This window comes from Leiobunum rupestre, chromosome 11 (assembly GCF_980474605.1).
Source record: "Leiobunum rupestre chromosome 11, qqLeiRupe1.1.hap1, whole genome shotgun sequence".
NCBI lineage: Eukaryota > Metazoa > Arthropoda > Arachnida > Opiliones > Sclerosomatidae > Leiobunum > Leiobunum rupestre.
In genome coordinates this window covers 33,329,352-33,441,729 of record NC_143394.1, presented here as the reverse complement: position 1 = coordinate 33,441,729, position 112,378 = coordinate 33,329,352, and the positions used below count along the sequence as shown (strand labels likewise).

At 37.3% G+C, this 112,378-nt stretch overlaps 9 protein-coding genes and 1 long non-coding RNA gene across 18 annotated transcripts; 5 read left to right on the top strand and 5 right to left on the bottom strand.

Annotated features, from left to right (window-relative positions):
• Positions 1 to 19,282: 19,282 nt before the first annotated feature.
• On the bottom strand, positions 19,283 to 22,689 carry LOC149922328 (protein-L-histidine N-pros-methyltransferase CARNMT1). Of its 2 annotated transcripts, none has more exons than XM_090163988.1 (8): positions 22,610 to 22,689; positions 22,249 to 22,542; positions 21,974 to 22,172; positions 21,741 to 21,907; positions 21,535 to 21,675; positions 21,290 to 21,468; positions 21,018 to 21,235; positions 19,283 to 20,083 (listed from the first exon to the last, which is right to left on the bottom strand). In XM_090163988.1, the coding sequence occupies exons 2-8, from the start codon at positions 22,371 to 22,373 to the stop codon at positions 19,949 to 19,951; spliced, it is 1,164 nt and encodes a 387-aa protein (XP_090020114.1). In that variant the 5' UTR covers positions 22,374 to 22,542; positions 22,610 to 22,689; the 3' UTR covers positions 19,283 to 19,948. The 2 variants fall into 2 exon arrangements, with proteins under 2 accessions (XP_090020114.1, XP_090020115.1); XM_090163989.1 differs by having other exon boundaries at positions 19,949 to 20,776.
• A 215-nt stretch (positions 22,690 to 22,904) lies between these two features.
• LOC149922326 (sodium-coupled monocarboxylate transporter 1-like) lies at positions 22,905 to 53,170 on the bottom strand. Of its 2 annotated transcripts, XM_090163987.1 has the most exons (17): positions 52,317 to 53,170; positions 34,937 to 35,005; positions 33,188 to 33,239; positions 31,692 to 31,759; positions 30,278 to 30,358; positions 30,135 to 30,208; positions 28,638 to 28,781; positions 28,230 to 28,362; positions 27,153 to 27,241; positions 26,977 to 27,089; positions 25,807 to 25,874; positions 25,647 to 25,733; positions 25,369 to 25,565; positions 25,064 to 25,161; positions 24,604 to 24,728; positions 23,827 to 23,971; positions 22,905 to 23,687 (listed from the first exon to the last, which is right to left on the bottom strand). In XM_090163987.1, exons 1-16 carry the CDS (start codon positions 52,689 to 52,691, stop codon positions 23,846 to 23,848), a joined length of 1,899 nt encoding a protein of 632 aa, XP_090020113.1. In that variant the 5' UTR covers positions 52,692 to 53,170; the 3' UTR covers positions 22,905 to 23,687; positions 23,827 to 23,845. The 2 variants fall into 2 exon arrangements, with proteins under 2 accessions (XP_090020113.1, XP_090020112.1); XM_090163986.1 differs by lacking the exon at positions 22,905 to 23,687 and having other exon boundaries at positions 23,694 to 23,971; positions 52,317 to 53,167.
• Positions 46,832 to 49,521, top strand: Pu (GTP cyclohydrolase punch). The gene is made up of 2 exons (XM_090163990.1): positions 46,832 to 46,857; positions 47,516 to 49,521. The coding sequence occupies exon 2, from the start codon at positions 47,858 to 47,860 to the stop codon at positions 48,581 to 48,583; it is 726 nt and encodes a 241-aa protein (XP_090020116.1). The 5' UTR covers positions 46,832 to 46,857; positions 47,516 to 47,857; the 3' UTR covers positions 48,584 to 49,521.
• A 1,683-nt stretch (positions 53,171 to 54,853) lies between the features above and the next one.
• Positions 54,854 to 56,366, top strand: LOC149922325 (uncharacterized). Its single transcript, XM_090162555.1, has 3 exons — positions 54,854 to 55,282; positions 55,343 to 55,535; positions 55,598 to 56,366. Exons 1-3 carry the CDS (start codon positions 54,987 to 54,989, stop codon positions 56,336 to 56,338), a joined length of 1,230 nt encoding a protein of 409 aa, XP_090018681.1. The 5' UTR covers positions 54,854 to 54,986; the 3' UTR covers positions 56,339 to 56,366.
• Positions 56,331 to 59,549, bottom strand: ThrRS (threonine--tRNA ligase). Its single transcript, XM_090162554.1, has 14 exons — positions 59,404 to 59,549; positions 59,031 to 59,254; positions 58,605 to 58,968; positions 58,397 to 58,540; positions 58,192 to 58,338; positions 57,939 to 58,133; positions 57,794 to 57,864; positions 57,575 to 57,737; positions 57,289 to 57,504; positions 57,124 to 57,227; positions 56,956 to 57,057; positions 56,827 to 56,899; positions 56,630 to 56,744; positions 56,331 to 56,567 (listed from the first exon to the last, which is right to left on the bottom strand). The coding sequence occupies exons 1-14, from the start codon at positions 59,488 to 59,490 to the stop codon at positions 56,419 to 56,421; spliced, it is 2,154 nt and encodes a 717-aa protein (XP_090018680.1). The 5' UTR covers positions 59,491 to 59,549; the 3' UTR covers positions 56,331 to 56,418.
• A 4,058-nt stretch (positions 59,550 to 63,607) lies between these two features.
• Positions 63,608 to 64,828, top strand: LOC149922323 (uncharacterized). 3 transcript variants are annotated; one of them, XR_016477389.1, is made up of 4 exons: positions 63,608 to 63,692; positions 63,758 to 63,917; positions 64,007 to 64,112; positions 64,227 to 64,828. It is a non-coding gene; the product is annotated as an uncharacterized LOC149922323 (long non-coding RNA). The 3 variants fall into 3 exon arrangements; XR_016477387.1 differs by having other exon boundaries at positions 64,224 to 64,828; XR_016477388.1 differs by having other exon boundaries at positions 64,007 to 64,150; positions 64,224 to 64,828.
• A 1,047-nt stretch (positions 64,829 to 65,875) lies between these two features.
• eIF3j (eukaryotic translation initiation factor 3 subunit j) lies at positions 65,876 to 67,744 on the top strand. The gene is made up of 8 exons (XM_090163677.1): positions 65,876 to 65,973; positions 66,038 to 66,132; positions 66,445 to 66,496; positions 66,549 to 66,646; positions 66,708 to 66,899; positions 66,956 to 67,013; positions 67,076 to 67,143; positions 67,564 to 67,744. The coding sequence occupies exons 1-8, from the start codon at positions 65,955 to 65,957 to the stop codon at positions 67,672 to 67,674; spliced, it is 693 nt and encodes a 230-aa protein (XP_090019803.1). The 5' UTR covers positions 65,876 to 65,954; the 3' UTR covers positions 67,675 to 67,744.
• Positions 67,739 to 78,040, bottom strand: LOC149922321 (spatacsin). 2 transcript variants are annotated; one of them, XM_090163670.1, is made up of 35 exons: positions 77,584 to 78,040; positions 77,352 to 77,515; positions 77,070 to 77,288; positions 76,594 to 76,996; positions 76,409 to 76,529; positions 76,187 to 76,337; positions 75,952 to 76,115; positions 75,663 to 75,884; positions 75,428 to 75,604; positions 75,167 to 75,369; positions 74,640 to 75,101; positions 74,284 to 74,582; positions 73,919 to 74,220; positions 73,786 to 73,852; positions 73,561 to 73,729; positions 73,310 to 73,506; positions 73,151 to 73,250; positions 72,916 to 73,075; positions 72,614 to 72,839; positions 72,466 to 72,549; positions 72,258 to 72,397; positions 71,996 to 72,196; positions 71,158 to 71,259; positions 70,911 to 71,082; positions 70,506 to 70,855; positions 70,285 to 70,434; positions 70,087 to 70,227; positions 69,913 to 70,029; positions 69,652 to 69,849; positions 69,394 to 69,592; positions 69,171 to 69,326; positions 68,861 to 69,111; positions 68,628 to 68,799; positions 68,190 to 68,565; positions 67,739 to 68,132 (listed from the first exon to the last, which is right to left on the bottom strand). In XM_090163670.1, the coding sequence occupies exons 1-35, from the start codon at positions 77,799 to 77,801 to the stop codon at positions 67,916 to 67,918; spliced, it is 7,050 nt and encodes a 2,349-aa protein (XP_090019796.1). In that variant the 5' UTR covers positions 77,802 to 78,040; the 3' UTR covers positions 67,739 to 67,915. The 2 variants fall into 2 exon arrangements, with proteins under 2 accessions (XP_090019796.1, XP_090019797.1); XM_090163671.1 differs by having other exon boundaries at positions 73,561 to 73,726.
• Positions 78,041 to 78,091: 51 nt separating this feature from the next.
• On the top strand, positions 78,092 to 85,364 carry LOC149922320 (uncharacterized). 3 transcript variants are annotated; one of them, XM_090163674.1, is made up of 28 exons: positions 78,092 to 78,366; positions 78,457 to 78,529; positions 78,589 to 78,715; positions 78,784 to 78,897; positions 78,959 to 79,059; positions 79,117 to 79,154; positions 79,228 to 79,538; positions 79,610 to 79,865; positions 79,933 to 80,032; positions 80,095 to 80,236; positions 80,943 to 81,075; positions 81,137 to 81,191; positions 81,266 to 81,294; positions 81,363 to 81,563; positions 81,624 to 82,066; positions 82,122 to 82,186; positions 82,247 to 82,322; positions 82,385 to 82,585; positions 82,636 to 82,745; positions 82,807 to 82,979; positions 83,046 to 83,286; positions 83,348 to 83,401; positions 83,465 to 83,581; positions 83,689 to 83,789; positions 83,852 to 83,977; positions 84,034 to 84,107; positions 84,623 to 84,765; positions 84,825 to 85,364. In XM_090163674.1, the coding sequence occupies exons 2-28, from the start codon at positions 78,457 to 78,459 to the stop codon at positions 85,004 to 85,006; spliced, it is 3,786 nt and encodes a 1,261-aa protein (XP_090019800.1). In that variant the 5' UTR covers positions 78,092 to 78,366; the 3' UTR covers positions 85,007 to 85,364. The 3 variants fall into 3 exon arrangements, with proteins under 3 accessions (XP_090019800.1, XP_090019799.1, XP_090019798.1); XM_090163673.1 differs by having other exon boundaries at positions 78,094 to 78,366; positions 79,601 to 79,865; positions 83,692 to 83,789; XM_090163672.1 differs by having other exon boundaries at positions 78,094 to 78,366; positions 79,601 to 79,865.
• Positions 85,208 to 88,510, bottom strand: LOC149922319 (mucosa-associated lymphoid tissue lymphoma translocation protein 1-like). Of its 2 annotated transcripts, none has more exons than XM_090163676.1 (12): positions 88,240 to 88,510; positions 88,011 to 88,177; positions 87,497 to 87,653; positions 87,285 to 87,421; positions 86,903 to 87,199; positions 86,628 to 86,831; positions 86,383 to 86,569; positions 86,247 to 86,321; positions 86,067 to 86,188; positions 85,883 to 86,008; positions 85,546 to 85,811; positions 85,208 to 85,482 (listed from the first exon to the last, which is right to left on the bottom strand). In XM_090163676.1, the coding sequence occupies exons 1-12, from the start codon at positions 88,380 to 88,382 to the stop codon at positions 85,387 to 85,389; spliced, it is 1,977 nt and encodes a 658-aa protein (XP_090019802.1). In that variant the 5' UTR covers positions 88,383 to 88,510; the 3' UTR covers positions 85,208 to 85,386. The 2 variants fall into 2 exon arrangements, with proteins under 2 accessions (XP_090019802.1, XP_090019801.1); XM_090163675.1 differs by having other exon boundaries at positions 85,209 to 85,482; positions 87,497 to 87,662.
• Between the last annotated feature and the right edge of the window lie 23,868 nt (positions 88,511 to 112,378).

Here is a 112,378-nt window from a genome sequence, read left to right as displayed (position 1 = left end):
CACCCAATTCTTGAATAGTTGATCATTCTAATCACCCAATCTTTGACTAGTTACTAGTTAGTGGCCCCATTCTGTCTGATGGCTTCGTTTCTGTTACGGTCGAAACTTCGTTAATTTAATCGGAGCTCTGATTTAATTTGACAATAAACGAACGCGAACATGCCTCCGTTATTTCGAAGATCATAGAAATAAATCAGTGATTTGTTGATTCTCTCTTAGGGAACACTACTTGATAATTCAAGCGAACACTGAGTGAGTGGTACAGTCTGCTGGTCTTCTGGATCTTCGCGGGGTGCTAAATGACGGACTAGGCCAACTGGTTCGGCCCCTGTTGACCACGATAAAAGGATTTAAGGGTAAATCCGTTCAGGAGAGAATGATATCCCGGCCGAGCAATTTTGGCGGCAGTTTGCGTTTCTCGAAGGTCGAAATCTAAAGATACGACTATGAAGGAGAAGGGGTCAAATAAATCCGCGAAAAGGGGGCAATTACTCATGCCCCCGGGACGATATAAAACTTCCCCCAAGATGGCCACTGCCTCCTTTTTACCCTTTCGACTTATTATCTGCCTATGTTTATTCTCAAACGGGGATTTCAGGGCTTAGAAACCTACGACTCCCGGCTACAGCTAACGCTTCGGCCTTTATCCGCAAGACGGATGGTAGCGCTCCAGGGCCAACTTTATTAACTCAAATTTAGGGCCTTTTTTCTCTAAATATCCCGCCTACCAAATTATTACTTTGTCTAGAATTACGTTTTCTTTTTTTTTCGAAAGTTGTAATACATTTCAACTTATTACAAAATAATAATGGCTATTCGCGACCAAAACAAGTCTAGGTGGCGCTGCTTTATTGCCAAGCTCATTGAAGCGTCTGCTAAATACGAAGTAGAGAACAAGTAGCGGCCTGTGGCCAAAACGCTACATATAATCCATCGCCTATGTCGCCATCTACATTTACAAAATCGAACCTTTGGTCATTCGAGTCACCCAAATGACCAATTCAAGAAGTTCAATACACAAATAGTTGGTCATTCGACTCACCCTATTCAGGAAGTTCAATTCACAAATAGTTGTTCATTCAAGTCACCCAATTCAGGAAGTTCAATTCACAAATAGTTGGTCATTCAAGTCACCCAATTCATGACGAGTTAGTAACCCGGTTCATTATGCCTCATGGAAAAGTAATATTTTTTAATATTAATTTAATTCTTGATTTTAATTTCATTCTAAACTATACATTAAAGTTAGCCTCCAGCCACACACATATATATATATATATATTCCGGCGCTGGAGTAAAAATGGGTATTTGAAATAATAAATCAAGTAACGCCAAACGAATATCTGTTGATACGTTTCCGTTTAACGAGTCTGCTTTGAAACGGTAGATTTCAAATCTGATAAATGTCTTTCAAACTAATCTATAATTTTCAACACAAAATAATAAACCAGCGTAATATTATATTAAAATGTAAATATTAATATTTTAAAATAATAAACCAGCGTAATATTATATTAAAATTTAAATATTAATATTTTAAAATAATTAACCAGCGTAATATTATATTAAAATGTAAATATTAATATTTTAAAATATTAAACCAGCGTAATATTATATTAAAATGTAAATATTAATATTTTAAAATAATAAACCAGCGTAATATTATATTAAAATGTAAATATTAATAATTTAAAATATTAAACAAGCGTAATATTATATTAAAATGTAAATATTAATATTTTAAAATAATAAACCAGCGTAATATTATATTAAAATGTAAATATTAATATTTTAAAATAATAAACCAGCGTAATATTATATTAAATTGTAAATATTAATCTTTTATAGCTAGAGATTCATATTGAGCCAAATTAAACGCAATTACCTTTAATTCCATCCACGGCTAAATACCCTACCTCACATTGTTTTCCCCCATTGCCGAAAGAGGGCGCAGCGATAGTTTTCGGTCGTCAAATAAATCCTTCCGCGAGCGTCCTTGACCCATGGCGTGAACGTGAAAGCTTCGCTGTGCCGCAGCGCGCGATCGGCATCTGCGGAAAGGGACTGAACTATTCCAACTAAAGCCTTCTAAATTTAATGAAGCAACCAAAGGCTGATAGGCATTTTCCTCGCGGGAAGCTTTGTTAAATTGAAGCTGACACAAAGACCTATATTTTATCGCGAGCCATTTCACCGTGATATGGTTTTTACACACAATCCTTAGGGATTTGTGTGTATTACGATCACGTACTGTGTAGCCGCCGCCGCCGCCGCCGCCGCTGCCGTACACACGATTGCTCGCGGTACGTTAGTGGTACAAAGGCGATTGATATCTCAATCGATAGGCACTATTATAGCCTCGGCGGGATTTTCGTAATTTTGGGATCGGAGCCCGAGAAGTTGGGCAAATGCCCAATTAACTATTTTTTGTGGTTTCGCTTTGTGTGGTTGATATTTTATTTAAAATTAAGTCCGATAACGTTAAAAAAAATATTTTTGGTGAGGTTAGGATTCAGCGGATATACAACTTCAGTTATATCAGTAAATATTAAATTTAAGTATAGTTTCCTGGTTAATTTACGGGACCCCAATTTTCGCGGTTTTATATTTTCGCCTAAAAGTATACATAACGTTCTTTAATTTAAGTCCGATTTTCATGAGAGTTATATTTTTGAATAGCTGTGGTTTCCCTTAAACCTAGATTTGCAATTACGTTGCTTAATTTTAATTCTAAGTGAGGTTTTTTGGACAGCGTATACGGACCCCGCAACTTCCGACATGGTAAATCCGCGTGTCTATAGAGTTCTAAACGCCAGTTTCCCTCTCGCATTTTTCAAGGCCGTTCGCGCCGAGCTTTCAACGTGTTCCCAGAAGTAACAATAAGTGTGACCCCCAACGTTTTACGCACGTTTAACGCCCTTTTTACGCACGTCGTACGACAGGAAGTAGGTAAGTAAGATTTGATCAAAAATCACCAGTTTTGTTACTTCTAGGCCTATTCCAGCTTAGGTTGCAGCCGCGTTGGAAAAAGTTAATTTTAAGTGAGTTAATTAGCCATTTCGCGTCATACCTGAATTCTTTACGCGCTGAAGCTATATTCGCATTCCATTGAAAGCCTGCCTGCAATAACAATAACGTATGAACAGGCGTGTAAAAAATAAGTGTGACCCTAAATATTTGTTATGCCCAGAAGTTAAGCATAAGTGTGCCACTAAATATTTTTTTGACCAGCTGCCGTACACACGATTGCTCGCGGTACGTTAGTGGTACAAAGGCGATTGATATCTCAATCGGTAGGCACTATTATAGCCTGGACGGGATTTTCGTAATTTTGGGATCGGAGCCCGAGAAGTGGGGCATTTGCCCCCTTTAGTGTTTTTGGTCGATTGTCATATTTGAATTTCGTGCCAATTGATACAGGTGCCATCTAACTCGTTCGCGTTTCACTACCTTATTTCCAAAACCAGGTAACTCGAAAAACTTGGTTTTTATAAAAATAAATTTAAATGGACGTGTTCGCGTTTCGCCACCTTATTTCCAGAACCAGGTAACTCGAAAAACTTGGACCTTATTTCGAAAACCAGGTAACTCCAAAAACTTGGCTTTTATAAAAATTAATTTAAATGAACGTGTTCGCGTTTCGCCACCTTATTTCCAAAACCAGCTAACTCGAAACGCTTGGTTTTTATACAAATTAATTTAAATGAACGTGTTCGCGTTTCGCCACCTTATTTCCAAAACCAGGTAACTCGGAAAACTTGGTTTTTATAAAAATTAATTTAAATTAACGTGTTCGCGTTTCGCCACCTTATTTCCAAAACCAGTTAACTCGAAACGCTTGGTTTTAATACAAATTAATTTAAATGAACGTGTTCGCGTTCCGCCACCTTATTTCCAAAACCAGGTAACTCGAATAATTCTTTTCCGATAACATTCCTCTTGGGTTTATTAAGTTAATACATCAGTGGGATTGTGTGTACTCAAATGTCCGTGACATCTTGTTATTTTCATTTGCCACCAACCAAGTCGATAGTAGTAGATCAGCGTTATTCAACTTCAGAAGGTTAGATTATGGAAATTCTCTCTCTTTTAATATTAATAACATTTATTAAAGACCGCCATAATTATTAAGAAACATTTACTGATAATATTTATTTATTTTCTAAATTGGGAAAGTTGGTAAATTTTAAAAAATTATTTTCATAATTAGGCAACCCCACAATTTTTTTCACGCGCTTATTTTTACCTGCAATAGCAGGAGCTATTGAAAAAGCAACATAAAATATCCCTGATATACCCAGTAGGTGCTTAAATAAAACATCTTCAAGTAAATCGCCAAGAAGTAATATTTCCGTGAGCCAATACCTGCAAGTTACTGTTTAAAAAATGGAAACTTTTCACCTGGAAATACAACGAAGGTCCCCAAAAGGAAAGGTCTAGGCCAAATTATTGACGATCACATACCCGTAATTAAGAGGTAGGTATTCAAAATCTGCACCTCCTAGTGGTTATGCTTTCAACTAGGCATTTCCCCAAATTAATTTCGAGCGTTGCATGTTGAATGCGCAGAAGGTGTGGCCGATCGTTTTTACACACAATCCTTAGGGATTTGTGTGTATTACGATCACCTACTGTGTAGCCGCCGCCGCCGCCGCCGCCGCTGCCGTACACACGATTGCTCGCGGTACGTTAGTGGTACAAAGGCGATTGATATCTCAATCGATAGGCACTATTATAGCCTCGACGGGATTTTCGTAATTTTGGGATCGGAGCCCGAGAAGTTGGGCAAAAGCCCAATTTACTATTTTTTGTGGTTTCGCTTTGTGTGGTTGATATTTTATTTAAAATTAAGTCCGATAACGTTAAAATAAAATTTTTTTGGTTAGGTTAGGATTCAGCGGATATACAACTTCAGTTATATCAGTAAATATTAAATTTAAGTATAGTTTCCTGGTTAATTTACGGGACCCCAATTTTCGCGGTTTATATTTTCGCTTAAAAGTCTACATAACGTTCTTTAATTTAAGTCCGATTTTCATGAGAGTTATATTTTTGAATAGCTGTGGTTTCCCTTAAACCTAGATTTGCAATTACGTTGCTTAATTTTAATTCTAAGTGAGGTTTTTTGGACAGCGTATACGGACCCCCGCAACTTCCGACATGGTAAATCCGCGTGTCTATAGAGTTCTAAACGCCAGTTTCCCTCTCGCATTTTTCAAGGCCGTTCGCGCCGAGCTTTCAACGTGTTCCCAGAAGTAACAATAAGTATGACCCCCAACGTTTTACCCACGTTTAACGCCCTTTTTACGCACGTCGTACGACAGGAAGTAGGTAAGTAAGATTTGATCAAAAATCACCAGTTTTGTTACTTCTAGGCCAATTCCAGCTTAGGTTGCAGCCGCGTTGGAAAAAGTTAATTTTAAGTGAGTTAATTAGCCATTTCGCGTCATACCTGAATTCTCTACGCGCTGAAGCTATATTCGCATTCCATTGAAAGCCTGCCTGCAATAAGAATAACGTATGAACAGGCGCGTAAAAAATAAGTGTGACCCTAAATATTTTTTTGACCAGCTGCAGTACACACGATTGCTCGCGGTACGTTAGTGGTACAAAGGCGATTGATATCTCAATCGGTAAGCACTATTATAGCCTCGACCGGATTTTCGTAATTTTTGGGGTCGGAGCCCGAGAAGTGCAGCATTTGCCCACTTTAGTGTTTTTGGTCGATTGTCATATTTGAATTTCGTGCCAATTGATACCGGTGCCATCTAACTCGTTCGCGTTTCGCTACCTTATTTCCAAAACCAGGTAGCTCGAAAAACTTGGTTTTTATAAAAATTAATTTAAATGAACGTGTTTGCGTTTCGCCACCTTATTCCCAAAACCAGGTAACTCGAAACGCTTGGTTTTTATACAAATTAATTTAAATGAACGTGTTCGCGTTTCGCCACCTTATTTCCAAAACCAGGTAATTCGAAAAATTTGTTCGCTACCTTATTCCCAAAACCAGGTAACTCGAAACGCTTGGTTTTTATACAAATTAATTTACATTAAAGTGTTCGCGTTTCGCCACCTTATTTTCAAAACCAGGTAACTCGAATAATTATTTTCCGATAACATTCCTCTTGGGTTTATTAAGTTAATACATCAGTGGGATTGTGTATACTTAAATGTCCGTGACATCTTGTTAAACTTAGAACCAGGCGGGGAAAATCTCCACCGCCAGACCTTAGCATCGTAGCCAAGGTTTATTCAACATTTTATCGCTTTCAAAGTTTAAATTAACACTTATCTTAGCAAAATCATTCATCGGAACGTAAATACATAGCTATTAGAAATATGAGTTGTGTTTCTGAAGTTAACTGTTTTTCAAATTTGAGATTTAGATTTTAGACGCGTTTTGTGTGTCATTTATCAGCCCGAGTGTGGCTGCTCTACGAAGATGGCGCTACTGCCCTATCGTCGTACGGTAATTTCTTCTCGTAAGGAAGGACAATGCTGTTAAAACGGGGCCCTATGCTTGACCTTTACTTAGGAGGACCTTATGATCTCTCGGAAAAAGTACTTCTGTGGTAATTTCCTTGAAGATGTTTTATTGGGGCATCTGTTGGGGTGGAGAATGTCTGACTTACTGGGGGACAATCGTTTCTATTATGGTTGTAACGTCGTAACTTAACCTCCTAAAGTTGAATAAACCTGTTAAAACAGGAGCGGGCGATAATGAAAACGGGATTAAGCGTACGTTAACACTGACAACACGGACTATTTTACATTTATAATTGTTTTTAAAAACGGAAACGTGTCTGCTCAACGGATGAAAATCCACTCAGCAAAGAGGCTTAGTTGCTAGGTTATCTGAGAAAGGCTTAGTAGCGTGTACTCTTTGCATGTTTTATTGTACGGGTATAATATATCCCTAACATAAAAAGCCCCTTCTTAGTCTAATTTCTTAGCAACGACTGAACAAATAACTTTACGAGAAGGAACTCATCAATACTGGGTAAAAGTATTTGTTGAACTGGATAACTTAGATCATCATGACATCTGCTAGTCTAGAATTGCTAAATTTCGCGGTCACTCCCTTCTTAATTTGTTTACTGCTCATACACTAACAAGGAGACATCCCGAAGTGTAACCCACCGATTTTGTTCAAACTCGGGGGATTGGTAGCCCTTCATGTATCATGAAAAATCCTAAAGGGAATTTATTCAATGGGCAACCGTTTTGCCATGGCAACCAAAAATGTTTTTGACAACACAAAATATTAAATTTTCTCATTGCAAATAACATGGGATTTTGACCTCAAATTGATCAAAAGTTGATCAGTTTTGATGTTTTTTTTGTCAATTTTTATCGATTTTTTCTATTTTTGGCATTTTTGAATTTTTGAAATTCTTTAAAATGATACATGAAGGTCTACCAATCCCCCGAGTTTGAACAAAATCGGTGGGTTACACTTCGGGATGTCTCCTTGTAAGAAAAATTAAACTAGAATTTATCGACGTACTAAATTTTGGCAGTTAACGCGTCTTTTCAAATGTGCCTGTGTGTGCTTGAGCGTTACGACTCAATGAACTCATCATAAGGGCGTGAATTTAAGTCTTAGATACTTCCTCCAAGGGGCTCAGTTTATTATAAACTTAGAACTGCTAATATATATCTTCTCCAAACTCAATTTCAGCGTACTAATAATTGATGTTTAATTGAGCAAAACTATGGTCCTTGGGGCGAAGAAGCGAGAACTATTTTCGAGATGGTTTACGCGATATTGACCAAGAAACAACTAAAAGTCGGAGCCACTAGAACCAGCCCGGGGATTGACAAGGAAAACCTGAAGATTTTCCGCTTTCCTCGCCTGAGCCTCGGGGGAAATAAAAAGCGCGCGAACGGCGAAGTTTAATCCTTTGACCTTTTGTCAATAAAGTCATATTGCGGGTGGATGAATCGCCGGCGTGCCCCCAAAACAATCAAGATAAGCTAGAAGCCTAGCGCAACTCCGACTACATCCCCGCGGAAGCTCATCCTCTGGGTATAGTGGTGACGTTAAGAAGTCGAGATAGCAGACACCCACGAGTCCCCGAGGGGGTTTGTAGGCGGCGGAGAGGCCTAAGATTATCGGGCAAAATCACGCGTCAACTCATTATAAGGGAAATTTGCCGCTCCCGGCGGTTCTAGAGCAAACAAAGAGGAATGGAAAGCTATAAATAACATTACAGACGGTTTGCCGGAAGATGTCGCTAGGCGCTTAATTAAAAATTCTCCTCTGAATGGGTCCGGTTTATGTCCAGCTTGGCAAACAGCCACAATTCCGTAGTCAAAGGAAAGAACGGATAAATACTTTTTCCCCAAGACATATATTTCTGCTACCAAGAGACGCTGGCGCTAGTTACGTTACAAACAAGTTAAAACGACTTTTAGCAGACAATTTCTCGAATATACTCCCTAATAGACCCCTAAGTAAGAAGAAATATTTCTGAGAGCCAGGAACTGCATGTTACTGTTTATATAGTGCTTGTTGAAATAATGAAAACTTTTAACCTGTAAACATAACGTCGTGTTTTTGCTAAGCCTTAACAAAAGCGACATAAGATCCAAGTGTGTCAGTACGGTATAACGTTTAATCTAGGAATATGTAAACTCGGTACCCTGGAAAAGGCTGGAATAGAAAAGTGTATTCCCCCACTACGAGCTCCCCTCTCTCTCTCTCTACGGCAACGCAACGCGAGCCAGAAACGCGGACATACGAGTTTAGCGCCACCTTTTCTACATGTTTAAAAAAAAATTATCTGCTAGTTTTCGAATATTAAAATTCATTGTCTATTCCTACTAAAAACACGGGACTAGAAATACGCGAATAGAAAAACTAGCAGACGAAAAGCCGATTAAAAGTCTAAAGGTTCTACGATAGATGGCGATACTTGTTATGTCCGTGAATTTTTCACTGCACCGCCTAAAACGGGAGACGAGTGACGACCACTCCAGGGCTACGTTCGGCAGCAGTCAACGGAAAAAAACCCGATGGATTTGATATTTTCCAGCGATGAGCTTTTTCGTCATAATGACGTCGTAAGTTGCTGAACGCTTTTATTCAGTCACCGGTGTTTTTTAAAATGCCGTAGCTTTTATAGTAGTTTTACGTCAGAAATGACGTCAGTCATCGGAAAAACCGACTCTTCCAGCCGATGACGTCGGTGAGTAACCGATGACTATCGTGACGTCAAAACCGGAAACGCGACAAAGCGTACAGTAGGAAACCGATGTCACCGATTAGTAATCGGTGAGTCCGATGAACTCTGCTGAACGTACCCCAGGTTTACTTGAATCCTCCTAGGTTTAATCTAGTACACTTGAATCCTCTAGGTTTAATGAGAGCATAAAAACTATGATGAGAGCTTGTAAGCCTTGTCGCGAAGTAAAGAGAGGGAGTGGAAGAGGGGGTTGAAAATACGTCATCAAAATTAGAAATTTCCTCCACTTCAGCGCCGCCGAGTGAGGCGTTTTAGAACGTATGTCTACGGGAGAATAAATCGAAGAGATAAAATCGCGCCAGACCATAGACTAAATATACCGTTGCTAGTACTATTCCAACTAGTAAACCAAGGTCCAAAAAGTCGGCAAATGAGATATTTGGCCTAAGGCCTACGGAAAGATTAAAATGGCCCTGGCTGCCATCCGTTCAGGTAAAAAGCTTCCATAAAGTTCCATTATTCCAACAAGCACTATCTAAACAGTAACATGCAGGTACTGGCTCTCGGCAATATTATTTCTTGGCGATTTCCTTGAAGATGTTTTATTTAAGTGCCTATTCGTTACCGAAAACTATCGCTACGCCCCCTTTAGTTCGCCATTGAAAGGCTTTCAATGGCGAAAAAAAGGCGGAGGTATATAGGTAGCGACTAAAGCAGACGCTATTAGTTTTTCCTCATCGTCATTGGTAATTATGACTTAATAAATAATGATACTTGCATTTTAATATAATTTTTACATCGTTTGCTTATATTTTGATAAGTTGTCTTATGATTTTTTTATTTGACTGTAGCAGACGCTAGATCATAGGTGCTACCTCGGAGAAGCTAGCGTCGTTACGCCACCTAGACTCGTTTCAGGGATTTAACCGTTGTAAAATACCAAATACTTTTTGGGCCAGTTTTTTGATGAGTTAAGGCAGAAGCCTAAAGCCATTCTGAAGTACAGAAAAGTACAGTCAATGTCAGAAACTTAACAATAAAAAATAGTAATAATTTGGTGCTTGATCGAAGCGTCGTAACTATGCCCCACCTTAAAGCAGCCGCCATGACAATATTCTACGTCACAGATCACGAGACTAAACACTACCCAATCCTGTTTAGCCAATAATAACGCGAGCAGCATGGGCGTCATAACGATATAAACTTGTTTCCACGGCCACGAAAATTGTCCACGGCTATGAGCAATCTAGTTAGGTAACCCGTGAGTCCCAGATTGTACCAGCGTGTCACTTACAAACTTATTACAAATTTGTTTTTAAATAAATTAAATTGTAAAGAACCAATAATTGAATCATTAAGGGAATTTCATATGACAGCAATACGATGAAAGAACACTCCGAAGATAGTTATACAAAAAATTTCATGTTAATATTTCCAGTATTTGATTTATTATAAGCAACGAAATTTCGTGTTTTATCCCCCCCCCCCGACTCGAGAATCTCAGAACCGCTTGGTTGAACCTACCCGCAGCGCCATCTCGTGAACGAAATATTTTTTCCCCGGTTTTATCGTTTTTCGGTCGGAACTGCCGTCTGCTACGACATTCTCCTTGGCTTTTTAACCTAGTTATATTGGTAGATTGTAGTTAATTGTGTTTTTAATATGCCTTACACGCCACCCTTTCTCAAATTTTTGCCGCTTCATTCTTTTGGCGCTGCACGTAGGTTCAATCGCGATTTCTGAAATTTTTTAAGCCGTTTGATGTAGGTTGTGGAAAAAGGAGCGTAACTTTTTAAATACTTTTCCAATAACTATATAATTTCTAGAACATAATTATTATTATTTTTTCTATCTTTCTGTAAGAAAACTCGTAAATTTTGGTTTGAGTGACAGTTCTCCTTTAAGCCTTTGTTACTGGCAGAATTTTTGTATTTTACCTCTTTTTAGTGTCACATCGAATATATATTCGAACTTTCGAAGTGACACTATTGTTATGGACGGAATGTCGTTAAGTGTTTGTCCGCGTGGAAAGCGACGACACGGTAGATGGAGCTACAAGCTATGAATGAACGAACGAATGAATGAATGAATGAATTACTTTAATACCGTCCATAAATTACAATGGTCCCTTTTTTAACAGGGAGTAGTCAAGGACTCTACCGGTACAATATGATATAATACGCTGAAACAATAAAAATAAATCAAGAAAACAGTAAAATGTAAACAAAGATATGTTATATGATGATATTATGAACTTATATACAATAGAAAAACTAGTGAATGAGCAGGGGCAACTCAAAGAATAATAGGGCCGCGAGAATTGTTCAGTTCGAAGGTGTTTTTTGGATGCGGGCTTTATCCCACTCATACCAAATGTTTTTTGTGGAATTTATACGATCCCAGTCCATCTCCGATGTCGAATAAAAACCAAGGCGCTCTGGGAATTCAGTGTCATTAGAACGCTCGAGATCCAATGGGAGGAGATAACTCGCGAACGCGGGGCAATGCATAACCAGGTGGTACACGTCTTGTACAGACGAACTGCGCAATAAACATCCTGGTTCGGCAACAAAAATATCCGCGAACCGACTAGCAGTTGGTAACGCGCCGGTTCTGGCCTGAAAGTAAATATGACTTCGTCGACCGTTATCATAAAACTGCTCCAGGTTGGGTTTGGATTTAAGCGAGTATAATTTCACGCTCTGGTGGGAATTTATTTCTTTTTGCCAGTTATCGTTCGAACGTTTTGTCACCGATGTATCAATCGCTTGGTTCCACTCCCGGAGGTTTGAGACCGCGGACCCATACGCCCCGTCAAGGTACGTCGTCCGAGTGACCTATTTTGTTCGAAGGCCTGTGTTTCGGATGTAGTGATACATAGAATGGGCGAGACGAGATTCCTCCATAAAGCGAAGGCGTCCCAGGTAGCGCAATTTACTTTTTGCTTCTCTTTCGTGAAACAAAGACCACGCCATTTCACCCTTAATAGCCGAGTTTGCAGTGATGAAATTTCCACCAACAGCCATCTTCCCAACTCCCGTCTGAGCCTGATCAAATGCTCGAATAGTTTCCATCGATACGCAAATGGCCTCGTTGCAATACGTGAGTGATGGGACTGCCACTGATTTCCACAGAGTACGAGTGACGCTGTAAGGATTATACGAGTGTGAGCCCTTGTGTTTAATCGCGCCTATTAGGGAAGTCACTTTCTTTCGGAGCTTTTTCTCGTGAACTTCGAGGTAATCCTTTCCCGTTGTTAGGGTAATACCAGAAATTCATGATCAGCGCATATGTTGAGTAGGTCTTGGAGTTCGACGTGATCTTCAGCGGCATTAAAAATATCATCAGCGAAGAAAAGAGTGGGAATCTTGAAATTGATCTTCTCGTAGGTAGGATGGCGCAACTTAAATCCTTTGCCGGATTTCACGAGGCGTTCTTCTAATGGCTGGAGATAAAGCGCGAAGAGCAGGGGTGACAGAGGGCACCCCTGTTTCAAGCCCACGGTACTTTTAATGAATCCGGTCGACGAAGTGCCAAACCAGTATCGATACTGGACATTGTCGTAAATCATTTTGATGTGTTGGACAAATTTTTTGGGAATTTCGAAGTGAAGCATTGTTTCCCATAGTTTTTCGCGACAGTCGGAATCGTAAGCTTTCTTTAAGTGCAAAAATGCTATATAAAGGGGGCGATTTTTCAGGCGTGCATCCTCGATCATCTGAGTCAGGATGTAGATATTATCGGAAGCCCGGCGATCTTGGCGGAAGCCATTTTGGAGTTCACCTAGGATGACGTTATCAGCTACGAACCTTTCAAGCCTCATCTTTAGCATTGTCATGTATAATTTGCTAATACATTGCGACAGAGCAATAGGTCGGTATGAGGCGAAGTCCTGGCCATCCTTACCACCGCCCTTGTAAATCAACTTAATTTCCGTGAGGTTCCACGCTTGGGGAATGTCATTACTCATCAAAGTTCGGTTAAAAAGAATAAGTAACGCCTCCAAACCGGTTTGGCCTATACTCTGAAGAAATTCGTTTGGGATACATGCTTCACCAGCTGCCTTCCCTTTCGGTAAAGATTTAATAGCATTTTTTAACTCAAACATGGATAATTCATTAGTAAGAGAGGCTTCAGACACGCTATCCGGAGTCAGCTCAATTGGGAAATCCTCAATTTTTAGTTGGCAGTGACGGTCCTGGAAACCCTTTTCGTCTTGAGCTACTCTGTCAGTGAGTAAAGTGCAGATTTCATCCGGGGCAGAATGCAAACGTCCATCATTGTCTTTCAAGATCTACGGTGGCTTTGTTGGTAGCGCATCACGGAAAAGCGCCCAAAACAGTTTACTAGAGTTGCGGCCAGCCTTTTTAATTTCTTCTTCCGTTTGCTTATTGACCTCTTTTATTTTCCGGGAGACTAGGGTATTTACCTCCCGTTTTTTTGCCAAATACTTCGCCCAAAGATCCTATGAATTTTCACTATTTGCCTTTGCAGCTCTTCTATATAGCTTATTCTTTTCGACCCTGAATAGCTCGATGAACGTCCTTATCGTACCACCCCTTTAGCGCAACACCTTTATTATCAAGTTGTTTTGGGTAAGTTAAATGGTTAAGCGCCGAACTCACTAGGCAATTCTGAAAAATATCATACGATAGATCGTTGCTCGCTAGTAGTTGTTGTTCAGTATTCGCGGAGAAAGCTTCCATATTTAGTATTTGGCTTTGGTGGGAAGTTTGAAATTTTGGTGGGAAGTTTGAAATTTTGGTGGGAAGTTTGAAATAACGCTACGCGAATCGTTATATAGTCTTTCTGGTGGGAAGTTTGAAATTTATGAATTAGACAATTTCTTTCGATATGCTAGAATAGGATTATAATTGGTGGGTGGCGGGAAGTTTGAATTAGACAATTTCTTTCGATATGCTAGAATAGGATTATAATTGGCGGGTGGCGGGAAATTTTAATTAGACAATTTCTTTCGATATGCTAGAATAGGATTTTAATTGGCGGGTGGCGGGAAGTTTTAATTAGACAATTTCTTTCGATATGCTAGAATAGGATAATAATTGGCGAGTGGCGGGAAATTTGAATAAGACAATTTCTTTCGATATGCTAGAATAAGATAATAATTGGCGGGTGGCGGGAAATTTGAATTAGACAATTTCTTTCGATATGCTAGAATAGGATAATAATTGGCGGGTGGCGGGAAATTTGAATTAGACAATTTCTTTCGATATGCTAGAATAGGATAATAATTGGCGGGTGGCGGGAAGTTTGAATTAGACAATTTCTTTCCATATGTTATAATAGGAATATTTTTCGACGTTGTAAATTAATTATATTGGATTATTATTGCACGTCGTAAGACATCGAAGTTAGCTTAACTATTTAACCTTTGATACTTTGCGTCGATGTGAGACTAATATTCCGGCTTTGCCGATTTGCCGACTTGTTGGAATATACCAAACACGGAAATTTAGAGGAATTTCCCCAATAAAGCTACTACAATTTTTCAAAGAACGTGATCATGGTTTTTAACCTCGCGAATAGCGCCATCTAGTGTCCAAAGATTCAAAACTCACCAAGGTACTCTTCCCCCTTTAAAAAAACGCGAGGTGCTAACCACTGTCAGATGGCCTGTACACCGATTACACGTACTCAACACTGATAAAGGTACAGACTCTACAGATTACGCGAATACGCGTACAGTCAAAGGTACGGGCTTGTACACCAATTACGAGGAGTAACTAGCAGTGGCGTAGGGAGGTTATTTGGCGCCCAGGGCCAAGCTCCAAAATTTGCGCCCGCCCCCCTACGCCGGCCCCAACTTCCGCCATAAAATCCCTTGTTTTTAAACGAAACCTAATCATTATCAATAACAAAATAAATATTAATTTAATTGCTATATTAAAAAAATTTCAAGTTTCCAACATCCGCTTTAATACTTTAGGCGCCTCTTTGGCGCCCCCCTGACCGTCGGCGCCCGGGGCGCATGCCCCCCCCCCTCACTACGCCTCTGGTAACTAGCCCCTCGATTTAACGGTGGAAAAAGCCGGATCTAATATTACGAGGTACGGAATGGGAGGAGCTACTGGAATTTAACCCAGATTTTTCAAATGCCGATTACTTTAAGCTGAATAGTTTTTCACCACAAGTTAAGAAAGATAGCAAGGCTGAAACTAGTTTGATTTTAGCGCCCGTTTGCTGCCATATTGGTTAGCCGATCCGGGTACTAGTCATTTAAAGGCCGAGAACAGAGATTCCATTTTCTCGTGTGCGAATTTAGACCCCCACAAAATTGAGTGACAGCGTCGACGGCTTGACCGACGGCACGGACTGTTTTTGAATAGAATATATACAATGAGCATCAAAAAAGAGGTAAGCTACAATACATGGAATTGTCCAGGCGGTCAATCAAGCTGTCAGAGCTGTCAATCAGTTGTCACTCGTCAAAAAATTAAGTACAGGATAAGAGGGGTGGAAATTCGCTCTGGTCTCATGGATGGATAATCTGGTATAACGGTTGAACGCTAAATTACCTAGAAAATAATAAACAAATGTTTATGTTTTGTGGCGTTCGTTTTCACACTTCACTATTAAGTCTTTTAAGGTTCTCTACATCTGTCCTCATCTAGATTACTGCTCAAGTATTTCATCTCCCTATCTAGTGAAGGATATTGAGAATCTAGAGAGGGTTTTGCTGCGGGCCACGAACCTTGTCTCAGGGTTGCGCTCCGTTCCAGACTGGAGCGCCTTGGTCTCTTGTCTCTCGAAACTTTCAAGATAGCGTAGTTTTCAGGGCCGGCGGATAATGTGGGTATGGTGCAGTGGCGGCGCCAGGAATTTTCGCGAGGGTAGGCAAACCAAATAAATGGGCCCCCGACCCGGGACCCCCTTTTCTCAAAGAAATGCTTCAATAAAATAAAGTAGTGATGTACATGACGAACAAAAACGTTCTAACAACAGTAAAACGAGTCCAAATATAACAGAACTGGTTTTATTTACTAGGAGATACCTCAAAAATTTCTAAATACATTACCGACAATTGTTTCATTGTTATTTATAAATAATTTTATCTCTTGGGACAATTTTGAGACCCTTTCTAGATCAATTTGGGGCCCCTTATAGGATGATTTTGGGGCCCCTCAAAATTTTAAGGTACGCAGTGGCCTACCTGGCCTACCCCCTAGCGCCGCCACTGGTATGGTGGGTAGAAGTACCCACCCGGGAAATTCCGGGTGGGTATTTTACCCACCCGGAATTGATGTCATCAAAGTCGGTACTATGGGGATAGAGCCACGGCCATTGTCACAGAATAGCTAGGTTTCCACAATTTTCCAGGGACTACGTATTTTTCCTATCCCCTCCTTGATTAAGTTAATTCATTCAGTATAAAAACTGCAGAAGTAAATTTGTAAAATAGGTTATTAAATATTAGTTTTTAATTCAAATGAGACAAGCGTGAATAGTAAAATGCAGTCTTCCCAAAAGGGCAAATCACAACTTAAGCATAGACCTTTGACAAGTCTTTTCATTTCCTTCGCGTCAATCCCCTTTCTATTTCTGAAAATAAGGTAAAGACTGACTTCTATCGGGAAGTGATGCGGAAGTTAAATACAACACTATCTTTATCTCATGCTTTAAATATCGGTGCACGCGGCACTGCCCCGATTGAAATAGATTAAAGTAAATCATCAAAATCGAAATTTAAAAATACATAAAATGACAAAAGCATAATTTTCATAAGTGTATGTTTGTCGTCATTAGTCTCTTTGTATCAAACATTTATATAAAATAGTTATTAGCTACCTCCCGTTGTGAAGTAGGAATTATAAGTGCATATGCATACACTATAAATTTTAGAAGGTAAACGATACTAAATGTATATTACATATATGATATTGAGTTGATTATTTGGTTAGAAGTGGGCTCTAATGTAAGTGTTCAAAAAATAAATAACTGATTCTCCCTAAACTGCTTATTTGACACCAAAGCCATAAAGTCTCCATTTATTTTTTAAATAATTGTAATTTAAATAATCGGTGCCTAATTTTAAGGAACGAAGTCTTCTACCACAAATTGGGGTAGTAAAAGTACCCACAGTTGTCAGTACTACGTTTTATAACGTTGTCTCTACCTTTCTATATAATTGAGTTTAAATATTAGTACTCAGATCCTTCAAACATCGTTACACGTAGCCATATGAATTTTAATAGCTACATGAAAACACGCGTCAAAATATTTGGAAAAATTGTTGAATCAGTTCATTTCCGAAAATGCAAAGCGCAGTACAGTTTTTGAATTGCGAAATTAATACTATGTAATAATAAATTTGAATAATACTAAATTTTTGTAGTTTTTACCTCTATCAATTTCTCTTAATTAGTATTATATAGGCCTATCTTTTTATGTAGGATAACCCAATAAATCCGCCCCCCCCCCCCCTTCTTCTGACTACCCACCCGAGATTAACACGATCCGCCGGCCCTGGTAGTTTTAAGGACCGTTGTTGTAGTTTGCCATTTTCACCCAGAGAGTGATAAATGATTGGAATGATCTCCCGGGTGATGTTAAAGGCAAGTCATCGGTCCCCGCCTTCAAGTCCCGGCTATACAAATTTCGTGGTTGCACTTTTCCCTCTTATGTAGTACATACCTGTATTATATATTTTATGTCGATCGTCTTGTTACTCGCGCAATAAGTGTTTACCACCTTTTTTACCTGTCAACGAACTATTATTATACAGCACCAAATTTTAAGTACTCGAGACTCCCCTATGCTTCAACTTTCTTCGTTAAATTGGTTTGTTAAAAGCAGTGAAGTAGTCGGGCCAGGGCGTCGCCCCGGCTTGGTTTTTCCATTTGGCCAGGGCAGGCGCCTTGCTTCTATTTCGTAAATAATTTTTCTCGAATAAAAGTCTTAAACATTTTTTTTGAGATAATTCCGCGTAAGTACGTTTTTGGTCGCTTTTAAAGTCTGTATGGCGACCTAACATTTTGGACCACTTATCGAGTCAATAAGTCTTATCATTGGAACTATTTAGCATCCGAACGCCGACCTTACATTGTAATAGTTGTCGTGACTTGTAAAAGACAAGACACATTTATAGCCCGACCAACGACCAACTTGCCCTGTAGCACAAAGAGTCGCTTTTGGGTCCTGGTCCAAATACCGACTCTAAAAATCCTAAACGTTTTTGAGATAATTCCGCGTAAGTATGTTTTTGGCCGCTTTTAAAGTCGGTATGGCGACAAAACATTTTGGACCACTTGAAGACTCAATAAGTCTTATCATCGGAACTATTTAGAGTCCGAACGCCGACTTTAAATAGCTGTCGTGACCGACCAACGGTCGACTTATATTCGACATTTTATTGGCCAATTAATCGCGCAAAACTGTGAAAGTTTGCGATTTAATAAAATAAATTTTATTTTATTTAACTACTTTTCTGTACTCTATTTTTTTCCAAAAAGATCATACAGGGTGGAAGCCTCCGCCGTGGTCCAGCCTCGGTACTTCTCCTAGTACACCAGAGTGCTGCGGGTGGAACACTTCTACAGGCGCTGCCTCAGCTGTTTAATCCGTTATTTAATTATCGAGCTAGAATTTCTAAAAATTCTAGCTGGGTGTTACTAGGTCTTTTTTTCATTTTCAGTTTTAAATCATCGTCTGCTATCGCGGAAATCAAGTGCGTAACTTTGTTCTTACCAAAATTAGTTAACCGATAATTAAATAACGGATATATATATATAGCTATATTTACGACTTTACGTGGTAATTTTTTAGATAAAATATCAAAAAGGAAGTCGGCCCGACGCCGTTAGGCAGTTGGTCCAGTGCCTTTTGGTAGTCGGTTTAGGGTCAAATCAGTCAAGGTCGGCCTATCCAATTTCGACTAACATATTAATATTTGAGAGTCGTACAATATTTGTCGGTCGACAATCGGCCGCTCCCGATGCCGCTAGGACATTTCGACCCGAAAAAGGAGGGTCGGCCAACGGTCGACCGACCATGCGGCTTGACACTTTAATTTTTGTCGACGTCGGCCCGACCCTGAATTTCTACAGGGGTTATTGTTTTTAACTTCATATAGACAATTGCTTTTTAATTATAATTTTATTAAAAATTGATACAATTCCATAAATATTATATATTTCATACACTTTTAAAAGCATGGTTTTTTTAGGTACACGTAGTTTATCAATTGGTTTTCAGGTTATTAGAGGGTCCCAAACTTTTACGTTAATGGGACTATGTTAAAAGGTACCATCACTTTAGGTACAACGCGTATTACAAATATGTTTATAGGAGAAGTGTATCACATATAACATAGCCCTTAAATTGTTAGTTCAAGAGATTTTGTCATGATCTAGTTATACTTTCTATGGGACGTTATATTATTTCGGCTTATTTTTAGCGTGGATAGATTTAAGCCTCTTTCTTTGGATAGAAGCAGAAACGTATTTAGGTCTCTAAGAACCTTCAACCAAGGCAATGCTGGTACCATGTTCTCATACGTTTGAGAATGACGACGCCCTAAAATCTGCTTGAGGGTTGCAAACCTAGAATATTGCTATTATAAAATGGCCTAGGTTTCATTTACTGAAGCCTTTAGATTAACGCTATTTATTTTTTTTGTAGTTGAAAAGTAATTTTACCCATTTTATAATAATCCTAATTTTGAAACGTCCAGATGGCGCTACATACAGATTTTAGGGCATAGTCATTTTACAATTTTCCTTACTGGTGTTTAAAAAGATAAATTAAAAGGGAAAATAAAATAATATTAACCTATTTTTTCTTGAGTATGTGACTAGGAGTGAAAAAAAATTATATTCTGCACTATTTCCCCCATTCTGTGTCACATGACAATAGACAGTAAATTGTATTTGCAATACCTTGAAAGTAACAAGAATTAGTCAATCCCACCCAACTAGTTTGACTACTGCCATCTCTAGATTCCTTACTAAATTGGTAATTAGTCGTTAACAATATTTAGAAACCGAGAATCTAGGGAAAGAGCAACGCTAGTTGACTACACAGGGTCAGCTTACTACTACATAACTAAAGATCGCAGTAGAATCAGTTCAGGGCAACTATAATGGTCTAGCCCTACCATCTATCAATTATTTAAGTACAATTCAAATGTTATTCATGCACCTTGAGCAAAATTTGATTAAGAACAGACAAAAAACCACATTTTGTGCTTAGTACCCTAATTATAACATACCATAACCTCTATCTAACCCCTTGGATGCGCTAATGACTAACAAAAATATTGAAAATAGAAATGTGTACATTGAAATGGAGATAAATATATAGAAATTGTAATTTGTTTCTTTGATTAGTAAACAAAGATAGCCAACAAATTTCACTTTAGGCCAGGGAAGTGAAATAGAAACATACAGATACTGAAATAATCTGTGACAGTTCTTACAAATTATAAAGCCCACAAAAATTATTCCTAGGTCGATTTAGTAATGTGCTAGTCATAACGGCTTTTGGCAAACAAAAAATACACTTCGATACTCGTAAGCCATCATGGAACGAGGATTTTGAGTGTATGGAGTTCGCAAGTTACTCTCTTCTTTCTGAAAGTTAGTCAGCACTTTTGTTAACTTTAAATGAATCAGTAAAAAAAAACTACTAGATCTGATAAGATCAGAACAAAAATTGATAAGCAATCTACAACTAGCCGATAAGCTGAGATTTTCAATCGGTTAAGGTAAAACACATGCAGCCAAAACATTATGAAAGCAAACTGAGTAATGTAAAATGAGATGCAGATTTTACTGTACCCAAGGAACCAAAAACAAAAATTAAGGAACTCACCAAAAAATTGAAGCCAAAGCTGAGGGCAATTTGTTTGACAATCTCGTAGCTGGGTTCTATTGAATCCTCATTCGGTAAATCGGCATAATGATAGAGTAAGGGCCCCAAATTGATCCAATATCCACCTGGTTTCAAAATATTCCATATGGTCTCAATGTATGACACAACATTCTTTGCAGTATCCAAGAAAAAACAACTCGCAACGCAATCCCAACTATCTGCGGATAAGAGATTAATTTTGACTCAAAAATATCCTATACACATTGGCTTACTATTTTCTGTGTAAATTTCCGTAAAGTTTCCAGCTGCCATTGAGAAATTACTTCCTGGTGGCAATGCGGAAGGATCTACGTCGGGAAACGTAGAACCAATAAGCTGGTCCTCCGATGAGTAGTGATTGTAATATTGATGAATCCAGGGATATAATCGATATGAATTTATTCCTTTACATCTTTAAATGTAAAATTTTTAAATAAAGGTTTAGTTTAAAAACAAAAGCCTCATTAAAAGCACAAACTTGTTTAAAATAAAGTTGGATGCAAATAGCATAAACAGGCTGAACTCGTTTCCCTGACACGAATATCCTCTTTTGGCTATTTCGTAGGATAACCTTCCTAAGCCGGCACCAGGTACCAAAATTTGAATGTTTTGAGCATCACTGCATGAAAAACAAACATTAACTTACTCAAATCACAAAATGAGAGAGTCAAGTCTTAATCTTACTCTTCATTTTCGGGTTTAAACCTCGCTTCAATTTCATTTATGATAGGTTGATAGGCCAGTTTCCTTTCCTCCGCTCCATCTTCACTCCATTCTCTTACAAATTGTTTAAAAACGGCTTGAACTTTGTCCATATCTGATACACTTGGTTGGGAAATGGGTGTGATTGTCTGTAATGAACAATATAAAGATGGATTGAATGTGTGTGGTAGTAGTCTTATTAAAAGAATATTTACGATATCATTGGAGTGATCGGCATTTTCAAACATGTATGCCACATCCTTGATTATTAGTTTGACTATTTCATTGTTATGGTCAATGGATATCTTCACTTTGTCCAAGTGAGATTTGTAATCTTTTAAAAGTTCTTGATGGTGAGTGGGAAGGGATGTTATGTACTTTAGAGACTTGTATAGACGACGCAACGAGTGAACTCTACAATAAAACAAAGATTAATTCAAAATTTCTTATTTTATATAACAGTTTTATGACGTTAATTCACCATCATTACCGATAACATCTGAAGGCATTAAATATTCTTTGAAAGTGTTTCCTTTCTTCATGGTCGTCTTCATTTGTGCCATTGCTCGGGCAATCATCAGCCAAATATATCGACGGCGTACCGTCAGTTTCCATAGATTAAAATATTCTTAATTTCTTTTGTTTTAAAGGTTTCGTCTTCACTAAACAGTTATTGTCAGTGGCTGAGGGCGGTAGAAGAATGGATGGTCCGATGGATGTTGTAAAAATGGTAAGGCTGTAAGCCTTGGCCTAAAAGTGTCTTGTCTTGCGAACAGAGGCTCCTCTAATTTTGAAATATAAGCGTGTATCGTTTTGTATTATTGATGTAAAAGATTTATATAAATACTAACCTGGAAAAAAAAAGGAAGAGGCCCCAATTCTTGATAAGAAGAATCAGTATCGCTGAACTTAACCTTGAAATCAGTTAATGCAATGGGAACAAAAAATTTAAAATTATACAACTTTCGGTCGCTAGATGGAATACCATTCCTCTACGATAGTGTTATAACACAAGCGCGCCTTTTTAAACTGGTAAAAACTAATTCGCACCCTTTCATAATAATAATATTAAATTGTAAAATATACAATTTCAAGTATTTTAATGAATAAATGTGTACAAAATGACGAATTTTGAAACTATGTATAAATTTGTTGCATTTAAACTTTTGAAGAATTAACTACCACTTAAAAGTGTTCAAAAAATATTATTCATTAACATGAAACCGTTCACAATTTTCGAGTGTTTCAGCGCTGCAAAATGCGAATGGAAAACTATAGCTTTAATCAATACATTTCTAAATCATAATCCACTGGGTTTCATAATGCTTAAACTCAATTTCATAAAATGACAGAATCAAAGGGAAAACTATTTAATAAAACAATTGCTTTAAACATGATTCAACCTATACATAATTAGTTATTTAACTAAATTTAAATTATAACGAAAAGGCTTAATGATTTATAGACTTTTGGGTTTCGTGGAGGTAAATTAATAATAATAATAATAATAATAATATAGACATATTATCTACATAGTTATTAGAATAACAATCACTTAATTATTGGCATTTTGACATTGAAATGCGCGTCAACGAGTTTTTAAACTGTGCATCACAAATTCAACCCGCATTAAATCTTTCACTGGCGTAAATAGAACATTTTTGCAAACAACAAGAAGTGAGTTCAAAAATGATATACTTCCTTTTGTAAATGAATTAAAATATAAACGTATGGAAAATTAAAAAAAGTTCTTCATTAAATATACATGTTACTTAAAAAAATATAAACGTATTTCGTTTCGTTCTATTTCTAAGTCCCTCTTCTTAAAAAGAAATGTCTACTTCTATTGCCAAAAGTAAATGAACATTAGTTCGTTTTCTTCCGCTATTATCAGAAGTAAATGAGCATTTTTCGTTCATTTTATTTACTCTAAATGGAAAATTATCATGATTCGATTAATAATTGTACGTTAATTTATTTTAAAAAAGGCCGATATAATTAGTTGTTAAAGGGAAAGACGTTTCGAAGGCAGGATAATATCTCTCAACAATTTTCGAGTATAAAATACCTAGACTATGAGTAATTGGTCATAAGTTTGTGGTCGAGTATGCTCTAGGAGGGTTGTTCCCATTTATAAAGCCGTCTGATTTCTCGTCCGTTATGTTATGCTCATTGGACATTTCGTACGAATTTTCGCCACCTATCGTCACAACCTAGAAGTAAAAAAATATAAATATATGGACATGTATGAGTAGCGTAACATGATAGCGATAAATTGTATAAAATTATTCTCGTGACGGCACCCTCATTACGCCATGCCTTAGAACAATGGTCGCCATCTTGTTTAAATGTTTCGTCAATACTATCCCAGCCCCCCCCCCCCCCCCAAACGACTAAAAAAAACAACCTTCAATTTCCGAACGTTATTCTAAAGTTTAAATTACCCGTAACGACAAATTTCACCATTTGATACGCTCTGTAATTAACTGGAATAAAGTGTACCAAAAAACCCGCTATACTTGTGCGCCTTCATGGCGGTTAAATAATAGAAGACGATGTCTACCAACTACAGCATCAACTCGACTCACTCAAAATACTGTGCAAAATAATTACAAGAAATAATGGAAATATTAAACCCTTTATTCGATGACCCATAGTTTATATTTACTGAAATTACATACGTAGGCCTCGGCTAATTCTTCTCATTCCGGGGGGGGGGGGTCTAAATTATAAAGGGGCTTGAAATAAGAGCCGTTTGGCGAAACAAAAATATAACGACGTTCAGAAGGTTGTTATTAAGAAAAAGCATAGAATAATTTTATTGTTAATATAAATCAATTTCAACCTTGAAATTCTCGGTGGAAGCGGCTTCGTTGTAATTACGCAAGGACTGAGAAAGGCAACAGGGGGAACAACTCCACATTGCCGGACTCAGAAGTTCAGGGCTGATCTCTTTGCGTTTTCTCCTCACTGTTAGCGAAAAAATAACAAACAAACACCATTTGATAAATACTACTTCGGGGAATTTGAGTGGTTTACCGCGAAGAAAATACGTCAGATGGCGCCACCGCGCTCCATAACTAGGTTTTTGAGCAAGTTAAAAAGTGTAGCCCTATGACGTCATTTTACTCCAAATCCGTCTTGAAGAGTTGGAGTAAGAAGAGAGTAGTTAAACGTTAAGGTTATTTATTTGCCGTAGCAGCTGTAGTTTTGTTTGAAGAACCACCTTTTGAACTCTTAGAGGATTTTCTTATCGGTAAACCCACTCGTAACTTGAATTTGAAAGATAAGGAATCCGAACTAACTGGTTAATATAGTGACCAATAAAATGGTCGAGATGGTCACTAAGAACGTAATCACAGGCACAAAATACGAAGATAAATGATAAACTTTCAAAATTCCACTAGATTGCGAAAGAGAATTGAATGAAAAAAAAACATTAATGAATAAATTCTTACAGGAAGTTTCCTATTAATTCGGGAACAAGACATAATTAACAATTACGTATACGTTCAATGGGTCATTTTTGCCCCGCAGTAAAGCGTTATTTCGGGGGTTATTTTCGTTAGGATAATATTTCTTATAGCGAGCGATGGTAGGATGGATTCACCTGGGTACTTCGTAATCAACGTGCGTAGAATAAGTGAAGTTACTGGCGATTGTGAAGTTACTGGCGATTGTGAAATTGGCGTATTTCGGGCATTCGATCGAAGTGGGCAAGCGTCCGCTGGTTCGAGGAAAGGCCAAAGCGCCGATGATCAACCAGAGACAAACCACTTCGCCGACGATGATGCCAGACAACGCCGCCTATTGTTCGAAAAAAAAAATCGCGTGTTGCGATTGTTATTTCTCAAACAATGATAATTTCAATTTTCCGAGTGTCATTACCCAGCCGTCCACAAAAGGAAACAAAGCTCCGGACAGAAACACTCCCAGCAATGGTCCCATGATGGCTCCGGAGAGACCGATCGCGGCCTGTTTCGTAGATAATTACTATTAATTACCGCCAAGTACAAAGAAAGTGGAGACAAGAATGACATTAAAATACCTGTAAAATTGATGGAACTCGGGCGGAGAGGAATGCGAAACCGATGGATAAGACACCAAACACGGCCGCTGTGGAAGGACAAACGGTTATGACACTTGGTACTGTTATTGCCTTCTGACGTTAGCAGGAAAATTGAATAATAGACAAGCCACCCTCGAAAACGAGTAGGAAAAAAACTTATTCGAGACCGAAAACTATCGCTACGCCCCCTTTGGTTCGCCATTGAAACCTAGATAGGTAGCGACTAAAGCAGACGCTATTAGTTTTTCCTCATTGTTATTCGTAAATTTGACTTTATAAATAGTGATACTTGCATTATAATATATTTTTTTAAAGTTGTTAATTTTCCGGAAATATAAAATGCAAATCGGAAAAAAAATTTAAACAAATTACTTTTTAAGGGTTTTTAATGTTTTTAACCTTTTTATCGATATAAAATGTCTAATAACGGTGAACCTACTACAAAACATTAATAGTGTTACCTTGTTAATCAGTTTAAACTAGTCTAGAGGTTTAGTTTTACTTTTAGATTCGAAAAAATGAGGCGAAAATGTGGCTTTATTTAAATTAGCAAACAATATATTAGACTAATCACGGAATGAAAACTTTTTTTTGAAAAATACGGAAAATTTTCCGGAAAAAAGGTCTCTGTCATTTTCCGGAAAATTTCCCGACTTACAACACTATTTTTTGGCGCAACCTCGGAGAAGCTAGCGCCGTTACGCCACCTATAATCGTTCCGGTCGCGAACAGTATTGTAGACGTAGCTTTATTCTTCACAATCTACACTCCTTCAAATTCCCCTTACAGGTTTCCAAAGGTTGGCTTAACCTCCAATCTGCGTTTCGCGGAACAATTTTTACCGATATACAACTATCAATTAATTGAGGCGACATCTATCTGCCAACTTGAAATATTATTATTATTTATTATTTTATTTCACTAAATTAGGCCCAAGTCAGCTAGCGACTTTTAACGCCTTATATTTCGTTACTTTCAGTCTCAATTAACAGTTATAAAGTGCGGTAATTTCTAAAATAAAGATGGCGCTATCGCGATATGATAAAGTTTGCTTGTCAGAAAATATTTGTCCCGCAAAATGTCAGATGCGATGCGCTATTTTAGATCTCTAGTTTATATTCTTCCTTATTGGGTTGTTACAAAAATTACCTGTAGATTTGGTAACGTAAACTTCCCATTTCCCCGTTTTGGGAAAGGGCAAATGGCTGAGATAATCTTCCCAAGTGACAGCAGCCAAAGCGTTGAAGCCAGACGACAGTGTACTGGTAAAGATAAAGTCAGGTTATACTTAACTATTAGAGGGAGAGAAACAGGTGACTTCGTACCTGAGAGAGCCGCTAAAAACGCAAGAAACGAAAAGCCCCGCCAGTCCTGGAATGTAACTCAAAGTTTCCATCACGAAATAAGGAACCAGCTACACGGACGCAAAAAAGAACAGTAATTTAAGTACACGCTTCACGGCACACAGGCATTTTTAAAGCACGTTTACAAAACGCCGTGGTGTTAAGTTTCACCGTTCACAATAGAACCATTTAAAAGATTCGCCTAATATTACTGAATGCAAAAATGTTTATAGCGAGAGAAAAGGACCCGAATCGTATTGCTAAACAATTTTAACGCGTCACTGATGCCAGCGGAATAATTGGAGACTGACAAAAAAAGGGTCGACACCCGGTCTGTTCTTAGCAAAGACTATATATAAACACACTACCGATCAGTGTTGCCAGACCTTAGGAATTATTCTACTTCATGGTTTGAATTTCATATTAATTAATTAATTAAATTACCATGGTTAAAAACTTCAACGTATATGTTAAACTTGATTTAAACGTTATTAAAAATGTTTTTCTTGCAAACATAACTTCGACAACGTTTAATATCAATATTCCCACAAAATTTTGATTTACTTCCAATTTTCGGGCGTACGATTCTTTTTTTTTTTGGAAATCGATAAAGTTTTGGCCATAGTACGATAGTTTGATTTTCAGGATCTGGCAACGCTGCTTCCGATCCCTCTCACGACTAGAAAATGCGTAACTCACTCTGTGCATGAGCGAGGGTATTAAAAGGGGCGGCCATGTTTAAAAATTAGAATTCGCGTCTTCCTCTTTTTAAACATGGCCGCTCTTTGTGATACCTTAGCATTTCGACAGAGAGAGTTCCCGGTAGATTGGAAGAAATGTTTTTGCGCTTTGCTAAAAAAAAGTTTATATTAATTAGGCTGTCTTTGACGTCATAACGGACCCTGTGTCGACCCCCTCTTTTGTCAGCCCCCATTATCCCGTTGGCCAAAACAATGACGCGTTAAAATTGCTCCACAACGCTAAAATTCCCGAGCTTTTATCCATAGTTTAAAAGGCAGATATTGTTGGAAAATATAAATGAGCTAATGATGTACTCACTTGATCCAATCTCTTGACCCCATTGGGCAAACTCAGAGGGTCGCAGTCGTGATAGTAGGCGTAAATAACGACACCGCTGAAGCATCCCAAGCTCAACATCGTGACCAGACACGGTAGATTGATGTACAGAGCTCTAAGAAAAACAACTCGCGTAAACCATAACCAGCGCCATCTATAGGCGTATATTCAACGGGGGATTAAAGGCGCAGACCGCTAACCCCAGCCCCCCTAAGACTATTTGGCCAAATGAAAATGATCGGTCGAGCGAAAAGCTTAGGTTGGGACCCCTCCACCTGACACCTTCTATAAGGTTAAGGGGCGAGGTAAGTCACCGAAGGAAAGTAGGAGTAGGCGTCGAAAATAAGCGCTAGGTGGCGCGCTTATAGTTGGCAAAGATTTTCGGCTTACGTTCTGGCGTTTTTTAGGGAAGAGGTGCTGTAGTAGCGCTGCACTTGAGTCTGACTGATGGCGTAATCAGCTCCCCAAATGACACCGAAAGACAGGATCACCTCCCACACAGTCGGAATGGGAGAATACGGGCTTTCGGCCATACTGAAACACGCGAAAGAGAAGAAACCTTTTCATAATAGTACATTCTTGTCTTTCATTTTAAACATTTCTTAGTAGCCGCCATTTTGTCCTTACGCGTTATGCCTAAGTTGGTCGCAATCAGTGGCCCACATTGAATTCGGTTTTACTTATTTTTTTACGAGCATTTCATTAGGGGTAATAATTGCGCGGTTTAGCAGAACGTCCGTTACGCCACGGGGTGGGCGCACCGGATCGAATTTTGCATAAGGTGGTAGGATTAGATGCCCCTACACACCTTTCAAAATAATAAAAAGCCCTCTTAGAGGCAAAATAAAATTTGTTAATTCATCATCAAACGTTTACTTTATACTTTAAGGAACATATTAAGACTAATAAACATGATAATTTGCACAAATTATCATCGAACTGATTTTCTTAGTTATGGCGATATCAAGGTTTAGTTCAGCAAAACACCCCCTAGTGTTCAAATATTATCAATGGTGAGATATCAAGGGGTCGGCCATTCAAAGAAATCGCGAACACTTTCCAAATAAATCTGAAATTCAATCGGGATTTATTTAAAATCCGGAGATAAAAATCTCGAAATTAGGAAATCCAACGCGAAATCTTGAAATCCAACGGGAAATCTAGAAATCTGAACAGAAATCTCAAAATCAAACGGGAAATCTAGAAATCTGGCTAGAAATCTCGAAATCCGACCGGAAATCTAGAAATCCGACCGGAAATCTAGAAATCTGGCTAGAAATCTCGAAATCCGACCGGAAATCTAGAAATCTGGCTAGAAATCTCGAAATCCGACCGGAAATCTAGAAATCGAGAAATTGCAAAACCCAGTAATCCAACGTGAAATCCCGAAATCCGGGACAAAAGATAAGAAATCTGAAATCCAACAAGAAATCATTAAATTCAGCGTGAAAATCCCGTACACATTTTTGGTGAATACCCGACCCCTCGTGAAATACACCAAGGACGATAATATTCTACTCAGTTCAAGTGAGAGTTCCAGGCGGAACTGGCCTAGAGGGTCAGTGTCGAAAAAATGTTGGGAAAGAAATTTTAGCATTAAAACAATAGGAAATGTCATACTTATGGATATTATGTAATTATGTTTATACTCTAATTTCTGTCCACTATCAATGACGGCTACCATAGAACTTCGAAAAAACTCGTGGGTGATGATTGAAGGGAATATAACCTATAGTATTTATGACCTCCCCCCAAAAGGTTCAAATATTTTCCACTGGAGCCCTCCTATTGCTTTTGACATTTTCAGTCCTATATAAAATTGTTCTTCCTTTAACAACGCGTAGGAGGTTATATTCCCTTTAGGACAGTAGGAGAGAAGGCGAGTACTTGAAAAATTGAACCCTTCCTCCGTCGCTGTTTATTTGCCAGACTCGTTCGAGACCTCCCACCAATTCGACGCCCTGCAAACGCAGTTATTGCATCACAAATACTCAAGATTTCACGCCATAGTACGATGTTTAACTAATTACCTTAATAATAATCATTAACAGACCAGCTACCATCACGAACATCTGAATAACGTCCGTCCACACAACCGCTTTCATCCCACCCTACGCGCGGAATCGAAATAAATTATTATTTCAGCTTTATTATATATGGAAACACCAAAGTGACAATTCAAACCAGTTTAAATGATTAAATATTTTGATGAAAATAAATGTTCCTTCAGATTTAACAACTTCGCCACTAACCTAGTTGGTACGCGAACAAAACAAATATGACAATAGGCGCTTAAATAAAAACATCTTTAAGGAAATCGCCAAGTAGTAGTATTTCCGAGAGCCAGCTAGGAACCACAAGGTATTGTTTATATAGTGCTTGTTGAAATAATGTAAACTTTTCATCTGAAAACAGAACGTCGTGTTTTTGCTAAGCTTTAATATGTCAAAAAACTAGTGTTGTTAATTTTCCCGAAAAATAAAATGCGGAAAAATTTCCAGAAAATTTTACGCAAATCGAAAAATTAAAAACTTAAACATAAATTACTTTTTAAGGGTTTTTAATTTTTTTAACTTTTTATCGATATAAAATGTCTAATATAAGTAAACATACTACAAAACATTAATAGTGTTAATCAGTTTAAACTAGTCTACAGATTAAGTTTTACTTTCAGATTCGAAAAAATGAGGCGAAAATGCCGCTTTATTTAAACTTGTTGAGGTTAACGGTAATAGTTAGTGTAGGGAGCTGTTGTCTCGAACGCGTGGCATGCAGGGCTTGCCACCACCCTCCTACGCATTGTAACCCGGCCACCTGAATTAATGGCTTCAAAAGTCGCTTGATGACTTAGGCCTAAGGTGGTGATTATTATTATTTATTTATTATTTATTTGCAAATAATATATTAGACTAATCATGGAATGAAAACATATTTTTTTTCGGAAAAATACGGAAAAGTTTACGGAAAAAGTCCTCGGTCATTTTCCGAGCGGGAACAAAACCGCTACCTGGTTTAAACGAAACACTGGTTGCATACGGTACAAGTGAAAAGTTTCCATTATTTCAACAAGCACTATATTATAAACAGTAACTTGCAGGTTCTGGCTCTCGGAAATATTAACTTTTTGGCTATTTCCTTGAAGATGTTTTATAAAAGCGTTTATTCCACTAAAAAAAAGTTAATATTTTTCTTAACTTCAACTCCGAAAAAATAATTATTACTTTGTCATTGACAACTTCTCAACTAGCTATCGTTCTTACGAAACAATTAACAATTCACGTGTAAAAAGTTGAAATGATTTTCTCAACTTCAACTCCGAAAAAATTATCATTACTTCGTCTTTGACAATTCAACCATGCAAATCCTTGACAATAAAACCTATACTTTGCAAATTCCTATAATTGGTCGGGTTTCGAAACCCATATGGACTGAATTAATTCGTACCAAAGTGGTGTAAAACGTGCACACAATCCCAATCGTTACAACTGACGCTTCAACCGTCAATGGAGTTACTAGAGAAAAACAAAAATTAAATTAGCTTCTAATATAGCCTTCTTATCATAAAAGATTATAACAAAAGTATTTAACACCCTAAGATTAAATCTCTCAATAATGTTATTTATAATGATACGCCTTTCAGAATACATTTAGATAGAACGATACATTATTATATTGTCTTTGTAAAATTTGCATAAAGAAAATATTAAAAATATTTATATATCAGATACTTTTTACAATGTCTCACGTAACATTTATAATATACAGGTGGTTTTTTTTGTTCGAAAAAGTTATTTTTTTTTTCAAAACCTATGTTTTCTAGAAAGTTGAAATTTGTACTGTACATTATACGTGCCGGGGCCCGGAGGACACTTTCTACCAAAATTGCATCTAAATCGAAAAATATTTTCACGTTTTTTGAAAATTTAAATTTTAACCGCTAGGTGCTATAATAAAATTGTCAATGAGAAAATTGTAGAGCGTCACCGAAAAAAAATAGACGTCTTGAAAACGTGACAAGTTGGGCAAGCTAAAATAACGTTTTTTGAATTCCATTGGGAGAGTAGTAACTTTATGAAAGTCAGAAATTTGTTAATCTGGTGTTTAATGCAATAAGACGTCTATTTTTTTAGCGCCAACGCTATTTGTACGTTTTCGGTGACGCTCTACAATTTTCTCATTGACAATCTTCTTATAGCACCTAGCGGTTAAAATTTAAATTTTCAAAAAACGTGAAAATATTTTTCGATTTAGATGCAATTTTGGTAGAAAGTGTCCCCCGTCACGTATAATGTACAGTACAAATTTAAACTTTCTAGAAAAGATAGTTTTTTAAAGAAAATCACTTTTTCGAGCAAAAAAAAAACACCCTGTATAAGTCTGATTATACCCATTACATTAACAGCTAGGAAATTTAATACTAAAATATTTCTTAATAGTTGGTTTAATCAGTTTATTTCTTAGGGAAACTAAAAACTTTTTTTCAGGCTGAATAAATGTACCGATTAAAGGCAGAATTTTATACGTTTATCACTACACATTAAAATTATTATTTTTTAATAATTATTTATTTCAACTTAGGGAGGATGACTATGTGAGTACGATTTTTAACAGTTACCCTCTATAAAATAAATCATTAGTTCCCTAAGACTGGTTCTTACAACGCGATTGAAAATTCGACCACTAAGTTAAAATAAATCTTTCTTGTTGTAACTCAACTGGAACCCCGCCAAAAATAATTGATAAAATTTCGATAGCGGATAATTCGGGTGTCCTATTTCCCTCACTAACTATATAATTACTAATTATTTTTTATCTCGTCCTTTATGAAAAAAAGATCCTTCTAATCAACAAATTGAAGGCTATTAAAAGCTATTAAAGAAAGTCCGCAACTCTGTGTGTTGTTAATAAGAGGGAATTGACTAAAATTTCAGCCTTCTTACCTGAATTTAACGCCAATGCTGGTCCATACAGAACAGTTCCTAGATAAAACACCTGAAAGTAAATGTTGGTTCTCTAATAGCATTTGATTGTGTACCATTAATTTTTTGGGCGGGATAAATTGCTCGGAAGATTACCCTTTTTACTAATAATAATAATAATAATAATAATAATAATAATAATAATAATAATAATAAAGCTTTTTATTGAGATATCCTTTATATAATTATATTTTTACTAGGACTTACAAGGAGACTACCCAAGGTATTACACACCCATTTTGTTCAAACCCGGGGCATTGGTAGACCTTCATGTAACTTGAAAAATCCTAAAGGGATTTTATTCAATGGGCAACGAAAATTGTTTTTGACAACTACTAATGGAAATTTTCCTATTGAAAATAACATGGGATTTTGACCGATTACAAGGGTCCACCCTGTGAAACATTTTACAAAATTGAAAAAAAAAGAAAACACCAAAATTATAAAAAAATTGATAAAAATTGACGAAAAAAAATTTTTGTCACATTTTGAACCATTTTTTAAATTTTTTTTCACAGGGAAATCGGTCAAAATCCCATGTTATTTTATGTTGTCAAAAACATTTTTCCTTGCCATCACACAACCGTTGCCATTGAATAAAATCCCTTTTAAAATCCCTTTAGGATTTTTCAAGTTACATGAAGGTCTACCAATCCCCCGAGTTTGAACAAAATCGGTGTGTAACACCTCGGGTAGTCTCATTGTTAGTTGAATCTACGTTTTAACTTTTGGGCCGAGCGAGTATGCAAACTATGAATGGTATAGATCGATTAAATATTACTAATGGATGTGCTAGGATACGTTTAACTACTGCATTATAGATACTACACTTTGATTATAGATACTACACTTTGATCTTAGCTGAAGGAGCTTATTAAATTTCCAAAAAAATATTGAAAAAACATTTTAATATATAATTTATATCATATATTTCATATTTTTATTATATTTTATAATTTTTACGAAACAAATTATTTTGGAGTTGCTTATCTACAGGCATAAGTCTATAATATTATTCCATAAGTTTGTCACTTCGGGGAATATTTTACTGAGAGCTAGTAACGGAGTGACGTCATCACAAGAAGAAAATCTCCCCCTAGCGAGGCGCTGTCAAAGGCTACGTGAGACGCGTTAGCAAGCGGACGCAAAACTGCGACGAAGCCCGTAATGCAGTTTGTATTGTGAGTAGCTCTCAGTAAATCTTTTGCATGAGAAGAATAGGAAGTGTCACACTTATGTTACAATATTATACACTTATGCTATAGGTAAATGATAACGCGAGAAGTACAGAAACTGCTAATTTTTCGCCTACTAACTTGTAAGTAGACGATCGGCTAGTTCAAGTAGACGAAAATCCAAAAGTTTATAAGCTTATTTATTTGAAGACTATAGGTGGCTCTGCGTAAACAGAGGGGTCGGACACTTGCCATTATTTTGTACGGGATTTCGGGATTTCGTAGAGATTTTGGCGATTTTATCATTACTTTTTGAAGTGATTTTGGGATTTCAATGTTAATTTTCCATAGATTTTGCGATTTCAGACAAAGTGTATGGGATTTTGGTAAATGTCCGACCCCTCGGCGTAAACTGTAGAGGATAATTGGTGTATGATTAAAATTTGAACATTTTTGGAAAAAATGTTGCGTCGCTCGGCCAATAAAACGTATAACCGGGACTCGTCAATATCCAAATGGAAATATAGATTCTTACCGTAGACAGAACAAAAGAAAGCGACGCTATGATACGCAGGGTTTTGGAATGAAACCTCCGGTCTAAATACTGAGAAAGAAAAAATGCAAAATTGGTGGAAATAGCGGAATAATAAATTACAGGTTCGGCTACGGTAAATACTAGTACTAGCCATTCCACCAGGGACCAAATTGCAATATACGGATTAAAAGGAGAGAAGAACTGGCCATTGTTAAGGGATTTGGTTGGTTGCTGGCGTGGAGAGTCGAATATCGATCGAAGAACGGTATCGGCTTAATGGGAAGAATGGAAGTTTTTCTAAGGGCTCATTGTCCGCGGAAAATAATAGCTTCGCGAAAATAGTCTTCACCTTTCGCCCAACGGTATTTAGATATTTCTCTCTCACGAGTTTTATATTTATCAACCTAAATGCGTTAGGGAAAAGTTTCCAGACGAAGAAATAAAGTAAGGCCATAAGTCAATAATTATCTTCTAGCATAAGTGACCTAATAGCGATAAGTACAGTGCTGTACTTATACAAAGTGCTCACTTTGTATTGTTTCAACGCTAATTTCCTGACCGAACCTTAATTTTTTCGACACTGACATTCTAGCAAAGTCTCGACTTGTACTTGAACTCGTGTTATGGTCCTTCGTAGTAGTATATTTCGCCTTAGGCATATTTAGACACTAGCTCTGCGCTGGGAACTAAACCTAGATTGCGCAGTAGCTCTGAAAATCAGTTTGGTGTTAATCTTTGCTAATAGTGGTTTCTATAAAATAAAATGAATCAAAAGTAAAAATTTAATAGATGATTTTTTCGCTTGTCCGGGGACAAAAAGTGTAAACTTTTTACCCTAAGACGTTTTATTCACCTGTTCTCGGGGTAAGATTTACCCTGTCCCGAATTTTGTTCGCTTGTTCCAGAGCTCTAAGGTTACACTTTTTACTCCTCCTCGAAAGGAGGTGTAGAGGGAGAAATCTAGCTTATATAGAAAATTCGTCTGCTTAAATTTCGTTTCACGAAAACATAACGGGCAAGCTTTTTATAAATAACCTTTAACCACTCCAGGGTTCATACAATATTTCAAAAACCATTTTCCCTGATATTTCCAGGTTTTCCAGAGTAGTTTTGAATATCTTCCAGGTGTTCTTTTTAAAACAATAAGGGTCTCCAAAATGTTAAAAGCATTACTGTTACACTTTCTAATATAATATAGTCAAGATTGAACGTATGAATTCAATACTAAGTAGTAATTTCAGTAATACTAAAACAAATTGCACATCATTTGGAGTTATAATAATTATTTTCCCTGATTTCCCTGATTTTTCAGGAAAATTTTCATTTTCCCTGATATTTCCCTGACTTTTTTGCTTTAAATAAATTTCACTGATATTTCTAGGTTTTCACTGATTTCCATGTTTGTATGAACCTTGCACACCCTTCTTACTCCAAATCGTTTTTTTTTCGTCAAGACCGAATTGAAGAAAAATGACGTCATATGGCTACACTTTTTAACCCAAAACAAAAGGGGGAAAAACCACCTAATATGTTGCTTCTACGTCACAAGAGCCAGCTTTATTAGATTTGCACGCGCGCTAGAAAAAGCGATATTCCTCTGGCGACTGTAGCGCGCGCTCGTCGATTGTGACGTAAAAGCCACATTAAAACAACAAGGCCACGTTACTTTATAAAAATAGCTATTGAAATACTTATTTTCTATCAGTAACTATGTATGAAGGGATGTAGTATTACCGTTATACTATAGAGGTTTATTTACCGTAGAATTATTCACCTTAAAAGAAACTATACCTTCACAGGCTCGATACCGATTCTAATGGACGTGAATTTCACGAAAAATCGCGGCGTATTATTTTGCCTAGCGATATAAAACTGCCTAGGAAAAGTTACTTATTTATAAACTTCATTTTAAATAAAATAAATAATAATCAGCTAGGCTAATACAGAAGGCACCACCTTAGGCCTAAGTCATCAAGCGACATAAGATTTGGGTACATTTGTTCGAATTTCATTCGTCCGAACGGTGGTACAAATGTCCTAATGCCGGAAAACCAGATCGTATGTCCGAAAACGTATTTCATTTGCCCGAAACATTTATCACAACTTTTGTTGGTGATTTAGTCGTTCAATTTATGTAAACTTTACTGGAGAATTTCATTTGTCCGTTTTTTCGAACATTAGGAATTGGTTGTTTTTTTTTAAATATTGTTAATATAAGAAAATAGTAACATTTACGTGAACCTAACCTAACCTAAAATATCCACAACATTGATCGATATTAATACGAATATGAAGTAAAATATACAATATAGATATAGCAGCAATTAAGAAAAAACAACTTGAACAAACAACGATATTTACAATGTAGTTTTTTATTATTAATTATCGCACTAAAAAAAATCCGGACTCACATTAAAGTATTAGCATAAGCAGAGTCTCTTAAGGGGAAAGGCTACAGTGGGCATTGCCTACTTTCGCGCTATTTCAAGCTGAACTCTTAATTAATTTTGTATTTTAACTTATAAAATTAATATTTAAGTGTAGACCAGCCTCTTGTTTAGTGACTAAAATAATTTTGACAATTTAAAATTTAAAAGTAATTAAGTTATTACGTTTTAATTCGGACCCCCGGAGCAAAATAAGTTGGGCAAGCGGACAAACTACCCTTTAGTTAGGACCTTCTATATCGTTAACTATTAATTTTAGAATTATCAAAATTATTTTAAACACTAGAGGAAGTTCAGCCTAATAAGGAAAATATAATTCAATCATGTAATTGTTAAAACAGAAACGTTTAGCTTGAACGAAAAAGAGGCTTTTACTGTATTGTTCCCCCTTAAATATCTTTAAGAGACTCTGGCATAAGTAACAAAACGTGATAAAATACGCGAATAAGTAGAAACGTTCATTATGAAAAATGATAAAAAAGCTAAACATATGTGGTTCCTTTTAATTTAAGTAACATAACGTCAATTAAAAAAAATGATAACCGAACGGATTTTCAGTATTATTGGGCAATCAAGATTTAGTCCCCCGAGTGTCTAAAATATGCCTAAGGCGAACTATACAATTCACAGTTCGGGTACAAGTCCACGTTGCAGTCGGCCGAGAATGTCACTGTAGAAAAGGTTCGGTCAGGAAATTAGCATTAAAATAATAGGAAGGTGTCATACTTTTTCGTTATTACGTTACTTATAGTATTAGGTCTAATTCAATATCCTTAATTACATCACTAATGTGTGGTCATTCTATAAACGGCTCAGTGAAAGTTTAACACGCTGAAGATAAGAAACTGACACGCTTATGTGGAACATAATTTAAAACTCTTATAAACACGGAAGAAGGTAAAAATAATGGAGATAAATGACTAACTGAAAAATTAATTCGCTATCCTACAAAGGCCCATTATTTCAAGGTTTTCATCCTCTTTGTACAGATTTTTTTACTTTTTGTCTTTTCAAGTTCTCAAAACATTCCAACAGCGCGTGGGATTGTGGAGAGAAAAAAAAACATATAAACAAGATGGCAATGGTCATAATTAGTAGTCTCATCCTTGACCTTCTCTCCCCTTGGATTATCCAACTAGTCACAAACTTCACCACTAAATTTAACAAAATCCCGATTGCCAATTTTCACGAAGTACAATGCTGAAAGAATAACGAAATACCATATAAAAGACGCTAAGCCTTGGTTCCGATTGTATAAAAGCAATCATTCTTGTAGTTAGTGTTCGGAATTGTTTATTCATTATCCACAAATTTTTCGATTTATTTAAAACACGTTGGTAAAAAGAATATCATTTTAACTTATTTAATTATGTTTTTTTACGCAACCAAGAATTTATTTGAATAAAAGTGGTATTTATTTAAATAATTGTTTGTTTTATTTAAATAATAGGCTTATTCACTTTCGATTATTTAAACATTTTACAATTTTTATTCAACTATTGGTTATTTAAATAAATATTATTTAAATATCGCAGAGCTTATTTTATTCATGGATAAAAATTAATCGACTGCCGAGCACTACTTGTAGTAATAGCGCATTAAAAACATGTTATATAATCCATATATACTTTTTCAAAATATTATATAAAGTGAACCGAAAAGCCAAAGAAACAAGATGGGCTAGCCCATAATATACTTTTCCGTTGCGCAACAAGGGGGATGATAATAAACAAGCTATAAGCCACCCGTCTAAAATGTGCGAGGGAAACCTCTAGCTGAGTACAGACGTATACTTTACCTGTATATTTACCTTCGATTCACGTATCATTTCCACTTTTTGCCCCAAATGGTTTCAGCGATATCAAAGACTTAACTTTATGGGTCCCTTATTGCCTATGGGAATTAGATAGAACTAACTAATACCATAAGTAATATAATAACAATAAGTATTACAATTAACGAGATTTACAACCAAACTGATTTTTATAGTTATTGCGTAATCAAGATGTTTTCTCAGCACAGAGCCCTCTAGTGTCTAAAATACGCGAGACTTCCGCTAAGCCGAAATATCTGGTTTCCGATAGATAGGCGGAATATTAGGCTAAAATGATAAAATTAAAAAAGTTTTTCTCGGCGCCACGAGCTCATGTTTTTTATCACGCGTGATTCGCACGCGGGCTTCAAAACAAAGCCAAAGCCCCTCGCGACTCCAGAACGTGCTCTCCGATATTAAGCTTAAATTTGTATCAAAAAGTAGTCATCCAAGACGGTAAGTCGCGAGTCCAAGTCACAGCTTGAAGAGAGTATCAGTGCCGAAAAAAGGTTCGGTTAGAAAATTAGCATTAAAGCAATAGGAAGTGTCATACTTATTGTTTATTATGTTACTTATGCTAATAACAATAAAACGAGGCCTCAATTAAATTCCTATTGAAGAGATCGTGTCAGAATTTTCTAGTTTTATTAGATTTTGGCATTAAATATATTATAATTAGATAATGATATTAATTATAAATATTCACTAGCAAAGTTTTTAAACGGAGGGGTAGGCTACCCTGCATTTTATGGGTACTTATTATTGACGTCATTTGCGGGTAGATGTTTATATTGGTTGCTACAAGAGCGAGCCGAGAGATAATATTTCGAGGGAAACCACAGATAAAATAGTAATACCAAAATTTCATAAGCGTAAATTTGGGATTGTCAAAAATCATTTGAAACCCTTATGGAGAACACTAATACGACATCAAAATCGAAATTTTATCTTAAATAAAATCATATTATTGTTTTACGTATAAGGATTTTAATTTTCAATTAACATAAATAAATTCCTTTTTTCCAAAACAAGTGATATTGTAATAAGCTTTTGAAATATATTGGTAGTTTACGCTATTTTCCGATGCACTGTTAAAGTTATAATAGGTGTTTTCATAAAACCCCCATCAAAGAGCTGCCTAGGAGGTGGTATACTCTAGGAAGGGACATGTAACGGTCGGTAGTCTTTGGTTTTTATTGATTTTTCAGGAAACATGTTTGCCAGCTTGTTGACGTACATTTATTCGAGTCACGCCAACGGTTTTAGAACTGGAACGTACTGAACTGAACTCCCATCAAAGACTGAGGGGGCAATTTTTGTTGGGGGGAAACAACACTTATTGAGCACGCGTTTTAAATTTTTATTTTTGAAGAAAGTGCGAAATATCACACGAGCTACAATCCTCTAAAATATTAGGAGCGCACGCCCAAAGGACCAACACTTAATTTCATACACGTATTTAATCCTAACAAAAACTAGAATGGTAGGAATTCGGTAGGAAATCTTCTAAATTTCCCTCCGCAACAATTTATGACGTCAACAATGGGAAAAATTTCGTCGAAGTGATTAACATAGAAATATTTTAAAGTTAATTTTCCGAACTAAATATTTGCTTTAATTGTTATGACATATAAAATAGGTGTTTTCTTTTCGCTTGTTCCGGGATTTCGGAGTAGGGTAAAAAGAGTCAGGCTATGACGTCATTTTACTCCGATTCTGTGCCGTGGCGCATATTTTGAGTCGGAGTAAAAATCTTTATCCAAAATGGCAGCCTATGGCCTTTTCAACAGATAAATTCTAGATGGCAGACGACAAAATCCAATTTACTCCTTTACACCTCCTTTCCAGAAGGAGTAAAAAGAGTAGCCCTAATACTCCGGAACAAGAGAATAGTTTGTGGGGCGGAGTAATTCTCATCACCGGAACAGGCGAATAAAAAGAGTACACTTTTAGTCCGAGAACAGGCGAAAAGAAACCAGCTATTATAGAATTCTGAACATAAAAATCTATCTTATGATGTACCTTAAATCAGAAAATTCGAAATGTGTCCAAGCTGACATTAGGTGGTTTTTTTTCGCCGTTCCCAGGACAAAAAGTGTACACTTCTTACCCTAAAACGTTTTATTCGCCTGTTCTCGGGGTAAGATTTACCCTGTCCCGAATTTTGTTCGCTTGTTCCAGAGCTCAGATGTTACACTTTTTACTCCTCCTCGAAAGGAGGTGTAGAGGGAGAAATCTAGCTTATATAGAAAATTCGTCTGCTTAAATTTCGTTTCACGAAAACATAACGGGTTTTGAACATCTTCACATGTGGCAAGCTTTTAATAACGAAAATCCAATTGTTAAATACTATTTAATGACTTTAAAAGTTGCTTGATGACTTAGGCCTAAGGTGGTGTCTTGGGTATTAGCCTAGCTGATTATTATTATTATTAAATAAATAAGAAAAATGGGTCATATATTGATGACTTCACCACCGGTCGCCATCTTAAAAACAAAACAAATAAATAACCTTTAACCTTTAACTACTCCCTTCTTACTCCAACTCGTTTTTTTCGTCAAGATAGAATTGGAGTAAAATGACGTCATAGGGCTACACTTTTTTACCTGCTCAAAAACCCAGAACAGGCGAAAAAAACCACCTACTATCTCTTTAAGTACAAGTTGAAATAGACCCTAAAAGATACCCTGCCCCTACGATTAATAACAGTGGTACGGCACTGACATAATAAGATAGAGGTAGCTAATACCAATCGAACGACATCTCGATAACATATTAAACGCTTATCGTTAAGAAGAAATCGACGTTTCGCGGGGACCCATTTGGAGTTAGCTTCAACCACTATACCACAGCCAGCAACAGCATCATCGAAAATAACACCTTTGCCTCTATCTAGAATGGATGAGGTTAAAAAGGGGGTTTTATTATTTTAGGTCTTAAATTATTGATCTGGCCAAACGAGAGCGGTTGCCACGTCCAGTTTCTTCGATAGTCACCATCAAAAGTGGGTCGAAACTGTATCAGGGCAGACGGAATAGTTATCAAACTCTTATTAGTAACGGCGCGAAAGTCATTCTCGAGCGTCTCTCGTTTTCCAACATCAAGTCATGAACCCCTTTGAATTTCATCGAATTTTTATCTCCAGGCTCTTCCGTAACTAGGCAACGCGTTGAGCCGGAGAGAACAGAAGAGAGGGGGGGGGGGGGGGGTTGCATTGAAAAGCAAGAGCTTGGTCTGCCTTAATCTACCCTGGGAGGACGTCCTCCCAGATCTACCGACGTCCACGGATAACTCCGTAACGGACAGTAACTTCACGCCTGCCGTTACTATTAGTCGGAGGTATGCCGCGTCTAAGCCCAACGGCTTAAATTGACCAGTTGGACACGAACTTCTCCTGACGTCAATGCTTCGTTCGAAGATAAAGACCGCTCCGAAGGGGCTAAAAACATCCAGACAGACTACCCGGCAACAGTAGCGGCGCTAAGGGTGGGCTGAAGTGGGCTTTAGCCCCCCTGCATTTCTGAGAGGCGCCACATATTTATATTAAAAGGGCCACATATTCATAATTAAGAGGCCACATATTTTAATTTATGAATTTTCATTATCTCTAGAAATTTGTTTTATTGCCAAGAAACCTTTTTTCTGGAAAAAATCTTTCCAAATCAATTTGTTTACTCAAAAAGGTAGTAGACCATAAACATATGGATTCGGGAGGAAGGTAGGGGAAATTGAGATAAAGTTGAAAAGAAAGGGGCTTATGGGAATTTAGGGAAATATCCCAGGCATGCACGTGTCCCCTCCAGGTCAGATACAAGGTCAGTAGGGGGTCCAGTAAACGCGACGAGAGCCGCAACAATAAAACGACCTTGCTCTTCTCGCTTCCTGGAAAATTTTGGGTTAATTCGATTTCACCACTTTTGCGAAATATGGTCCATCCAAGGTTCCCGCTAAGGGCCACAAAATTCTTAGGAGCCACAAAATAATTAGCCCACCTGTGAAAAAACCTTAGCGCCGCTACTACCCGGCAAGAATAATACACCACGCGTTCGATGCAATTTCCTAACGTATTCGCGATCCTTCGAAACCGAATTGTTGACTTCCGGAGTTGTAAAGTACGTCTAACTTAGGGACGAATTAAAAAATGTGGCGTATTGATTTTTCAATGAGGGTTTCGCGTTACCAACTCGCCCGTTATTTGCCTGTAAAACGGACAGAGAGGTTGGTCGAGCTAATTAACAAAGTTAAGTTAAAAGGAACCACCTATGGACTGCATTGTAAAGGATGATAAAATTAGCGAATAAGTATATTAGTCCATTAAGAAAAGGGATAATAAAGCTAAACCCTAAACAAATTTCAAGAAATTAAAAACTTACCAATAGCTCGTACCGATAGGTCTTCCTTTACAATGCAGTCCATAGGTGGTTCCTTTCAACTTAACATTGCGTATATACTATTCTCCACCACTCCCCCTTATTCGGGTTTAAAATTTTTAATATTTAGGCTTAGTTTCTCTTTTCGGTGTTATAGTCGCGAGCCAGATTTCCCGCACGGTACTGACGAGTCCCAAATAGGACGAAACCGGTCTACCGTTGGAAATTCTGGCTATTTAATTTAATTTAATTTTTCACTCAAAGATCTATTTGGTCCGAGTTCCGCGTCCTTTTGTTTGCTCGAAGACCTATCGGTACGAGCTATTAGTAAGTTTTTAAATTTCTTCATATTTGTTTAGGGTTTAGCTTTATTATCTCTTTTCATAATGGACTAATCTACTTATTCGCTAATTTTATCATCCTAATTAACAAAGTCCGAACGAACGTATAAATTAAGCCTTATAGAGCGATAGTCTCATTGAAACTATCACTTCACCGGGTTAAATTTATAAATTAAGTACACGTACTAAAACAAAAAAAACTGGAATGAAAATACAATCTTATCAGAAGTAAATAATATCGCTTACGAATGAAGTATCCATCTAATCTCCTTAAACTGCTAATGTTACTCGCTTGAAACCTGATTTTTCAGATTAATTGTCGGATGAAAAATAGTATTCATCAGTGAGTTTCTTAAAGTTTACATCATTAGTAGCAGAGTTAATTTTGAGCCTCCACGGTTTGGTAGCAAAATAGCTCCCATAGAAAATTACGAAGGTACAAGTTTCATTTTAATGGCCTAAATGTATGCTATAAACCTTTGGTCTTATACAATACGTAATAAATTTTAGACGTTATTTTATTCAATTTTATAATGTATCCATAAATAAAATCTAAAAGCGACATATTTCATAAGAATGTTAACAAAAATATAACGCCATATTTTTTTAATCTGAAGGGCTAATGTTACGAAGAAAAGCTCGTGTTAAAATAATTACGAAATAAATAATTGAACCCATGACATTTTAAACCATTCTTCGGGGAATTCAAATTAATTTCGGAGAAACTGAAAGTAGGAAATTCCAAGAAATATTACGTAAGAGAAGAAACGTCTTTTTATAGGGAAATAATGAAACATCTTTTCGTAACCGAAATTGGCAGAATCAATACTAAACAGAAAATTCCCGACATGTAATAATAGGCCGTGGTGTAATAATAGCCGCCGTTTTATCCAAAAATAATGGGATTGAAACACTATCAACGCAAAGAAATAAACGTTTGCTCAGTCGAGCGAATAAACAAAAGGAAAATTTTATTATTTAAATTACCCTTTTTAATAGGTTGTTGAATTGAAACGCTATTTCAGAAATAACCTCCGTTTAACTAAATCTAATATAAAAATGTCAAAATTCCCCTTTTTAAAAAAATAGTTTTTACTAAAATTTACAGCATTTAAATACTTATAATACAATAATTTAAAAAGACCCGTATTTAATTAAATCGAACAGAAGTTTAAAAATTCCCTTATTTAAATAAAATCGAACAAATGTTTCAAAATTCCCTTACTTAATTGAATCAAATAAAAAAATTACAAATTCTTTACTTAATTGAATCAAATAAAAAAATTACAAATTCTTTACTTAAAGGAAAAGTCCAGGTTGGGTAAAACTTGGGTCTATTTGAAAGATCATGTTTAAATATACTCAAAAATATCAGTCGTAAAATTGTATCTTTTTTTAATGACGATAAATTAATTTTTAAACGAGCCAAATTTACCGCCAAGCGAGCTGCCATTTTCTTTCGCCTTCCCTCCGCAGACCGCACGCGGAGCAAGCGCGCGCGGGGAACAGAGCGCTGTTAAAGCCTGTTATAGCGCGAACAGCGCGTGATTAAAGTCCTAAAACGTCACGCCGAAACAAAAAATGGCAGATCGCTTGGCGGTAAATTTCGCTCGTTTAAAAATTAATTTCTCGTCATTAAAAAAAGATACAATTTTACGACTGATATTTTTGAGTATATTTAAACATGATCTTTCAAATAGACCCAAGTTTTACCCAACCTGGACTTTTCCTTTAATTGAATCAAATAAAAAAATTACAAATTCTTTACTTAATTAAATCAATTAAAAATAAAAAATTCTTTACTTAATTGAATCAAATTTAACAAATTAAAAAATCCATTTAATTAAATTACTATAACAATTCAGAAAAACATTCCTCAAATTTAAAAAATTTCCACATTTACTTTAAATCTAATATAATAAGTGAAAAAAAAACTCGCCACATTTAAATAATTTAATATAATTGAAATAAAAAATTCCCTACATTTAAATTAAATTTAATGTAATAATTTAAATTTAATTTAATAACAAGAAAATTGGCGGATATTAATAAAATTAAATAATAACTGACGTAGTTTTTACTTAAATACAAATAGTTAGTGAATAAAATTGTATGGCTGGACTATTTTCCTCGAAAGCAAGCAAAAAAGGCAACATCGAATGTCCATTGAGCGGCGCAAGAAAGCGCAGTTTCGGAAAGGTAACCGGGATATTCCCCTTTATCGACCCGCGACCCCAAAATCTATTGAGTTGCCGCGAAATAGTCTACACCATACGGACAGACTCGAGTCTTCCAAGAGGAAGCTCTTCCTACGACTTCCGGTCCCAGCCATACGCTCCGATTCTTCACCCATGCCACCAGCTAACGTTACTGCCTTCGCCGTTCGCCGCAACCCTCGAACGCCATTAGAATCCCGAAGAGCGGCGAACGTCTACTCAGACTCTCCGACGGCGTTTCGCCCGAGTTCAAAAGAAGCGCTTTAAAAGGAAAAAGTTTCGATTGAATTTTCTACGACGATATTTATACCCGACGTCACGAATTACGTCATACTATTTCTCAACTTCTCGGAAACTGCGATAAGAGCTTCTCAGTTAAGAATGTCGACGACTGACCCTTCAATAAATGAACCCCTCGAAGACCCTTCATATTTCGAAGCCTTTAATCAAATTTACGACTTAATATAAACCGTTAAACGATATTTTCGCTTATAAAGCGCAACCACAAGTTTATAATATGTCTATTACCATAAGTATACAACTCAAATTATACGTTGGAAACACTCTTACTTTTCAAAATAACTTTCGGAAGAAACAAAATCAAATACCGACTTTCTAGTACCATGGGGAAAATATGGTTTATTAATTAGTAAATATCTTTACCTAGTTTTAATCTTAAATTTTACATCCTTATAGACGCAAAAATAAACACCGTGATGAAAACTGCGCCAAGGTAATTTTTTTAATATTTATGGCGTAGGCGGATAAACATATTATAAACTCGCGATGGAAGTTATTCCGTATTAATGTCAAGGCTATAAAAATAGTGTGTTTTTTTTAATAATGAAAATATGGACGTTCCTTTTAATAGGCTAATGACGTATTTATGACACGCGATACGATCAACTTTCGTTCGAACGGAAACTGGTTTTCAGTCATTCCAAAGGAAAAGCGAAATTCGGATTAGGTGAAATACGACAAATAAAAAAAATGTAAATTGAAAATGATTTCCTCGTCGAGTACAATGGATAAAGTGGGATAAACTAGTTTCCCGCGAACTCATTAAATACGTTCAGGATATCAACGGGAGAGAACGGCATTTTTATTAAACAGTCTGAACACGTAAACGCGTTAGAAGCAATATTGAAGTAATAATGCCAGAAATTTGCATCACGGAATCGAGCGATAATTTTGGGATTTTAATCGATATTAGATTGATTACTCGCGCGAAAGAGATAGACCTTCGGTTGGAGTTTCTAATTACCCGCTAAACGGCTGGTTAAGCAACGCTCTTCGATAACGTCATCCCAAAGATTAAACCTCGCGCCAGATAAAAGGCGTGATTGGTATAGAACGGCGCGAGAAATTTATTCAATTTCTTAATTTTTTAGGTTTCCAACGGGTTTTAGGTAATTAAAGTGAGAGCGGATCACGCGGGTTAAGAAATGTATCTATGGAAGGACGATCGGAAACCCGGAGGAGGTCACTCGACTTCGAGGAAGGGCGCGATTGAGGCGACGGCCCGCCTTTGACAGCAGTGTCGATTGATGTCGAACTCCGGGGTGTAGGGAAATGGGGGGCGGGGGGGGAGGCCGAGAGGAAAGTCGCTCGCAACTCCCGAAGCGCAATCTTGGGCGCGCACTCTCTCCAGAAGCGAGTTGGGAACTAGAAGTAGCCAGACACTCACGCTGATCCAGTCTCTCCCAATCCTCTCGGTGGAAATCTCTGGAAACATGAGCAAGCAAATCACGATGAAGGAACGCGGATGGTCGCTGGACTCTCACTCCAACAAGGAACGACCCTTCAACGGCACCATGCTCAAGAACGACGTCGGTAATAATTTGACGCAGTTCCCGAGCGACGACTTCGACGTCCGCCGCGAGAGTGAATCCGGAGGTCAAGATCAACTGGAAACCCTGTCGGGCGCCTATCGTCTCCTGCTGACCGAAATCGGCGAAGATCCGGACCGGGACGGACTCGTCAAAACTCCGGAACGAGCGGCCAAAGCCCTGTTGTACTTCACCCAGGGCTACAACCAGAAGATCCAGGACGTGGTCAACGACGCCATCTTCGACGTCGACCACGACGAGATGGTCATCGTCAAGGACATCGAAATGTTCTCCATGTGCGAGCACCATTTGGTCCCCTTCATCGGGAAGGTGTCCATCGGTTACTTGCCGACCAGGAAGGTGGTGGGGCTTAGCAAACTAGCCCGGATCGTCGAAGTTTTCAGCAGGAGACTACAGGTCCAGGAGAGGTTAACCAAACAAGTGGCCCAGGCCATCACGCAAGCCATCGGTCCCGCCGGAGTCGGGGTGGTGATCGAGGCTACCCACATGTGTATGGTCATGCGCGGAGTGCAAAAGTACAACAGCAAAACCACCACCAGTTGCATGCTCGGAGTTTTCCGGGAGGATCAGAAGACCAGAGAAGAATTCCTGACCTTGATAAGAAACTGAGCGGCGTCGGCCGCGTCAAACGCACTCAACAGTTCGCCTTCCATCTCAACACCCGTTGAAACATCCCCTCATCTATCTCTTGGACAGGTTCCCCTTCGGTTAATACTCGTTAGTATACAACTTTATTTATTTTTATATTCGATCTATTATTTATTTTTGGGATATTTTGTCATTACGCGCTTTGAGTTAAAAAAAATTGCTGCTCAGCGGTCACCTATAGCTTGGAATGCCAAAAATTATGAAACCACCTTCTACCTTGATTAAAACATGAAAAGTGCCAAAATCTATAATTTGTTCAGTATTTTAAAGATAAGATTTTTTTCACACGCTGCTTGTATATTGTTACATCGAATTTTTACATTCGTACGCTAGTTTAAGCGCCTCACGTTCGGACGTGGGAGCTTTCGCGGGCTTTTTCTAGGCGTGCCGAAGTCTCGTGAATACGCTTCAAATAAGCTTAAATTGCCTGATCATCTCGGCTTGCCCATATTGTTAATATAACTTAAATGATAAGATAGTGAAATTATACCATTTATGAAGGCGTTAGTAATGATACTATACCACGGAGAGAGTATCTTTTATCAAAAAGATGAAACTGTAATAAAAATATGAGTACGAAAGATTGTGGAACCATATAACAGATAAAAACGAAAATGTATATTTTTTCGAGAATATTGTATACCGTATTTTTGTGGAGTAAATGTTTTTCTTTATATTCAGCGAAATTACCGAAACAAAAGCCATCGAATTTCCAGATATTTTAAGCGATTTTATCGTAAAAAGAAACTAAACAATGTAAGCCTTGAGCTTCGACTATCCCTGACATTATTTGCGCGTTTACGGGGACCTTTCTGTGGCTTCAAAAAAAAAGCTGTGTACTGTTGTTTCTATACGTGTTAAAATGATAATCCGGATCAATGCTGGATTTAACGTTACTGTTGTCTAATAAAGAATACTGTTGTTATGAAAGCGTCTTTGGTTTCATTTTAAGACATCACACGAATCTTTAGAAATACTTAACACCTGAAGTTAATATTTTTCTCATGAGGGAAGTATCAAACTATTCTACAAAAATGAAACGCGTATCTTCGTAGGTTCGAGGGGCTATTTTTCCAGTGGAACATTTACCGAAAGTAATACTAACAACGTAAAATGAAGAAATGAAACTTGTATATTCGTAGGTTCGGGGTGCTATTTTTCTAGTGGAACATTTACCGAAAGTAATACTAACAACGTAAAATGAAGAAATGAAACGTATCTTAGTAGGTTCGGGGTGCTATTTTTCTAGTGGAACATTTACCGAAAGTAATACTAACGACGTAAAATGAAGAAACGAAACGTATCTTAGTAGGTTCGGGGAACTATTTTTCCAGTGGAACATTTACCGAAAGTAATACTAACGACGTAAAATGAAGAAACGAAACTTGTATCTTCGTAGGTTCGGGGGGCTATTTTTCCAGTGGAACATTTACCGCCAGTATTACTAACGACGTGAAATGAAACGGCGTAGGGATACCATATTTTCTCAATTTAATAGTTTTAATAAGGAAGTAGTACACTAATTAATGAGATCGTTCAACATGTTTCAAGCGGATAACTCTAGCTATATATATTACTTAACAAAAATTTTCTTACAGGCATACACGAGGTTTAATATAATAATTTCAATAATAAATAATTAACTAGTGTTGTTTTATCAATTCTTCACATCGAAGTACATCAATTAAATTTTTAAAAAAATTAACAGAATTTTCGATTTTCTTTTTATTTATAAAATGGGTTGGTCATACGGTGTTCTGACAAAAAGATTTTTTCAGAGTCAGAAAAATTCCTATTGTAAGATTCGAAAGAGGCGCGTTTCTTTTACTAAGAATTCTTTGCCGCATAAAATTCATCTAAAAAATCAAAACCAAAAAGCACGTGTTTCTGTTAGGCCTTGGCTCTAGAGCGCAGTTTCGAATGAGTAGATACTGAAATAACTGTTAGACATTAAAAATCAATAATAAGCTAGGCTAATACCAAAGGCACCACATAACACGTTAAATATAATTTCTATCCGACTATTTGGCTCAGAATGGTCAAAAACCAATGATTCTATTTCCGGTTAGAAGAAGTGTCTAGTTTCTCAGAATGAAACTTTTCTGAGTTAGAATTCTGACAAAATAGACACAACTATGGCCGACTGGATTGTATTGCGTGGACTATAGGTTTTTCTAGCGCGCACGCGAAGAATATAACTAATAAAGTCGTGTCTTGTGACCTAAGAGCAACATATTTTATTTTATAGAAACAACTATTGAGCGTAGTCGTTTCTGTATCAAAATACCTACCGTTAAAAGACTAAATCAAAATACCTACCGTTAAAAGACTAAATCAAATTATACGCGTACCAAACGAAGGACAATTTTTACTACGTTTGGCAAAGTTTAGCTATTTCCCCGTATTCTCAAAAATTGGATGTAATAAAAGCTCGAAAATAAAAAAAACTGAGTAAGTAATGGCAGTAAAAATTAAGGGTTAAAAATTCAACGGTGGGAATAAAGTCAGCTGATTCTCTAGAGAACCAAGGTGAGTAAAAACTTTCCAATCAGCGACTAATCAATTCGAGCCACGATTTTAAAATTAAATATAAGCGATTTTTTGGTAAATAAACTCGTGACTATCGTGATCACGAGTCTTTTTTTTAAATATACAACAGATTTGAAATGTACGCCGTTTAAATTATAGGTATGACCGTGAAAAAAATTATAACGGTTACAAAGAAAATTTCGCAAAACGTTGCTTGAAAGGGGTTACAGAATCGGGTTAATTTTGAGGGTGGGGGGCCACGGAATCACGTGTTTTGAGTAGCGGGAAGGTACGCCCGAGTCACGAGACGGTAGGGGACGAGCTATCTAAAATTCGATCCTCCTTTAGCTAACTATTTTTTTGGACCTAATGGTACTAGTGAAGCTTATAGATAAGGCCGCAGCCCTATTAAGTAAAAGTGGCCCTGAAGCAAAAAATAAAAAATAATGACATTCTTGGAATTAGATTTCGGGACAAACTTAAGTTCATCTCAATAGCACGTGCCAGATTATGTTAATTCCAACCTAGAGAACAGGTTAGATAAATCGTACAAAATGATTTTTAACTCGTTCGTAGATAAATAATTATCTATATAAAAAAGGTCTTCGTGCACGTGTCTCGACTACGGGCAGAAACGGGTCAGCCCGGGTATATAAGCGTCGAGCGGCTGACCGGTTTTCCTTCAGAGAAAACAAAACTTCGAGAGGCCGTTGGTTGGCACGCCGATTACAAAATTCCTTCCAAGTGAAACAATTTAAACGATTAACTCGGTTCTGCCAGACTACGGTAAACATTTTTCTTTTTCGATAAACTAGAATTTAAAAAGGGTAGTTTTATATAACCTCGTTTGACGTAACGAATTATATAAAGTTAAAAAAGGATGGGTTAACCTCAAAAGGACCGATTGCGCAAGACTTTCGCCATTAGATTAGAATCGATTGTTTTTGGCGACGAATCCTCACGTGCTTTACCGTCTCGCCAAGGCTTAAGGGCCCGAATGTATCGCGTTTTCGTTCTATTTCTAGTTTTTTAACGGTACGGTTTGATATTTAATGGTAAAATTAGGTCTATTCGTACCATAAATGACGCGGAGATCTAAGATTTACGGCTGTGGAATGGCTAAGACATTGAGGAATGGGCGAAACATGGTAAAAATGAGTTTTACCTCGTTGACGCTGGTAACGTTGACGTTGAAGAACATGGGTAGGAATATTCTGTCGGTGATGATGACCGCTATGATGGCCGAAATGACCACTGCCCAGTGTTGGGTGCCGTAAGCGTACATCTGAGCCGGAATGCCCAGAACGGTAACCGCCGACTGGAAACTGGCCAAGAGGGACATGGCCACGGGAAAAGGTCCCAGTTCATTGTCGGCCATCAAGAATTCGCGATTAGTTTGATTGCGTCGACCCTTCCAGGCGTAAAATACGCCGATACCGGCTGACACGCACAGCATGAAACCGAAAACCACGTAGTCCCAAGGGCCGAACTTTCCGATCCCGGGAGTCATCGGTGGTGGAAAGCCGGTAACGTCTTCCATGGCGACGAGACGAGGATAGGCCTAACGCGCAGGCGTTCTCGATAGCCCGCCGGTTTCGCTAATGTCACAACGCCGTCTCCGCGATCAAATACGCGGCCTATCTTTCCGCGTAAATAAAACTAGCAATTACCGAACGAAACGCGGAGTCGTAATATTTTCTCGACGCGAACTCTGACGGCCCTGCCTACGATATGACCTCCTTTCGCTGGAGACGAAAGCCGGCAAAAATCGGCACGTCGGAGGGGAACAATTTCTTCGGGCGAACGAACGCCGTTCCCGAGAGCCAGAGGGAAACGAGCTAAGGAGCTCCGAAAACCGAACGCAAACAGACACGGCATTCGCTATTGTAAAGAGCGGAAAATTCAACCTAGGCTAATAATTACTGTTATTGTAATCGAAGATAGAGGCGCGCTACACGCCGTAAAAAATAGCAACGCCGAAGTCGCCATTCAATAAATGCAGGCGCTGCTAGCGTCGAAACGCGAGAGGAATACGCGAGAGTTTCCGGCAGAGAGGCACGCGCCAATCGAATACGAGACTTTCTACATGACGTTCCACTCATTACTTCCGGTTAGTGTTTTAAAGAGATTTGCGGCAGCCCCTTAAGCGCGATTCGCCTGATACTCGAGAGATACGCGTGGATGAGGTAAAGTCTGCGTAGAAATCGTTAGAGTAAAGGAAAACTCAAATAATGATAACGCGTCAGAATGTTATTACTAAACGGGGATTACCGCGATTTGATGAGTAATATAATTTATAATTTCTTTGAACAATGGGAAAATTGCCTCAATTTAATTTGAATAAATATTTATTTTCCGATTCAATAAAACTTCTGTGGTTCATAATTTAGCTTTTTTTAATAGGCGTTACCCTGTTTATATTTGAATATTCATTATTTTAAATTAGACAAGCAATATGACATTTTTTAGTCAAGCTTATTTGGTCAAAAATAAACTGAGATATTAGTGTAAAGTAAATAAAACCTTATCGAAAAAATGAGGAAATGAAAAACATACAAGTAATTAATAGCTTTGTTTATGAACGCTTAACTCCTAACGAATAAAAAATACCCCACGGATATATCAGATGGAATTTGAAATTTAGTGGTATAAATAAACCAACAAGCGGGTTTCAAATAACCCCACCGCCATCTATCGGTTTTAAAATGAACTATCAGTATGGTACTTGCAATGAGGTAGAATACTTGTCACAACAAAGGGAAGCCCAAGCTGACGTCACGGGTCACAGAGGCCACGCTGAGGTATGACGTCAAAGTACCATGGTCTACTCTTTCGTCTAACTGCGCATTTGTGACGTGTAAGATATTATTGAAACTCAGCGGGGGGGGGGGGAGAATAACAAGAATGGATATAGGTTGGTGTACACAGCAATGAGCCTTCACATCATGCGCACCAGATTCAAATAGTAAAGTTTTAAAAAAGGCTAGATGGCGCAGCGTTCCAAAAATGGGGAGTGAAACTAGAGACGTAATTAAAAATTCAAAACAACCATTGACGGAGCATTTTTCTGTATTATTAGACAGGTTTAGCGATTTGTGAAAACGGAAACGTCTACGTCTCTTCCCTATTTTGGTTCCAGCGTCATAGACGTTCGCGTTTACACGTTTTAATGAGATAATGAAACGGTATGCGTATGGCCCTATAAGCAAAGATCTTAGTAATTATTTACTAGTGTAAACAGTTCCTTTTATGCAGATTAAGACCTGGTAGTAGGCTTTTCCCTGAACACCGTGGCGGAAAGGGGTTTTTAAACTCAAAAGGTAAATAAATATGTATGTACGGTCTCATTTGTAACTTCTTGGCCAGCTTGTTTTGGACTACTTCAATCAGAAGTACATCATACATGTTAGTATAATAACTTGGTATAATAACTTTATAAAGCTATAGGCTTCGAGCTTAGAAAAGATGGCGCCATCTACTTTAATACCTGTAAAATAAATGTGTGAAGAAATAGCAGACGACTTTTTAATATGAACGTTCTTTAACTGAAACATTCACCTCTTATATCGAGATAATTTTGAAAGAGCAGACAGTTTTCACACATTAGATTTAAAACTCCGTCGGTAGGCGGCGATACTTCTGACCAAAGTTTGGTGCGCAGGCTCATTGCTATATCCACCAACTTATATCCATTCTCGTTATTCTGCCCCCCGGCAAAAGCAATATTCTGCAAAAGACTGCAAAAAATGGTCTTATTCAATGAGCACGTGGTATGAAGGCAGGTCCACAAATTACTGTCGTTTAATATTTTGAAAATCGTTACATTTGTGGAAAAATGAGAGGAATTTTAAGGCCATTTTTACTTCAAGTACGATTTTACGCAAGGGCAAGTAACATAGTTAATGACAATAGTTTAAAACCCGTTAGCGTTAAAATAAGACGTTCTAGACCAATAAACCAATTGGTTAATAAAAAATCTGATGCTTTTGACTTAGAATTAGGTCTCAAAGAATCAGTTTTATCAGATTTTGTTGATAGGCGAGCTTCAACGACAAATGATGAAGATTTTAACGAAGATGATTATATGCGTGTTATCAATAACCCTGAAGCCTTTCACTCACAACACCAAACGTTTGTAACGTTGAGCACTAGGGAATCAATTACCTACACTAAAAAAAAATTATTTTTTAGGGAAGAGCGTCTCCATAGGAGTATGATTAGACGTAAAACTATAGAGAGAGCTTACTTCAAAATACCCAAAGAGCCGTGCTTACTATCATGGGCAGCTAGAGATCAAATTTATTATCTACACAACTTAGACCCTGATGAGTGGACACCAGAAAGACTCTCAGAGAGTTTCCCTATTAGTGTTACAGGAGTTAAAGTAAAGATATTTAGGTCTGACCCTAAACTATGCATAAATAAATTCATTTCTTTTCTTTTTAGAAATTATTGAAAAGTTACAAGGCATTACGAAATGTTACAGAAGAATGGAAAAAAAGAAATGATGCATTAGTCACTAAAAATTGGAAATTATTAATGTCAGGAAACCTTAAAGGTGTGAAACCAGAATTGCTTCAACTTCAAAAGGAAGGCAAACTAAACCCGTCTCTTTCAATGCCCAATAAAAAATTTCCCCAAGGAACCTTGAATCAAATTGAAATTTCCGAAGGAACTCCGAAACAAATTGGAGAATTTCTGGCAATTATTAAACCATACCTTAATAAGCCAAATCCTGAAATTGTTTCTACCAAAGAAACAAATATACTTAACATTCGAGAAGCGCACTTAACCAACAAAAGCTCAACTTACACCAATGAACTTGCAAGTAAATCCTTAAAGAATGTCAACAATCAAGATGAATACAAACAAAATTATGAAAGTAAATTAACAAATATCTCAGCTACTATGTGGAATATTGACAAAATGCCTAAAGTTACTGAAATAAATGAAGAGAATCATTCAAAAAAGGAATCAAAATATAATGAACCTTTAGAGTTGACTATCGATTCGGACAACGCTTATGTGTATAGCCCATACACTGGTTACCAACATCCAATGGGAGAAAATGTAATATGGAGGGAGAAAATAATAATCCCAAAATCAAAGTTTAAGGAAGGGGCAATCTATAAAGTCAATGATAGTTTCTACAGTGATGATGGAGAATTTTTATACAGAATTCCTTAGTCATTCTTTTTAATTTATTGAAATTTTGAAGCATTTAATTTGGAAATATATTGGTCAATAAATAAAGCGTAATTGTTATCTTAAAAGGCCTCTTCCGAGTTTATAGTGTGCTCATCCTTTAGCCGTTGAAATCTCTGAATCACTTCCTCAACACTGAATTCTCCATGTACCTTATTATCTCTGGTTCGAACATTCACATTTCCAGATGATTTTTCCTTTTCTCCAACAACTAAAGTAAAGATTAGTTTTAAATGAGTCTAATAAATAGTTTAACACCTGTCACCAACTAACCAAAAATGAAGTTATATTGGGCTAGCTGAGCATTTCTGATCTTCTTATTCATGGTATTTCCTGGATCAAGATCGACATCGCACAAAAATCCAGCTTCAAAAACTTTATTTTTCACCTAGTTCAAAAGGAAATTTTAAACCTATTTTTACCTAGTTTGTAAATATTAAACCTAAGTTTTAGAAATTAACAAAACTTACATCTTGAGCGTAATCATCGAACGGTGGCCCAACAGGAACGACAATAGCTTGCCTCGGTGAAAGCCAAAAAGGCCTAGAAATGAATTATTTTAAAAATATTATGCATGGCGGAATTAAAATTAAAATTACCATTTGCCTCCAAAATTTTCAGTCAAGATGGCAATCATACGCTCTACGGATCCCAAAATAGCTCTATGTATTATAACCGGCCTTTTCTTCTCGCCAGTTTCACTATACATGAAATAATAAAAATTAAAAAAAAAAGTTTAACAAAGACATTAATTAATAGTAAATTACCTAGTTGTGTATTGTAAATTGAAACGGATAGGAAGTTGAAAATCTAGTTGAATTGTTGCGCATTGATGTTGTCGTTTCAAAGCATCACTGATAGTTATATCAATCTAAAAATGGAAATTCTATAATTATATTAATTAAGTACAAAATAACCCGAGAGAAGTGTACCTTGGGCCCATAAAAAGCACCATCTCCAGGATTGAGTATCCACTTTTCCCCTTTTGCGTCTAAACTTTCAGCTAATTGTTTTTCAGCATCATTCCAAACTTCAATATCTCCGAGGAAATCCTCGGGACGTGTGGAAAGTTTCAATTGGAATGTAAATCCGAAAACTCCATACACAAATTTTAAGAAATCAAGAGCTCCTTCGATTTCTTGCTTAATCTGGCAAAAAAGAAAGGGAATTTAAAATACAGCAACTGCACAACAATTTCTATCAATTTTGGGAATATACCTGCTCGGGAGCACAAAAAATGTGAGCATCATCCTGTTGAAAACGTCTTACTCTTGTAAGACCAGTTAAGGTACCGGAGAGTTCATTCCGATGCAAAACTCCAAAATCAGCCAATCTTACGGGCAGTTCTCTCCAAGAGCGAGGTCGATGATCAAAAATTAAACTAAATAAAAGCATAAGTTAATAAAATAACAGTCAATTCCAAATAAAAAATTGTACCAATGGCCAGGACAATTCATTGGTTTAAGTGCAAAAGTTTCTTTTTCAGATTCAAATGAAAACATATTTTCCTAAAAGTCAAAAATATATAAAAAAAAATAAAGAATTATATAAAAAAAAAAACCCCACATTTAAAACAACTCACAGCGTAATGTTGCCAATGACCTGAAGTTTCCCAAAGCTTACTATTGTATATATTAGGGGTAACAACCTCTTGAAATCCGCGTTTCCTATACTCGGTCTTAATAAAATTTATTAACGTATTGTATATATGAGCTCCTTTTGGCTGGAAGAAACAGCTTCCAGGACTGAGCTCATGAAAGAAAAATAATTCTTGATCCTAAATAAAATTAAAGGTATGTTATTATTAAATAACATAAATAGAAATCAAAATATACCCTTCCAAGTTTACGATGATCTCTTTTGGCAGCCTCTTCTTGAAACTTTTGCCACTCTTTAAGCTGCTTATTATCAGGGAAAGAAATTCCATACATCCTCTGTAACGATTCCGCATCCGCTTTTCCTTCCCAATATGTTGCAGAGCTCTGAAATGGTTATGTTACTAAAGGGTTGCTCCAAAAAAAATAAAAGTATAATATATACTTTAGTAACATGTAAGGCTTTAATTTTTCCAGTATTTCTGACATGTGGGCCTCGACACAAGTCGATTAATGGGCCGCATCTGTAGGCAGTGGTTGTCGCTGTTTTAACTTTTTCATTCAAAATTCTGACTTTGAATGGATTATACTAAAAAAAGTTGAGAATAAGTAAGCAAAGATGCAATGTATTGAAAGAAAAGGTGACAAGACACCTTAAACATCTCAAGCAAATCCTCCTTCGAGATTTCTAATCTTTCAAAAGGCTGTTTCTCTTTCACAATATTCTTCATCAGACTTTCCACAACTGGGAAATCAGCACTAGATACGCCTTTTTCTTCCAGAAACATATCATAGTAAAACCCATTTTCAATAGGCGGTCCATAACATAAACAACCACCATAAAGCCTCTCCATAGCTTCTCCTAAAACATGGGCGGATGAATGCCAAAAAACTTGTTGCCCTTCTTCATCGTCAAATTTTAATAATTGAAGTTTACAGTCTCCCTCTAGAGGTCTATCCAAGTCCCAAAGTTCACCATTTACTTTCGCAATAACTACATTATCAGCGAGCCCCTGGCTATAAATTTTTAATTTGATCAAAATTCACATAATTTAAAGTCTCAATGTAAATCCATATACCTAATTCCCTGTGCAACTTTGTATGGGGAGGTTTCCCAAGATGTTCCATCAACTTCTTTCCCATCAGGTAGAGTTACTTTAATTACTTCTTTTGGTTTGGAAGCCAAGTTTTCTTCATATTGAGATTTTAATTTATCCCAATGCTCAATTCTTTCATTAATAAATGCTGGCCATGGTTTTAATTCCGATAAAGTGGACTTTTCTGGCTTTTCAGTCATATTTTCCTATTTAATATAAATGATGTAATTTTAGTGACAGTTGCTGCATTTGTACTGTTGCCTACATCATGTAGGTTACAACATCAACATGTGCTATTTTTAGGCCTTTGCAAACGTGTCACCGCATTCAGTACAAAAAAGGGTAGAAAATATACCTTATGATAGAAACGAAGCTTCCAGTTATTAAATGATTTGATTTTAATAAATTTTTCTAATTTAAATAAAAATCGATAAGAAAACATAAAATTTATAAGGACGATTTTTTTATCTAGTTCCGTCTTTATCTTCACATCAAATCCGCTAATTAGTGTTGCCAGATGTAAACAAGATGTCACGACCATAGATATAGGAAACGTATATCCGGGATACGTTCAGCAGAGCTCTTCGGACTCACCTCGGTTTCCTACTGTACGGTTTTGACGTCACGATGCTGGAAGCTTGGAGGAATAAAACAAGTATACAGGAGCTGCGGAGAGCTGCGAAATCGGTTTCGTCAGTGACCGTGAACTCGCGCGAGACGGAGGGGTTCAAACGCGACTAGCGCCAGCTGCATACGGAATTTTGCAACTATTCTCATTTTATATCATTGTTTTCGCGTCGTCTGGTTTGTTTTGAAACATTTCTAAATTCTTTGCACCTTTTTCCAAAATGACTCGTATTTGTTTGGAGGAATAAAACAAACCAGACGACGCGAAAACAATGCTATAAAATGAGAATAGTTACAAAATCCCGAATGCAGTTGGCGCTAGTCGCGTTTGAACCCCTCCGTCTCGCGCGAGTTCACGGTCACTGACGAAACCGATTTCGCAGCTCTCCGCAACTCCTGTATACTTGTTTTATTACTCCAAGCTGGAAGAGTCGGTTTTTCCGATGACTGACGTCATTACTGACGTAAAACTACTATAAATGCAACGCCATTTTAAAAAACACCGATGACTGAATAAAAGCGTTCAGCAACTTACGACGTCATTATGACGAAAATTCTCATCGGTGGAAAATATCAAATCCATCGGGTTTTTTTTTTTCGTTGACTGCTGCTGAACGTAGCCACAGTCTAGATAAAATATTTCAAAGGGAGTGAATACGGACAATACGGATATTTACGGTCTATGATTCCAGCAAAGATAGGCTACGTTCAGCAGCGCTCATCGGACTCACCGATTAGTAATCGGTGACATCGGTTTCCTACTGTACGCTTTTTCACGTTTCCGGTTTTGACGTCACGATAGTCATCGGTTACTCACTGAAGTCATCGGCTGGAAGAGTCGGTTTTTCCGATGACTGACGTAAAACTACTATAAAAGCTACGGCATTTTAAAAAACACAGATGACTGAATAAAAGCGTTCAGCAAGTTACGACGTCATTATGACGAAAAAGCTCATCGGTGGAAAATATCAAATCCATCGGGTTTTTTTTCGTTGACTGCTGCTGAACGTAACCATAATATAATTACGTACTAGACTCGAAATCTTGGCGTTTCTCGATAGCCCGTTTTCTCGTGAGGCTTTTACTGAGTTCGCGCCGGAAGTCGGAAAAATCGGGCTCCATAGCAGGGTGAGAAATAAGGAATTTCAATAGATAACCCAAAATTATATTACTCTCCTTTAGTTTTCTTTCGATTAGATTTTTTTTTTTAGAACTACAGGCATGATCCATTATTGTTTTAAAACAATATAACGCCAAAATATCTGGTATCTTGAAAACCGCAAGTCAAAAACCACGGCGCAATTTTTACTAAAACTTTTTAACTAGATGTCGGTAGCCCTGCCAGCAGCGGCTCTTAGACCTTGGATTAATATAATCCAAGCTTAGACTGTGGAGGCCATTTTTTCCGACTTCCGCCGGGAACTCAGTAAGAGCCTGCTTGATTTCCAATCTAGGGTACGTAGTTATATTATCTTTGGCCGGGAACTCAGTAAGAGCCTGCATTACGTGCAAGGAGCTTGATTTCCAATCTAGGGTACGTAGTTATATTATCTTTGATTAAGTTGACTGGCCGTAAAGCTCCAACTCTGTTCAAAACCAGATGCAAAAGTCTAACCAAAAGGGTCTTTTTCACGCAAAGTGTGATTAATGACTGGAACGAGCTTCCCTCAATTGTAAAAGCTAAATCCTCGGTCTGTGCCTTTAAATCCCGTCTGGACAAGTTTCGGGGCTGGACTTTTTAGTCTATCCCCCCCTTTTTATAATACTTCTGTATATATTTTTTGGTTACCTCCATCCACTCTTTGTAAATACCCTTGAGTGTCACTTTTCCATTCATTAACTTTCCATAGCGTGTGTGTAAATTATCCCTATTTGTATTTTTGTTTGTATTTCTACTTTCCCTATAGACTACCTGTTCTACGTTACTAAGTGCGTACTCAGGAGCAGGCTTGGAAATAAGGTTTATTTCTAAACTGGTCTATTTGGCCAGTGACTCCCAACTCTTGAATTATTTAAGTGGTCACGTAGACCAGTTGGTTAATAATACGGTAGATAATTTTGAATTAATAAACTGGACACTGGACCAGTAAACCCTTGCTTTTGAATAAAAAAACTGGTCCGAGCAATTAATAAAATGGTCTTTGACCCAGTGACCACCGCTTATTTCCAAGCCTGCTCAGGAGCACAATAAGGGATATATACTGTCTATGGTTATCTATACAGGTGGCTGAGGTGGGGATGGTGGGAGAGCGGGGGTTTACAATGGAAATTCGAAGATGTGATGGTTAAATTTAAAACAATCCCCCAAATTAAAAAAATGTACTAAATATATTTCAAAAATATTAAAATGTATTTTCGTTTCATATATTTTCAAAATGTATTTTCGTTTCATATATTTTCAAAATGTACTAAATACGTATCTAAAAGTTTACTTTGGTATCATAAATTTACAAAATGTACGAAATACGTATAAAAAATCTCAAAATGTATTTTTGTACTTCAATATCAAAAATGTATTAAAAAAGTACAAATGTACCGCCTGGAACATCACTGGTAGCCTGATTTGGTGCAGCGGGTCTCCATATGAGGCGCAGTGATCCTGTTTCCTGACTTGGGGCACACCGGGAACTCCGGTGCCGGGTTACGTGGGCCGCTGTGTGCCCGTGGAAGCTGGTCGCCCCATTGCTGCGTCTTTTGTCGGGATGAGTGGCTTGCGTCGAGGGGGTGACCATCAGTAGTAGGGTTCTATTGCTCATAATGGATTTGTCACCTGTCCGGGCTTGTGGACGCTGGCGTAGGGCATTCCAGTGGCGTAGACAAGAGAGCTCGCGCTCTGGGTCACGTGCCTTCCTTGGTGTCTGCTAGGTGTCAATTCCGTATTTTATGTTAGGCTTAGACGTCCCGAAATTTATCTAGACCTTTATATACATTTCTTATATCTATGGGTTACACCAGGAATCCATAACGCTACTTGGAATGAGTATCTCCCCATATCCCCTGTGGTATTTTGTGGCGGAACATTGTGGGAGGGGCTAAAAACGCTTATACCGCCTTAAATGACGTCAAATTCAGTGACAAACAAAGGCTTATAAGCTCCGCCTACTATGTTCCGCCACAACGGCGGGGAATCGAAGCCGTTATTCATTCCAAGTAGCGTTATGGATTCCTGGTTACACCAACCACGGCGGTCGTGAAAATAGCACGAATGGCAGCACAGCCCATAGAAATCTCATAGGTAACTAGAATGCTGCCGCCTACGGCCGAGCTTGACGCCAGTTCGCCTTGAACCTTCAGCCAATGAGAGGCCGTAGAGTGGTTCCGCCAAGGAGGATAATAATCCTCCTTGGATCCGCTACTATAGCGGGAGATAGGTGACGTCATTCTCTCTGGTGACATTAAATTCTTGGCAGAACCACTCTTTGAGCTCTGATTGGCTGAGATCTGGCTATTATCTGCCACGGCGTTTGGCCCATTTGCCAGTTACACGGCAGCATTCTAGTTACCTATGAGATTTCTATGGCACAGCCCATAGAGATAGAAAAGAAATAGAGGGAAGATTATCGCGTTAAGGAACTTAAGGCACCCCTGTTTTTGACAGGGAAAATTCATTCCCCCCCCCCCCCGCGCATGTATGAAAGTGGAAATGGGCAGAATTTGCAACGCCATCTATTCTTCCTTTGTTTACATCAAATGACAGTTATGCCAAGACTTTTTCATGCCCTAAACACAGGCAGATATGATCAGAGAGGGTAAAGTCGCTTCGCTACTGAGAGGCGTCTCTTCCTATTCCCGCAATGTTAAAATTTCGTTACCAGTTTTTGACGCACGCGCGAATAGAAGAAATTACAAATGAAGTTCAGGATCCCACTACCAGGGTGCTACAGGGTGTCGTTAGTTAAATTTTTTTAGAAGATTTTAGTTACATCCGCAATATGGCACCGATTATTTTCTTATTTCTGATACTAAAAAATTTAAATAAAATGTGAAATGGTTGTTTCATGTGAATTTATGACGCAAGTAAGTACAACTAATTATTTTTAAATATTATATTTGAATATTGAAGTGTCAATTCTTTTTAACAGCCTAAAATAATGGGAAACATAAATAGCCAAGGCCTAACAACAATAACAATAGAAATTAATATATTGGAAATGAAATAAGATCAAATAACTTAATGAAAATAAATAAGAAATAAATATATAAGATAAAGCTTCGAAGTAATTAAAAAAAGACGAATATGAGGTATGAGTTTAGTGCTGTATCTTCATCAATTTCCTGTCCAGTCTTTTCTGTGTCTTTTTGTAATCATGATCGAGATCTTGTTTTTTCAGGGCACTGTGCATGCAAAACTCAACGAAGAAACTTATCATGTTTTGAAATACAGTCGGACATGTTGAATCTATTGATGCTTGAAACCAAGTCTTGTCAATTCGACGTGTAATAAATTTTTCCATACGCTCTTTGACATTTGGCATGTGAGATAGTAGTTTAAAGCTATAGTATCAAATACCTCATTTGTTTCTGTAATAAACTTTAAAAAATTGTCAGTAGGTACTATAAGGCTATCAAAAGAAGAGTTCTTTGTTGTTTTGAAAAACTTGAAGAAGGAGAGCACATTTGTAGGATTAATAATTGGATTGTTCTTTTTGAGTTGGCTAAGGCAAGAGGAGCATTGGTGGTTGGAAAAACAGCGATGGATTAGATATCCTGATATATAGCTAAGGACATTTTGTTTAAGTAGATTTGGACTCTCAATTGAATTGCATATGCTCTGTTCGAATGTGTTTAGAAGATGATGACAATTGCGTGTTTAAATCTAAAGTTCTTTTACCATTGTGATTAACAACTAAAGTAATGTAATTTATTAAAATTATTTATTATTGAGATAGACAGTTTCAATTACCATTTTCTGAATTTTCGCATGAAATACTGCTGGACAAAGTGTAATTATGTTCATCTCTGAAATTGGTTGTGATGCGTTTGTAACCAACGCGCTTTCTTCCAACCCATGTTCGTATGTCGCGTATGGATATGCTATACATTTTAGTATATTAATTGTCAGTAAATTTTTTAAACCACATTAAGAACCCTTAGATGTTTTTCTTTATACTTCACTAACTGTACTGGAAAATGAGTAGTGTTAATAAAATATTGTTGGCACAGCTGATGGTATTAGACTATTTTTAGTTTTAATATTCATAAAACTCGTCAGTGAAATGATTAGAGCAAAACCTATGGTTAAAGTGTAGGTATTCCGTTGTTTTATTTGTCAGATTCTCGTTTTTTACATTATCCAACTATGATAGGGAACTGAAATTTCAATAAGAAAGTTAAAGTAAAAATAAACCTATGTAAAAAACGCGTATTCACCGTTCTTTTTCCCTTGGAAACTTGAAAAATGATAATCGAGAATTCTTATTTTTCGTATTAGAACAATTTACGGCGGAACACAATGGTCCAGGCATATTTAAAAACTACTTAAAATGTAAATTAAAAACGAATCAATTTTTGCGTCGTACTAAACTGAATATTGAATCGCGCGCTAGGACTTCCGGATACGCTTGCAGCGCCATCAAACGTTCGGATCCTATGGGCATTTTCGCCGAAAAAAATAAATACGGATTTTTGAACGAGAGACGCCTCTCAGTAGCGAAGCGACTTTACCCTCTCTGATATGATACAACTCTACAAGGGGTGAAAACCGCGGTCCAAAACGGAGACATGGCAATCATTTCTGATATCTGTGCTATTTTTCGCGCGGCCAGTATTTTTTAAAGCGCAAGTAGAATACAAAGCAGACATAAATAGTCATTTTTTTTGTTTTGTTTTTTTTTTGTTAAAAAAAAACACAGAAGAGAGAACAGTCGAAAGGACTGCCAACTTTTATCTTTCTGTATATATATTTTTTCTTTTTCTTTTTTGTTTTTGAGTATCTGTATCAGGGTGTGTATGGTGCGAAGGCCTAGTTGTCATGTGCACCAAAATAAAGTTTATTATTTTTGAAAAAAAAAAGACAGTTGATTTTCAAAAAGGAATAATGTATTTCATTTCACCGCGCGTCGATGGCGCCACGTAATCTGCCCATCTCATGGCTTCCTACATTGGCGAAAAGGGGGTCGGCACTCGCGGTCAACTTCGCCAGAAACAATTGTGCCTCTATTTCTTTTCTATCTCTATGGCACAGCATCCATGTATTTTTTGTGACTTTTCCCACTTCCGTCTACAAGTTTTTCCGTCTTCTTACCACTTCCTGTCACAAAAATTTTGTCGTCGTCAAAAATGTCAGACGCGGAGTGGGGTAATTATTGCATTTAATTGTTAAAAATTTTAATTTCTATGTTAAATTAATTTTACTTTAATAGATAAGGACGACTACGAACCCCCTACTTTGGTTAAAAAGCCTCTTTTTGCCGATAAGTGGGATGGAGAAGACGAAGATGACATTCAAGTAAACAAAGTAAGCCTTGGTGACTCTAACAGCATGTTTCTTTGGGCTTGCTGGTTGAAATTTCTCTAAAGTTAATATAAGTTGTTCATTTTAAGTAACAAATATCAAGCTCAGAAACAAAACCATTAGAATTTTAATTATATGACTTCAATCCAAACGAACATATGTTTAAATACCTAGATGTGCTAGTGAAAAAAATTAGACCCCTCACCCACATAATTATTTTAGCCATGTGGACATTTAGGCCTAGTGTCTGTGACCCAATGAACTCTTTATGGGGTGAATGGATAATGAATGTTCTTTCTTGTTTTAAATTCACAGGATAATTGGGATGAAGATTCGAAAGAAAATGATGTTCCAGATTCTGGTCAGAGTAAGTTAATTCAACTTTTAATGAAATCGGTTTTATACTTTTTTGGTTCTAGTTAAAGCGAGTCAACCGAAGAAAAAGAAAAGTACTGCTCAAATAATAGCAGAAAGAGAGGAGAAAAAAAAACTGGAATATGAAGAAAAAAAGAGATTGGTAAGAAGAAATTAACATTTGTCTGGAATAATTTGAAAGTAACAAAACTATTCTGCTATAGGTGGAAGAGGCGAATAAAGTACTGAGTCCTGAAGAACAATTAGCTGAGAAACTAAGACGGCAGAAATTGCAGGAAGAATCAGATTTAGAATTAGCAAGAGAGGCATTTGGTATTACTGATACAGAATTAGCTTCAAAGGAAGAATTAGATGAATTTAAAAATGCCCTAATTAATAAAATATTGGCGCAACAGGTAAAAATTAGTTTGAAGGATGTCTGAAAGTATTTTAATAACTTTCCTTTTTGCAGAAATCTTCCAATTTTGTAACATTTTTGGATGATTTGTTAAGGGAGCTTGTAATTAACCGTAAGAAATTGATTATCTACACTTTTAACCAAAATTAAATGGAAAATTGTTCATTTTTACAGTGGAAGCCACTGACATTAAAAAATTAGCAGCAACATTAACAGCTGTAGCAATTGAGAAAGGAAAAAAGGTAATAGAAAAACTGAGTTTTAATATTAACCTCTAGTATTGACCACAAACCAATACGAAACAATTGATACCACTGCTCACCAATTATTTAAAAATTTATTTTTTCAAATGAATGTTTCTTTAGTTGTAATATTGTATCAGTGTGACATCACCCATGCTTTTTAGAGAAAAAAAACCTACCTAAAATGGCACCCATGGCCAAAGCTACAAAGTGATATTACTCTATAGCTAATGATCCGAAACTTTGAGCTAGCTATGGGTTGGCTGTATGATCACCTTTGTCAGTTTTTTAATTTATATTATTAATAATTTGTTGGTTATGGTGATGGTGATGATCAATATCAATTTGTCAGTGATAAAAAAATATTGGTTAAGTCTCAATATGATATTGCCCAATACTACATCTTTTTAATTTTTTTAGAGTGCCAAGGGAAAACCGAAGAAAAAAAAAGCAGCTTTAAATATAGGAAAAGGCAATAGTGGTGATTTAGATATGAACGCTTTTGAAAATGACTACGATGACTTCATATAGGGTTTGTCTAGGTTTATAAGTTTTCTGTAAATTTTCAAACTGTTTTCTTGAATTAAATTTTTTAAAATAAGGATGAATTATTGAAAATATTCTATATAATTTGTGTATGTTCAAAAATAACATTTACATATATCAATTAATAAAATTAATTTCATATGTTTTGCAATGTACATTATATATTATTTTGAATTCTGGTTTGAGAGATTTTACGTAATTAATAAATATTCTTTTTTTTTGTTGGCTAAATGGAAGTAAGAAGCCAGTCATCTTGTAACTTTTTCTGAGATATGATATCTTGTAGATAACCTCCCGCGTCCCCTTTCAACAGATCAGAAGTTATATCCATAAACCCCAACTGATTTGCAATTTGGTAACGTGCTACTACATCATCACACAAGTTCAAGAGTCGTTTCATGTTGTGTTGTTGATGTTCTCCTTTGTTAGTGCTCAATGAATACCTAAAATAAATATTTATAGTCACACAAAATGTATAATATCTTTGAGAAAACAATCACCTCTTAGCAACCCCTCCAATAACAGCAGGGTTAAGACCTAAATGGGCTTGGAAATCTCTAAAATAGTCCCAATCTCCTCTCTCAATCAGATTTTGATAAAGAGCTTGATCCCAAGAACGTTGATGTTGATACGCAGAGGCCACAATTAGCGAGTGTAGGAATTGTTTATGTTCAACTAGGAATTTATGAACAGCAGGTTCATCCAAGCTTAATATCCAAGTGTTGCTGTGGCTCAAGTGAATTTGTAAAGCAACTAGCTCGGCTAATTTTAGACAATTCTGGGCATGTCTTGCACAGCCATCCTCGAGATATTTTTTTGTGGAAGCTTCTAAATCTTGCAAAATGGTCTCCAAAGTTGACCTAAAATTAGGTTTACCTAAAAAAAACCACCAAATTAATAAAAAAAAAAACATTGGATAAGAAGGGAAATTAACATACTTAAATCACTAGGAACTAATTTCTTCAACCGGTCTTTCGCAGACTTTTCTAACATTTCAGCAATTTCTCTGAACATTTTAAATTTAACAGCTAACATTGAATGGGCTTCTCTATCGCTCACTTCGTGATGTCTCTTAAGATAGTCTAAAAGTGCTAGTCTTAATAGAGGTAACTGGAAAATTAAGAGTTTGATTTGAAATTAGTAAAAAAAAAGGTATTGTACATTAATTTACCTCTTCAGTACTCTTTTTCAGCAAAATATCAAATTGTTCATGCTCTCTTAATATGTCAAAAATGAAAGTCATTTCTCCATAGCGGCCAATACCAGTGAGTAGAGACAGCATGAGGAAAAATTCTTTTTTCTCTTCGAGTTCCAATGTCAATTGGTGGGCTTTTCGTAAGGTTTTCGAAATGCCCTCCATGCAACAGCAAGATGTAAAACAGGCATGACAAGAAACACAAATAGCAACTTGATAAATATGGCCTATTTCGAATAAATAGTTTAGAACGACCTAAAAAAATTTAATATACTAAAAGATTTACATTTTTTATAATTCAACTCATCTTTGCTGATTGCAATGTCTCCCAATAGTTTATATCCCAATAAAGAGGGCTCCTTGCAAAGTCGGAAAACTTGCTGCGAATACGCTATGTTTCCTTCATTGCTTTTTCCAAGAGATAGTTCAGCTACTTTGGCACCTAGAATCATTAAGACAATTTCCTAAAAATATTTCAAGATAAAAAATCTTATGAAGTGCAATATTACCTGCTAAAATTACAGACTTCTTCACATAGTCTGTTATCTCAGTATATATACAATTAACAATATCACAGTCGGGTATTTTTCTGACATAGCACAATTCTTTGGCCAAATTAAACCTTCCAGGATTTGAACAATTTAGCAAATTGACAAAAAGTCTAATAGAATCCTCAGCCGCTATTTGACTATATGGTGTCCAAAGCATCTAAAATGTCATAGAACTTTAAGAAAACATTTTTAAGTTAAAAACAGAAAATGTCTTACTTGTGATGCCTGATAATGAATTTTTATTCTTTGGCATGCAATTTTTCCATGTTCTAATGACTGTTGAATTTTATCTAACATCTCCACCACAGAGGGAGGATTTGTTTCCAGAACATCAGCAGATATATGGATCAGTTCTGCCACTTTGGAATTAATTTGAGAGGGCAGACACACTTCTCTTACTAATTTCAAACAAGTCTAAAACCAAATATAAAATTTAGTAATGAAATATAAAATTATTTTAAAAATCTTGTAATTTACCAAAACCGCTTCCAATTCCAACAAATAGTACCGAAACATAATTGCTAATTTCCAAGCTTGTCCAACATAGCCCAAATCCAACAGTTTTAACAATACTTCATCCAAAGCCATTTTTTCCTTTAAAAAAAAAATTACTGGTAGTTCAAAACCAAATGACTTACAATAATAACACACAGTTCCACATTTGATTTGAAGCGGTTCTTGCTCCAATGAAATATCATCAAAATCCCAAAGTTCCCAATGAAAAAGGTCAACACTGTCACTTGTGTAAGAACCAATGGCTAGGTCAGCAGGTTCGGAAACGCCATCTTTCAGCTGATGAATATTTTCAGGTTCAGAAAAAGAAATTTCAGAACGTACCTAAACACCTACCAAACTTTCCATTTTGCATTGAAAGCAACAAAGCCACATTGCCATTTCTTTCTCAGCCAAATCAGTAGCATTGGCTTTCTTTGACCACTTGACAATTATTACCAAAATATAAAAGCGTTCCACATAAGTTAAAGCTTTTTCGCACCAATTCTATTGTTAAGCAAAATGAGTTTACATGAAATTAGTTTTAGAGGCACATTTTTTTATATCAGTAGGCTCACATTAAAATAGTTTATCACAGTTGGAGGTTCAATTTCCTCTTCATTGAATATTTTATTACAATATTCCCAGAAGGTCTTGCGTTTTTCAAAACTTTCATCCAATGAGTCTGCCTCAAAATTTAGTTGTGTAACAACAATTTTTTCTTTGGGCAGATTACATATGGAACCAAATTGCCTTCCTTGATCATACAACTTTTTCATTTGTAAATTCTTAACCACTGCGAAAGCTGCTCTAACAAAGGTAGGATCATCTTTGGAATACAAAAGTTCTTTCATAGGAAAATCAACTTTACAATTTTCCACACATAACAGCAACGAATACAATTGATGATAATTAAAAACTTCTGTACCTAAAATGGCAAGTTTTAAAGTATATATAGAACAAAAAACGGGATAAATACTCACTTGAGAAAACACCACCAAAATCTGAATCACACATCTGATGAAGGAAAGTTTTACATTCGTAATAACTCTTGCAAGAAATCAAGGAAGCCTTGACAAGTTTTAAAATTACACTTTCAGTCCATTTCACATCTCCAATTGCGTGTTTAATAGGTGGAGAAGATTTATAATCTTCCTAAATGGGTGGACAATAATTAAAAACCCCATATAAATGATATAATACTTTAATTTCTTGAAACAAATTCAATACCATCTTGGATTTGAAACCTTCAAGATTTTTAATACTCATGGTAAACTTCTTGGAATAGAAAAAAGTAACCAAAAAGTCAGTAAGCGGAAGAATTGGTGAATGCTATAAATGGAGAAATCCTAATAAGCAAAAAGTTAATTTTAAGTTTTAACAGAAGTATATAATATCCCTTTTAGCGAGGTTTCCATCTTCTAAAGATATTCGCTTCAGATTGTTGTTGCTTTTTTATAATTTTTGAAAGAAAATACTGGAGGGAAAATTCTTATTATAGGTTTTTCTTAAACTTATTTTAAAATTTTACATTATGTAGATTAATACAGGTGCTAAATAATGAGCTGTGATGTATCTAATAAAAACTTCATCAGGACATTTTTAATTTTTATGTGCTTGATTGGTACTTCTTTTGTATTATTATTATTATTAGTAAAGGTGGGTGGTTGGGTTAGACCCAACCTAGCACTTCGACCAGAGGTCCATTGTGCAGCCCCAGCCAATTAAACATGGAAAAGCCCAGTCTTAGAAACAAAGCGCAGGATTTGCTTCGCCGGTATGTTGGAAAGATCGCTCGTTTCCAACCTATGCATACCAAGGTACTCAAACCTTTGAGCCGCGTAAGAATCACAGACACAAAGGACATGAGAGGAAGTTTCCTCCTCTGCAAGGCATGCCCTGCACAAAGGACTCTCACTGATACCAATCAGATGCAGATGTCTATTAAGCTGGCAGTGACCTAAAAGTAGGCCCGTAACCACCCGTATACTACTCTTAGAGAGCGAAAGCAACTTACTTCTTTTGTAAGAGATATATTATATACTTTTGATTTAAAAAAAACACTTACAGGCAAGAAAAAAAGGGCGCAACGATTAAGAATTTTCAAATATCCCCACTCAACCAATTTCACCATTAGAGCAGATAAATCAGACAAGTTGAAGGTGGAAACTTTAATTTTTCCTGGATAAATTTCTTCAGTTGGCACACTTAGCTCGAGTTTTAGAATGGCTATAATCCATGTGCAAGAACACAGTAGCCAATCCGTGTTCTGCTTGTAAAAAATATGTCAATTAGTGTAAGTAAATATAAACAAACTAGCAGCTAATCACCGTCAGTGATGCAGAAATTAAGGCGTGGATGGGATTTGCAAATAATATACTAGTTTGCAACAAAGTTAGACCAGGATTTGCGCTTTTGGAGGCCAATATTATCTGCTCAAACAAATCTTTCGGCTGCCCAAAATATTCATCTAAACAAAATGAGATAAAAAACATTTTTAGAAAAGTAATTGAATGAATTATATTTTAAAGCATTCACCAATGGAACTACTCTCGTCAGTGGTATTTGTGGAAGAGCTGCCATCGTCACTTGCTATAGTATCATCATCACTTGTATCCATAGCTAAATCAATAATTAACGTTATTTGATTTGAAAATTGAATATTATAATAAAAAATAATAAATACAGGAAGCTTGGGGAGACGCATTTTGCGATAAACCAATTTTATGGTAAAGGAAGCTTCTAACATCAAGAGATTCTTTAACTTTTGGCTTGACTCTTCTGGCTACTCTATTACTTCTAGGATCTGATACTCTCAGTTTACTTCCATAATTAGGAGACAAGCTTTGGAAGGCAGTGGTTAGGTGGTCAACAAGGCATTTATCTGGAATTTTTTGCACGATTTCTAAGGCCTAAGGAAATTAATTGTGTTAAGCTTGAGAAATTCTTCTCCCCCCCCCCCCGCCCCCCAAAAAAAGTGATACTTACCCTTTCTCTACGAATCATCAGAACTTGTAACAAAATAGTTAAGGTAAACCAATCTTTTCTTTGAGCAACGATGTTGAAATATATTGGAAGATAATCTAAGTTATGAAACTGACAGAAAAGACTTAATAGCAAAAATAAGTAAAATTCGTAATTTTGCGGCCTATAGAATAAAGTAAATAAATAAATTAATTAACCAATTTCCACATCGATTCAAATAGAAACATTATAAACTTACTTATTAATCAAAACAATCTTTTTTGAAATAATTGAATCTAGTATTTCAGCAACTTCTTTGGTACTTTCCTTCAAATCCATCATATTTATGAGTAGAGACACTGTGGAATAGATCCAATTGTGATCTTGCTAAATTTTACACAAAAGCTGAGTTTAGTACCTAAGGCTTTATTTTCTCTAACTTCATTAATGGCAAATTGTTCACTGTGAAGAATTGACGCAATTTGAATATCCACTCGAAGTTTTACAGATGACATTCCCAAAAGTTCTACAAAAGTAACGCATGACGCTGTAATTTTTGGAGTAGCATAGTTTTGCAGTGCCAAAATGCAGACTTCTTTATATGCTATAGTCAATCTGAAATTTTATACTTTTAATATCTGGAATTTTTTGATTAGTTCTGTTTTAAACCTTTCATTGCTTAAGTTCTTCCACATTAGAAGTTCTTGGGCAACAAATTTGAGGTAAGCGTAGCTTGGTCTTCCTTCAACGAGGTAATAATTGACATCAATGTTTTGGTTTAAGGCATGCTGCTGAACCAAATGTGGCGACGAAAAATGAGGAATTTCACTGGGAGCTTCTGTATTAAACAATTACTAAGAATGAACTATTGAACAATTTTTAATATTTTTTTACCTTCACTTGCTATGGTATTGAGAGACTGCCACCCAAAGAGGCGTGATGGATCAAAGAAACAATTTCCCTGTTTGTAGAAAAGGACAAAAATTTAATAAGTTATCATCAAATCTCAATAAACATAAAGCTTTACCATTAATAGGCTATAAATTGTAACGTCCGAGTTATTTTTACTTGGCCAACCTTTAGCCAACACTCTCTTAAGCATTGGAAAAGCAGAAATGGCATTTTCAAAATCTTCTTTGAAGATCCTATTTTGATCACATTCAGTTAAATTATTTTCTAATATTTGTGATAGATTCAAAGGCGAGAAGATCATAGCTGCGAGTGTTGCTGGGGCTGGGGCTGTCTTACAAAGAGCACCGAGAGAAATCTCCGTGGTATTATTGAGTAAACAGGAGGTAGACAAAATAGCCTGATATCTTATTGACTCATCTAGAAAGAGATTTCAATTAATACAGCATTGAAAAATTGTTTAATAATATATTTCAACCGTACTTGTAGGATTTTCAGACCACTGACAAAAGTCAATCATTGCCGAAACAAGAGGCACACTACATACAGGACAAAAGGTACAAGATCTAAATCTACTATCTTCTTGTAAGAAGTAATAGAGATAGTTGAAGAGCGAATGTTCTAAGCAGTAGTGAACAATTCTATGGAAATAATCGCTTTCTTTCATGGAGGCCCCTGGTTTATTGAAAGGATGAGGCTTTGCAAGAAGGACCCCAGCTGACTGGAGTCTCTTCAAAAGCAAGTTTACATCTTCTAGTTCATCCTCGCATATGATTCCATACCTGAGTTGGAAGATAACGAATAAATCCCTGAAATATTTGAAGAATATAAGTAATTACTTAGCAAAAGCATCCAGAACATTTTCTTTCACCACTATCGTAGCGCAACTTGGAATAACGGAATTTACCATCTCAATTCTTAATGGCCAGCCATTCGGAAATAAGCCCAGTTCAGTAGAGGTAGAAGGAACAGTTTCATAATACACATTTATCCAGTTCAATAAGTGAGATAATAAGTTTCGTTTCAGCAAGTAGTTCCAAATCACATTTGGAGATGGTCTTATCGAGGGTTTAACTTCATCAGCTGCTAATAACGCCGGAACCAAAACTTCCTCTTTTTCTGTTTCACTCAAGGCTTTTACTATATCCAATGAGATTCTGCAGTATGAAAAATTATCACAACTATCTCCGTCTTTAAACTTGGGCTGTGGAGTTTCTTGTTTTGGTAACATATCACTGGAAATATACTCATTGGAAATTTTAATTTGGCTCTGAATTGGATACGGAATTATTGACTCTTCCCTATTAAAAGAAACAAAAAAAGTTGAAACAAAGTTTGGTGGAGAACAAAACTAAACAAATATTACATATTATTAAGTGCATGAAACTTTGCTTGTTCAAAATTATCACACGGATAGAGCTCCTCGAGTAAATGAACAAAATTTATTGCTTCTATATCGTCTTTTGATAAGGATTTACTATTTTTGAGATGTGTAAGGAGAAAATTTCTTAATGTTTTTTCAGTTGTACAGTGGAAAATATTTAAAAACTCCTCAGTGGGGTCTAAGCCCTGCAAATATAATCAATTATTAATATAAAACAGATGAAATTGAAAATTAAACTCTTACCGAATTGATTAAAACTTTCAAAGCACTATTGAATGATTTTTCATTCAAAAACTCAATTGAGAATTTCCTAGCAAGCTCCTGTACATGGACTAAGGTAATGGAATCAATGCCATGATTTTTAAAATACCACATAGCAATTGCTATGCTAGAATTTTCTAAGGATTTTCTTATTACGTCCTAGGAATAAACGTTTTTGAGTAACTCTAAGAGAGATGTCATTAATTCGTACTCTTACCTCTTTACTAAGCGAGCTCCAACTTTCCAAAAAAGTATTCTGAAAGTTCATTTCAGGAACTATAACTTCCGTATCAATTTTACTTTGCACAAATTGCCTCATTCGCTTTAAATAGCTAGTAAATAAAATATCAGGCTTTAGAGTGTTGGTTAATATTTCAGGGGGTACTGGAAAATCGGTTGCAACTGTTTTGATAAGATGAATCAATATACTTAAAGTAGTCTGTAATTTGAAAAAAAGAAACACTGTAAATTTGTTAACAGAGCATATATATATATTGTCACAATACCTTTAAAATTTGTTCAGCAAATTGTACAAATAAGTTGCTATTGAGTTTTTGTTCTAAGGAACGTTCCAAAATGGCAAATATTTTAATCCAGTTTTCAAGTTTGACATTTAAAACGTCAGTAGATGTAACTCCATTATACAAATTCTTCCAAAGAGTCCTAAACTCTGTAAAGAAACCTTTAGATCAAATACGTAAATTGAAAAAAACTAAGATTTGATATGATCCAAAATATAACCTTCGCATTTGACTCGAAGGAAAAAAGTAACTGTATCAAGCTGAATATTTTTAAGCCCCAATTCTAAAACATCGAGTTCGATTGAAATTCCTTGCCACTCATTTAGAAGTGACAAATACTCTACAGTATGGCCGCTGGAATACATCATCAGCTGAAATTAAGTTAATTATCAGTAAATCTTCTATCTCAAAATTCTTAAGAGTTTATAGTTTTATACCTAACCTTATTAACAAAATCAGTTGTTGTAGATTCGGGTGAATAGGTGTATAGCATGGCTCCAGCTAATATTAAAGGTGGGCAACAATTGTTACTTGAACGAACAATCAGGCAACCACTTGAAAATCTACAGTAAAAATATATCAAGCATATATAGAAAAAAATTCACATTAGTTTCCCAAATTACGCACTTTTCTTTGAATTCTAAAGTCCCATCATAGAGATAACTATGAAACACTCCACAGTATTTATCAGTAGAACAAATGTAAACGCGATTTTCTAGTGCTAAAGCGTGTTTAGATGATCCGTTGGATACATTCCGTAGTTCTCTTTCCCTCATCCTATTTTTACCATCCTCCTTTGAAGTGAGAGCAACTGACTGCTTGGAAAAAGCTGTTATGACAGATTTGGAACCCTTTGCAGTGGTTGGTCTTGTGGAGTTGTTAGATAATAGATCTGTTAAGTAGATAGATTCATCTTCTTTGACCAAAACCAAATAGGCTGTGTTAGTTGACAAGTAAAATCTAGACACATTCAAGTCTGATAAAAGACTATATTGCCATTGTTTACCACCATTTTCAAGTTCATATGCAGCTAGCAGAACTTATTAAGAAAAAACTGGTATATAAAAAATATAGTTGGGCATAGTTTAAAATAAAAGGGATACAGATGGTCATTCCATCGTGACTCAATGAGCAGACAACATTATTTAGGCACTGTATATGCATTGACTTTGATCCATCTTCTGTTAAGGAGAATTGGGACTTTACGTAAATAGATTGTCCATGTGAAACAATGACTTTTAATATTGTCTGTTTCTGGATGCATATTATTGCATTATTCCCTCTATACGCAAGAACTTCGTATTCTAAATCAGTATCCTTTTCTAAAAAAAATAGACTGAAATTAGCAAACAAACCATTGCTGTCACGATACGGGTTTAAATTACCAAATAGAAGCATCTGTGAATCAATATCTCTTAACGACCAAGTATAAATAGTTTGTACAACTAATTTTCCATTATTAACAATGTTTAACAGCTTGATTTCTCCACTGTTATTTCCAACAAGAATATAGTGATTGGTTTTCCCTCCATTCTCTTGATGTTTGTGCCTTAGAATAATAAAATATCAGAAAAATCAATTTAATTGTCTTACCGTTATAAAGAATGCAAATAGTACCAGGAAAAACCTTCAATCGTAAAATATTTATTATCAGCAACTTCATCTAGGTTGGATTTCTCAATTCCTTGAAGTACAAGTCCATAAAGAGACTGACAGTCCGATTGGACTGTCAAAACTCTTAAATCAGCTGATATCTCAGCATTAATACCATTTTTGAGGAATTCTGTTAGATTTTCATTACAGTGTACGGTACAAATTTTTATCAAACCCAACATTTTAACATTGGAATATTTCGACTAGAATTGTAAACAGTCCATTATATCAGTCACCTGACAAAAGGGCGGGAGCGAAACATGGGAACTGTACGTATTTGTTCTACAACCCCTCATAACAAAACATAAAACCTATTTCTGCCCCATAAATATGATTTACTTATTAACAGCATAACCATTTATGAACACAAATTTTTAACACTTTCTAAATTATACTTCAAAGAATATCGGATCGTCCTGATTTTTCCCACAGCTTATAGCATAACAGATTAGAGACCAATTAAATTCGTCTGCTTTAAAGGTCAAGGTTGTTTTATAAGGGGTCATAACCCCATGACAGTTGTTCTTCACCCCTCCCCCTTACGTTTCTTCGGTCTCTTGCTCTTCATGGGAAGTTCGTCCATGCTTCTCGTCAAATAACATTGAGTTTTATAGTTTAAAAACACTTTTAATTAATAGTAATGTCAATTTTTAACTAGCTTTAGTTATTTATCTTTTAAAAGAACATAGGAATAATTTGTTTAAGTTTGCAAAGTTATTCGAATAATGGGATAGTTTTTGTTGAAAGGTGATAATTGTTTTAAAAAATAAGACTTGGCATGGAAGTATTGAGTATAAACAATTTCAACTTTTGTGATTTTGAATTTTGGACTTCTAGATGCCAACAATCGATTCGTATTGTAAAAATAGTGTAACATTTGAAGATTGTGATAAACGAAATATGGATTTAGGTAACTAATGGGAAAAAGAAAGTTTTAATTTAATTTTAAACAAATTCTTTTGTTTTAAGGTAACGGACATGATAAAGGCAAGAGTTCTGATGAAATTAGAATCACCTGTATTACAAATCAAGATGATCCTCATTTACTCAATGAAGATACCATTGAAAATAATTCAACTACTACCAGTAGCACTGAGTAATTATGAATGCTTATAAATGTATTAAAGTTGTTGGTTCAGTGTATAACAATGTTGGAACTTTCAGAGGAAGTCTGAAAATGAAAATTTTGCTTAAAACTGAAGATTCTGTACCCATATTACAACTCTCTCCGAATAATAGTCACAATATGTTTTCCTCTGATGAAGAAGGCGGTTTTGGGTATAAAGTCAAAATATTCATCTAAGCAATTATTTAGGAAACTAATGAACAGAATTTATAGAGACACAATAATACCACCATCTCCAGAAGCACTTTCACCAGCTGCTAAAAGATTGTTGCCTGGTACACCTACAAGAGATTCACCTTCTCCTAATTTAAGTGGTAAGGTAAAAATAATAATAATTGACTGTACATAATGGGTTACTCTTAATTTATTAGAGCATTCTAATGGAAATGTGTCAAGTAGAAGTGGTTCCGTAAGCATTCATTTGAAGCAATTTAAACGTTGTAAACTCAATTATAATTATTCCCCATTAAATTATACTTTAGAATCATTCCAAAATATTGCATACGAGACCTTCCAGTTTTTCCAAAAGAATTACTTTCAGCCAAGATAGTAATTCTCAATCGGACACTCCTGCTCACACAAAACATCAAATTTCTGATTATGTTCAAAGAAATATAGTACGAATGGATCATGGAAACTCCTTAAAAAGGTCAATTAAGGCCGGAAGGGACTCAAATAGCGATAGTTCTGAGGAAGATAGTGTGAACTTCCCAAAGAGAAGAAAAGATATTACATCTACATCTGAAAATATAAATTTGCCCACCAATAATGCAAAAGCAAGGAAGCCCTATGTGTAAGGATTTCTATATTTTGCATCTCAAAAACTGACTAATAATACTAAATTACTTTTATAAGGTTACATAGGTCAGAGAAATATGAGAGTCCAAAAGCTTCAAGTGACAGAGACCCACTCCTAAGTGGTAGCCAAGTGGAACCTTTACATTTAAATACACCTACTAGTTCAAATGAAGTTCCCTTGCTTGATGCTGAAATTCTTCAAAAACCAGAAGAGATAAATGATGACGAGGATATTGATGACTTAAGACTTTACTTGAGCGCCACTTTTACGAGTCCGCAAAAAGAGGAGAGTGATTCGGAGGCTAATTTATCTAGCAATAAGGTTTTTTTTTAATTAGGGTTTTATAACTTTCAAAAATTCTAATTATGTTACCTCAATTATTTTCTAGAACCAAAATGAAGATAGTTTTGGCATTATTGAGAGTGTAGAAGATAGTCAAGTGTTAACTAACAAAGAATCCACTCAGAAAAGCACATTTTGCTTAAATTGTAAATAAATATTTTTCAAGTTAATGTTAATAATTTAAGACTTAATTGTGAATAATATTTAGTGCCAGCATTGCCAACTGTTGAGACGGAAACTGAAGAAAGTCAAAAGGATTTGACGCCTCTGTCTTCGGTATTTGCCAAAGTTCAGCAAAATGACGAAGCTTCCAAGAATAAATTGTCGGAAGAAAAGGCCCCAGCTTTAGAGTGCGTATATTGTTGTAAATGGTGTAGTTTCCCATTTAATTATGTAGTTCCTGTTATTTGCTGGAACTATATCCTGAGATAGCTTTATTTTTGGTGCCAAGAGGATATGATTTTCTTAACTTTCTGCTTGTTGGAGACTGAATTTTCTCTATTATTAACTAATTACTGACTGCAATGTAGAGATTGGTCTCTGATTAAGATTTTGATTTCTTTACTTGGGTATTCCTGCTGTTTTTTTTTTCTGTATGCTATGGCTTTTACTGTGCTATGCAAGCAGGAAACTCCTTATTACTGACTCAATTTTAGAGCTTTTTATCAGCATCAACCAGACCTCTTATTTCACCAGTTGGCCAAATTAATTGGATATGGTACATGTAGAATATGTATACATGTCTTAGGAGCTCTTTCTTTACATCTACAGCCTGGGAGGGAGGGTTTTCTTCTCAAAATTCCAGTTATCTTGCTAAATTTCCATGCTTGTACACATAAGTTTAATGCAGCTATTAACTGAAGTGAAATAAAGGGGAGAAAATGAAGTTTCTGCAGTTTTTGGGCATAAAAGTAAAGATACGCCAACCCCATTTGGGTAAATTTAATCCCCATAAAAATGTGCATCCAAGGTGAATAAATTTTAGAGTTTTATAGGGAACAAATCATCCTAATTTGTCACTTATTTCCCTCATCAAATTTTAATTTTTTTTAACAGACCATCAGTATTCAATAAGTCTGATAATTCCAGCATTATAGCAGAATGTTCGCAACAAACTATCGATTCTAATTGTTCCTTCGAGTTTGGTACTGAATCTCAAGAAATTCAACACAACCTCCAAGCTTTACATGTAAATCTGAAAATGACCTTAAAGATTTGTATTGGTCGTCTAAATTTTTTTTTTCTTTCAGTCAACTCGAAGAAATAGGATTTTAGATACTCAGGATATAGCTAAAGGATTGTTTAGTAATAAAGTTATTTGAATATTAATACTGTTAATCAATGTTGCCTCTTTTCAATACCTGTATTTTTTGTAATAGCACATCCGTTTGCAGCTAATGGTTCTCAAGTATGTACTATATAATCCTCAAAATTTTTAGAAAATTTATAAAGTGTCTTTTTTTTTCTTAAATTTAGAAAAGGACACATTCTAGTGATGAAAATGAGCCTAAAAAGAATATGAGAACTCAAAATGCCGAAACCCCAGATGGCCAAGAAAGTGAAAATAGCACGGCTGAAACACCCGTTTTATGCAAAATAAGAGAAAAAATTGTCAAGCAGATTTACAGGGATGAATTTAACATTCAAGGAGGATTAGTTAAATCAGCTATGATTAATGTAAGAACTATTGCCTAAATAATTTAAGTCTGATTGAAAAAATTAAAAATGAACTCGTAGGAAGAAACAATTACAGAACACTTTTTGGATCGGGCCAGCTCCATAGCTTCCTACTACAGTTCTATATCATCTGGAGAATTGGCTGACCATTCCTCTCTACCAAAATCAACTAGTTCCATGGAAAATTTAAATGTTACTATAAGCAGTAGTCAAGCTACCAATTCCGGGCAGCTAGATCGTAGTAAAGCATTGTCTACATCTAGCCTGGACAGATCTCCACCTATTTTGAAACCTCATTTGCCTATTACTGCTAAAAACGTTTTGAACACAACTAACAGTTCAAGTACTAGCGAAGAGCTAATTTTCAAAACTCCCCATAAAGTAGGGAGGCCATCTAAATCTAGCTCTGCTAAAGGAAGGGGATCAAGGTCGCCCAAGCGAAAAGCTAAATTAAAAGAGGCTGCTGAGGCTAGAAATGTGCAAGAATCTGATACTAGCTCAAGGTACAAATGGCTTGAAAGTGCACTTGCATTTGTTAAATTTTTTTATTTTTCTTAGCATTTCTAGTTCTGACCACCAAAGCACATTACCCGATCCATCAGACCCCAACGCAATTTATTCTGGTATTTTCTTTGTAACTTAATTTTTAATGGCAATTTTCAATTATATTAAATCAATCTAAGGTATGAAAATCATGGCAAAATGGGGTGATGGCTTTTACTACTCTGGAAAAGTGGGCAAACAAAAACCAAATGAAGAGTACTACAAAATTTAATACATTTACTTCAGGCTACTCGCTAATTATTCTATATTAAACTCAGATGGCAAGTAATATTCGATGATGGTTCTATTAAAGATGTAAAGAGACAAGATTTTTTCCCATCATCTCTTATAAAACCTGGCCAAAGTGTTTTGGCTCTGTTAACTGATGGCTACTTTGATTCCGGAGTAATTCAAGAATCGTATAGCTTAGAACAAGAAGAAGGCTATGTCATTGATTTTGACAAGGGTTTTTCACTAAGGTAGTAAATTTGTTTTATATTTGTCAAAAATTATTAATGCAGTGTTTTAGATGTAAGAGAGAAAACGTAACTTTATCAGCTGATCAAGCTGCGACAATCATTCCATCGCAATCATCTTCCTCAGCAGCCAGTAAATTATTAGGACCAGATTTAAATTTAGGTTGGTCAATTTCGAACTTTTTCAAATGTATGTTTACATTTTGTTTTTATCGAATTTATAGATAATATTGTAGAAGGAAAGCGTAGACGTACACCCGCAACAATTGTTACGCCCATGAAGTATTCTCTTGCTAACAGCCGTCATGATCCTAATTTAGATCCTACAACCGAAACTGACTCATCTACAGGATCGCATGAAAGTATTAAACCAAATACCTCTAAAGGACGGAAAAAAGTACATCTAGCTTAAAGAGGCGTAACTTAAAACCAATTTAACGCCATTGATTTAACTTTTCTCTAGGTGGGAGCCAGTCCTAAATCATTAAAGAAAGGAGACACGAGTCGTGGTGGCAGTCCCAAAAGGAGTCCTACCTCTAGAAATTCCCCCAAAACAAATTTCTGCACAGCATGTGGGGAAACTGATAAAACCCACTCTAATGCTTGTCCCAAAACAAGTCCCATTCTACAAAGAGGAACAAGAAGGAAACAGGAAGGTGCTGCAGAATCACAATCTAGCCCAGAATTAAGAAGATTAGGAAGCTGTAAGACCAGCTATGGGAATTCTTACCTGTATGTTTGTAAAATCTCACTTGTTTTTTCTAGCAACATCTCCAATTCGACCACAAAGAGTGAAAAGATCTTTAGCTACCGAATTCGGTCAGTACCGATAATCCTATTAAAAATATAACTTAATTTACATGCTGGTATTTATTTTAATAGAAAGAATGGTTCACGATACACCAGAGGAAAAAAGCACGATATTTCATGGATATTATTTCTTAATAAGTTGTGCAGATCGGTGTAATGAAAAGCAATACGATTCGTCTAGTTCCAGTGGTTAGTAACATCCCCAAATAGGGCCATTTTAAAAATTAGAAAATATATATCATATATATTTTCTACTTTTTAAAATATAGAGTAAATTATATAACATCTTATTTTAGCAGCAAGCCAAATTGAAGTGATTCCGTTTAACAAAGACTATTTGTTAAAACTACTAGAATTAGGGGGAGGACTAGTCTTAACAACTTTTGAAGAGACTCAGGTTTGATGAAGCTAAAACTCAGCAACATTGTAATATTTAAGTCATTTTTTACTACATTATAGTCTGTTTCATCCAAGAAAGTATTCTTGATTTCCAACACTTACTTAAGAACATTGAAGTACATTAAATGTTTGGCTAGTGGAATACCATGCATTAAATTTGATTGGGTGCTAGATTGCTGTCGACAAGTAAGATAGATAAACCCAAATTCAAATAGCTTTCTTAATATCCTTAATATTTACAGAGGAAACGTTTGGAACTACAACCTTACCATTTACCAGCTGGATTTAGTATTGTGGAACAAGAAATGATTCCATGGTAAATTTTATTGCACTCTTAAAGCCTATTCACACAAGTCAATGTTGTTGGTCACAAAACCAATTATCTCCTTGTGAATGGTGAAAATATTTGATCAATGAAGGCATATTGATGCTTTGTTTATATTACGAAGGCTTAGAGATAAATATTTAAATAATCTTTCATACACATACTTTTGATTGAACAACTTAAATAATATAAATATTAAACAATTTTATGAATGTAAATTTACATTTTATTTTCTTGGAGAATCTGCTCAAGAAGGCTGTGATGGCTTTTGTAAGAGCATCATTAGAAAAATACAGTACATTTGCGAGGCTGTACAATAAAAGATATATATACAAAACTGCCAAAAATTTATTGTTAGTCTATGGTACAATCAATTTTTTTCTTCTAAGAATTAAGAATAATTTTTTCGTCAGTTAACGGAAGGAAACACAATGAATGTTGTACCCAAAATGTTGGCTTCATTGAACAAACCTTTAATGAATAAAAATTTTGATTTTACATTATAGGCATGGCCGGAACACGATATTAAAGGGCTTGCATATTTTGCTGGTGTCCAAGAGCAATTCCATGTTCATTGAAACGTGGAAACCAGTTCTTTTAGCAGCTCAGGCAGAAGCTGTACACAGATTTTCCAATAACCAGTCCACACGTAAAATTTACATAATTATGATTACAAATAATTATCATTATAATGTTTTTCCCTCTTAGATACCTGTATGCTAAATGTTGTTGTCTCTGATCAGTCTTGTCCGGGTCATGTAGTTCGTAGAGCAAGTGATTTATCCATTCCAATTGTTTCATCAGAATGGATAATACAGTGCCTTATTAATGGAAAACGGTTACCTTACGATGGTCATAAGAAATTTGACTATTTGTATGACGATAATTGAAATTATTAGAATTCAGACTTATTTTGGTGAAGGTGAAGAAAGCAAAAAAGGCGTGCAAGATTTTCAAGCGTTAAAAAGTTTTATAACTTTTTAATTCAAATGATTATTTTTACTGATCAGACAGTATGTAAATGTCTAGTCTTGTAAAGGAAAAAGTATCAAAATATTGTTAAATTTTGATATTAATTTTTCTTCGCAAAAGTTTTGATACTTCATTGTTGTACATAACTTTAAAAAATCATTACATTTACCACTGCATCGCAAATGTAACTTTAAAAAACTACCGCCTGTTTTAAAACGGGTAGATACATTTTATAGGTTTCACTCTCACTAAATAAAACATTTTAATTCCTTTGAATTTTTCTCAACCCTAATTTTATTCAAAAAAACTTTTCCACAATTAAAGGCTTTTTCAAATTAATATGACGAACCCTACATTCAGCATCCATCAGCAATACTGCAAGACTTATTTCTGACTATAATAAAAAATATCTGATAAGACAAAAAATATTGTAAGGTTTCATAAGTGATCCTAGTACCTGTACTCTCTGAATATTTATTATACTATACATCATTCCCATTTGGGGACATTCCTCATCGACTAGTTTAACGCTTAAATTTGCAGGTACTATCTTCCCTTGATCTTTTAGGGTCACCATTAATGAAGGTTGCTGGTTTTGTTCATTACCAAGGCTATTGACTTCCATCACTACATCTATGGCATTCAAGAACACTTTCTTATGTTTTTGAACATGTATGCGAACATTATATCCATCAAAATTTAATGGTGGTAACATATAATGATCTAAACATATAATACATAATTTTAAGTTGCGTTAGTAAAAACAAAACTGGCTTTTAAGTATTTTTGCTTACTGTCAAAGTCACTGAGTAGAGTATCAAATTTGGGCTTTATTGAGGAATACTGGCAAGGATCATCTAATGTCAATCTTTTGGATAAATTTCCAGCAGTCCATGGAGACTGTTTTAATGAATCCATGTCTGGAAAACTAGTTCATTTAATTTAAAACAAAGTTTTTCTCTATAATATATGTACAACCTCTTTTAACTTCAAAGAGAATATCAACTATAAACTTCCGGTGGCCGAGATATTTTATCAAATGTTCCATAAAAATACCATTTTTATGTGTAGGATATTCCAGAGCTTTCGTTCTTGGAGAACTGTAAATAGTTAAAAATTAGCCATAATATTACATAATGTCATTAACATTATCCTAACGTTGCATATGCTATTAAGGTGTTACTGGCTTCATTGGTTCTGATGGAGTCAGTTGGGCTTACGGTCACTACTGCTCTAAAAAGTAACATAAGATTGATAAGCAAGTATTTAGTATAGGTACAAATTTTAAAACTACATTCTGTCCAGTTGGTCTCTGCACATGTCTACAAGCATGAAAGCTAATGCAGGATTTTTGCTTTGAATTTGCTCCAAAACAAATTCAACAGTCAAACTATCCGTGTTTAAATAGCCTCCACCAGCGTCAATAGGAATCATATAGTGTTTGACTTCCTCAAATCCATGACCAGCGTAATAAAATACCACTAAAAAAAAGTTTTTAAATTTCTATTAAATTATAGAATATTGAAATAATGGCATTACCATAATCCCCTTGTTCTACAAATTGCGTAAACATTTCAACTGCATTTTGCATTTCAGTTAATGTTAAATTTAGAAATGGAAACACGTTGAAACCTTTTTCCTCCAATAACAAAGATAAGGTTACTACGTCCGCAGCTGGTAGGTCAAGTTTTCGCAAACTCAGATATACTTCATTTCCAATTAACAATGCCAGTTTGCGCTTTGCTATTTTATAATTATTTTTTTTTAATTTACCAGTAAATAACACCTATACAGCTCTGCAAAATTTAACTCACCATAATATTGTGTGTCATCATTTGCTTTGTCCAAGTTAATCTTGGCCTCTCTCGACATTTTAGATGAATGTTCCGTGGAAGCTTCACACGTATAGTACCACTGTGATTTACCATCAGTTGGATACAAATTATCCAAAGTTAAACTAGATTTAATTTCTCCTGGAATTTTCTCTCCATTTTGATACCACTGGTATTTAACATTTGTCGAACCACATATAGCTAAGCATGTTAAAACTATCGAACTTCCTTGTTTGACTTTAGTGGCTGGTGATACTGGATGTCTTTTTATTTCCAAGCCTTAATGTTTGTAAGATAATAAATTAGAGATATTTATATATTAGAAAATTTTATAGTAGTTCCAGAACCTAAAAAAATTCCTTACATTCTGGTTTTGCTTTTTTGGGTACACAACCTACTGTAACCAGAGTTTTTGAAGAAAGTACATGTTGTTGCTTTTCTTTATTTGTAAGACGGTCAATATTATATACTTTGCAACAATAAACTCCTTCATGAACAGTTCTAAATATAAAGTACTACTACATAAACTGACGGTGAATTTCTAAGATCTCTCATTGTAAATCAAGAATGGCTCACGTTATTCCTTTTATGTTCAGATCCGAAAATGTTTGCTCTACTAGCTCAATATCATCTTTGTACCATTGATATTTAGGAGTTGGAAAACCTTTTGCTTGACAAGTCAAGTTAAGCTCATTCAGGATATGGCATGCTTTAGGAGGTTGTTGGATTATTTCTAAAGGCTCTAAGTTAATTAAATAGATTAAATCTATATACAATATATATTTTATTGCTACGACAATAATTTGGAAACTATTTGATGCATCAAATTCAGTTTAACTTCTCTTTATAGCCCTATTCACCACAAAAAGATACTCAAAGGTAGGTTCCAAAAAAACTTATCATATTGGAATTTACGAACAAAAGTGTCTTTGGAGGAAGACTGAACTAATTAAGATAATGTTTTGCGGTTGAGACTTAATTAGTTCATGGCCTTTTTATGACCTCATAAGCTATTCCTTTCATCTGAACCCACAACCCCTGAGTGTTGATGGGTGTACATGAATAGTTTCCTTTTTTTGTTTTAACAAACCATCTGGTTTCAGTAGCATAAGAGCTTGATCCAAAAAAGCGCTTTCAAGCCAGGGAATAACATCCATCACACGGGTGTTTCTTTTTTTCAATTCATTAAACAACACATCTGCTGGAGTTTCATTATGCAACCGAACCTTTTCGTTAATCATTGCTCCAGATATTTTACTGCAATAAGATTCAGTGGTATAAATTTCTTAATCCTATCCCTTACAAGGTTAATTTCCTACTTGCTAAATGAACGTGGAATAGAAAACACTACTCTTTCCCAGCAACCATTTTGATTCAAAATTGACTTTAACTTTTTAATAGTTGAATCGTCAATATTTTTAAGTCTACTTTTAAGAAACTTGCTTACTTCCTCGTCGGACATTTTGAAACTATCACGCGGGAAAAACAACCAGCACTTTGTGCAACATCAATGCTAGGTTATCGCAATTGATGCTAATTGCAACATACCACGCAACCTCCGTAATCACAAATTATTAGATAATTTCCAAGATAACCAGAATACCGGGGAGGGGGGGGTGAAATATTCCAGCTACTTTTTAGTCAATAATATAGAGTTGATATTGTCAAACATGTAATCCCATATATCTTTCAAGAGAAAATTCATTATTATTTCTAAAACACGTTATATTGCCGAGATTTTCAAATGTCTTAAAATAAAAATATATTATTTTGAATCGCGCGCCTTTAGTTACGACTCTAAATTGAATAAGCACTACCTAGCGGCAGAAGCTTCAGAAAAACTGTTTCATGCCGCCTCTGAGCCCCGCGGAGTACGGTGCACGCTGGGGTCTCAACTTTCAGCGACTCAAGTGCCAGTTTATGCTTTTCTCAAAAGTGACTAACATCCCAGGCGACATGGGGCTCTGAACGTCGACGTTTATTTTTCTCATGTAACCGCGTGAACGTCGACGTTCGGGGAGATACGTCGACTTAACGAAAACTACCTCGAACCGTCGACTTAACGCCTTACGTCGACGTCCGGCGCTGCATGTAACCGCTCAACGACGACGTTCCCTTGGCCAGTTGGGATTTTTCCTACCGTATTTCCGACTGTTCCGAAATAAATTCATTTTAATTTGAGTTTTTTTATTTTATTTACTATTTATATTTATATAATAATTAAAATAGCTACGCTTTAAGAAAATTAATGATTTCAGAAATATTTCCAATAAAAGATTACGGTTCCAAGCTAATGTTCACTAAATATTAATTGGATTAAACAATAATCAGAGGGGCGGATCACAAGGTTAATCGGGGATATTTTACCTGAATTCGTATACTTAAAATATGCTTACCATAAAATATTAAATTATAATTTATAAATATAAACATTTCGAAGTAATTTAAAAGAATTTAAGAAACAAAATTAGAATTTTGAATAAAACAAAAAGTATTATTTTATTTTATATACTTAATTTTATTTCCTATTAATTTATAAATAATTTCAAATATTTCGAAACAATTTACTAACTACAAATTGCAATTTATAGTTTATGAAACTTTTTAAATTATACTGAAAATATAATGAACCTAATTTATAATTAAGTTATATAAGATGTCATTATATATATTATTATTATATGGCATACTTGATATAATTATATTTAAAAAATTATTATTTTATAATTGAATAGCAATAGAAACTTTACTTAAAATTATATACTAATAAAACGCGAGTAAAGCATATTTTTAAGGAACGCCAAAATATCCTGTTTTGGAGTGAAAAATCCGCAGTATTTTTTGAAACGACGATCATGTAACCGCTCCCCTTTTCGGAACATCGACGTTCGTCGAAAGTCGACGTTTCCTTACGTCGACGTTCAGAGCCCCATGTAACCGTAGTCCATGGAAGCCTCACGTCGAGGCTCTAGCCTCGTCTTCTCTCAAGCGCCTCAATCTTCTGCGTACTGTCTCAGCGACCGGTTGGGGTGCCAGTAGGGGTGTGCTAAGGCTTTTGTACACCCACCTCATTCGCTCCAGGCTGGATTATTCTAGCCCTCTCTATGCGTCCGCAGCCGCTCCTCTGCTCGCCTCTTTGGACAAAGTCCAAAACGCTGCTCTACGGGTCATCCTTGGTGTGCCACGGTCTACACCCATTGTCCCGATGGAAGCTGAGGCCGCAATTCCACCGCTGAGTTTTCGTCACACTCTTTTGGACCTTCATACACTTGCTCCATGTGGCGCCGCGGATACCCCGGCCTTTTATCTCGCTCTTCTGCGGGACAACCTGGCTCAACTTGGGGTCATTGAACATCGCTTCGCTCCGGATCGGCTTCCTTTTCTGCTCCGGGCTTGGAATCTCTCCTGGCTCTTTCATTCCTCCAGGGGTCATCTTCCTCCCACGTCCACTCCTCCTCGGGAACCTCCCAAGGTGACGGTCATCTCCCGTTGGCTAACTACTCGCAAAGGTGACCTCTGCTCAGACGCGCTGCGACAATTGTTCCTTGCGTCGCTCGACATCTACGCCAAACACGCGACGGTTATTTACACTGACGGGTCTCTCGCCCCAGGGGTTCCTGGAGGGGAAAATATGAAAACCATAGCTCGGGACGTTTTTTTTTGGTCGGACTCTCGTTAAATCAAAGATAATATAACTACGTACCCTAGATTGGAAATCAAGCTCCTTGAACGTAACGCAGGCTCTTACTGAGTTCCCGGTGGAAGTCGGGAAAAATGGCCTCCATGGAGCTGGCAGGGCTACGGACATATAGTTAAAACGTAAAGTTTTAGTGAAAATTACGCCGTTGTTTTTGACTCGCGGTTTTCAAGATACCAGATATTTTTGCGTTATATGGTTTTAAAACAATAATGGATCATGCCAGTAGCTCTAAAAATGTTTCTAAACGAAAGAAAACTAAAGGTGAGTAATATAATCTTAGGTTATCTCTTGAAATTCCTTATTTCCCACCCTGCTATGGAGCCCGATTTTTCCGAACTTCCGGCGCGAACTCAGTAAAACCCCATTTTCATGCTCGCTGGTAGTGGGTAAAAATCGTCAAAATCCGCTTCAGCTATACACTTTTTCATTTTCCGCGTCGATCTGTTTCAAACAGATATTTTAGCTTTATTTTCACGCTTGCGAGTGGCGGAAGCGAATTTTTACGATTTTTATCCGCTACCAGCGAGCATGAAAATGGGGCTTAAGAGCCTCAACAGAAAACGCGCTATCGAGAAACGCCGTGATTTCGAATCCAGGGTACGTAGTTATACAGGGTGTCTCAATTTGCTCGATCAGGCCATTTTTCTCAAAATGTATTTATGCTAGGGTTCTGAAATTTTCAGGGTTTATTTATTAGGTATGGAAGGCTTTGGTTACTAAATTTCAGAAAAATCGAACGATTTTGTGCCGTTTTGGAAAATTTATTTTTTCACCGGTAGGTGTCACGCAAAATGTTTCAATAGAAAAGTTGTAGGGCATAGTCGAAAGTGTAAAAATAATTTTGGTTCGGTTGAAAAAGACCTATTTTTCACTGAGTTTGGAGGTCGGGGGAAAAACAAGTTGTATACTAGCAGGCAATAGCCTTTAACGTAAACAATCGTACATAATCACAACACACATGTACATTTATTTTAGGGAACTTATGCTTTCAGCTATGTAGTTAATAATCAGATCTGCAAAAAGTTATTGTTAAAGAAAATTATTACGTTCAACACCTAATTAGACAAAGTAGACAAAGACCGCGTCTTCCATTTCGACGTGGTTACGAGTAAGATCATCAAACAAGATTTGTAGACCAAAAATTACGCTTATTTTTCTTTTGTTGTTTTTTAACGTGAAATATCAATTGTCCGAGTAGTATTTAAAGCGTTTACATTTCAAAGTTAAAACATTATCCCAGCTTGGCCGATTGTTGTCCAGTATGCCTCTTTTCACTCGAGATCAGCGCGCTCATATCAGTGCCCCCGCCAGCAGTAGGCACAAGTAGGCACGTGCCTATGTTGAAATATTTTAGGCCTATTAAAGGGGCCTCTAAAAGTTTTAAAAAAATACCCACTTTGTCCTCCAAATGTGACGGAAAATGATTTTCAATTTTTTTTTAAATTGCTCATCTAGCCCTCTAAAAAAGTAATCCCATTCAATTTCAATTTCCAATAGTCCTAAATGGCCCTTACAAAACGTTATCTTTTGAGCCACCTATACTCGAAATCAATATTACCTGAGTACACTACCAAAGGCAAGTTTAGTGAGAAAAATTATTGTTCAAGAGGTCAATGAATCCGGTGGATTCCACTCTGTAAAAGCTGACGAAACTCGGCACAATGCGGGAGTAGATCAGTTAAGCTTTGTATTCGATATACTCAAGCAGAAATAGGTGTCGTAGAACGATTTCTAGGGTTCACGGAATCACAGATTTACACAAGTTTGATTCTGAGAGTATCAGCTTGGCAGTTATAAATATTTTGAAAGAGGGTGGTTTCAAACTGGAGAATTGTGTTGCACAGACTTATGATGGGGCTAGTGCAATGAGTGGACACGTAAAAGGAGTGAGGGTGAAAGTAGAAGAAGCAGTAGGTGCCCATTGTCCGTACGTTCATTGCTACGCCCACCGCTTAAATTTAGTTTTGGTTGACTGTTGCTCCAAAATATCGACAATTAGGGAATTACTTGGTTTGGTTCAAGCCATTTACAACTTTCAAAGCAATTCGGTCATTAGAAGTGAATTTTTTTGAAAACTCCCAAATAGATCTAGGCTACGATATACTTAAAATTCCACACAGCTGCGACACTCGATGGTGGAGCAAAAAAAGGTGATTCGCTATTTTAGAAATAGACTCGATTCCGTAGTTTTAACTTTAGAGAATGTGATTGAAAACGGAAAACCCGACGAGGCTGCCGAGTGTCATGGGTATATATCCCAATTAGATAACTTAAAATTAGTCATTGCATTAGACGAAGTATTAGGTGTAACAAATTCCCTGTCGAAATATTTACAAAGTTACATAGTTATTTTTATGGAAGCCGTTGCCATTTGCCAAGCTTAACTGTCAAGACCTTAGAAGAGTGTAGAAACTCTGAACGCTTTGATTCTATTTGGGAAGAAGCTACTAAATTCGCGGAATAGTCTTTATTTGCAGTACCTGACCGTAACAGCGAACCATTAGCTTTACGGAAACATAAATTTATCACTAACAGGAGATTAAAACATATTGTGGTAACAAGTACAACGGTGACCAGGGAAACTGAAGAAAAAACCCTGATAGACCAGATGAGGTCCACCTATTTCGAATTAATAGACAAATTTATTTCTGTAATGAAAATATGATTATTAGCTAACTCTGGTCTATATAAAGGTATCATGGCGTGTGACCCTAACTCTGAGAACTTCCTAAACGAAATCGATATTATAACAAATTGTAACACATACGATAGGTTTCATTCCGACCTTTATTCCTTAAAAAGTCAAATTAAATTTGCGAGAAATCTTATTATCTCCAAAAAATTTAACAGCGTAAGCGACTGCTTCCACTATTTAATGACCATGGAAGATGGCTTCCCTGACCTTGTTGAGTACTACAAGGCTGTTTCATGCATTCCTGTGGCAAACCATATCTCAGAAAGAAGTTTTAGTTACCTGAAAAGAATAGAAACACGTCTACGAACAACTATGGGATAATTTAGACTTTCAAATCTGGCTACGTCGTCCATTAATCGGGATTTGTCGAATTGTTTAAAAGAAAACCCTAATTTAGTGATTGACGAATTTGGTAAAAGCTCTAATCGAAGAGTTTGCGACACTTTTTAAGTTTATATATAATAATGAACTTATAATTTGTTAAGTTGAGTTTAATTAAAATAATTGGGGGAAGAGAAAGTTAAGAGTCAATTAGTTGTCTTGGGGATGAATTTGGAATAGAATTAATTAAGTGTCAGCATTCAAAGATAAACAAATAGACAGAATTGACAATGGTAAACAATTCATTTATTGAGATTGAAAAAAATAACACTTGGAAACCTAATTATCATTTCAAAAAGCTAACTTACAAACTATATACGCGATAATAACGGTTTGGCTGGTTCCCATAACTAGATGTTCCACCGTTGATCGCTGGCGTGCGTGGGTTTCTGGCCGGTGACGGTCGAGTTTCCATCGGCAGACTGCAAGGTCCAGGACGGCTTTCTTAGGGGTCACTTTCAGTAGCACGGCTTTAAAAAATTCTTCACACTCGAGAGCGATAAGTTGACCACGAAGGACCATGTAGAGCGCGGACACTTGGTTGGAGTTCGTTTACTCGTCCGGATGCAGGAATCCCCCGAACAATGGGGAGCTTCCGCTTTTAAACGTTCGGGCTTCCTGGGGAGAGTATTGCCCCACGTAGATAAAGTTTATGGAAAAATACCGAAGGTTGCACGCCGTAAATGTTTCCACCGTTCGTCTATAAGTGGGAACCAGCGAGAAAGGGGAACCCAGCCATTATGTTTTTCAAACCAATTTCCGTTTTAGAGCATATTTTTGGGAATAATATTTCGAACCTAAATAAGGGGCTGTTCACAAATTACGTAACGCAGAAAAACCACTTTTTGGACTCCCCCCCCTCCCCCTCGTAACAAAGAGTAAGAAATGGAAAGACCCCCCCCCCCTTAAATTACGTAACAAATATCGAACCCCCCCCCTTAAATTATTATAGTACGTAACAACTAATATGCTGGTAATAAAGTACTATAAGATCAGGTACTAAATTTTGTTGTTTGTAATTTACATTTGAAATTACAACTGTATTTTTATGTAAACCAATGAAAATGCTTATGTTTTTAATAATTGCGACTGTTTCTGAAAGTGATGAAAATTTTATTCTACGATATTAAAAATAAGATGTGTTACGTAACATTTTAAAGAAACCTTCCTCCCCCCCACTTAACAATTCGTAACGCTTGCCAAAACCCCCCCTCCACCCTACCACGTTACGTAATTTGTGAACAGCCCCTAAACGATAAGCCTAAAAGTCAAAACAATTCTTTAAAATAGAGCATTTCTATATTAAAATATATACATGGGGGGCCTCTTAATCAGACCGGCCCAGGAGAACATTTAAATTAACATATTAGTGTCATAATTTAAAAATTTTAACTATAGTCAAAAAAAATTCTTTAAAATAGGACATTTCTAAATTAAAATATATAGAGGGGGGGGGGGGGGCTCTAAATCAGACCGGGCCTGTGTATTATAAATTCCTGGCGGGGGTACTGGCTCATATGCTAGAATTATTTTACGGAGAAGGTCGTCGTAATGCTACTCTAGTAAGTCAGTTATTTAGACGAAGATTTCCCAATTGTAGACCAAGTCATACGACGGTTCTTAGAGTGGTCCGCGACTTCAACAACTGGGGTAATATCAATCCGAAGTTTCGTGGTCGTGGTCTCCAGGACATCGACATGGAAAACACCATACTTGCCTACTTCGTCGCCTATCCTCGAGCGAGCGTCAGGACTGCCAGCTTTGACTTAGGGTTGGATCGAAACTACGTTTGCAGAACACTCAAAAGACACCATTTTCATCCTTATCGAGCGACACTTCACCAAGGACTGCATGACGGTGATAGACAGCGCCGACTCGACTTCTGCGATTGGTTTGGCCTCATGGCTGACGCACACCAGGATTTTCACGATCAACTACTGATGTCCGACGAATGTTCATTCGGAAGAGATGGGCCTTTCAACCGTCAAAACCAACATATGTGGGACTACGAGAATCCACACTGGGGATTTCCTCACCGCCACCAAGTGCAGTTTCGCTTAAATGTGTGGGCTGGTCTGTTAGGTGACAGAATTATTGGCCCGTTCTTCCTGCCAAATCGTCTGAACGGTCAAAACTACTTGGAGTTCCTTCAAAATGAAATATCCAACGTGTTGGACGACATTCCTCTGGCCGAGTACAGACGCATCTGGTTCCAGCAAGATGGGGCGCCACCTCACCAATATCGTGGATTTTAGAGGATCGGTAAAAAGCCTGGTTTTTAGCCCCCGTAAACCAATCACACTAAGGGAGTCGTCCAAGGTTATTTGAAAAAAAAAACAAGTATCGCTAAGAGTGGACGATACTGTTCGAAAAAAGAAAAAAGATAAACACGAAGTACATTTTTACGCCAAAAGGTATTTTTTCACGTTTATATAGATTAAATATGATATACTAAATATCAGTTGATAGTTTTTATTAAATTAAAAAACCAAAAGTAAAAATTACTAAAATATAAAACGCAAAAAATTACGTAACAATATCAACCGCATTAGATTGCCATTTTGAAATTTTAAGATCACGTGGTACAAACGACCTTGCAAGACTCCCTCGGAGTCTCTCGAACTGATTGATACGCGGGGAGAAATAAAATGCACTGTGGAAGGGTATCGAAAACCTGTCCTCTTAATTTACTGTCCATGCGATAGAGTAGACACTTTTGGTACAGTTTATAGGGGGAAAATCCTTGCTCGCGGAATTTCGACGAATGTGTTGGCCGCTGTAGCGCGAACAGCGCGTGATCAAAGTTGGCCGTGCTTAAACTTACACTCAAACTGGTTCAACTCTTTTTAGGGGTTTTAACACTAAGAATGGTCAGTTATTGACTAGTAAGTCGAAAATGGTTTGTAGGCTGTCTGAATATGTCAAAGATTTGGAAAAGGAGTTGTTGAGTTGCCCAGTTACTACTTTGAGTGATTATGTTGCCCCAATTAAGCCTCCAAATACTATTCCTCCAGAAAGATTGGAAGACCCTTTCCTCAGGTGGCCTTGAAAAAGTTGGCGGGTGGAAAGGCAGCAGAGTCTATTATGGCGTTGGGACCACTAGCAAAGGATTGTATTTTGTTTCTGTTTAACGAAATTATGCATCAAGATGATATCCCGGATAGCTGGAAAGAGTCACGTGTTACTATGGTTTTCAAAGGAAAGGGAAAGGCTGAGGAAGAACTCAGTTCCTATCGTCCTATAGCAGTAACGTCGGTCTTCTACAAATTGTATGCCATACTTTGGAAAGAACGCATTAGCGGGTATTTGGAATTAAACGGCATGCTCGATGAAGCTCAGTATGGTTTTCGAAGAGGTAGAAGGATTTCGGACATTATTTTTGTGCTTTCTCAGCTGGTTGAACTCTATCAGAAGCAGGGGCTCTCTCTATATTCTGCGTTTCTTGACCTTCACAAGGCGTACGACAGTGTTAATCATGATAAGTTGTGGGAAACGTTGCGTGGCTTCGGCTTTGTCCCGAGTGTCGTTCGCCAAACTCAAAAACTGTACGCCGATAGCTCGTATATCTACACAGCCCAAGGTGTTACTACTGAGGCGTTGAGGTGCGGTGTCGGTTTGCGTCAGGGGTGTCCACTGTCCCCCGTACTGTTTATTTCTTATATCAATGGCCTTGCGGTGAGTTTGTCCGAGTCGGGAGTTGGCGCTAAGATCGAAAAGGTGGAGAAGGATAAAGGTGCCTCTGTTGGCAAAGTGTCGATCCCTTGCTTACTGTTTGCAGATGACATTCTTCTTTTGGCACATTCTGCGGCGGATTTACAGGAGCTGTTGGATAGATGTTCTGCTTATGCTGATTCCAAGGAGTTAAGGTTTAGCCCAGAGAAATCAAAAGTTTTGATGTTTGGTACGTCAAAGGAAGCTAGCCCGGTCCCCTTTTCCTTTGCAAAATGCCTCTTTGGAAGTGGTGGAAGAGTCTAGTTATCTTGGTGTCCTGTTCTGTTCCAAACCTAACTATATAGAAAATCATGAGCGCAGCTTGTAGCTAAAGCTACTCGTCTACGGTGGGCGGTCAAGAATATGGCGGATCGATCATATAACAAATACAGTGTATCTACGACTTTGTGGAAAGCTGTGGCGGTACCCACCATCACGTATGCAAACGATGTTCTACCGTATTCCCGGGTCTCAATCGCAGCCTTTGAATATGCTCAGAGAGAAGTTGGCCGTGCTCCACTTTCGGCGGACCCTTTCGCAGCTAAGGCTACAATTAAAGGTGAAATGGGTTGGAGCAGCATGGAGGAACGTGAAGCAACGAGTAAGCTGAAATACCTAGGGCGGCTGTTACTTATGCCGACGTCCATGCTTCCTGGCATAGTTTTTAGATCGCTGAGACTTCAAGGAGTTGAGAACAGGCTACTACAGCGTATGGCACAGCTTGATCGTATCTATGGCATTGGCACGACCCGGAATACAGCGACGAACGAGAGAGAATGGGCTGCTGTAGTAGTGCGAGATGTTCATGAAGCGGCGGAGAGGCGTTGGCGTAATGATGTCCAAAGCAGGAATAGTCTGAAGCTCTACCAAGTGAAACAGAAGCGAATCGTGTTATGATGGTTCTTGGTGTAGTGGCCTCCTGTTCGACGCTAGGACGGGCTGCCTTCTGACGGGAGAGAGGCAACATCGGTTGTTTGGTTTTGTACCGGCCTGCAAGCTGTGTAAGAATGCCTCTGAAGACATCGCCCATGTACTCTTTCATTGTCCGGTTGGTGAAAGCGATGAAGATATCTTTGAATGGCGCGTGCGGAACCCGGAGATCTCCGTAGAGGAAGCCCTTGGATTGTCAGGAAATTTTCATCACTTGTATATAATTAAACACATTCTGGTTACCTGGAGGGCTAATAAAGATAAGTGGCGTCGTGAAAATATTTAGGAATTTAAATGTTTATTCGTTATATCATATGTAACATGTTATGTTACACATGGTTATATATATATTTTTATTGTTGCATTCTGTAACTTATATTTGGTTTAATGTTGTGTATTTTTTTAAACCGTGCTCCCTTTAATTTGGTGACGCCGCCCCGATTTCAAGGGGTTGTACTTTGTATGGGTTTACCAATAAATCTTAAATCTTACACGAATAGATCCGTGATCGAAGTATGTGTCAGCTAGGAGCAACAAACACAACACCCCACACAAGGAGAACGCAACCCGTCAAAAGTCGTGGATTTTCTTGTGTACAGTTTTCATTGGCTAGACCTAGGAGGATGAAAGCGGGCACTTAGTTTTCATCTTCCTAGGCTAGACACTTTAGCACCTGCTGCCGTCGGAAGGGGAAAATTCGGAAATTGTCTCCCCCCCCCCCCACCCGTAAAACGTTCAGCGTAAAGGCTCGTGACGCTCGTCCATAGAAGCTCTATGGTCCAACGCAATTCGTACACAACCCTTCGTTAGCGTGTTTAAAGGCTAGCTGCGTTCTCCTTGTGTTTGTTGCTCCTAGGTGTCAGTAGTTTGAGAGATATCCTTTGAAGATTCTAGTTCAACATGAAATAAATTCTCAGTTGGAATTGCGTTGGATAATAATAATAATAATAATAATAATAATAATAATAATAATAATAATAATCAGCTAGGCTAATACCCAAGCGCCTTTTAAAACCATTAATTTAGATGGCCTGGTTACAATGCGTAGGAGGGTGATGGCAAGCCCTTTATGTCACGCGAGCCAACAGCTCCCTACACTAACTATTACCGTTAACTTCTATAAGTTTTTCCATTGTATATTCGCGTCTAAAAAATGGTCACTACAAACAAAATTGTTCTCTGATGGATGCCAGTTATCACGGTTGACGCCACTAATCCATTTTGAGTGCGTTTTGGGTTTAGAGAAGGGAAACCTATAGTTTAAAACAATTATAGGCCTATAAATAATAATATAAAATATTGGAAACTTCTCCTACCTATGGAAAGATACGAGTGTGCCTAAATTATAATTTCGGCTATGCAAAAACGCGCAACTTTTGACCATTTTAGCACTTTTAAATATCAAACCTTTTTGCGTCTCTTTTAAGCTTACGTCGAATCGGAATTCCGCGATTGTTTGTTTGTAGCCATCAGTAGATGTCATGAAATAAGTTTTGATAATTTCGAATTGTTATTTCAGATGGCGCTTTTTACTGAATTTACCTCACGCCTGCTAGTTCTTGCTGGCATGTTTATTATTAGGCTTAGCCCATACGCCGGAGGTCTATTTTATTTCCTATGTCTATGATAGGTACCTTGATGGTGTTTTCGATGACAGACTCACATGGAAGCCTCACGTCAAGGCTCTAGCCTCGTCTTCTCTCGAGCGCCTCAATCTTCTGCGTACTGTCTCAGCGACCGATTGGGGTGCCAGTAGGGGCGTGCTAAGGCTTTTGTACATTCACCTCATTCGCTCCAGGCTGGATTATTCCAGCCCCTTTTATGCGTCCGCCGAATTTGGACAAAGTCCAAAACGGGTCATCCTTGGTGTGCCACGGTCTACGCCCATTGTCCTGATGGAAGATGAGGCCACAATTCCACCGCTGAGGTTTCGTCGCACTCTTTTGGACCTCCATGCACTTTCTCCATGTGGCGCAGCGGATACCTGGTTTTGTATCCCTCTCTTCTGCGGGACAACCTGGCTCAACTGGAGGTCATGGAAAATCGCTTCGCCCCGGATCGGCTTCCTTTTCTGCTCCGGGCGTGGAACTTGGCTAGGGAACACAATCTATCCTGGCTCTTTTATTCCTCCAGCGATCATCTTCCTCCCACGTCCACTCCTCCTAGGGAACCTCCCAAGGTGACGGTCATCTCAAGTTGGCTAACTACTCGAAAAGGTGACCTCTGTTCGGACGCGCTGCGAAAGTTGTTCCTCGCGACGCTCGACATCTACGCCAAAGACACGAACGACGATTATTTACACTGACGGGTCTCTCGCCCCGGACTCGGGAGTCGGGTGTGCCGCCTTCGCCATTCCTTCTATCGGGGTCGGTGCTCGCTCTTTGGTGGATCCCGGCCATCCCATCAACAGGATAGAGCTGTTGGCTATTCAATTGGCCCTCTCATATGCTTCCGCTCATCTTGCAAGTTCAATAGTCCTCTGCTCCGACTCCAAAAGCGCGCTTACGATGTTACATACGCGTTCAAATGATTCGGCAGTCACCGCTATTCATGACTTATGCGACGGGTACTCCTACTCAGTGACTCTTGTGTGGTGTCCGGCTCAGGTCGGCATAGAGGGCAACGTAACGGCGGACTGTCTCGTGGACGTCGCCTGTCTTCCGCGCCCCTCCAAGGTGGATTTTTTCCTCCCGGCTACGCTCTCCGAATTGAAATCTGCGTGTAGTAAAGTGGTTACCAGTGCTTGGTGGGATTCCTGGCAGTCGCGAGCCATCTCCTACGCGCTCAGGGAGGCGAAGCCTAATCCGGGCTCTCGCGAGTTTATGCGGCTTCAGCTCCCCAGGCGGGATGACACTATTTCGGCGCCTTCCCACGAAAGCAACTCTCTTCCGCTTTAATTTGAGTAGCTCGGATTCTTGCTCGAAGTGTGGGCCGGTAGATACCACGGAGTACATCCTCTTCGCCTGTCCATCCCATGCTGCAGCACGGCGAGGTTTTACGGGTGTGTTGAAAGCGGTCCGCATTGTTCGCTATTAGTGTTTGTTAGTTTACCATTTGTTTTATTTTGAATCTGGTGCGCATGGTGTGAAGGCTCATTGCTATGTACACCAACCTATATCCATTCTTGTTATTCTGCCCCCCCCCCCCCCCAGACCCATGATAAAATTCGATTTTCGGGCCTTCTCTAATCAAGGAGGATCTAATAAGCCGGCTATGTTCTAAAAAGAGTAGTGAAAATAGGTAAGTTAAGCCATCCAAAGTTGACACACTTTTCAGTTTTTACGCTTGGATTAATTAATTAATCCAAGTTTTACGCCAGTGCAATAAAGAACAAGGCGGCTAAGGCCGTAATATTAGTTTCACATCGATGAGGTTAAATTTAATTTTTTTTTTATTTCCATATCTGAAATCGATAGGAAACATGTTAGAAAATCCACGCCAGTCTTTTACTTGCGATAAAGGGTTAAGCAGTGTGTGTGTCAGAATTTATAGCCCGGTGTACCTAGTAACAGAGACCATACCACCGGAGGCCTATCATCATAGTGCCCTACGCCAGCGTCCCCCTACCCCGGACAGGTGACAAATCCAGCATGGGTAGCAGAACCCTACTACTGATGGTCTCACCTTTGACGCAAGCCACTCAACCCAGCAGAAGGTGCAGCAATGGGTGGACCAATCTCCATTTCGCACACAGCAGTGGGATTTAGAATGGATTCTCTAGCAACTCCAGCCGACACCCTACCTATGAAGGTAAGGAGCCAAACCCTTTGGAAAGAGCTCCTAAAGGGGAACGACGAGCACACAGCAGCCCAAGTAACCCGGCACAGCTGGCACCGGAGATCCCGGTGGGCTCCAAAAGGCCGGGAAACAGGACCGCCGTGCCCGCATATGGAGGCTCGCCGCCCCACAGCAGGCTACCCAATCCGCCGAGGCGGCCAGTTTGCCTGGAGCCTCTCCGTTAGCCTGAACCGAAGTTCAGTATCCAGCCCAAACCTGACCGAAGTCGGAGGTGGAGATACGACCATTTGATCAGAGCTAACATCTCCCAGTGCGCCACCGCCCTTATGGGTTACAAGAGCCGGACCCCGACTCCCCGGTAAAGCCACCAGTTATTGCACACTCTAACCCATTTAGGGCCTCGAAATTAGGTAGACAGGCATGACCTTTCATCAGTGGCGTAACTAGGAACTCCGAGGCCCCCCCGCGAAAAATGACTTGCGGCCCTTTTAAATAGCACAGATTTTAATCATAAACGTTTGGGGGCCCCCACGCCGCGGGGTCTGCGGGGGCGCTATTTACGCCACTGCGTTTCATCTATATTCAAAGTTTGAACCGTGTAACCTAGGAGCAACAAACACAAGGAGAACGCGGCTAGTCTTCAAACACGCTAACGTAGTATTGTGTACAAATTTCATTGGACGCGCCTTTACGCTGAACGTTTTACGGTTGGAAGACAATTTCCTAATTTTCCCCTTCCGACGGCAGCAGGTGCTAAAGCGTCTAACCAATGAAAATTGTACGCCAGAAAATCCACGACTTTTGGCGGGTTGCGTTCTCCTTGTGTGGGGTGTTGTGTTTGTTGCTCCTAGGTGTAACTCAATTTCTCAAACTCGAACAACTATGAAAATTTTCTTTTGCTCCCTAAGTCTTTGCTCGTCGCCAAACAATTATGCAGTATTAAATAAGTTGAACGGCCATTTTTTTTTTTTAAGTTGAGGTTCTCAAACTCGACAGCTACAATTTACAAAATGTGTTTGAAGTTTTTGCATGTGATTAAACGGTTAAGTAAGGCGTACTAACCCTGGTACTAAGGTGCATGTCCTTTGAATCCTTTATCTATATACAAAATTTGAAACCCGATGTTTTACGGCACTGTAAGTGTAGGAAAGTTATTTCTTTATGAAGTAATTTATCCTACCAGAATATCAATGATAATGAATAGGATTCTTAAAAAATAATTGTTGGAAATTGAAGTTTTTCAGCGATTGAACATAACTCTAAAAAAATCGTGTAGGCTCTATAAGCCGTGGCGCATGTTAATATGGTTAAGCATAGTGCCAAACGTAACCACCTTTACCTATATTCAAAGTTTGAGTCCCATATCTCAAATACAATCCAAACTACGAAGAAAATTCGTGTAGGCTCTATAAGCCTTGGCGCAAGTTTACATGGTTAAGCATAGTGCCAAACGAAATCAATTTTAATTATATTCGAAGTTTGAGTCCCGTATCTCAAATCCAATCCAAACTATGAAGAAAATTCGTGCAGGCTAGCTCTATAATCCTTAACGCATGTTAAGATGGTTAATCATAGCGTCAGACTTCAGCTTCTTTTTCTGTATTCTAAGTTTGGGTCCCGTATCTCAAATCCAATAGAAACTTATCTATTAATAACCCATTCTATGGGATAATTTTTGGGAACTTTCGTACTCTGCGTAAGGCAAAAACGAATATCAGCGGTAATGTGGCTTATGCGGCGCCCAAGGGCCCCTATTTTTTTTAGGGCACCGAAACCTGGCAAACCATTAGAGATAACGTAAATACGTATTTTAAAAAAGAAATTTTAAATTTTTTAGTCACTCAGTTGGGTAATAATTAGAGTGCGTAAATCAACGCCCACAATCGGAACAGAGGGGATGTTTCGCCCCTGTTTATCTGACAAAGCTGAAACTAGTGTAAAATGTAGAGTTATCCTACTATGGCACGCCAAACCGGACAAAATTCGTTTTACTCTCTCTCGCTCTCAGAATGGCCCTCTCTCTTATATCGTTAGCTCTCTCGCTGTCCCAAATTATGAATATATCTATGGCACGCCAAACCGGACAAAATTCGTTTTACTCTCTCTCGCTCTCAGAATGGCCTTCTCTCTTATATCGTTAGCTCTCTCGCTGTCCCAAATTATGAATATATCGCCCTCTCTCTGACATGCTTTAGCGCGCTCTCTCTAACATCGTATTTCACCCTCTCTCTAATATCCTCTGGCGCGCTCTCTCTGACATCTAGGAGTAGTAAACACAGGGGTGTGTTTACTACTCCTAGCTGACATCCTCTAGCGCGCTCTCTCTAACATCGTCTTTCATCCTCTATCTGACATCCTCTAGCGCGCTCTCTCTAACATCGTCTTTCATCCTCTCTCTGACATCCTCTAGCGCGCTCTCTCTAACATCGTGTTTCATCCTCTCTCTGACATCCTCTAGCGCGCTCTCTCTAACATCGTCTTTCATCCTCTCTCTTACATCCTCTAGCGCGCTCTCTCTAACATCGTCTTTCATCCTCTCTCTGACATCGTCTAGCGCGCTCTCTCTAACATCGTCTTTCATCCTCTATCTGACATCCTCTAGCGCGCTCTCTCTAACATCGTCTTTCATCCTCTATCTGACATCCTCTAGCGCGCTCTCTCTAACATCGTCTTTCATCCTCTCTCTGACATCCTCTAGCGCGCTCTCTCTAACATCGTGTTTCATCCTCTCTCTGACATCCTCTAGCGCGCTCTCTCTAACATCGTCTTTCATCCTCTCTCTTACATCCTCTAGCGCGCTCTCTCTAACATCGTCTTTCATCCTCTCTCTGACATCGTCTAGCGCGCTCTCTCTAACATCGTCTTTCATCCTCTATCTGACATCCTCTAGCGCGCTCTCTCTAACATCGTCTTTCATCCTCTATCTGACATCCTCTAGCGCGCTCTCTCTAACATCGTCTTTCATCCTCTATCTGACATCCTCTAGCGCGCTCTCTCTAACATCGTGTTTCATCCTCTCTCTGACATCCTCTAGCGCGCTCTCTCTAACATCGTCTTTCATCCTCTCTCTGACATCCTCTAGCGCGCTCTCTCTAACATCGTGTTTCATCCTCTCTCTGACATCCTCTAGCGCGCTCTCTCTAACATCGTGTTTCATCCTCTCTCTGACATCCTCTAGCGCGCTCTCTCTAACATCGTCTTTCATCCTCTCTCTTACATCCTCTAGCGCGCTCTCTCTAACATCGTCTTTCATCCTCTCTCTGACATCGTCTAGCGCGCTCTCTCTAACATCGTCTTTCATCCTCTATCTGACATCCTCTAGCGCGCTCTCTCTAACATCGTCTTTCATCCTCTATCTGACATCCTCTAGCGCGCTCTCTCTAACATCGTCTTTCATCCTCTCTCTGACATCCTCTAGCGCGCTCTCTCTAACATCGTGTTTCATCCTCTCTCTGACATCCTCTAGCGCGCTCTCTCTAACATCGTCTTTCATCCTCTCTCTTACATCCTCTAGCGCGCTCTCTCTAACATCGTCTTTCATCCTCTCTCTGACATCGTCTAGCGCGCTCTCTCTAACATCGTCTTTCATCCTCTATCTGACATCCTCTAGCGCGCTCTCTCTAACATCGTCTTTCATCCTCTCTCTGACATCGTCTAGCGCGCTCTCTCTAACATCGTCTTTCATCCTCTATCTGACATCCTCTAGCGCGCTCTCTCTAACATCGTCTTTCATCCTCTCTCTGACATCCTCTAGCGCGCTCTCTCTAACATCGTCTTTCATCCTCTCTCTGACATCGTCTAGCGCGCTCTCTCTAACATCGTCTTTCATCCTCTATCTGACATCCTCTAGCGCGCTCTCTCTAACATCGTCTTTCATCCTCTCTCTGACATCCTCTAGCGCGCTCTCTCTAACATCGTCTTTCATCCTCTCTCTGACATCGTCTAGCGCGCTCTCTCTAACATCGTCTTTCATCCTCTATCTGACATCCTCTAGCGCGCTCTCTCTAACATCGTCTTTCATCCTCTCTCTGACATCCTCTAGCGCGCTCTCTCTAACATCGTCTTTCATCCTCTCTCTGACATCCTCTAGCACGCTCTCTCTAACATCGTCTTTCATCCTCTCTCTGACATCCTCTAGCGCGCTCTCTCTAACATCGTCTTTCATCCTCTCTCTGACATCCTCTAGTGCGCTCTCTCTAACATCGTCTTTCATCCTCTCTCTGACATCGTCTAGCGCGCTCTCTCTAACATCGTCTTTCATCCTCTCTCTGACATCCTCTAGCGCGCTCTCTCTAACATCGTCTTTCATCCTCTCTCTGACATCCTTTGGCGCGCTCTCTCTAACATCGTGTTTCACCCTCTCTCTGACATCCTCTAGCGCATTCTCTCTAACATTGTCTTTCACCCTCTCTCTGACATCCTCTAGCGAGCTCTCACTGACATCGTGTTTCACCCTCTCTCTGACATCCTCTAGCACACCAAACCAGACAAATTTCGTATTTGGTCTCTCTCTCAGACTGCATTTGCTACGTAAAATCGCCCGCTAGTTGACATCGAAAATCGCCCGTATTTTTTTCCACAATGAAAAAAGGCCTTTAATTTTTCTCGGCCAAAAAGGACGCAAATTAAAAACAAGTTGGCAAGCCAAAATATACCTCTCCTCGGTAGAATTGTCCCTAGTGGTATTAATTTCTCGAGATAACCCTTAAAGATATATCTCCGCAATTTAGAGTTATTTGTTAAAAATATTAACCCATTTCTATCCCGCCCGGTATAAAATTTTAATTATAATTAAAATAATTGAGACGAAACGACCAATTTTAATTTATTCAGAATATCATAAGTTAAGTAGTTACAACAGTAAGTTAGACGTACTATAACAATGCACAATTGAATTAAACCCTTTTACAGAACAAGTTTATCAGTTAAATATAATACGAAGCAAATTTTAATGAAAGAAATATCTACAGAGGCTTTTCGGAATTACTCGCTTACGAAATACTTGCCGCATCTTTAACGCTCATTTTATTTCAACACTCGCCCTTGATGAAGATACCGTAGATATCTGGTAGTGGACGACTCGTTCACTTCCTGTTGACGTTGTGACGCATACCACATGAAAAAGACCAATGCCGTCCAATTTCCAATATCATATAATGACTCGCACACCCAAGAAATCATTGACTGCGTTAGAAATCGTAGATATCCAAATATCCACACCAAATGTATTTACAAGAAGCAAAAACCTTACCATCAACAAAGCACAGAGAGCCACTTGACTAACCGCCACCTCTTAAAGCAATTAACGTTAAATTATCTCCTTTGAATTAACAGAACTATATATAGGTCGTTAAGAAAGTGGACCACCCACAGGGTCTACCCTTTAACCCTCTAATCTCGGCTGACTGCGCTAAAACAAGATTTAACCTTTAAAAAATACCAGATTAGGCCTTCATAAATTCATTAATAAAAAAAGACTTTATTACCTATTATGCTTACGATGCCTGTCTTAATTTCAGTGAATCTAAGCAGCTATCGGTGGTTCTGTGGTAGAGCGCTCGACTGCCAAGCCGAATGGTCTGGGTTCGAAACCTGGGTGGCGCATTTGTTTTTAATCAATAGAGAAACGCTAAATTAGAATTTCTTCGATGCAATAATTTCAATTTCAATTCTATTTCAATTAAACCAAAATTTCGTACTCTATTAAATACGCTTCCGATAAAGCTGAAGGTCTAATTTTCAATAAGGCGTAACAAGTGTCGGTGGTTCTGTGGTAGAACGTCCGCCTGTCAATCAGGAGGTCTCGGGTTCAAATCCCGCCCGATGCGATCGCAAATTGATACTAAGACGAATACCGTGTACAACTGGTGGAAACCCTGCCATTGGACGTTGAGAGGTAGCATTACACTCAGCACTCGGTCCGTCCCAAAGTCATTAAGAAGAAGTTGGAGAGAAAACGCTCATATAAACACAACAGACTCAACATGCACAACCATCAGAACACAAACACAACAAATTCAACACTCACAACCTACGCATAAACATTACAAAAACGTAATACACCAAACCGTCACGACGGTGAGCGAAAAAACACCATCCAAACCAAACCGCAAATGCATCCGTTAACGCTCACCGTCACCCGGTGGTTTTGCCAACCCTTTGAGAAACTGCGTACGCAGTGATTACACTTTGCACCGAAAATGCGAACGCGTTCGCAGTCCTGACAGACAGACACACCCACAGACCCACCCACAGACCCACCCACAGACCCACCCACAGACCCACCCACAGACAGACACGGTCGTTGTATAACCCCTCCTAGGGGACTTTGTCCCCTCGGAGAGGTAATTAAGAGTTGCTACGTGTTTTGAAGTGTTGAAAGTGTAATACGTCATACATAAACATAATTTATTAGGCGATAAATGTATCGAAAATGATGATTAAAAAGTTATTTTAAACTTCGGTATAAAATATTTGTTAGACAATAAATAATTCCCTAAATTAAAAATCGAATTACTCTGAAACCTGGTCTAATTATTTATCAAAATAAAACCAACCACAGCCTTTTATCAAGAATGTATTTATTCATATTTAGGAAGAATGATTATGTTGCGACAATCGCCGGGCACGTTGAACGCCTTTCCCTCGTCTCCCACGGGGGGATAGACAAAACGTCACCGGCGTTTGATTACCATCGCGTTAGGTGACGTAAATTTTAAGCAGCCAATGAAATACCGGGACTATTCGTTTTATTTAAAGTGGAGGAGCGTACTGGGGGGACCAATGGGTGGATTGAGTGAAAGGCTAAAAACCGTCTCGACATAGACATTCTCGCTAGGTATAAATAAATACATTCTTGCTTCTATCTTACTCTGAAACCTGGTCTAATTATATATCAAAATAAGTCGGTCAAGCCCGTAATATTACCTCTCCTCGGAGGGGCTTAAGTTCATTCCCTACGCGTTATAACGACGCTAAAGTAAACTGTATTAACTATTATGCTTACGATGAGTGTCTTATTTGCAGTATACCTAAGGAGTTATCGTGGGTTCTATGGTAGAGCGCTCAACTGCCTAACTGAACAGCCCGGGTTCAAAACCTGGGTGGCGCGTTTGTTTTTAATCAATAGAGAAATCGCTAAATTTGAATTTCTTCGATGCAATAATTTAAATCTTACACGAAATCTTGTTCTATATCAATTAAACCAAAATTTCATACTCTATTAAATACGCTTCCGATAAAGCTGAAGGTCTAATTTTCGATGTAGCGTAATGAGTGTCGGTAGTTCTGTGGTAGAACGTCCGCCTGTCAAGCAGTCGGTCTCGGGTTCGAAACCCGCCCGATGTGATCGCAAATTGTTACTAAGACGAATACCGTGAACAATTGGTTGAAACCATGCCATTGGACGTTGAGAGGTTGCCATAACACTCAGCACTCAGTCCGTCCTAAAAGTCAATAAGAAGAAGTTGGAGAAAACACATCCATGACAACCGGCGCGACGGTAGGTGTTAACATAAAAACGAAAAAACTAACCAACCAAACTCAACGCAATCGCAAATTAATCCGTTAACGCTTACCGTCACACGGTGGTTTTGCCAACCTTTAAACTGCTAAAACGCAGTGATTACCCTTTGCCCCGAAAATGCGAACGCGTTCGCAGGCCTGACAGACAGACCCACAGACACGGTGGTTGTATAACCCCTCCTAGGGTACAACGTCCCCTCGGAGAGGTAATAAAACCAACCACAGCCTTCTATCTTATACTGTTATCTCACGTTGTCCGTAAAATTGTAAAAATTTACGTTAACAAAAGAGCTAATCAATAATCGGTTTACTCTGAAACCTGAGCCCCATATTGTAGTTCACGTTTCAGAAAACAGAACGACTTTACTTTCATTCAAACACCTATAAAATGACCAAATATACCTTTTAAGCAGGGTTTCCCCTTAAACGTAATTTATAATCATGGATAATAATTACTTTTATATTTATTTAAATCATAGTTATTTCAAAACGACTGCGTTAATTAATCCAGGTCGTAAAACAAACCGCGAGTCGTGAAGGGGAGATAAAGTGAACTTTGGCCAAGATCGTTTAGGTTTGGTTTCGATGATGCGAAACTTCGCTATCAGTTGTTATTCGCGGCCTATGGCACGCCATCCTGGTCAAAATTAAGTTGAAATATAGGGTGATGTTTTGGAAATATAAGGTGATATTTTGGAAATATAAGGTGATGTTTTGGAAATATAAGGTGATCTTTTGAAAATATAGGGTGATCTTTTGAAAATATAGGGTGATCTTTTGAAAATATAGGGTGATGGTTTGGAAATATAGGGTGATGGTTTGGAAATATAGGGTGATGTTTTGGAAATATAAGGTGAGACAATTATATTACAGCATTGATTTAAATGAGGAAATCTGAGCTTCCGGGTTCCCACTGACGTCACCATCCCCGGCATCGGCTGCTTATGCAAGGTGATTTTAAAATAGCGACGCTATCGCCATCTCTCGCTTTTGCTTTAAAACTATTATTTGCAGTGCTACCGCTCACTTATCATGAAATCGGGGAATGCGACCCTCCTGGTGTTTCGAGAAAAGATAGGTCTATAATGGACGAGGGTCTATTTTTCCAAAAGATCACCCTATATTTCCTAAAGATAACCCTATATATTCAAAAAGGATCACCCTATATTTCCAAAAGATCGCCTTATATTTACAAACAATCACCCTATATTTCCAAAAGATCGCCTTATATTTCCAAACCATCATCCTATATTTCCAAACCATCACCCTATATTTCAACTTAATTTTGACCAGGATGGCGTGCCATAGCGGCCCCCTGCTGTCTGGATTCGTTTTAACCTCCGTGAACAATATGCATTATTTACAAGTTTACAGGCTGTTCAACCGAAATTCACATTGATTTATAATTATACGTTAAAAATACATTTGGTATTTCTTTTAAACGAAACTATCTGGGAAGTGATATACTGTCGTTCTTTATAATTTAATAACTAATCAACCAAAAAAATAACGATTTTTTTTCACAAGCCTAAAGTTTATACCCCCCCCCCTTCTGAAAAATAAAATGTGGAGTATCAACGATAGACAGAAGCCTACGCTGAAAAACTTGTAGGGGGAACATTGAAGGATTGTAGTCGTATGGTTATTGTGCATAAGCTGTTTATTGTACAACTTATGTCGTCCTATACTTTAACAATTTTCCTATATCTACCTATTTTTGACGACTCGCGGTTTGTTTTACACCCTGGATTTATTAACGCAGTCGTTATGAAATAACTATGATTTAAATAAATATAAAATAATTATTATCCATGATTATAAATTACGTTTAAGGGGAAACCCTGCTTAAAAGGTACATTTGGTCCTTTTATAGGTGTTTGAATGAAAGTAAAGTCGTTCCGTTTTCTGAAACGTGAACTACAATATGGGCCTTAGTTTTCAGAGTAAAACGATTTTTGATTAACTCTTTTGTTAACGTAATTTTATACAATTTTACGGACAACGTGTGATAACAGTATAAGATAGAAGCAAGAATGTATTTATTTATACCTAGCGAGAATGTCTATGTCGAGACGGTTTTTAGCCTTTCACTCAATCCACCCATTGGTCCCCCCAGTACGCTCCTCCACTTTAAATAAAACGAATAGTCCCGGTATTTCATTGGCTGCTTAAAATTTACGTCACCTAACGCGATGGTAATCAAACGCCGGTGACGTTTTGTCTATCCCCCCGTGGGAGACGAGGGAAAGGCGTTCAACGTGCCCGGCGATTGTCGCAACATAATCATTCTTCCTAAATATTAATAAATACATTCTTGATAAAAGGCTGTGGTTGGTTTTATTTTGATAAATAATTAGACCAGGTTTCAGAGTAATTCGATTTTTAATTTAGGGCATTATTTATTGTCTAACAAATATTTTATACCGAAGTTTAAAATAACTTTTTAATCATCATTTTCGATACATTTATCGCCTAATAAATTCGGTTTATGTATAACGTATTACACTTTCAAAACTTCAAAACACGTAGCAACTCTTAATTTTTAATTTGCGTCCTTTTTGGCCGAGATTGATAAGTTAAAAATACTAAAATTTGAAGAAAAATATTTACAGTTTACTTCTGGTAGCAAATTTTTCACTCAGTACAGTATCAGTCTGTAGAGCGTGACGCTAAGAAAATCTAATTTTAAATTTAAAACGCTGTTTCCATCTAGTGATTATTTTCAGTACTAAACATTTGACGGGTTTCGCCTTAAAATATATTATTTAAAATAGAGTTG

Coding starts and splice junctions, on each gene's coding strand:
- LOC149922328 (XM_090163988.1), bottom strand. CDS start 22,373: ATGGAAACTGACGGTACGCCGTCGATATATTTGGCTGATGATTGCCCG. Junction 21,676..21,740: donor TTTAAACCCGAAAATGAAGA/GTAAGATTAAGA, acceptor TTTTTCATGCAG/TGATGCTCAAAACATTCAAA. Junction 21,469..21,534: donor TCCAACTTTATTTTAAACAA/GTTTGTGCTTTT, acceptor TTACATTTAAAG/ATGTAAAGGAATAAATTCAT.
- Pu (XM_090163990.1), top strand. CDS start 47,858: ATGAGCAAGCAAATCACGATGAAGGAACGCGGATGGTCGCTGGACTCT.
- LOC149922326 (XM_090163987.1), bottom strand. CDS start 52,691: ATGGAAGACGTTACCGGCTTTCCACCACCGATGACTCCCGGGATCGGA. Junction 30,209..30,277: donor TGTTAATGATTATTATTAAG/GTAATTAGTTAA, acceptor CTGCGTTTGCAG/GGCGTCGAATTGGTGGGAGG. Junction 25,566..25,646: donor TTCCTTTTGTGGACGGCTGG/GTAATGACACTC, acceptor TTCGAACAATAG/GCGGCGTTGTCTGGCATCAT.
- LOC149922325 (XM_090162555.1), top strand. CDS start 54,987: ATGAGAGGAATTTTAAGGCCATTTTTACTTCAAGTACGATTTTACGCA. Junction 55,283..55,342: donor TTTCACTCACAACACCAAAC/GTTTGTAACGTT, acceptor ATTATTTTTTAG/GGAAGAGCGTCTCCATAGGA. Junction 55,536..55,597: donor TTAGTGTTACAGGAGTTAAA/GTAAAGATATTT, acceptor TTTTCTTTTTAG/AAATTATTGAAAAGTTACAA.
- ThrRS (XM_090162554.1), bottom strand. CDS start 59,490: ATGTTTTCTTATCGATTTTTATTTAAATTAGAAAAATTTATTAAAATC. Junction 58,969..59,030: donor AAAGTTGCACAGGGAATTAG/GTATATGGATTT, acceptor AAAAATTTATAG/CCAGGGGCTCGCTGATAATG. Junction 56,900..56,955: donor GAAAATTTTGGAGGCAAATG/GTAATTTTAATT, acceptor ATTCATTTCTAG/GCCTTTTTGGCTTTCACCGA.
- eIF3j (XM_090163677.1), top strand. Junction 66,497..66,548: donor TGTTCCAGATTCTGGTCAGA/GTAAGTTAATTC, acceptor TTTTGGTTCTAG/TTAAAGCGAGTCAACCGAAG. Junction 66,900..66,955: donor ATAAAATATTGGCGCAACAG/GTAAAAATTAGT, acceptor TCCTTTTTGCAG/AAATCTTCCAATTTTGTAAC.
- LOC149922321 (XM_090163670.1), bottom strand. CDS start 77,801: ATGTTGGGTTTGATAAAAATTTGTACCGTACACTGTAATGAAAATCTA. Junction 70,030..70,086: donor TTCAAATCAAATGTGGAACT/GTGTGTTATTAT, acceptor TTTTTTTTAAAG/GAAAAAATGGCTTTGGATGA. Junction 69,850..69,912: donor TGGAATTGGAAGCGGTTTTG/GTAAATTACAAG, acceptor ATTTGGTTTTAG/ACTTGTTTGAAATTAGTAAG.
- LOC149922320 (XM_090163672.1), top strand. CDS start 78,457: ATGCCAACAATCGATTCGTATTGTAAAAATAGTGTAACATTTGAAGAT. Junction 82,187..82,246: donor CCCCAACGCAATTTATTCTG/GTATTTTCTTTG, acceptor AATCAATCTAAG/GTATGAAAATCATGGCAAAA. Junction 82,586..82,635: donor GACAAGGGTTTTTCACTAAG/GTAGTAAATTTG, acceptor GCAGTGTTTTAG/ATGTAAGAGAGAAAACGTAA.
- LOC149922319 (XM_090163675.1), bottom strand. CDS start 88,382: ATGTCCGACGAGGAAGTAAGCAAGTTTCTTAAAAGTAGACTTAAAAAT. Junction 87,200..87,284: donor CAAAAAAGCAAAACCAGAAT/GTAAGGAATTTT, acceptor ACAAACATTAAG/GCTTGGAAATAAAAAGACAT. Junction 86,009..86,066: donor TCTCTTTGAAGTTAAAAGAG/GTTGTACATATA, acceptor CTAGTTTTCCAG/ACATGGATTCATTAAAACAG.